This window comes from Semicossyphus pulcher, unplaced genomic scaffold, assembly GCF_022749685.1.
Source record: "Semicossyphus pulcher isolate SPU_LCO1_2020_fin unplaced genomic scaffold, fSemPul1.0.p SCAF_1, whole genome shotgun sequence".
Classification (NCBI taxonomy): domain Eukaryota; kingdom Metazoa; phylum Chordata; class Actinopteri; order Labriformes; family Labridae; genus Semicossyphus; species Semicossyphus pulcher.
This window is the reverse complement of record NW_027211603.1, coordinates 10,167,559-10,311,737: the sequence shown is the minus strand read 5'-3', so window position 1 is coordinate 10,311,737 and position 144,179 is coordinate 10,167,559. Positions and strand designations below refer to the sequence as shown.

Sequence of the window (144,179 nt, the reverse complement as noted above, 5' to 3'; positions counted from 1 at the left end):
GAGACGTTTAGAAATCATCATGTACACCGAGATTTGGGGTTGCCTTTGTGAAAGTTCACATTTTCTTGTGAAAAGGTGGTGAATTGTGTAGTTTTAAAATCAAAAAGGTGGTCTCATGGGGCGCTGGTGTAGCTCAGGTGGTAGAGCCGGCGCAGGGTGCAGGTTCGACTCCTGGTCTGCCGGTCATATTGGTGCGCGTCATCCCCCACTCCCTCCTCCCCACATTTCCTGTCTCTCTTCAGCCGTCCTTCCAAATAACCTAAAAAAAACAAAAGTGGTCTTATATCGTACCGTTAGACGTGTCAACCTTCGGCTAAATCAATGCTTTGTTGGCCGACTTGGGCAGTCAAAGAAACGCAGTCCAAAGTCTCTCAACACGCCAGCCAGCATGCAGCCTAAATAATTGAAGAGTACTCTGGAGAGCTAGCTTAACACTAATGCTAAAAAAAAAATAGCACAAACCCCCTTTAAAAATAGGAAGTCTATGTCCTTAATGCAACCGGCTTCATAATCTCCTCCTCTTTCCCTTTCGAGTTTTTTAAATGCATACAAGAGCCAGCGTGATACTGCAAAAGCTTAGCAAAGCAGATGGATAATGTAATGACATGTCTCTCTTGCATGTGTTTTTTTTCTATTTATATCGTAGCAGCACCATTTGACCAAAATCCATCAACCAGTCTGACATTTCTCAGAATGGATCATCTGACGCCGAATTTATGGAGACCCAACTCTCACGATAACCTAGGGAAGTCTACAGGCTCCTTTAGAGACATTCTACCAATCGTAGCAATCGTCAATGAAGATCTTCATTCATCCTTCTTCTCTGTTTTGGTCATTATGTGTTTCATTCAACACATTTTAGAGGGGAAAAACTGAGACTGAGAAAACTCTCTCTGGCTGTCTAGACTTTGACTTGGTTGCAGGGAGAGTTTGAGTCCTCTGTAGACCAACACTCATACTTGGATGCCCACCAAAGTTCTGCTATTTTTATTCCGCTTTCAAAAGGGCTATTATCTTCTGTCTGACTCAAATGGCAGCGATAACCCCGAGGAGCCGAATATCAGTGTGTGTACTCGCAGGCTGATACTGCACGTCAGTGACGACAGAGTTTCCTCACTTCATTGAGGAGTGTATCAGGATTCACGGCAGTCAATATGCAGCTAAAGCGGATTGATCCTGAGCGTGGCAGCAGGCCGCTCAGATGGTGCTGAGACAGTTTGAGTCTGTCGGGTTCACCGAGAAACAATGTGTTGTGTTTGAGTTATTAAAACTTTCATACAGTCTGTTTTAGGAGTCATCTGTTGGCAGCAGTTCTGTTAGCAGGAGTAAATATTCGTTGACACTTGGAGGTAACTGTTAAGAAATACTACAGTGCAACTATCAGCTTGTTTGATGATTTGTCCTTTTATCTGTTCGGCTCTCTTGAACTGTGAATATGCTGAAGTCCCAAACTTTCTTCCTCATACTTTTACTGTACGTTGGCCAATACAGAGTAACCCTCTAATACTACTGTGACAATATACCTAAAATTGGTTGTTTGTTATTGTCACACAATAATTTACCTGCTGACTTTCTGGGGGGTTAATAGGTAATGGTATTGAATCAGTGCATTGACCGGCATACTTGCTGATCCCTTATAGCACATTTTAGGAAGTATTTGGAGGCCGATACAGATACTGGTTTTGGTTTTGAATACAGGTATCGGAACATGTCGATTACAGCGGTGCAGAGAAATAGATCTAGTTCTTTCAATTTAAAGTTTTCTTTGATCATATGATACCTGACTTTGTTTGGTCTGGGCTCATACTTTGTAACCAAACTTGGGCTGTGATCCTTTATCACCAAACTAAATCAAATGTATCTCGATTGCCTTTTGACTGACTTACAAAGTTTGGTATTGTGTCCAGCAAGGAATGTTGATTGTAGCCCAGGCTGCCATCTTTTGGGCATCTAGCTAGCATTAATATTGGGGGGGCTGAAGGTAGCAAAGGTCTGGCATTTCTGCTTTGATGACAATGATGATACATTGCCCCAAAAAATAGCTGCAGAGGGGTTTGCTTCTGCCGACTATTTGTTTCAGCTCTTATGTTCTTACGGACTATGCACATCAAAGCTGTTAATGCTGGACCACCGTGCGACCATCACACCATGTCTTGGACTCCATCACCAGCATGAGGTGGACACTTCAACATTATCAAGATATTTTTGTAGCCATTCCTCGGATTGCTATGAAATTTGGTACAGCCATTTATCTCTTCACGAGAATAAAATGTGCAAACTATGATCTTCTGATCTTTCATTATTAGCGGCATCATTAATGGTAAATGGGCTGCTCTTACACTACATGTCACATTCACCCTTTCACACATACGTTCATACACTGATGGCAGAGGCTGCTACCTAAAGTGCCCAACTGTCAATCAGTCGTCACATTCACACACCGATGGCTGTGCCGCTGGGAGCAATCTGGGGTTCAGTGTCTTGCCAAAGGACACTTCGACATGTACTGACACGTACTTCCGATTGAAAGACGACCAACTCTACCTCTGAGCCACAGCCGCCCCAACAAGTGTGTTTGTCTCAGACTTCGGCTGAAGACCAATTATAATCTTCCCATTAACCTCAGCAGCATTTAAGCAGCAAGCTAACTAAGATGGCAAACTTCAATATCATACCTGCTTAAAGTCAGCCTGTTAGCATCCTTGTATTCTTGTTAGCATGCTGTTTTAGCATTTGGAGTTGCTAATTTTAAAGTAGATGTATATTGTATGAGGTTTCACTTATTAATGAAACTCTAAAAATATGTAACACGGTTAGAATATCAAAGTTAAGCTTGATTTGCTGCATATTTTGTGAGACTACAAGTCAAAGGCAAAGAGAGCAACAACTCGGAAATATGTCTGAATACTTTAAGTTCAGAATAACCGAAGGTGTACGTAACATCTGTAATATTTGAGCTTCACATCAGTATATGTTCAACACAAAACATGTAGGGAATTTTAAACGTGAAAATATTGGTCTGCAGCAAATATCTGGCACTGCTCTGGCAACACTGGTTCCTTCCTGGTTTGCCATTAAAGCAAATTTGACTTTGAATTTGAATTTGTGAGAGTATGGCCTGTGGCAGCGGGGGACGGCTCTATCTCACTAGTCTGCATAGTAACAAGAGAGAGAGAGAGAGAGGGAGATAGAGGGAGGCCTGCTTTAACCTTTCAGCTGAGTCAATCTCTTTCTCTCTCTGTCGCTCTCTCTCCCCGGTCATACATTTTTACTCACCGTTTTTGTAGTACAACTTGAATCATTTCTGCAGCACACGTCATATTGTTGAAACGGTTTGTCGTGGACAAAATGAGACGAGCGGAGGATGAGAGAGAGAGAGACTGAGTGCTAACATTACAGAGTGTGAGCCTCAGTGGGCTGGAAGTAAGTGTGATTCTCTGTCTCTCACTTGCAAACAAACGAAACCTTGTGCAGTCAAAGCAGAAAGAGAGGCATATTTACAAACTGAATATTGTACTGACCAAAAGGCGGAAGCTGTTTGTGGTTCAGGGATCTGATTTCAACCACATGAGGCAGGTTAGCATACACTGTCCAGCCACATCATGTCTGTCTCACACCTAACCACACACACACACGCACACACTTCACGCCAGGAGCATCAATTTTTCCGAGAATCTAATAAGTGTGATGAAGTCTGTCTCCCTCTTCAATGTCTTTGCCTCCATCTTTGCATTTCTGTGTCCATTCTCCTCCTCCTCCTCCTCCTCCTCCTCTCCATCCATACCTCTTCCCTCACTGCCCTACTTTCCCCATCATCATCAGCATGGAGAGACTTCTGCCTCTCGACAGCATATTTAATGTTTAATGCACTTTGATTTCCACCCAGACACTTACAAGCCTGAGAGGAGAGGAGAGGAGGAAGAAAGTTTTACAAGAGCGTGAAAGGGAGAGACGGAGGAGGATAAGGGGAGGTTATGGTATAGTGATTGTGATGTGAAAGGAGAGGAAACATGGAAAATATGACAATGGTAAAATAACATATAAGGAAGATTGTAGTAGAAAATACAGACATGGATATTAAAGAACACCCACTTTTAGTCTGAACATGCTCAGCATATATAATTGTGGTTATAGCTAAATGCTAATGTCAGCAAGCTAAAATTCAAAATATTCCCAATTGGTGCTTAAAGGACCGGTATGTCGGATTAAGAGGGAAGTAATGGAGTATTATAGTATTTTTCCATTAGTGCATGATTATCAGAATATAAGAATTGTTGTGTTTTTGTTACCTTGGAATGAGCCCTTTATATCTACACAGTCTTTTCCATGTAGTGCGCCATGTTGCTCCGCCATGTTTCACACCGGCTCTAGAGAGGGACTGAAGCATTTGTAATCAAATTTCATAGCTACTGTTGCTTCCTCTAAGCACTTTGAAGGGTAGTGTGCAAGCACTCTCGGAACCCACTGGCTATCTTCTCCTGACGATATGGCCTCTGGGAGTGACGGCAAACTTTCCGGGCATTCCAGTGTAGCCAGCGGCTTCCTGGAATTTTTTTCAGTCCAATTACTTGAGAAGCACCAGTGAGATCAGATCAAAAGAGAAGTGAAATTTGCCACCGTAGATTCGCTGCAAAATAAACACTGCCATTTTGTTTGTTCATTATATCCCCCTTAGTAGCGCCTGTTCATCTGTTACTGGTGAGTCGCGGTTTCACTGTAAATAGTAAGTTACACAGAGGCTGCACTTAAGTGGTATGAACCCAAGAAAGAAACAGATGTTCTGGTGAGTTACTTGCAACTAACGGGTCTTAAAGGAGCAATTCGTCCCCAAGAAAGCCGCTGTCAGTCAAAGCTGGTGTTCTCTGTAATCAATAGAAGCGATTATATTTGAAATTGACGCCATAGCTGTGGAGAAAGTTGTACAAACAGCTTGTGGTTTCGCCCATTCTATATTCCTGCAACACCCAGCATGCATTGGGCCCCTCCCTCTGAAAGGAACGGCCCAGCGAGAGATGCTGGAGTGAAATACTACAGTTTTTGCTGCAGGCGATGGCTCAGAGCGGTACAGAATCAGAAATACGACAATAATACCAGTGGATTGTCTGAAAAAACTTCAGGTCTGCAGTCTACATTTCAAACCTGACGATTTTGAACAAGACATGACATAGTAGGCGGGCGTCCTAGATTGAGGAAGTGTAGTTTACTAAGCTCCCTGGCCTCCACCAGATGACAAGTTTTATGTAGTCTTGCAGAGGTTTTCCAGGGCCCATTGGAGAAGCGGATAGCGTCCTCCAAAGGCACAGAGCCAAATTGCTTTTTTTCCCCTACCATAATGGCATCAGCTCCCCATAATAGCATGATAGGAACAAGGTTGAAAATCGGCAAACTGGCCCTTTAAGTTTGCAGAGAAACTACATTGCAAACTACAAATTAAAGGCTGTGGACAGCCAAAAAATTCTTTGCTGTGTCCCTGCTTAAGTCCTCTTTGTGCAGCCCACTGTACAGGTTGATTCATGTTTTTCTTCATAACCCCGCCCAGTTGGTAGCACCTGCTTGGAGCCATGCAAAAAAGTTTAAGACGTATTCATGAGGGGGGTTAAGGGATAATTATGTATGCGCTACAGGGGTTTTTTTTTGTTGTAATACTGAGAGTGGCCAATTGGAGTTGAGTTGCTCTTTTAACCATGCCATTGACACCCAACAGTCACCACAGGAGCCTTCGAGTCGCACCAATAGTGCGCCTTAAACATTAAGCTCAAAAAGGTCTATCCTCTTGAGAGCATGATTATTCCATACAACCATCAAGTCAATATGGTGATTAGATTTTCCATCTTAGGTTGTGGCCTAAGAAAATGTTTCTAGAGGATTTAACCCACACCCAATTGTGATGTAGTGGCCAACACCGAACTGCGAGATCATGTGATTAACACTTTCAAAATGACTCTTTCTGTTTTCGTAATTAGGACTGCTCGGCCAAAAATATAGTTAAAGAGACCATTGATTCACGCGGGCGGTCGGCCAATCAGTGCCGCAGAAAGACACTGATCTGTGTGTGCACTGGGTGAGCAGCTTCAAGTGAAATGAACAGGCCGCCTATTTTAATGTTTAATACATGCACGGAAGTATTTAAGCAGGAAAGGCTCATCCCTGGGTGAGGATGAATGTCCTGATTTAAAGATGAAGAGGGCGAGGGCAGTGGATTAAGTGTTTTTTTGTATGTTATTACAGCATGTTTAAGAAGTGTAGAGTTCATGTTCATGTTTGTGTGTGTGACGGAGGAAAGAAAGGAATAAAGAGAGAAAGAGATGAACGCATATGGTCCGCATATGTCCATTTATGTTACAGTGAAAACATGTGGGCATGACATGTGAGGAGGTCACGACAGGGATGTGATGACATTATGTGTGCGGTGATGTAAACTTACACTGTCACACACTTTGTTGTTCTTACGAGCACAAGACAACAAAGCACCCAGCTTGACATTCACACACATCATCACACACACACACACGCAGTATATTTTATTCAGCTCCTCAGAGTCTCTTATGTCATGGAGAGTAAAAATCATCATTGCACTTCTTCTCTACTCATGGCCCAATTACCTGCATGCTAATTTAGGCTAAAGTGATTCCTCTGCCTTGTATACAGTTGCACACACACACACAAAGTTGACAGACGTCAGCGCCTTCACACATCTGCAGGTAGACACAACTCACACAGACATCAACACATGCACACACACACACACACACACACACACACACACACACGCACTCGAGGGCATCTCATGCACACACAACCCGATGAACCCTGCAGAGCTTTCCTTTCTGTCTCTCATGTTTTGATTTGAAATTCTGCTTTAAGTGCTCCTGTCTCTGTTGCCGTTGCAGCGTGCAATAAAACATGCATGCAGAACTTCTTGGTGTGTACATCACAGCACTCGCCCCGGCTGGATGGATGGTGCGCTCGCCTCTGGCTCTTTAATGTTGTTGTAGTTCGGCTGGAGCCGAGCAATAACGCCAAAAAGAAACAAAAGTACTGAACTAAAGTTTGGCTCAGATCATCAAGGCTGTATAAAGCACAGACTAAAGCTAATCATTCTCACAGCTGCTGCTATAATACACTAATATGTCGATAGAGGAACAGGTTTTAACCACCTTATGCTAAGCTAAGCTAGCGTTAAACACTAAGATAGGCACCGAGAGCCTCGTAGCATTACTCTTCCATTCTTGGTAAAACTTGACACTTAAGCTCAGAGTGTTTCTCCTTTCAGTGTGTCCGTGTGTGTGTGTGTGTATCCAATATGTCTGTCCATGCATAAACGCCCCGTTGATGTGTGTGTGCACATTTGTGTGTCAGCCTCCTGTGACATGCTAAACTGAACTGTCCTGAACGGCTGTCATGTCTGTCTGGAGACCCCATCATCATCACCATTCCCCCAAAAACCTCTGACAGATGGCTGGGGACCAAAAAATGCTCATACTCAGCATCTCTCTGGGTCAGTGTGTGTGTGTGTGTGTGTGTGTGTGTGTGTGTGTGTGTGTGTGTGTGTGTGTCCGTCAGTGTCTGCAGACTGAGTGGACATCTCTGTAATCTAGTGACTCCAGGACATAGCACAGTGTTCAGTGCTGTATTTCCACAGGCATCAATGAGTAACTGTGTTCCTTGTGTAGTGTTACGTAACAATAGACTTCAATGGACTTTGAAGTCACTGCAGCCAGAAGACGCTGTAAGAAGGACACAGATGTCACTGCTTCTTTATGAAATCTCACATTAATAGAGTCACTAATTGTTTGCAACAAACACCACCAACAGTGTTTTGTGTAAACAGCGTGATGAGGTCATTTATTGGCTGCAAACTTTGCTCTACATTGACAGAGTGAAACTGCATGTTAGTATGACTACTTACGAGGATCATTTATTATAAATTGAGCTGAAGCAAACAGTCACAGGAAAGATATTTGAAACTATACAAACCTTTTTACATCATTGTAAACAGAATATGGTGTCTTACTACGGTGTCTTATATTTTATATATTTTAACTACGAATTAAAATGGCTGAAATTAGCTGTTTTAGACGGAGGAGGAAAAGAGGAACAGCTCCAGGGGGATGGGTGTGCCAGCAACTCCAATAAGGGGCGGGTTTAAGGATCCAGGGGGCGTGTTCAACCTATAGAAATGGTTTATCCTAAACTTAATAGACGAGACCTAAGGCCCTGATCTAAGATAGAACATATTGCAGGTTGCGCAAAGTTAGGTGCATCGGACTGTCTATTTTGGTGACACCTTTGATTTGAAAAAGGAGCAGCTTGCTGCTCTGATTTCCCTGTTGCCACCACAGAATCGCCTGCTCTTAAACACCTTGCCAAAATCTCAACTATGGGACAAATTTGCCTCCAGGCCGTCCCACATAATGTTAGCTAAGGTTGTTAAAATCATATAACTCCAGATATCCAGCAACAGCCAGCACTTGTTTGCCCTGCATGATTTCTGTTCCCAAGCTATTGTAAACCCTCACAGAACGCCCGCCTCTGATTTTATCTGCTTGGACAATGGGAAAATAACAATGATGATGTTTCGTATTTAAAGTTATTTTCAACCCCACGGGCGTTCAGAGCATTGGTGCAAAAATGCGACAGGCGTCTAAAATGCATGGAGCAAATAGACAGTATATACTGTATGTGTTGTACAACTGGAGGAGCTTTAAAACTATATCCAGCAGAGGCCATACTGTTGATCTGAATGCACGTTGGTGCAGTGGTTAGCGCTGTTGCCTCACAGCTAGAAGGTTCCTAGTTCGAACCCTGGTTTGGACGGAGCGGGCGTTTCTGTGTGGAGTTTGAATGTTCTCCGCCGGCTTCCTCCCACAGTCCAAACACATGCTCGCTAGGTTCATTGGTGACTCTAAATTGCCTGTAGGTGTGAGTGTGAGCGTGAAAGGTTGTCTGTCTCTAAGTGTCAGCCCTGTGATTGACTGGCGATCAGTCCAGAGTGTACCCCGCCTCTCGCCCAATGACAGCTGAACAGGATAAGTGGTTTAGATAATGGATGGATGGATATTTCTGCGCATTTATTTCAGTCATCTTTTAAACCTTTTTCTGTATAATAACGACACTATGGTTGAATTGAACTGTGATTCATAGAGTATTTTAAAGGGCCAAACTTTTACAGTAGCAACATAACGTAGACAGACAGTCTCTCTCATTCTCTCTCTCTCTCTCTCTCAGAGATTTCCTCTCAGCATCACAACAAAGTCCCACGCAGAGGCTCTCACAGACGGCCGTGTTTGTACTTCGCAGGGGTGCTGCTGGCAGAGAGCAGTCGTGTTAAAACAGACAGAGATAAAAAGAGAGACTGAAGAAAATATGAATATGTGGAAAAATGGAGTTCCTGATGAGCGAGCACAAAAGAAGGACCATTTTTTTTTGTTAATCTTAACATAAGTCGCACAGATTTCACAGAGATATTATAAGAATTCTTAAACCAAGTCATTTTTAAGCGCTCCTTGAACTTAAGCCTGATTATCTCTGTGTGCCACATTAGTTAAACTCACATCTACTGGAACTTGAACCCACAGGTTTTTGGAGACGTGATTATTTCTCCATTGGATCAGCCGGACTCTTAATACTACCCTATAGCTGGAGTGACCCGAGCTGTCAGTCTGGTATTAGCAGATGACAAAAATAGGATGGGAAGCCAATTATATCAATAATGTTGTGACCATGTGCTTGGGCAGGGTTCAGAATATGCACAGCAGAGATTATGAGTATCAAGTGGAGGATTTAGGAGCAAAGCATGAACAGTTGAGATGGTTTTCGAGAGAAGAGCTTCTGGATGGACTTAGTAAACTATCAGCATAAGATGGAAACAGATGGAGTCAGAAAAAAAAGCTTAGGAGAGGTTGTCTGCTGCTTGTTTTAAGGACTGAGCTGTTCTTAAGGAGTTCCTTCGTAACAGATTGTCTTTGTAAGAACCTTAGCACGCCGCAAAGAAGAGCCAGGCTAATTGGACTACAAGCAACCCCTGCCTGGAAGAAGCCAACATGCTCACGACGCTGCGCAGGCATGCTTGTGAGAAACAGAGCACACTGCATTACAGCTTTTAACAACATGAAAATACGAACATGCATTGTAGATTAATTTTAAGCATGTTTTTTACAAATTAGAAACAAATCTGTGCTCATTAAAGAAACTTGCGATTGGTTGAATTCCACGGCTGATACAGTATTAAGGCGAGGTAAATTAATCCAATTTCACAGCGGGCTGGTGAGAGGTGAGGACAGCCGAGCCAAGGCTGCACTAATTAGCCATATATCTGTCACTATCAATTGTATCAGTGGGCCAACCAAAGCCAACCACTTTCTTCTGCATCACATACAAACACATGCATATACTGTACACACAATTACTATTTTCCTTTACAGACAGGCACTCCCCTTTTTTTTTAGGATCCTCTGATATCATGAGTCAGACAAAGGCTGCAGTAGGAAGTGGCACTGTAAGCGTAAGAGTGTGAGCATGTCGTGTGTGCAGGCTATGCACGAGTGTTGTATGTACTAGCCTATGTCCTGCTTTGTGAGTGCACTAATGTACCTCTGGATGACAGGCCGGAGATGCGTTAGCTAAACGCTGCAGGCTAGCACAGCTGTTAGAGAGGAGAGAAGAGGAGGGGTGAGGAGAGGTGAGGTGAGGATTTAAGGGGGAAAATTACTGACTGAAAGACGTTGTTGAGCTGTACAGCAGCAAGACAGATATGCTAACACCTCTGTATGTTTTAATTTGGGCCAAGAGGTGAATTGAGCTAAATCCTAGAGCTAACATGCCTACTATATGACAAGGTTTACATGCTAATCTTTAGCTGGTTTCGTGTTCACAATCTTAGCACAGCATTAGCATGCTAACACTTGCTAATTAGCACTAAAATAGTAGTTGTTATTAAAATTAATCCTGAGCAGAACACGAATGCTTGAACCAAATTTAGCGGTGAATTATTGATTAGTTGAACTGCTGAGAAATTTAGCTTGAAATGCCAAAGCCATTAACCATTTTCACACAGCAGCCATTTTCCTCTGATGTCATGCTCGGGGTGAAGCTCAAACGCTGTTAAAATGTTGTACAGCTGTGTTCCAGGTTGCTGTTTTGAGTGTCTGACAAATCATTGAAATGTCTTTGCTGCTCAGAGGAACATAAGACCACATTAAAAGTCACAACAACTTATCTGATAACCGATTAGCTACAGTCACATAACAGCTAATGACAGCATTCAGCTACCTACTAGCTTATGTTTCCGTTAGCTAGGTAGAGGCTGAAAGCTTATACTACTATTTGGTAGTGTTACACAATGCAATGTGAAAAGCATTTTATGAGAAAATTCAGTAAGCTAGCACTTTACCTGCTAGCCAATTTAATGTTAGCTAGGTGTTGGTTAAGTGCTAACGTAATGTATTTGTAGTTTTACTTTGAAACATGGCTCCAAGTCCCTCCAGATTTTTCCGTTTTCTTTAATAAGAAGTTGGGAAAGGATAATGATTATCAGATACGCTACTTTTATACAATTTACAGCCTGAAACCTAGCAGTAAGACAAAGTACTGGAGCTTCCCACCCTGAGCCTGATGTCAGAGGAAAATGGACGCTGTGTGAATATGGTGAAATGGGCTTCATCATATGGGCACTGTTAATATCCATACCAACAGTTGTTGAAATACTTACGAAAGTTGCAGGTCAACCATCAGGCTGCACTGGCAACAAAATATAAGAGCTAACTGGCTCCAGCCCCCTGCAACCCGTTATGAATAAGTAGCTACAGGATGGACAGATAGATATATCGGAGGTAAGGATTGGAGCGGAAAGAGTTATTTATATAATATGATACAGCACTAATACTCCAGATTCAACTTGTAAAATAATTACAGTGTCCTGACAGAATCTGCTCCCATTCTACCATCTGGTAATTATCACCACACAGTCAAATAATTACAGTACCAAGAAATTACAATTAACCAATTGTGTGACTTACTGGGGACTCCCAGCACTCTAGTGTGTGTGTGTGTGCGTGTGTGTTAACCAGCAGATTACTCCACCGAGGCCAAGTCCCTACAGATGACATGTGATAGCAGATTAATAGTCTAACATATTAAAGTCACAATCCCTATTATTTCCCCCTGTATCAGTGCTTAATCAGTTAACATCTACCAGCTGAGGACTCGGGCTCCTCTGCGTCACCTTCAGCTGTAATCTAATATTAATCACAGCAAATCGGCATATGGTTCATTTTAATGTACAGTTGTTTTCCAGTTGAGGACATTATGTGACTTCATGTGCTGTAAAACTTTATGATTAAGGCAAAGCAAAGAGAGTTTATTTGTCGAGCACGTTTCATACTCAAAGGCCATTCAAAGTGTTGTACATTAAAAATTAATGTCTGTTCTCACATTTACAGCACAAACGTGTTAAGACAGGGCAACCAGTCAACATTAGGAGAGAAAATAAATTAAATCCCACTTTTTGAATTTCAAATGCAATATGTGCATGAAGTTGTTTTATATATAAATCAGTAAAAAACTTTAATGTAGACCATCTTTAAATGATGTCAGGGTGAGACTGTAACACAAAAAAGATACGTTTACACTCAAGTAAGTGAGAGTCGTGGACTTGTTAGAATAAAAACAATAATAAACTTTATTTCTAAAGCACAATACATGTATATACTTTATGTAAAAAATTGTTATATTTCCCATAGTACAATAAAACAAGTGTGAATACTCCAAAATATAATAAAGAAATAGTTTGACTTGACCTGGAAAATTGCTGTTTGCTTCCCTTTTCCTACTTACCCATAATGCTTCTTTAAATAGGACAATCTTAATTACGCTTCACTTTTACCACAGCAGCAACATATCAAACAACGTTTACATTTTTACGGTGTTTAATTTTTTACGCCATTGGGATGTGCCATTGTTTGTAGAGGTTTTTGTTCTGGAGGGCAGCGACAGACAGTGTAGACATATTTTCTACTTTTTATTGGACTGGGCTGGTTGTAAAACTTAGACCCTCCTTTTTGCTCGTCTACATCTAATATGTTACAGGCTATATTTCAGTAAGCTAACCCCTCCTCTGGATTGACAGGGCTGCTGTCTCTGTGTCCAGTCTGCCTCACATAGAGCTTGAACGCGTGACACACAATAACGGAGGACAGGTGACGCAGAAAACCACACTGAAGTTAATCACATTTAAAATAGGTTGAAAGTTTATTTATTAAATAATACACAGTGTCAAAATCATGTTTTTAATAAATCCATCTGCTCTAAGAATTTTACTGTTAAATGTAAAGCAAATATAAAGTTTGTATAAGTTTGCATTTTTCAAAATAGCCTGCGAATGAAACAGAAAACCTGAGCACTGTCTCTTCCTGCACTCACTGAACACAACAGGGTGGCTTTGAGGGGCCCGGCACCGCAGGACAAACTCAATAAAGCCTGTTATTAACGACAAAGTGTAAAGCTGCAACTCCTCTTTATCTCCATCTCACTTCAAAATATTTACATATATTTCATTTCTTGGATGAACGAAGCAAAGAAAAGATCTCCTCTTGGACTCTTTCGAGGCTCTGGTGAGGCTCAAATCTGGCAGCACAGACTGGATCTTTGCACATTAGAATTAAAAGCTTGTTTGCCGTATTAATAAAATATATAAAGAGTAGCACTTACAGTGATACTGACAGATTCAATCCAAGTGTCCATGGCTGGGCAAACCAGACCTCTAAGCCATGCGTGTTAAAGTGAAGCGGAGCCATATGGTTTGCAGTGGATCAGAAGCAGTGATCCTGAGGATGATACGGCCCCAGCTGAACCTTTGTGCGCCGCATTTACACCATCTGATGTTTATCGTGGTAGCGTGGTCACAGCCCTGATAGCACTGATCTCACACAATCACAGCGCTCATTATCACATATGGTAAACGGCTTATGCATGTTAATGTCGCTCTGGCATTTTGGTGCTTGTATCATGCACATTTCTGATGCTCTGAGAGGAATTTAAGGACATTTCAGACTCAGGAAAACAAAAACAATAAAGTCTAGATGAGCGACGTTCTGCGTGTTTATCAAACTTTCATAGGTTAGTCTCTTTGTCTTTGTGCTGCCTCTTGTTTCACAGTCTGAGCTCTCTTACAACAGGAGGCCAGAGGCTTCCTTCTCTGTACACAGATGTATAAAAGATAGCGCACAAACACAGTCAAACATCTACACGCATGCATGCACGCTCACACAAACCGACAATGACACACTCAGACAAACACACAGATGCACAAAACCGTGACCAACACTTGGATGTCCCACAGAAACTGGCCCTCCTCTCATCCCCGGGATAAAAGGGGAGATAATGCATTATACATTTTCTCCTCTCTTCAGCTGCTCATTATAGTACAGTCAGAGCCTCTGCCTGAAAACAGGTCGTTTCTAATGAGACGGAGCTCGCTTCATAACCCCGTCGCCTTCATTCAAGTGCAACTCTCAAATCTTTTTTGGGTGTATTTGGTACAGAGGCCACTGATGTTCAGTCACGATGATCAAATGTTAATTTCAGTTGTTTGGGTTCATTTTGCTTCGTAATTTCAGATTAATATTTGTAAACTGTGCTCATTATTTTTCACCACATTATAGTGGAGTCTACAGGCTGTCAGGATCTCTTCCTCACTGCATGAAACGCACTGATGATGAGGTGAATTCAGGTAAAGGCCATTAATCCTCACTGATATATTACAGTAAGTCTTCCCCCGTCAGCACAGATGCTGATAAAGAGAAGTTGATGGATAAGTGAGGGATTTTTAAACTTCAGGATTATTGAAATTAACTTTTGCAAAAGGACTGCGGCTCAGTATGAGAGATGTATCATTTAGATTAACCAGAAACCATCATGACTTTTAGAGTCTTTCACAGAACTCAAGAACACGTTTTTCATCGGTATGACTGAGTGCAGTTACTCTAAGTGTTGTACTCTACTCTTTCTTTTATGCAACTTTATTCTTCAGCTCCACCTTATCCTTCCTTACATTATCTATACCACTTACCTGGAGCCTATCCCAGCTGTCATTGGGCGAGAGGGAGAGGCGGGGTACTCCCTGGACTGATCGTCATCAATCACAGGGCTGACACACAGAGACAGACCGTGCAGGCAGCTCCACCTTATCTCAGGGGCAAATATTGTCCACTGCATTCGCCTGACATACTGTAGTTAGTAAATTTTCAGATAATAATTCTTCCTAAACTCTCCTTAATATCATACATATCTCCAAATAAACTGAGTAAGTAAACTATTTAATACACCAATTGGATTATCTGCAAAATGTCAAAAAGAACAAAGAAAAAAGGGCTGTTCTGTGAGCTCATGAAAACATTTTGTTTTTATTGAATGATCTTATAGAAACAGATGTATTGTGTAGGTTAAACTACTAACCAGTGTACAAAGTAGCAACAATCAGCATACATGTAAACAACTCGCCTGCAAAGTGTCTTTATCAACTAATTTAAGAGTTTTGATAAAGCTGAGAATTTCCTCTTCATCATGGGGGATGTCCCTACAAATGTTCACAGTAACAGGGACTTATTAGCTCCTGAGTTATACATCTGATTTCTATTGTCAACAGTGTTTGAAGAATCTTGATTTTACTTCGAGGTGTGAATGTGGGTTTAATGTTTTTGAAAAGTTAAATTTATAATCTTGAAGATCTCAGTTTTGTTCTCTTTGGTGGCACTTATGGTGTTAAATGGTAATTGCGGGAGCACACTTCCCAGATATCCAGACAGTGCTGCATGTGTGACGTTCACAGTTGGCTCCGGTTGTAACTCTTGATTTTCCTCACTGACGGTCGCTTTCCTTTTCAGACTGTTTGCTTCATCTTTTTTAATCCTTTATAGGCCTTCCTGTTTGCTGTTTACCAAGCCACAGTAAAAGAAGCATCTCAGCTGTTCATACTTTGCACATATATTCATGTTGATAAATGCTGAGACCAACCCACAGTTTCATGGCGAGCCTCCATGTGTTAGGAGTATAGTGAGGTTACATTCTTAAAGCGACGGTGATATTGAACCGGGGCCGCTGTTTCAAAGCCTTTGAACAGATTTAGACAGTAAATACCTTGCTTAGCTCCGCAGTAAACAGATAGATTGGATCGGCCTGACACTGATCTCGTTATGTTGTGTCCTTTCGTAGGAGAAGCGGGATTGAGAGCAGGATTGACTTTAGAGCTCGTTAATGTAGCTGCATGAAAGCTGCTGTGGGGAGATCTTTACTTTTGAGACATAACATTCAACATTTTATAGTTTTATGTTTACATTACAACTTGCAATTTACTGTTTAAGGTATGACAGGTCTTGAGGGTTGCAGAGGTGTCTGGGTTTAATTGCATGTTATAAGCTGTTGAGGCCTTCAATAGAGAGCAGTGCTAAATTTCTACAATAACACCCACTGCTATTAATAAAGAGCTACTAGCGAATATCATTCACAGTCTAACACCCCTGCCTATGATGAGTCTGTGAGTATTCAGGAATTATAAAGTAATGCAAAACCATTTTAACATCTTTGCTCAAAAGCTCAGTGAAAGAGGAGTCCAAGGAGCGTTCAAGACAAATTGAAATGTGATCCCGTCCCGGCCAGATGTTTTAGAGGTGTAATTGCATCTGTGTCTCCAAGACGCACGTCTCACCTGCGATGCTCTCATAGTGTAACTACATCAGTACTGGAAGTAGTCGGAGTAAAAAGCCACTCACTGTCTGATTTTCTTAACACATCCACTGTCTGTCTCCTTTTCGGCAGATTAAGTTACACTTTAATCATGTGGAAACGATCTCCAGGCAGATGAAGAGGGTTAGAATTCAGTTGTAGTGACGGTAGAAAAGGCCGTGCTGACCTCAGCAGCCTTTTGGAAGCTTAAAAGGGATAGTTTGTTTTTATTTAAATAGGGTTGTATGAGGTACTTCATAATAGTAAGTATACTACATACAGCAGCACGCATTTCATCGTTTCCATAATGTTGTATTTTCTTTTACTTATTGTCTCTTCTACAAACTGCTGACCCAAACAGCTGATCTGATACTGTAAGCTGCATGCGTAGGTAACAAGTGCTGTTGTGCAGAGTGAGACATAGTTCTGAGGTAAAGAGCTGTCGGACACCAGAGTGAAGTGGGGACAAAAAATACAAAATACACTTAAACTGAAATGTTTGTTTATATGCAGGACTCTTTTAAGCAGCTAAAGTACGTGGCACTCGTGGCCCCATCTGCAGCAAGCTTAGCTTAGCTTCCGTGTAGGAACTCCGGCCGGCTTCTCCTAACAGGGAACGTGCTGACTGTTATCTACTGTATGCGGTACACTTACTATTGATAAGCATTTTATACAGCCCCATTCCAAAGATCTGAACTATCCCTTAAAGGTCGATTCAGACTGAAGACTTGCAACAAGACAAGTTAAAACATGTAGCTACTTGCAACGCACTGGTCTGCAATGTTCAGAAACCTGCTAACCAATGTGACAAGGTGAAGGGGTGTATGCTTTCCTTCGGTGTCACAGATGTGCCTTCAGCAGAGAGCTGCAGGTCTGTGTGTCTGTTTTAGAAAGTTATCACTGTTACACAATTACAAAATAATGTTTAGTCCTCTTATTCACTGCTTTTTTCATTTGATCCCTGTCTTGCTTGGGTTGGAGGGAGCAGCTTTAAACGGGCCTCACTAAGCATGAAAAATGTGACAATCTGCTGTGTGCGATGCTAAATGATGCTCTGTGGCGTTAGCTAGTGCCGTAATTACAGAACTAGACTCCCTTCCTTGACGCTCGACATCCGCAACCAACAATAGATCATCAACAGCCCGCTCTTACCACCGCAGCAAAAAAATAGACAATCATTGTCAACACTCAACACCTGCGGCCGCTAATATCATGCGTGGACGACGCTCTTCCTCGGGGTTACTACCTTAATAGCTGCCAGGTGACTATTCGGTATAGCCACATCTAATTAGAAAAATGCGGTCGTTACAGAAACCAAAATCATCAATCTGAATATGGATGGAAACTAATTTCTAACACTCTTCAGATTCTCCTGTATTTGGGTTTCCAGCTGTTTTAATGCTTGTGTCACACAGACACGGTAGGTCCTTAAACAGATCCATGAGGTGGTCTGGCATTTTGATCAGCCGACAGTTTGTATCTGATCAAACCAGCTAACTTTGTTGTAAGAAACAACCTGGTTGTGAACACATCAGACATGCCGTACGTTCTAAAACCAGCCACAGCGACCATCTGAGTCAGGGACGCTACCTGCCGACTCACTGCGAATACTTAGTCTGCAGATGAAATGCAACATGGGAGCATTTACATAACTGTACTTTCAGATGATTAAAGAAGAATATATTTGATCAAAAGTTAGTTAATGACTGTGAAACCATGTAGTTAGTAACTGTTCTGGAGCTATCGAACAATGTTAGCAATGCACTCCCTTAGCATTGTCAGACTCACGATGGACGATTGGGATCAAGAGTGATGCAGCAGAATCAGAAAGATCATATTTTTAATTCCTTGAACTCTACTTCCTTACCTGCAGCCTCCATTACCCACAATGCAACTGGACAGCAAGCAGTGCAGGTGCAGATTTTGGTGTGTTATGCTAGTCCCAGCTAATGAAGCCTGAAGCTGTCAAACAGAGATGAGGAGGTGGTTTCACTGGTCTGGTTAGTAAGTCACACCTCAAGCTGTTTATCATATTCAGACTTGTAGTCTTCAAAGTAACAGCTCCCTCCAGACTCACAAAAGGCTTTATACAACTTTTACACACATGCAGTAGGACTCCTAAGACCTGTAAACAGTAAAATCGGTGGAGTTCCTTTTAAAGCAAAGATAATAAATTATCAGAAAAAGGGAATTCTAGGCAATTCTGCAAGAAACAGCAACTTGACGGACCGTGTAGCGCGATTGTTTGTCCAAAAATACTTAAAGACCTTGAAAGCCGTGTTATGACCCGTCGTAGCGGCCCGATTAATTCCTCAACATTATGAAAACTCTCACATGGACACACACATTTCATCCTCTGACTTCTACTTGAACTCTGAGGGGATTAAATGCAAGCGAAATCCCCTGGTGGGGTTTAAAATCTGTGTTTGTATCTCCAACTCCTCAAAGCTGTCAGAGTCGTTCAGTAGATTCAGGAGGTGATTATCCGAGCGGCCATCCGCTGCCATCTCTCCCCAAAATCAAACTGCTCACTTTGTTTTCATCTGGAGAGGACTTGTTGTCATTTCTATGAAACAACAAAACCTTTTATAACTTTAAAACAAAGCTTAGACATTAAAGCAAATATAAAACACAGTAAGATGTTAGGTTGGTTTGTTTTTCAGACATTATCCAAAGTGTTTCCTCATCCTCTTCTGTTTCTCTGGACCTCTAATAGTTTACTAACCAGCCAACCATCAAAATTTGATCAACAGCTAGTTAGCTCAAAAGCTAGTTAGCTCTGCAGCATGCAATAGTGTTGGAAAAGACATCTACTAATCCTATCACAGCGTCACTGTAACCCACTTAACTGGACCTTAATCTTGACTGACAGAGAAAACAAACATACATTGTATAATCGCACCTAGTTGTCAGGAGAACAGCAAAAGCTAGCCAGTGTATTTAAGGAAACAGTAAATATATTAAAGGGTTAGTTAGCCCTAAAAAAAATGTTCTGTCACAATAGTAAATTTTGTTGTGAGTTGTGTGGATCATGTAAGTAAAAAGGAAAGCTGTTTCTGGAGAGGATTGGTGCTGCTGAAATTTTAATACAATTTTCGGCAGCTGGGGTCAGCCCTACACATGGGTCTGTATGTGACTGAGTGACTGACTGAGTGACTGAGTCGGTGAGTGACTGATTGAGTGAGTGACGGTACTTTCAGAGCCGTAGAGAGAGAGAGCTGCGAAATCGCAATGGTGGATCATGGAGCATATTGGATCTCCACTGACGCGACTCTCTCTCTCTACATGGCTCTGAATACTTTGTTCTGGGAGTAGGCGGGGCTGCTACACCGCTGCTCCTCCACTGTCCTCACCTACGTCCGCAGCGTGCACCTGCTTTTACACCAATCAGCCATAACATTATGACCACCTGCCTAATATTGTGTACATCCCCCTTTTGTGCACACGCACCCGGCCATCCACATGCTGTAAAAGATAACGTGGTTCATCAGTCCACGCTGGACAGGGGTCAGCATGGACATTATGACTGGTCTGAGGCTACACAGCCCCATAAACAACAAACTGTGATGCTCTGTGTGTTCTGGCTCCTTTCTATCAGAACCTGCTTTAACTTTTACAGCAGTTTGAGCTACAGTAGCACCAATGAGCCTTGGCCGCCCATGACCCTGTTGCCAGCTCACTGGTTCTCCTTTATTGGACTGGTAGGTACTGAGCACTGCAGACCGGGACCACGCCACAAGAGCTGCAATTTTGGAGATGCTCTGACCTAATCGTCTAGCCGTCACAATTTGACCCTTGTCAAAGTCGCTCACATCCTTATGCTTGCCCGTTTTTTCCTGCTTCCAACACATCAACTTCGAGAACAAAATGTTGCCTAACATATCCCACCCACTGACAGGTCACCTGTATGTGGTCATAATGTTATGGCCAATCAGTGTATCGGGTTGGAAGGAGAAATCTCAGAGGAAAAGAAATCTTACATCAAAATCAGAGCATTGTGTGTAGCTAGATTATATCTATATGTACTGTATATTTTTGACCAAATTTTGTAATGCTGCTGCACGGCATTGCTGCCAAACAAAGTTTCATATTCTTTTATGTAATGACAATAGAGTGTCTATCCATTATAGCCAGAAAAGAAGATAAGGCAGAAAGAACGCGGTTTGTGGGCATCGGTTTTGGATAGTTGTTAAATCAGCGGCCCAAGTACAGAGTCCATTTTTGTTGTCTGTCCCAAATGTTTCTGAATTCTTAAGGCTGTCTCATGTATCTACGATCCTACAGAGAATTATCCTGCAAATCATTAGCTTTACCAAAACCTTTAGTTACTATCAAGTCATTATTTACTTAATGGTTTTGGTTTTTAAAAATTGGGAAAACAGCAGTGATAAAATAATAAAATGTTCTAAACTCAGGTTAACTTAGTAGCTTTTCTGGTTTTGTGACCATGATTCTTTTTGTAAAACGTTTTGTCCATAAATTGTCAAAAAAAAGTGAAAAATCTGTATTTTCTGAAGCTCAAACTGATGTCTTCATATTGCTTGTTTTGTCCGACCAATCGTCCAAAACGCAAAGATATTGAGTTTACTATCACTTTAGATGAACAAAGCAGCATACAGTTCTTTAAACATAGGAGCCTGAACTCTCAGGTTTTTGCTTGAAAAATTACTTGAAAAAGAAATACATGTTTTTGCAAGTCAAAATTGGTTAATCAATTACTTGGGTAACCATCTGATTATGTCAGCTAGTCTTTATGTCAATGGTACCTTTTTCAGTGAATACAACTTGTTCAGGCATCATCATGACAGCTAACAACGGAGCCAAAAAAAAAAATCCCCCCGTCCTTACCCAACCATCTGTTATCATAAAAGCAAAGAACTTCACCCGATGAAATCTTAGCTTCTAGCTTCTGCTGACAGCTGAAAGATGCAGAAAAGCTCAGAAGTGAACCTGAAGTTAAAATATCACATGATACGGACTGTCCAAAAGCCACTGGTATTTGGTCAGCAGCAGAGGTGCAGCAAAGACAATGCGATCGTCACAGTTGGTTGGTCTCCGGGATGCAGCTGTGGTTGAAGTGCAGAGAGAAGAAGAAGTGAAGGGAACAAGAGATAAAGGGATGAAGGGGGGAAGAAGATGACAGAAGGAGATGGAAGTGAAGGAAACTGTAACCGTTGTACAGTGTGTGTGTGTGTGTGTGTGTCTGTGACAGTGAGGGACAGAGTATGTTATGTGTGTGAGGGGGCACTGTGTAAGAGAAGAGCAATAAGGCCGGGCGTCTTCGAGGAGACTCACTCTCACTGTCACATTGATCAGACGACAGCATCGCACACACTCACACAGCCGACACCCCGACTCTCTCTGCGCTCTCATTAGAGACATTGTGAAAATATGCCGTGGAAGTGAAGCAGAGAGGACGTTTTAATTTAACATTCATTTGGCCCTGACTTTAAATTTGACATTTCAAAAATAAACTACGTAGCCTAGCTTAGCATAATGACTAGAAAAAGGGGAAACAGGTACCTCTGTTTGAGCACTTTAAAGCTAATCAGTTAGCTTGTTATATCTCTGTGTAATCTATATAAACCTGCAATTATCAATTTAATCTGTAATGCATAAATTAAAGAAACAACATCTAATGTGTGTTAATGTATGAGCTTACATGAAGTGCTGGAGGGTGGATTTTATGCCTTTAGCAAAGCCAGGCTAGCTGTTCCCTCTGTTTCCAGTCTTTCTGCTAAGCTAAGCTAACCAGCAGCTGACTTGGGCCTTATATAAAACAATAAGCAATGTTTGATTGTTGTGTGTCAAAAATCTTTCATCATGTAAATACAGTGTAATGGAAATGGTTAACAAACACGCTCAAAGACGGTTTGGGATTCAGCGTGTTAGCAAGCTAGGCTAACGTTACTGCCAAGCGTCGAGGCTGGAGAGTCTTTTGTTTTTTAACTAACCTGAGCAACAATTAGACTTTAAAGTCAGTGTCTGTGTTTTATAGCAGTTCAACAAGTTAGTGAGGTTTATGATGGTAATGCTTATGGGCTAAAGATTGTGTTTGATTTAGTCCAATAGGCAGTGAGATGACACCGTTTATCAAAAGCCCTTTTAAACAGAGATTCCGCCACAGCGCTGTAACGTAGCTAAGCTGTTACGCCACCTTTGTACTTTTACACTGAACCACACAACACAGCGTTACCGTGTTGCAAAAGCTGAAGAGGCACAACGGCGAAACAAACAGCAAAAGGTTCACATACAAACACCTCCGCCATTTACACAGTTTGTTTGGCCTCCGTGACTTTTTCGAGAGACAGAGAGGAAGAACAAAGGTGTAACAGTTCTGTCTTTAACCGGCTGTGTAAAAGGGGCTATAGACGTTAGCTAAGCAAAACGATCTGTCACTGTGTTCAACTGTATATCTTTCAATGTTAGTTACACCTAGAAGGACAACAGATGCAAACAAGTGAGCTGATTTCACATCAGAGTGTAATATCTGCCGGTTATCCCCTTGGAAGTAACTGTTAATGTTAGTGAACGGTCTCATCCAACTCTCAGCAAGCTGCTAAATTAAATTGTAACATTGTAGCAAATAAGCACATTTCCCAACATGTTGAACGATTCCTTCAAGACTAGATGCAGCTCCAACTCTTAAAAATAAACCAAGTAGGAAATTCAAAAATAACAGCGCCACATTCAAAGATTCACATAGGCACATGGACTTGTGCAAACACTGCAGAGGTGAACGTGTTATTTATAATGCAAAGACAATATGGGTGCAGAATATATTAAGGTTGTTGTCTTTGTTCTGCATCAGCTCCTGGGAGGAGAATTAAAAAAGGGGGCAGGATGGATGTAGAATAAAAAAGGCAGGAATTTTTAGTTGAAAGGAAAAATGGTCTCTTTCAAACATGTGCACAAAATATATAAAATTATAAAGGACTTGGCATACACATTCATTTTATAGACGCTGGCATTCACGCACACACACACACACTCACACACACAGGGCTGCAGGGTGTGCCCAGCATCAGCCAGAGTACTCTCTGTGCCTGCTCTCTTCCTCCTGGTGCCCTTATTGGTTCCCTGCCCAATCCGGCCGTCCAATCACATCAGGCAGAGCGAGTCTGTGCACAGACTTGCAAATAATCTGCGGTTTTACAATAACACCCAACAACCACCACCACCACCATTATCCCTGTTTCTTTCTACATACTCGATCTGTTGTCCTCCAAAAAGTGATGGATGTCATGTGGTGAATGTAAATGACCTGCAAACTTACACCTCAAACAGATACAATTCACTTATATCCTTAAAACCTTCCTTTGAGTACTATTTATATACAGTACATCCAGCCTCTCAGAGCATCATGTGTTATGTGCAGACAATATTCTATTTATGTGGCTTTGCAAAATGCATCTGTAAAAACTGTTGTTGTTTTCCTGAGCCCGTCATTTAGTAGAGTAGAGGCTTATAAAGCTGTAGTGAATTATTAAGCAGGGTGAATTATGGGGCTGGAGCGAGAGAGCGCGCGAGCGAGGGAGACAGAAAGAGAGAGGAGAGAGGGAGAGGTCTGGACAAAAATAGGTCAACCTAGCAGTGGCAACCCAGGGAAGTAGAAATGATTCTCTCTCTGAGGAGGAGCTTTGTGTGTGTGTGTGCCTGTGTGTGTATGTGTGTGTGTGTGTGTCAGGGGAGACTGCGTGTTTGTCAGCAGCTCATGGTGTAATGCTAATTCATATCCCAAAACAAAGCAATTTAAGAGGAAAGGTTCCCACCATAAAGCACTAAGGAGCGCTACATGTCAGGACACAGGTATATGATGTCAGAAAAATACATGTTTCAGAAATGAATAAATAATTTGAGGTCGGACACAATTACCATCAACACAATGATGATTTTTTTTTAGGATGTTTCAACAATTTATACCCCCAGTTGTGCAAAGTAACATTTATCATTTATTAAGTATTTTACATTAGTAGAGATTGAACTTACATAGAAGTCAGAGGGGTTTCTTGTACAAATTGAATGTACCGTAAAATTTGGTGTATAAGACGCACGTTTAATACTTTCTTTTTTTCATCCAAAACATGAGCTGTGTCCTATATAGCAGTGCGACCAATATACAAGTATAAAATGCAGAGAGAGGTGTGTCATTGTGGTACGGTATGTTACCCAGATGAAGGTGCTATAATCTAGCTAAAGTTTCGTCAGGTACAAGCGCCGTCATGATAGCCAGAGCAGCCGCCACCCTCACAACAATCAACGTTAACATAGGCTGAGCTCAACGGCCACACCGGTAGCTAGCAGGATTCCAAGCTCGACATGGTGAAAACAGATGGTAGACTGTAATTTGTGTGTGTTTTGAATGTGTTTCAAATAACAATAGTGTTGAAATAACTAGTATACACGTTTTTATTAATATATAGCTATACAAACCATTTTTCCCCTCTGAGATACCCCCCCAAAAAAACAGACTGCGTCTTATATTCTGGATTTTACGGTACTTGTATCTTAGGAGTTTTTCCATTTAATTCTACTCTATACTTTATCTCCCCTACATCAACACCAGAACTCTTGTTCTATTCAACCTTCTTCAATTATTCGATGACCTACAAAACAAAAGACGGGGATAAATAATTAACCAGCTGGTCCCAACCTTTTTGGCATGTTGACCCCTTGAAAACTGTGTCTGGTTTTTAGGAATTCCACTAGTTCCCCTCTGAAAGTTGTCAGATGGTTTCAAAGACTTTTTTAGGCCAAAAGAGGTCAAATTATCCAAAATTTACAAGCAAAGATTAGAGAAAGTGCAAACAATGAAGATAGATTAACGGTATGTCGCAAATATTGGATTTTTCTTCTTGCTAACACTCACAAGAAGTAAAAGAGAAGCAGTTATGTGAGGAAACCTGCACTGAACCACCCAAACGTATAAATGAAACTAGCTCCACCTCAACCAGCTTCAGCAGGAAATCACTACGTATTTCATTTTTAAACATATGTACATAATTAAAAGGAGCGTTCTGCTTTTCACAAAAATAAGTGAAATATTTTCAATGTAGTATTCAAAGCTGAGATGATGACGCTTCATCTAAGCACAACTAGGTTTTGATACGAGCCTTATGGTTTTGAAAATATATCCAGCTACACATAGTGGCTGTGCAAAACCACAGCAAGTCTTTCAACAAGAATTTATCTTCAATGATTTGCTCCCATTCAGGCACAAGTACATTTATAAGGTCTGCCACTCATATCGGGTAGCAAGGCCAAGGAAAGAATGATTTGTGCAAAGTCCATATGAGATTGGGCTTAATTTTGTATTTTTTAAAAATCATTGTATTCAGTAGCATTAAGAAGGAAAAAAGTCACCTGATTATCAGTGCTGCAGCTTCCAATGGGAACATGGAATTTAGTCATATTCATGAAAATCTGGATGGCTGAAAATTACATATCGAGGAGTTAAGATTCCAAATAAGTCGACTTATTCCAATATTTAGAAGAAACTTGCAGGAAGTTTACTGTATTATGGTTCTAACAAAATATCTTTGGGTGATGTTTCCTTTTATTGCAAACTGTTGAGACAGAAATGATTACTGATTTCATGAGATGAAATTATGATATAGATCCAATACTGTAACGGTGCTCTTGCGTTACATATTATGTTACGGTTACATTACGGTTTAGTCTTACTGTGTACATGGACTGCACTTATAGAGCGCTTTTCTAGTCTTGTGACCACTCAAAGCAGCTTTTACACTGACATGTCACATTCACCCATTCACACCTGATCAGTCATCACAGTCACATACCACAATTTGAGGTTCAGTTCACTTTGACATGTGACTGAGGGAGCTGGGGATCGAACCACCAACCTTCCGATTAAAAGATGACTACCTCTACCACTGAGCCACATCCACTCTGTGTGTTCCCTCTACCTATGCCCAACTAACTTCCTATTCACCTGTGACCTATAAACACCTGACCTCATCATGTGACCAATTATCCCAACGCTATACACACCCTAGTGGTCAAAGTGAATCAGTCCATCAATATTTCCACAAAGAACAATAACACACATGCTAAATTGGCTCCTACACTTACATAAAGTATATATATTGGTTGGTATAGTGAAGAATGTCTTCTGAGGGTGGGGTCGCAGAGGGGATGTTTGCACTTTTGACCTGTGTATGTCTAAAAATCCTCACTACCACCAGTGCTTAATTTAAATCTAACAACACACAAACATTCATTATTCTCTTAATCCAGTCGACTGCTCTGTTCAGGTCTCTCATTTACCGTCTCTATATAATCTGCGGCTCCTATAGCTGCTGTTCACATCAGAATCCTGCTCGTGCTATACTGCAGCAGAGACAGAAGCAGTTCAACAAGAGTTCAGGACAAAAAAGCAGGGGTAGTTTTTTTTTTTGTTTCATAGTTTGACTCCACTCTGTAATCAATTTTTTATCATCGCTGGAAATATTGGCTGCAGAGGACGAACCCTGACGTCTTAGGAGCGGTCCGTCCGGTGTGGAACAGATCCACCAGTTGTTACCAAACAGCTGAAAGCGTCACCACCGAGCTGTGCCACGGCCACCCCGCCCTGTGTGAGGCCGAGTGTGTGTGTGTGTGTGGAGGGATGAAATGTGTGTGTTTGCATGTGTGTTTATGTGAGGATACTTTTGTGTCTGCGGTGCATGTGTGTGTGTACCTGTGATGAAAATACACACACCCTTATCTGTTTTCTGTGTATGTGTGCGTCTGTGACAGGGTGAAGAGGTTTATGTCTGTGTGTGTGTGTGTGTGTGTGTGTGTGTGTGTGTGTGTGTGTGTGTGTGTGTGTGTAAAAGTGAGAGAGAGAGAGAGGAGAAGCATGACCTACATTTGGCAAAGCTCATCGTATGAGCATGAAACTGCCTAACATCACCCCAGAGCTCCTCAGCACGGAGCCACGCGATTGGCTGCTTTCAGCTCCAGCCTGACAACAGCACTGGCATCACCCAGGGGGAGGGGGAGGGGAGAGGGAAAGAGAGAGAGAGAGTGAGGGAGAGAGACAGAGAGAGAGAGAGAGAGAGAGAGAGAGGAGGACATGGGGAGGAGGCACATACATTAAATCCAAAAGAATAAAAGATGCAAATAGATGATTGGATGGAAGGAGAAAAGAGACGCAGAGTGTGAGAGTTAGGTAAAGGCTCCAATTAGAGACAGTGATGCTCATTAAGGTGTGTGTGTTTGTGTGTGTGTGCGCGCGTGTGTGTGTTTGCACTTGTATTATCCATATTTTGGGGACAGAAATTGTGTCTTACACAATCATGTGTGTGTAACCACCTGCTTTATGATAAAAAGCTGATCTCCACATGGTAAATGGTAAATGGACTGTACTTATATAGCGCTTTTCTAGTCTTTGCAACCACTCAAAGCTGCTTTTACACTACATATCACATTTACCCATTCACACACACATTCATACACTGATGGCTAAGTAAAGTGCCCAACTGTCAATCAGTTGTCACATTCATACCGTGGCTATGCCACCAGGAGCAATTTGTGGTTCAGTGTCTTGCCCAAGGACACTTTGACATGTAGACTGAGGGAGCTGGGGATCGAACCTGCGACCTTCCGATTGAAAGACGTATATATAGTTCTTTAACCATCCTACATATATAGTTTTAGAAATAGTTATGTTGATACGTCTTTAGTCCAAGACAGACATATCTCAACAACTATTTCATGGACTGCCATGAAATTTTTGTTGGTTCCCAGATATTGACTCTTTCTAGGCCCTTTTACACTGACAGTTCTTGGCAGGACTGTTACGCCTCTGTTATGTCTGGTCTTTAATGTAAAACGCAAACAAAGGCGGAATGGTGGGGCGAAGTTGTTCCACCTCTGAGCTGCCGTCAGAGGTAGTAACAAAGGTGAAATGGTGTGAGTGTAAACAGCCAAGCAAACAGCGTGTGTCGTAAATAAATATATATTCATATTATAAACCTTTGTGGGGATCAGCTTTTTATCCTAAAACAGGTGGTTACACATACATGACTGTGTAAAACATACAACAAGCTTTGTTACGACACCGTGGTGGAATCGCATTGTAAAAAAGGCTGATGACTTGGTGATCCACTGACTTTTCAGCTGGCGCAGTCATGAGGTTGACACGTGTTGTTATGAGTGTGATGTCTTTACATTTTCCCTACAGGAGGAGTTTTAGTCGACTTTGGTGAACCCTTCCTTTTTTTTCAAAGATTATTTTTTGGGCTTTTATTAGATAGGACGGCTGAAGAGAGACAGGAAATGTGGGGAGTAGAGAGTGGGGGATGACATGCATCAAATGACCAGCACTTTTTAAGTACCATCATTAGGTCATTTTTTTAAATTCTGACCAAAAGACTGAACAGAGGATAGTTGAATTGTTTCTCAGTTAAGATGTCCAACCTGCTTGGTGCGTTAGTGAACACTCGCCCGTGTTTTATTTCTGTGTTGCACACCTGCTCTTCATTTGCAGAGGAAGAAATTACAAGCGACACCAAAAAACAATCTCATCCCTCCTGCAGCTCTGCAGTATATCTGGACCGTTATTCACGCTTCATCTGCTATAGTTAGCTCGCTGACTGTATGTTAGGAAGACATGCAAGTCTTAGTGTGGTTAAGGTAAGGCTTTAGTTTTTGCCTAAGTTAGGCTATGGTCTTGTGGAAAGACGTGTAGTGTTGACGGTTAAGAGTAAGTTTCCAGGGAATGAATGTGAGTCAACGCAAATTTGTCCTTAGAGACAAAAAATTTGTGCACACATACTATGTTTGTTTGTAGATGCTGAGTTCGGAGTCTTTGGTCATGTGATCTGTCACAATAGAGCAGGGATTTGTAGCACGACACCTCTAGAGCTGACAAATACACACACACACACACACACACACACACACACACACACACTCTCTCTCTCTCTCTCTTCTGCCTCTGTGTCCCACTCTGTCTGTCTCCCTTTTTTCTCTCTCTCTTTCCCTGAGATCCCCAGGCACAAGGCATTATGGGAATCACTCTGGCATGGCTCTCGCTCTTCACAGCTTTAATCTTTAAGTTGTTTCCATAGAAACGACTACGTTCGCTCGGTTGATAACTGTTGGATGATTTCTGAAGCTATAGAAGAAATGTCCTCACCCAGCACAAGCCTCCCCCACAACCCAACGACTGAGGAACGTCTTAGTCACTGCGGGCTCATTGATCCATCAATTATAAATAATGAAGAGTCAGTATTGATGAGGCCTGACACGCAGGACCAAACTCGCTGCATACTATTTTTTATTGATATTATCTACCATTCACTAGAATTACATTATGACGTTTTAAAGCTATACATTCTTAAAGGTTGGTTTCTGTGTTATATTTTAAGGACAGTAGACGGAAGCAGATCAATAATTCACAGTAGAAAATGAATGCTAAGTCACCTGCACACACAGGACGAGTCGGGTGACATTTGGTAGGTAATGTGTTTAGTGAACCTGCAGCCCAGCTCGGGTTATTTCAGGTTGAGGCAGCAGCAGCAGACCCCTCCTGTCTTCAGGTACAGCATGTTGGTGTTTCCTCAGTTACCTCAGAATCCCTTTCCCCTCCCTCTACCTGTCTCTCTCTCTATATATATATTTTACAGTCTCTCTCTCTCTGATGTGACACGTCCCACGCACCCGCACACACACAAAAACATCAGAGACTGCGTCTTATTAATGTTGAAATGTATGCTTTTAATTTGAAAAGCTCTATTAACAAATAAGAAACAATTAATAGACTCAAGCACAGACAAAAACGTGCATGTATCTGCACACACACACACACACACACACACACACACACACACACACACACACACACACACACACACACACACACACACACACACCAGAAACTGTTACATACTATTGTGATATATATATATCTATGCTTTTAATTTGAAAAGCTCTATAAACAGACAAAATATCATTTATAGACTCAAGCGCGCACACACACACACACACACACACACACAAAGATCAGAGACGGCTTCTTATTAAAGTTAAAATTTATGCTTTTAATTTGAAAAGCTCCATTAACAAATAAGAAACAATTAATACACTCACACAAATGTGCATGTGTCTGTATAAACATAGACGCACAATCACACACACATTCACACAAACATCAGACACTGTTACATACTAATGTAAAAATATACATGCTTTTACTTTGAAAAGCTCTATTAACAAATAAGAAACTATTATTAGACTCAAGCACACACACAAACATGTGCATTTACGTGTATACACACAAACACACACACTCATTCACACAAGCATCGGAAACTGTTACATACTGATGTAAAAAACATCAGCTGCGGCTCCTAAACAACAGCTTTTAATTTGAAAGGCTGGATTAAATATGAAGCAATTAATAGACTCAAACAAACACACACAGATACCTGTGTACACACACACACACACTCATTCACACTATGACCAGCAGTAGGAGTCCTCCTCAACACACGCACAGCAGGAGATCCCCCCCTACCCCCCTCCCTGCATATGTGCCGGTTTCCATGGAGACACGCAGTTAAAAATAACATGGGCGATGGCTTGTCTCGTGCCACTCCACCAACATGGCTGAAGCATTCACACACACACACACGCACACACATAAACACTCACGGTGGCACAGAATAATGCTGGCTGAAGAGTGTTTGACGAGCACACGCAGAGAACAATATAACACACACACACACACACACACGCTGCCACCATCACTGTTGGCATGATAATGGCGTGTTTTCCCAGCCTCCTGCCGCTGCTCTACACAGAGAAGATATCAGATATTTTATAGGGAGATGAAAACAAGACGCTGACTGTAGTGCCGTCAACTAAACTGTTACAGACCCCTTTTTTAAATATTTTACATTCAGATAGTTTTGTGTAGTTTAAGAAAAATACTACTGTATTTCTGTATATTTTTATTGACTGATTCCATGAAAAGACAAACACCAGCAGTGCATTTTTGTCAATACTTAGGAACTTCCCCTCTCTCATCTGCGGCTCTCAGTCTCCAACTCAGTCATTCCCTTGTTCCATTAATTCCTAAAGATATACATCTTTTAAAATAACTTATAATTCCAATTTCCAAAAGAGCTCGTAGAGGAACTGGGAACTGTAGTTTAAAGTAAATCGTGCATTTATTTGGGACTATTTTCAGCTGTGGATTAATACAGCCTGAGAGTTCTGTTGTCAGGAGGGTGGTGTGTGTGTGGGATTGTCTAGTCAAGTTATGAAGGTGCAGTATCCCCACTTCAAAGGGATTGATAAATCAACCTGAAGGATTTTAACAGGACTCCACTCATTGAAAAAACTGCTTTTCCTTTTTTTCTCCTTTTAATTTGAAATTTCAATCCAATAGCTTCACATCTACTTTCATTAGGTGTCATTCAAAAGCAATTAGTCCATTAACTTTTAGTCTGAACGCAATTAATCCAAAAGCAGTTAGTCCAAAAGCAATAAGGTGGAAAAACCTTTGAAATAGGAAAAGAAAAACATATATACACCAAGCCCCAACCTCCTGAATGAAGCCAATGTGGAAGAGCAAAAAAAACTGCAGTTCCTCGAGTGGCCACTTGAGGCTGGCTCCAGAAAACATGAAAAATCATTACAGCAGATGGGAAAATGCCCATTTTTACAGCAGAAATAAACATGTTTACAGCCTGGTACAAAAAACTGTTTAGTTGTAATAGCTAATTTTGTTGTTCAAGATAACTGTAAGGGGGTGAATTTTTTTATAACACACCAGTTTAAATTAAATTAAGCCTTGAATCATAGGGGCCGGGTTACCTGAGTGACAGGTGATTGCTGGCTGTCTGCTAGACGTCAACACAGACACACAGTCACTGAACTTAAATTCACCTGTTTGTGTTGTTGGAGCCCTTTGGAGATTTTTTCATTCAAAGTTTAGACAAATAATCTGTCTCTTTGTGGGATTTATGGAACTATTCGGCCATGCATGAAGTACATGCTCCAGGTATAGTGTGCTCACTATAGCTGGCTTGTTATCCTGTTCAGTGTTTATCAAACAATAACTTAGTGGGCAAGTAAATAAGAGGGATTACGGCAGACCATAGTGATGAGAAGACCGGTTATTTTGCGTTTCCTGTTAGGTGTCATTCACCCGCCGCGAGCGAGCAGCGTGTCCGCTATGTCTTTAGTCTGATTAATCAACAACTGCAGTCAGTCACCATCACAAAAAGAATATTTTCTGTGGGAAACACGAAGTTAAACTAGCTCATTCACGAGTTAATGGATCAGCCACAAGCACAGACTGTTTACCTTTGATAACTTGCTGTTTGCCAACCCCTCGCTCCTCTGCAGCAGCAGCCTCTCATCCAAATTTGGCCCCTTCAGGCTCCAGTAAACCAACATGGCGGCAGCAGTCGAGAAACCTGTGGGTGGCGTGACGGTGGCAGCGTCCATTATTTATACAGTCTATGATATACATTATGCTTTTGTAAACAGGCAACAGAAACACACAGCTTGTAAAATTTGCAAATTAGATATACAGTATAACACTAAGCAACAGTGCCATATTCTACTTAATTTATTTCCCCCACATTAAATGCAAATAAAGTTCCTGCCAACTGCTGTTTTAAACTCAAAGCCTAAACATTGAATGTAAATATGTTTTATTGTGTGTTGTTGTGTATCGACAGGCCTGTGTCCATCAAAATAAAGGAACATGTCGGCTGTTTTTAACAGTGTTCGTTTAGACAGCAGTGGAGCTCTATGACAGAGGAGTACGATATCAGGCTTCAGCTACAGCTAATATTTGTTCGGTGTTTCATTGTTTTAGTGTTTTCATGGTATTCATCAACAAAAAAAGAATATCACCAGACTTATCCTTTAGCTGTAGTTTTGCTTGACAAAGTACTTTATCTATGCTCAGTAATATTCTACAGGCCAGGAGGCAGTGAGTGGGAAAACAAAGACATATTTTTATCATAAAAGTTACATCTAACCCGGTTTTTTTTTCTTTCCTTAAAATTATTACATAGTTTTCTGCTCCTTGCCCTAAAATACAAAAGGAAACAGTGTGTGTGCATGATGTATTCCTGAGTCAGCTTCATGGAGTTACAGCATGGAGGTATTGTCATGTTTTAATGTTAGAGGCTCTGATTCAGTGTATTGTCCCTTTATCAAACAAAAGGAAACAGCTGCAACACAGGATGTTGATTTGTAGAGTGTGAACCCCAGAGAGGACGACATTCATTAAACAAGCTACCTTAAAGCATCACAACGAATGTCACAGAGGAGTCAGAGGATGTCTTTGATCTGATTTGTGACCTGATTTATTATCTGGCAATTCACTAAAATCTGTGTTAAATTATTGATGCAAGCTGACAAATACAGTACAGTGTGTCCTTAAACAGCCATAACATTGAATCCAAACCCAGAGACCCCACGTGACTCCTCCCCATACCTCACACACTGTATGTGCTTGAAATGAGACGTGTGTATGTTTCTAAATTAATACACTATTCAGGTAATAGTTACGGGAATTTGTACTGACCAAACAGACAAGAATAGATTATCTTCCCTTAGTTTAAGCTGCTCCATTATTCCCTCCATATTTCCTTCCCTGATTACGGCCTCTTTAGGAACAATGCTGCAATATTGATGAGGTTTGGGGAAATACAGAAGCCTCAAAAAGTCTGAGCAAGGAGAAGAGGCCCTACAACAACATGAGACGATAAAACATTTATCTACTGCTGCTGCGTTTTCAGCAACCATGTGTCCTCGGACGGGAACATAGTCCTTTTGTTACTAGCCTAATACTGGTGTGCAAAATAAATCGGTTTTACACTTATTTCTAAAAAAATATTTGCTTGCAAAAATGAAGAACTCTTTTTCCTTTTTTTTTTTTGTTAGTGTTAATACTTTACCTACTTGTGCAGCTGAGCCAACACGCTAATAGTTTACCGAGGTTAGACAATCAATACTTTCACTCTTGCTACTCCTGTGTATCCTCGTCGCTTAGTGCGACTGTCCTAACAGAGGGACACCGCCTTCGTTATTCTTCCTCATTCTGACTGTTTGTTTGTTTGTTGATATTTCTGTAATTTTATTGCATCTGAAGTTAGGTTTTAAGGCTTAAGGGTTTCACGTGTTGTTCAAATTCCTACAACACAAATCTGTAAATCGAGGCTATAAGAGTAAAATCAACTTCACTTAGAAGCCGATTGAGTTGGATTTTTTCAGTCTTGGTTTGTAGACTCTCTTCCCTGGCTCATCAACACCAGCAAGTACCTGTATAAGACCTGGTACCTTGTAGCAACATTTTTGCAGTACCTTTTTTACTTTAACTGCACACTGTTATAAGCTCGGGTTTATGCATCCACTGTCCAAAAGTTGACACCCCGAAACGTCCCAAACAGAGTCTCTCTGCAGATACAGACACACAATCTTAGTCATAAATTTATTGACAGGGATTATTTTCATATTAGTGTATACATTGTTTTAAGAGAACTCTACGCATTCTGCCGCTGACATATTGGTTCTGGGGCGCAGGTTTAGCTCAGTTAGGTAGAGCAGGCGTCCCACGTACAGAAGCTACAGTCCTCATCGCACTGATTGCAGGTTCGACTCCTGGTCTGCCATGCCATCCCCCGCTCTCTCCTTCCCATATTTGCTAAAGACGGTTGTGGTTGTAACTATAGTAAGTATAGTATAGGTTGTAGCTGTAGTATTTAAAAACAATGCTAGTGAGGCTTAGTAATGGGGGAAATAAAACAATGATACCAGCCTCTCCAAGTACTGTGCCTTGGCCAGACACAGCACTTGTGCACGGAGCCAGGCTAGCTGTTTCCCTCTTTTTTCAGTCATTATGCTAAGCTAACCTGACCAGCTGCTAGTAGTATATTTACCAAACAGATACAGGCGTTGCATCGGCCTTCTCACCAAACTTTCAGCGTATTTCCCTAAATGAAGTATGAAGCTGAAACCAGGAGTCTATTAGCTTAGCTTACGGTAAAGACTGGAGGCAACTCCTACGTTGAGAAAAACGTACGTTAATCTATAGTTGAGAAGAGCGATACTGAAGAGATACTATTCCTTTAAGAGAAAAAAAAAATAACAGTGATTCTCCGTTATGATGATTGCTTCAGTTCGCAGACAGACAGGATCATCCCTCCTTTCAGTCTTAACCTATTGAAACTATGTGATAAACTTATGGCAGCACAAATCCATCCTGCACTTCAATGTTGTGACTCTCAGTCCACACATACATTCAGTATTGTCTCTGCTTTTGTGTAGTGTGTGCGTTGTGCCACTAAGGGGCAGCACAGGCGCACTTTCACTGGACTCTGTTATTATTGGGTAAACAGTGTGTGCAGAGCCAGGAAGTAATCCCTCCAACATTTAACCTGCTGTATTGTTGTTGATATTTTCTCTGGCCCGTCCGGCTCACTGTGACGTGGTGAGGGCTATAAATAAGACTTTTAGCTTTATTGTCAGACACAGGGAGTGGACTCTGCTAGCACTAACAGACAGACCTCAAACCTGCATAGAACTGTGAACAGACACTTATTGTAACATGAATGTTGTGCAGGTCAGGGGGGGGCAGAACAGAGGGGTTGAGGAGGAGACAATAGTGCAGGTGTGCAGCTGGAAAGAGGGATGGGGAAGCATGATTAATTCATTGTGTGAGGAAGGAGGGCAGAGATGAAAAATAGAGACAAATACAAAGAGAAACAAAGGGGAACTGAAAGAGAGGTATTTTATACACGCTTACTAACACCAAGGCTACTTCTGTTATGGCACCAGACAAAGTGAGATTACACTGAAACCTACAAAAAGAGTGTGTTTTAAGTGTCTTAAAAGATGAAACGGGAAGAGATTTAGCCTAAGCTCCTCAGGCAGGACAACCATTAGAGCTCTATCCAAGAAGCTCAGGTTATGAGGTTCATATGCGGTTGAAAGGTCTGGGATCCGCCTGTGATGTTTCATTTAACTCAGTACCACAACTGACAAACAACCCCAGAGACGATAAGCTATTAAAGGCCTCCCAGCGGTCCTGTTAAGAGAAACTGCTGTGAGTAACTGAGGCAAGCCAGGGGTCACATCCGTACATTTGATATTCACCAGTGTCGGCCCTGTTGGGGCCGATGTTGACCACTGAGATAAAGCGTGTTCAGACATGTGGTGGGTTCACATGTGTGTTCGGGAATATTTTCAGTGTGTCTGAGTCGTTCCCAGCAAAGGCGGGAGGCTGAAAGCTCCTCGAGCAGACTGCCAGCTCCGCCAGCTCGACTCCAAAGTCAGTGAACTGCCAGAGCTCCAGATTACAGCAGATTACCGGGCAGGGTGCTCGTACACTCTCTGTGTGGGTGTGTATGTGTGTGTGTGAGTCATGCTGTTTATTTTGCAACCGCATGGGGATGTTGTCTCCTTATAATCAGTGTAGACAAACAACAAGTTTCCTTGATGAGGACGCTGAATTATATTGAGAATAATTTGGTTTCCACTTTTCAAATTAAGGCGTAAAATGTCCAAAATCTGCCTCCATATTTCAACATTCATCAACTATTGGGCTGTAAACATAAAAGCTTTTACACCACAACAAAGTCAGGTGTTCTCCCTTTCACACACACCCTTAGATCATCACTCTTTGATGGACACAATTGAAGGATTGAACACGTGATACATATTCCCAGCATGTGGTGGATTAATACATTAATACTTTGTGGCTGAACCCCCTCCCTCCACATATTACTGCATCATAAAGAGATTACGGTCAGGGACAGGCCATGCCCAGGCAGGACTCTACCATCTGACAGTGGCAGACGGGGGTGACTCAGAGACAACAGAGACGGGACAGGGAAATGTTTGACTTTGTGATGAGGCGTAGGTGCATCAATCCACGTGTTCGCAATGTAGCTCTTATGAAACATCAGCAAATCATACGTACAAAAAATAACTATTTCTTTTGGTGACATGTTGGGTCCTCTAAGGGGAAGAGGGAGAAGGGACAGCAGGTGGGTGGGTGACGAGGTAGAGGGGGAGGGTCTGTGTCTGCAGATGTTGCTAGTCTGAATGCTGGACTTGCACAGGAATGTTTCAGGAAGGTCTGCAGGAGTAAGTCGGGGTTATCGAGGGACAGATGACGAGGAGTCTGCAGGAGGAAGGGAGGAGTGACACAGAAAGACACAAAAGAGGATAAGAAGAAGAGAGAGTGGACGGCTGCTGATCATGGCTTTGGCTTGTCTTGGTCTAGGCTGCGCCCCCGTGCAAACCAAAGGTACAGTCTGTTACATCAGCGTGTTCCTGTTAGCACATACTGTTTCTAAGTCAGACAGGAATGGGACTGTCGTGTGTCACTGTGGTGATGGTACACTGTACAATGTTACGATATCAGCTGACTCTCATCTACCATTGAGGCAGTTAATATTCGTACAGTACTGCTGTGCTGCTAATGTAGTTATGTTATTTAAGTTTACTGTATGTGCATACTAGTGTTTAGGGCTTGAGGTTGTTAAATTATGATTTTAATTACGTGCAAAGAGAAGTGTCCAATGTACTTTATGTAAAATAATGCACACGTTGTTGAGACAGAATATTTCACTTACAAAAAAATGATAAGTTGCAAAATTGGTAGTAACAATTTTGTCAGTTTTAAGCAAAAAAAATTGCTGGCTACACCCACTCATGAGATTATTTTCTGTTTGTTTAAGTCTTCTAACACTAAACTGAATACATCTGGGTTTAAGGCCAAAGAAAGACGTCTGAAGACGTTGTGTTGTTGGAACTTTTGATGTTTTTTTTCTATTTTGCGCCATTTTATTGATCAGTACTTTAGCATCTATGCAGGTAAATGATCAGTAGATTAATCCATCGTGAAAATGATTGTTGGAAATCAGACCTATAGCCATAATAAAGACTCAGTGAAGAAACCACGTGGAATAAGATCAAGTCAACAACCTTAAAGCTCATCAATGGAGGAATATAAAACAGTAACTGTAAATAAAACAGCTGAAGTGCAAGTGGTAATAAAGCATTCATTATGTATTTTGTCAACAGATGTTTGTATGAATATAAAAAATGCATACTACTACAGTTGATGAAATGAGGTGGTGCGTGATGTGATTAGGCCGCTGTAGACCCACAAACAGCGCACAGCTTTTCCTCTGCAGAACTGGCCAGCCAGTGTGTCTTATATAACAGCTGTCTACTACGACAAGATTCTGCAGCTACCGCCATAGGGAGTGTACTGCCTGACCCAGATACACCCTAATACATTTTCTACTAATGACTTACATTCACTCACATCTGGACCAGAGAGAGAGAGATAGAGACAGAGAGGGATGCAAAATGATATAGCTGTACCAGAAAGAGCAATATTAAAACAGTGACATGTGGAGCGTCAGTGTTCTCATTGGAAAGCTAAATGTCACAGACGATTGTGCATAGTTGTGATTTTTTTTGGGCACAGCTATTTTTATGACACTGTAGTGAAATCTGTGCATGAACAAAGATCAGGGCTGTTAAATGGTTTGATGTGCTCATGTCCTGACCCCTATTCCATTATTGTACTGTACACTATTATCGTTATTGTTGGTATTTCTTTCTTTTTTATAAAGGTTTTTTTTCTCCTTCCTGATTTTATTCTTCTTCCGTAACAAGTTTGTGGATATCAGATACCATGAACCATGTCAGCAGCGCCTTTAAGATATGTTAAAATACCTCATAAACGACTGAGGTAATGACAATTTGACGCATAATCTGAATGAGGCTCACATGGCACCATAAAGACAACTGGTGCATTACTCATTTAAAGCCTTTGCATCTACAATTGTTAGTTTAACGGCCCTTTTGACACCACACTACACTAAATTTCGGAACATCAGGCTTCATGATTTTGCATTGTGATGTGTACAATAAATCTTGAAACTCTTTGCCAACACTTCTGTTTACTCCTGAAGACTTGAACTGATCAGCTTCCATTAACACCTTTTGGGACAGTTGGGGGTTCCCTGGCATGCTTTGATACTCTTTTGTCTCGTCTTTTTCTCAGGACTCTTGCAAAAGCTTTCTTAACAGGCTGACTAGGTTGATTCCATAACAGTTTTAGCGCACCTCCCTGCTTATACTTGAGGTATGCTGGAAAAGAACTAATTTATACCACATGAATTCTGATAATGTTGGATGCCGAAAGTTTTGTAATTTGTTCCCAATGTCCAAACTCAAAGGCAAAGTGAAATCGGGGCGTAATCGAGAGGAATTAGATGTTAAAATAGTTTTAATATGGGGAAAAAAATGTACGACAGTCTTTCCTTGAAGACACTCTGCGATGCACTGGGTTGGTCACCCTTGATATTGTTATGAAAAAGTTTGAACACATTCACACATCGGACTGATCATGCCATGAAGTGAGCATTAATGTGAGATTGTCTCGCTTTGAAAGTTACAGAAATTGTTACAAGCAGCTCCTCCTGCTTGTCCTACCACATGGAGTTTACTGGCGCCTTTAGACACCTCACCACAGGTATCTGCCTTAAAACTTGGATGATGAATACCCAGTGGTCAAAATGATGGATTATAGCTTGTTGCGGTGATGAGATGGTCGAATTTCCTCAATTCATTCAACCATTTTTGTGTTTCAAACTCGCCTCATGAATATTCATGAAAAGTATTTATCACAAAATATAGTTGGACCTTCTCACACAACTCTTTGTTTTAAAGAAGATGGAGCATAAGTTCATCATTCCTAGTTTAGCAATCTACTGTTAATGCAAATCTAAAAACTGCAGTACATTAGTGCCTCTCTTATTCTAAGCAGCCCATTATAGAACATGTTTAGTGCAAAACTCCAAATAGCACTTTTAACACCTTCTCATTACCTCTGTGTAATGTCTGAACAGGTTATTACAGCACTTGGACCCTTTGAACTGCTGCATTACTTACTTCACTGCATTTCTTTATTATACAGTGTCTTCTACCTTATTTTTTACCGTACCTCCTCTCTTCTCTTGGTGCTGTTGGCATGCAAGTCCTGATGATGACAGTGCAAGTTGCTGACACTGCACCTACAGATTTCAGGAGGAGGGGAAACAGAGATGCAGGAATACAGTAAGAAAAAGAGGGATGATGGGTAAAACACAGAAAGAGAGCAGGCGGGACAGAATGTGCAATAGATGAACGTGTATGTTCGCTCAGCCAGGTTTTAGATGGTCCTTGATGATAGCGATGGGCAATACCCAGCCTAAGATTCATTACAATAGATTGCAGATGAGAAAGAAGAGGTGCAGGACAGGAAGAAAGAGGAAGGAGCGAGATGATGCAGGTAAGGAAGAGGTAAAACTAAAGATGCTGATTACAAGATCAAGACTTTGTTACTTACTGCTGAATTTTTATTTAGGGAAATGATATGTCTTCCTGGTGGACTCTCTGAGATGACATTATTAACTTTGATTCCAGCACTGCATTATGCATGTTAATGAGTCGTTTTTTGAGGCCATGTGAGTGTCTGCCAGAGGAAAGGTTTGCGTGGTGCTGAGCAGTGGTCAACACTGACAGACCCTGTGTAGACCTGGCTATTGTTAAGTACTATATCTTTAGATGTTTGTTTCATGAAGAGGAGGAACTTTGCTCATTTGTTAGAAATGCCAGTAGCCTATCCTGCAATACAGTATATCTAGACTTTATAGCTAAAAAATGTAGCTTTGCTAATGGTGCTTTAGTAAGATGGTTGTGCTTTTAGGTGCAGAAGGATTTATGTGCAGAGGTTGAAACCAGAAAGCTGTTTTAATATTCATCTGGCCAATCCAAGTGTGTTAGGAAACATGAAACCTTCCGCACATATTGACTGAGAATCGACTTCAAGTATCTCGGGGTTTTAGATGGATGGATCGTGAGATTGACAGACGCCCTGGTACAGCGTCAGCAGTGTTGCAGGCATTGTACCGGACAGTCGTGCTAACCCGTAAGTTGAAGCTCTCAATTTACCAGTTGATCTACGTTCCAACCCTCTCCTATGTTTATGAGCTTTGGGTAGTGACCAATAGAATGAGATCGCGGATACAAGCAGCCAGAATGAGTTTCCTCCGCAGGGTGGCTGGGCTCAGTTGTAGAGATGGGGTTAGGAGCAGCTACTCCTTTGCATCAAAAGGAGTTGAGGTGGTTCGGGCATTTGATTAGGATGCCTCCTAGGCGCCTCCCTGTGGAGGTTGTCCAGGCAGTCCCAACTGGGAGCAGAGCCTAGAGCAGACCCAGGACTTGGTGGAGGGATTATATATCCCAACTGACCTGGGAACAGCTCAGGATCCCCTATGAGGATCTGGAAAATGTTGCTAGGGAGAGGGATGTCTCGGCTCAGTTGCTTAGCCTGCTAATACCACAACCTGACTTCGGATAAGCGGAAGAAAATGAATCGATATATGGATGGATGGATGGAGGGATGGAGGGATGAATGGTTTACAGCATGCATACCGAAAGAGCCTTTGTTTAAATCTTACCCACCAAAGTTTCACATAAAGTTGTACGTTACGCACGCATGTACAGGACCTGATCAGCAACGAGACAAGTCATACCACTTTGTCCACTGGAGCAGTTTCTCATAGCTGCTTTAAGTTATGAATTTTCTTTGTGTGAGCCTTTTTGATGACATACAGGATGAAGCAGCAGGGAATATTTAGCTTAGTAATGCGGTCTCAGCACTACAAACCCATGATAATGATGAGAGGAGAGTTTTATAGGTAGCAGCAAGTGCACAAGAAAAAAGTATCAAAGAAGAAGAGACACTCAGGAGAAAGATCAGGGGAACAAATGGGCTCGTAGGCAGGAAAGCCATAGTTACAAATCCACTAATTTAACTGTGTCATAACAACTAGGTCAGCACATTCTAGGGACTGTTTTCAAAGAAACACCTTTGTTCCAGCCTGGTTTCAATAATCGTTCTGTGTCGCCACGTTTTCACTCTTACAGTGGTAATTACTACTCACAGTCAGGAATAACTTTCAAGGATTCAAGGAAGGGTTTTTGCAGATTTCGCAGATCTGTCAGTGTAATGAGAAGACTAGCTCTTTATAGCTAACACAAGGATGTGTCAGAATTTCCTTACACATCCAATCACTTTAGGTTTTAGAGAAAGCAAAAGTAATGCCCAAAATGATGCAAGATATTATGTTGCTGTTTTAAAAACATACAATATTTTATGAACATTATTTGATAAATGTTAAAGACATTGTTAGAGTTACATAGAAAGCAAGGAAATAACTAAGTACATGAAAGGAACTATGGCAGAAGTCTGTTTTTCTAGTTTTAAATAAGATGGACAACTGCGCTTCCAGGTTCAATTGGCAGAATGCTGCTGATGTGAGCTCGCTGATTTAATTACAGGCAAATACGAGTCTTGATAAGTGATGAAAGGTTGCCTGGATACTGATGTACAGTGTTGCTTTCAAGGACACATTTGCAATTTGAATTCTGAGTTAAAAGAGGAGAAACAGGAAGCTCTGAGAGCAGATAAGAGAGATAGATAATCAAAGTCCTTCTTTCTCTCACCTGTTAATTTTGCAGCATTCATGAAGATAGATTTGTTGTGTTTTCTGCTAATAATATATTAAGTGTCAATAAACATGGAGGACTGTGAGAATTGGATAATGGTCCTCTGGTGTATGCAAAGCTGCAGGGGTGAGGTGTGTTTAGCTGCCACCTGCTGGCCTGTCTCATGTATTAATGTACAACATAAAAAGATTGTGATATTCCTAACTTTAGTTTTTTTGTGTATAAATGTATATCATTTTCATCATTTTCGTTTGTTTTGTTTATTTTCATGTGTTGACTGGCTTTAGTGTGAGACTTGTGTCTGGTTGAGGTAAGTTGTAAAGCCTGGCCTGGATCTCAGTTTGTTGCACTGTCTCTAATAGCTGTTTTTACTCTGTTGCTGGTGAAACAGGCAGTGAGGGCTGAGCCACTGTTGTTGGCTTACAAATGTTCCATTTCAAGAACTACAAAAACATCTATGGTATTCTATTTTCAACACTCCTTAAGTAATTTTTTAAAATTACAAATATATTTTAAGAGGTGTAAACAAGGCTGGATTATCAACTGGGCAATGCAGGCTTCATAGAAACTGCAGACACCCAGGAGCAAAGAAAAGTTGTCCGATGGTTTGCAAAGCTTTCATTTGATTAATTGCTTTGTTGGCTGCTACTAAAACTCAACGACAACTAAGGGCCTCTAATTTGCATCATTGCCTAAACATGTTCTTTGTTTCTCCTCTCTCCCCTTAGCTGTGTCAAACCTGGATATAGAGAGCAAGCTATCGGTTCACTATCAGGCGCCATGGCACCAGCAACACAACGTGTTTCATCCTTGTACCCGGCCACCATGTCTAGAGGAGCTGCACAGAAGCGCTCAGCTCAGTCTCAGAGCCCTGCACCGAGGTGAGAGAGGAAGATCCATTCAGCACAGGTGCATTATTTTGTCTACAAATGACATGGGTTTAACTTTTTGTATGTGTGTACGTGTTTCTAAGATGAACAACAGCACCACCGCTCCACGAGTCGGGAGAGAAACAGGGTGACCATCTCTATCTCTGTGGCACCCCCTATGCCCACGTTCCCCTCACCACACTCCATCCGCCGGCAACAGAGGAGTCGTCTGGCACGAGCGGTAGGGACAACTCACTGAGCATAAGTGAAAATATACTTTATCTTACAAGCATCCAATCAGGCAACAGTTATCCAGAAATTATGTTCTTTAAACAGCAAGAAGTAAGACTACTTAAGTGGTCAGAGTTGCCTTGTGTGACTGATACATGAATATATTGTGACTTGTCAGTAAAACATAATAGCCAAGTATTAGAACTTAGTCATATTTTGTGTTTTTGTGCTAAAACATTTGATTCTAACCGAATAAAAACTGACATAATTTCTCATTCTGATGTTTCCATGCAGCAAGAGAGAGCAGAGAGGGAGCGAGAGTTAGAATATCAACCCAGGAAGGTAAACAGAAATTTGTCTGTGTTTATGTCCAACATGTACTGTTGTAGGACTTGTGTTTATCCACCTCTTTGTAGTTTCCAGTAAAATCTTTTCCATTTAATTATGTGGTTGTATTGTCATCAGTTTACCACTAATCAGTATACATAATAGGTATGCTCTGTTTAGAACTCTTTTCTAATTAATCCTTTTTCTTTGGGTTTTTTTTTCTGTATCTCTTGAAGGAGAGGACCGTGAGAGAAACGGAGATCCAGACCATACCGAGAAAAGTAAGCAAACGCCTTGAATCATAGTCCAGAAAAAAATCGCTGCGAATGTCAGTGTTAAAATAATTTCAACCTGTGTTTGCACACTCAGCAATGGTTGTTTGTGTCTGTGTTTTTCCTGCTGCAATAGGAGAGGCATGGGAGAGATGCAGATAATCAGACGATCCAAAGAAAGGTAAAGAAAGATAACTACAATTGCCATGAAATTAATCAAGGCTTTTCTTACTGTAGTTTTTGAAAGACAGGGGAAATAAGAGCAACATTTTATTGGTATCAATGGGAGTTTACCATAGTGGAAATTTATTAAGACCGGAAAAGGAAAAATTAAACAATTCTTCTTTCATTTCTTTCATCCTTTGACTTTCCTTTAATCTTTTTATTTAAAATTATTTAATCTATTCGATTGTCATGTCATCTGTTCTTTTGTTTTTTTCATATTTTGTGTTCTTAGTTTGAGTGCTTTTACTCACTTCACCCTATTGAAGGTTGCATCTTCATTCCATGGAATAGAAAGGTATCAAGAATTTCTTTAAAATGTATTATCCTCATATCACATTGCTTGTTCAATTTATTTTACATTTACTCCTTGATATCTTCACTATGCATTACCTCAAGTATTGTTTTGCCATACTAGACAAGTAAAAATACAGGTTGTAGTGGTTATGCTACACAATGCCACTGTAAATAATTCATTTTAGTCTTTCCAAAATATTTTATTAACACTGTAGGACTGTACAAGCATCTAATATGTAATGGTGCTGCTTTCATGTCTGTTTGTTCCAGGCTACCTCGACAGAGGAAGGTGAAGATGGTGAGGTTCTGGGAAGTCACAGAGCCAAGGCCTCAGCCCAAAATGCCCCCTCAACCCAGGATAAACAGACAAACTGGTCCAAGGAAAACCACTCACCATCAGATCAGAATACGTCTACTGATTCTCATGCCATCTCCTCCTGCATTATCCCCATTAATGTTACAGGTGAGAGCAAGAAAAACATAAGGAATATTAAGAAAGAGCAAGGTCGACCCTTGTGAGGTAAAACCAGGAATCCTCTTATTGTCAGGCAACACTGATAACAAGTAACCCAACAGCAACTGTTCCCAAATCATGATCAAAACCAGATTGCCTTCATATCTACATAGCCTATTAAACTTCAGCTTTTTTATGGCTTATGGCTTTTGTGTTGTTATTGCAGGAGTTGGGTTTGACAGGGAAGCAAGTGCTCGTTGCTCTCTAGTCCATTCCCAGTCAGTTCTTCAGAGAAGAAGGAAGCTGAGGAGGAGGAAGACTATCACAGGAATACCCAAAAGAGTACAACAGGACATGGGTATGTTGTAGAGCACACCTGGTCATTGGTGGACAATTTGTGGGTTATTATTAAGTGTGGGTTTTAATTTTGTAGGTAGGACAATTTGCTATTGGTTTCATCGATATTTTACCCATTCAATTACTGAGCTCTGGGGATGAGGTGATCTTGCAAATACAGCCATGAATCCATGAGCAAGCTCAATGAGCAGCAACAATCACATGCAAACAAAATACTAGTCAATTAAAACCTTTCCCAACTTATACAAGCTACTGTGAGCTAATACCTGGTTCAACTTTGATCTATTTATCTGGTGTGCATGCAGATTTTTTATGCAATAGACAAATTTCATGTACATTTCAGATGCATTCACCTTTGTTTTTGCATCCAATTGATATGGTTATGGTAAAATGGCTTAACTGTGGGTTTGTTAACAATATAACCATCAAACAAGGAGGGCCTGATTCTCAGCAGTACAACTAGTTTAGGACTAATGGCCGAACTACAAAATGAGCCTTGTTGTTTTGTGGATCACCTTCCAATGTAGAGGCCGTGTTTGGTTATCTTTTCCTTATATCCTCTGAAGAAAAGGTTTGTCCTTGATATTTTGGACACTCAACATGCTTTGTCTCTTCGCATTCAGACTCAGATGAATCACCCGTAGCAAGGGAGCGCACAGTGATCGTCCATGCCAACCCGCACCAACTCTCTCTCTGTCAGGAAGACCTCTCTATCAGTGGTCGCCTCCATCACACTCGTGACTCTGGCTGCCAGACAGATGATTTCCTTATAGCATGTACGTTTCTGAGAATGCACAAGTATATATTGTTCTTTATTGCAGTTCCTTTTAGTCTATCAGGCTCACACATCTGTGCTACTGACTAGGACGAGGAGTTCTCTTAAGTCAGTCCTGATATAAATTAAATTACAAAATGTTTTACTTTGCAGTTATTACTGTGACTATTTCAAGGTTAATGTCTAGATCTGTTCCTCCTCAGATAGCTGCCATTGCTAAGTTTGAAGAGGAGAAGGGACTCCCTAAAAACACGGTATATCACCAAGGGGCAGTGCCTTACATCCTGTGTCACACAGAGTGCTGTGTGCCTGATGTGTTCTGTCAGCTTGACCTGGGTGGTCGCATCGCTTTTTGGATAAGCTACATTAACCTTAAAAGTTGTTCCCTTCCCTGCAATATTTTAAATTACTTATACCTTTCAAATGATAAATAGTTAAATTGATCTTCATAACATGCCTAAACTGGTCACAGTTTTTTGTGAAATTGTGAGCAAAGTTAACTTTTGGTGTACTGCAACATCCTTCAAAACCATGCCCATTCAGGTGAAAAACCGTGTTTTTAGGGACTCTCAACAGGACAACCATCTGAAGGCAGCCATTAAATTATCAAACCAGTATGCTTTCATCAGCAAACTAGATCCATCAAACTTGAATTTTAAATTATTATTTACGGTAACTTGCTATAGTCCATATAGTCGACTTTCATATGAATTAAGAAATATGTCCCTCTGTTCCCTTCCCTCTCCTTTTTTCCTCTTCAGGTACAGCTGCTCCCTCAAGAAGGCGCATCAGAGCTCAGCGTGGCCATCAGGGAATCCCTGCCTCACTGTCCCATTCAACAGGGAACATTTCTTCACTGGGTGACCAGTCCGACTCCACATATACCAGTGCTGCAGCTCATGGAGTACGATTGCGCTCTCGTAGTCTACCACGAGAGGGTGGACGTCTGATGGACAGTGACGATGATGACGATGACAATTATGATGATGATGACGAAGATGAGGAGCTTTCACCATATGAAGCAGAGGACTTTATTCCACCTGGCCCAAGTCCAAGAATGAAGATGATGATGATGAAGGATGAAGAGGAGAGCACAGATGACCAGGCAGCTCCTGAGCCACTGCAACTTGGAAGCCTAAAAAGGTTGCAGCGATCTGGGGAAAGAGACAGAGGTGGTGGAGGAGGTGGGAGTCCAGAGCATAGCTGGATGGAGAGAGGCCGTTCACGCTTACCCCGCAAGGCTGACATGGGTAGCTGTGAGATTTCATCTAGTTCAGATACTTTCAGCAGTCCTATTCACTCTGTGTCTACAACAGGGGTCCTAGGCAGCCATGTGGATCACAAGGAGGACCACCAGTCATCAAGCGGGAACTGGAGCGGTTCCAGCTCTACCTGCCCTTCTCAGACATCTGAAACCATTCCCCCACCCTCTTCTCCACCTCTGACAGGCTCATCCCACTGCGACTCCGAGCTGTCACTAAACACTGTGCCCAATGCCATTGATGAAGGATTCTCCCTGGATCCCTCATACCATTCTGACCTCAGACCCCAGGGCCAGGGCCACAGATCAAGCTCGTTCACATCCTCAGCCACAGACCAGCTGGATGATGCAGGGGTCAGTACTGCCAGTGAGGGGGAGTGGACATACCCTCAAGACCAAGACCATACTGATCCCGATCATGATCTTGACCAGACCCAAAACCTTAGCCAGAGCCATGGGTTAGCCCAGGATTATAGCTCCAAACAAGGTCTCGAAGACCACATCTGTTACAGTAACAACAAGACAGGCCACAATGAAAAAGAGTCTGGCTCTCATTACCAATCTGATACAGAGGGTTTCTATTCCTCCTCTGTGCATTTTGGGGAGTATAATCAGAGTTACAGAGGATACATGTATAACTATGCAGACCAAGGGACTGACTGTGGCCAATCCAACACTGTGGCAGCACCACTATCCCATGGAGTTTACCCCACACCCTCAGCTGACTTCAGAGCAGGCACTATGACCCTGGGAAGGACATGCCGTCCACTAAGGAAACCAAAAGTAAAACCCCCACCACCCAAACGGACCACCTCGCTTAAGGAGACCAGTTGTAGTGTTGATGTTGGAACAGACACACAGACAGATCAGGATCAACCAAAGACAGTTAGTGAACAAGAACTTGCATTGTCTTCCACAGATATGAAGCTGGAACTGGAGCTAGAGCTTGGAGGTGCTCCAGAACCATTACAGACATCTTGTCTAGTTGCAGAGCCTTTGGGAACCTGGGGGATGGGACTCAGTGGAGCCGTTGACATAGTAGAGCCCATGTCCTTCAGCTCTGCAGATACACACTCATTTAAAGATGAAGGTGCTGTGCAATCTGACTATGCAGACCTGTGGCTTCACAACACTGAACTGAAGTCCAACAATGGTGAGTACACGTCAATGTCCAACTCAAGCACAGCCACAGGCACTACTGTCATGGAGTGTATAAAGTCACCAGACAGCTCTTCCTCCTCCACAGAAACCCAAACCCAGGCCCTTGCCCAGGCAGAAACCAGGGCCACTAGTCCACCCCTCCCACCAGGAGACTTCAAACTTGGGTCACCTGAGAAGCTGGCTGGCCTGGCCTCACCATCAAGTGGCTATTCCAGCCAATCAGAGACTCCAACATCAACCTTGCCCTCATCTTCAGCAGCATTCTTCCCAGGACCTCTGTCTCCCTCAACTGGCAAGAGAAAGCCCAAAGTGCCCGAGAGGAAGTCTTCTCTCTCTTCCCTGCAGCACTTCCCCAGAGATGGAGCTTCCATTTCCTCTGCATATAAGAGAGACCCAGACTTCCCACCACCACCATCTCAACTTGATCTCAATGTTCTTCATGGTGGTTATGTCAGACACACGCTTTCCCACCGGACACACCACATGCATACGCTCCACCACAGCAAACACAGAGTTGCAAATGTTTTAGCCACTGGAACAAAGTTATTGGCCCCAGAGGCATCAAATACAAACCCATTGCTAAGTTCAAACTCTGCGCTAACAATTCCCAGTTCTAATCTTTTGGCTATAACTCCATCTGCTCTTCGTTCAGTGCAGCTCCATCCTGTTAGCCAATCAACAGATAGTGCTACCACTAGAGACCAAGACACAGCAAGTGGAGCAGAGACTGTTACAAGACCCAAATGTCCTCCCAGTGGTTCTACTCTCGCTCCACCACCTATTAACACAAGGCCTCTCCCTCCTCGTAGACCACCTCCCAGACCCCCAGTTCATGACCACACCTCTCCTGAACACTTGCTACCACCTCCCCCTGGCCGCCACCCTGATGGGCCTCCATCCTATGAAAGCCTGCTACTTAGACAGGACCGCTATGGACCAGGGACCTTCTGGGCTATGACAGCCTTCAGAACCCGAATGGACCCAGCATCAGATCTCTCCGAGGACAGCTCACCCTTGCATCGGCCAGTGCCACGTGCTCCCCACCCTTCACCTGTGGATCTACACACGCATATTCATTCACACACAGAGTTTAGAGGGCTCACTCACTCAGCTCATGCACACTCTGAGTTTAGGGTTTTGGGGGAGCGCTCATTCTCCCAGGATGATGATGATGATGAAGATGACGAAGAAGAAGAGGAAGAGCAGGTGAAAGAGGCACCAAGGCCTGTATGTGCCAGAGGAGGCATGCGTTCTGACCACCATCCACCCCCAGCGTATGAGTTTTCTGGGGGATCCCACTTAGACTCAGGGCCCTGGGCTAGTCCTGTCAAAGTGCCTGGTACCACAATGGAGACATCGCATCCTTACCTAATCAGCGATGCAAGGAGAGGAGGACAAGAAGAGCAGGAAGAAGAGGAGGAAGTGACATCAGGTGCTACCAGAAGTGCCCATCAGCAGCAGCCACAGGAGGGCAAAGATGACTCCACCACTCCTGACACTGAGGATTACTTCAGTAAAGGTAAGCTTTTAAACCACATGTAATAGGCGGAAGTTGTAAAGTACCCTTTGTAAAGATCACAGAAAACTATACAGTAACTTGTGGCTATTTTCAATATACGAAAAATAAACACCATTTAACAAAAAAGCAACCTTTAATCAAAAATAATAAACAGTTTAAAGAATGGTTATTTCAACAATTGTACACTCAGTGATCAGACAACCAGATGACATGTGATAGGGATGTTGTATGCTGCAGATTCCACTCCCAGTGATAATTCCCTCTCCCCTCTGACGGATGACACCAAAGTGGATGATGACATTATTATCACATCACCCAACAAAACCCGTACAACTGAGGATCTTTTTGCCATGATACACAGGTACTATAAATGTTTCATTTTTTAATCTTTTTGAACCTTTGTTTACATTGTATGTACTGCATGCACTTTATATCTTTTTGTAAGAGTTTAATTGTGATCCAGCTAATTTAAAGTCAATTTTTACTTATCCTGTCAATCTCTGAATGGATATTCATCCACTGTCTAAATCATTATTAATGTTCCATATTCAGATCCAAAAGGAAGGTCCTGGGCCGTAAAGATTCAGGGGACTTAAACGCAAAGTCTCGTCTCTGCCCTACAGCACCAGTGCCGCCTGTTGCCACAGTCATTATCCCGCCAGCCCCTCCTCTAAACATCCCAGCCACCTTAGCCACTGCAGCTGGGTCACAACGAGCGCCTGTGCCAATCTACCGCAGCGCCAAGAAATCAAGCACGTCCAATGAGGAGTTTAAACTCCTGTTGCTGAAGAAAGGTAGCAGGTCTGATTCCAGTTACCGCATGTCAGCAACAGAAATTCTTAAGAGCCCCATCACCCCTAAAATCCCAGGGGAGTCTGTTCAAGAAGGGTCCTTTAGACAGGCCGAGGAGCCACCCTCTACTCTACAAGAGCCCCCCATTCCTGGCCTGGATCAAATCCAGATCCCAGGCCTTTTTCCCAGGGCAAACTCTGAGAGTTTCAGCCCCAAAACCCTACCCATGTCAGCTGCATCAAGACAGGGACGTTCTCGGATCCCCCCTGTAGCCAACAGCAGTCGCTACAGTACACGCAGCCGCCTCTACACAGCCCCCATGCAAGCCATTTCCGAAGGGGAGACAGAGAACTCAGATGGGAGCCCCCATGATGACAGATCATCTTAAAACCACCTGAAGAGAGATGTTCTCTTTTCTTAGCTGTGTCCTACATTTGAAATGGTCCCTTCTACTTTTTTAATCTTGGATAGGTGTCATCAAGGCAAATACTAATTTTTCAGACACACAAATTCTTACTGTTGCTAAAACACCACCCAGTCTTGGATCAACTATTCTATTTAAGGGTGTCAGAAAGTAATAAGATGCTGAACAATAAAGGGATTATCATGAAAACTTTGAGGATATATCTAAATACTGTCTCATCAAAAAAGCTCCCTCATAGTAAAAAGAGAAATACTTAAGACCTATTTTGATTAAACTGTCTTTTCTAAAAAAAAAAATAACATCATAAAAAACAGTCTCAAATGTTTGGTAAATTATGATAAGAAATTTTGTGGAGTATGGACAACGTGCTTGTGCATGAACGAGCACATGCAACGTCCACTGATATTTCTACTTCTTGTGTTTTGAATGGTGTGGGTGTGTCCCTGAGGAACTGCTTTCTTATTAAAATAGAAAAAAAAATCCAATAAAATGTAATATTCTTTCAACTTTTGGTGCCCAAAGCATTGGCCATACTTCCCAGAGTCCATACTCAATATTTCTGCCAACAAGCAAGGGATTTTTCATTGTGGAAGTTACTAACAACCAAGCACCAACTTATATATTCTATTTCCATCTAAAGAGCTGGCATAGAAAAGTATGACACACAGAGCCAATCATATATTTCTTCACATTAAATATATCCAAAAAGATAACATGATGCATGTATTTTTGTAAAACTGCGCCTCAGAACATGATGATAATGTTTCACCATGTTGCATGACCCTATATGGAAACATCCCCTGGATCCTGGTTTCTGTCGACATTTTTGTGGTTCTTTTGTATTATAAGAATAATTAATCTTTCACTGTGAAAGGTTTAGTGACATTTGTACCACATTGCCAGTGATCTAAATTGATTTGTCTTAGATTTGAGTGTCTAACAAGAAGGAGCAAGGGCTTGCGCCTGGATGGGGCCCATTTGTCAAAGATACAGGCTAATTTTGGACAATCGCACAGTGGCCTTTCTCTACTAGAGGTGGTTGTTAGCAGGGCATTTATAAGTCCCTGCACACATGGACCTGTGCCATGTTTCATCAGATTTCAATCACATACTAATTTAAACTCAACCTTGTAATCTAGTATGTTGAGACTGATTCAAGCTTTTCCAGCTGCTGGCCAGTCTTGCTGTGCTGACTTGAAGTGAAAAAAGTGCATTTCAAAGCAGTTTTTAAGATACCATTGAGTGCAGACGGTGATAATGCTTTAGAGGGTCCTCAATCGGTTTGACTAGAGGTTAATTTGGAAAGATTTCCGAGAACCAACCTCGTTTTTGCACTTGATGATGATTTTTCAAGAATTTTTCTTGAAACAAAAATATATCTTATAATGAAATTGCATATGTATATTTGTACTGAATATAAAAAGTCTTATCTATATAAAACAACAAGCAGAAATTTTATAGGGAATAAACCTGAGTGTAGCAAAGAAGAACAGGTCTCACTGGCAACATTACACATGAATCTTAACCATGTACACTGTTCTCCTCTCCTTGTTGCCTCTCCTTCATTTGCACTGACCCAGTAGCATTAGACAGGTGAAAGCTCAACCCAGTGGCTGGTGTATGCCATTTTGTCTTACCCTCCAAACTTCATAATGCAAAGAGAGGAGACAAAGGGAGGAAAGGACTACATACCACCAATATTAAAACGTCAGCCCTGCATCTAATGCATTGCTGCAGCCTTTTTCATCCATCATCTGCATTTAACTATGGCGTTAGGTCTTTCTCATCCTTCCAAAAATGTTACTCATGGAGTATCCAGTGTGTTACAGAAGCGTATCATCAGACAGTTTGAACTCTCACCTGCCTACCACAGCAAACACAACACATATACTTCTTGCATACAGAGACCGTACTTCAGTAGAAACCATTCACTGTATTCTGTGAATACCTCAGCAAGCATATTACTGTTTTATTGTAAATGCTATAGATAGATAGATAGTAAGATAGATTAAATAGATAGACAGATAGACAGATAGATAGATAGATAGATAGATAGATAGAAAACACAACTGTTTAATACTCAGCGAATCCGAATTGCAGAACTGACACTGTGTAAGATGGGGAGAGTAAAAAGCTGTGAAATGATTATCAGAATTTAACATCGTCATACCCATATTGCTGAAGCGCACTTGTTCCTGTTCATTGTTTTATTTGTTGTGTTTTTTATCGCATGCAATAAGTAAAGAAAAAAAGAAGAAAAGAAAAAGGACACCACCATATCATTATTTTTATCTGAGGGATGTCTCCATACCATGAGAAAAGATTTTGTATTTTCCGTTCCAATGTCAAGTTCAATAGTGTGTTCTATAGATGTACAAACTGTCTGGCTAATTCTGTTCTGTATAGTCGTGATCACAAACAGGGGTTTATCTTGTACTGTATATCTACTCACTGGACAATCATAAGTATAAAGACTGTATAGAAAATGATAAAGAATCTGTTGGGATGGAGAATCTGAACACTCTTGGTGCTGGGTCCTAGTCTTGCTGGAGCAATGGAAGTGAGAGAAATATTTTCCAGGAGAAACTGCTGATTCAGTTTAAAGTGCATATCTGGACAAGCCGTTTTGGATCAAATGTACAAGTTAAGAAACACAAATGATTAAATATTCATTCATAGACCCTAAAAACTACTTTGATCTGATCAGGAAGTCACTGTCTTTACTTTTGACTCATTGCAGATTTTTTGGATTCCCACAAAACATTGTTGCTGAATTATAAAAATAAACAAAACTGCTACAGTATTACATAAAAAATGCAATGAAACTTTGTGACATACCATTTAATTGTTTAACCAACAAAAAGTATTTGAGAAAATTTGTTTACTGTGATTTTTCCGTACTGTACCCGGCATTAATGCTATACAGCTACTTTAAGACTGTTTCCTTTATTTGTAAAAGCAGTGGGTAGATTCATTGACTGTCACCATTTGATGAGGGAGACAAACAGGGAGGTTACCATGCAGACTCTAGTTTAGCACTCATTTAGCCGTCTCAAACCTCAGTCCTCAATAGCTTGGGAGTTAAACAAAACAAGAACCTATAACTTTTATAGATTCTTTGTCCCAACCTGTCTGACTGCAATTTTGCCCCAAAGGGAAGTGTGACAACAACCACTGGATCATTTTTCTTAAAGGTGTACAGTATGGAAGAACACAAAATACACTTTAAAATTGTGACAGAGAACTGAAAAAATACAAATGTTGAAGACACAGTGTAATTACCTATTTAAAAGAGGCTCCATGTTTAAAACTAGCTAAGACTTAACAGATTTGAATCACTTTTGTATTTTTGTATAAACCTGTAAATACGTTTTTAAAGAAAAAATGTTTCAAATTCTTTCTTTTGTAAAATAATCCAATAAAATCATAAAAAAAACAAAAAACTTTTTTTTTGAAAGTTTACATGATTATTTCCAAGCCTTTGTATATTTTGGAGCTGTGCAACACCTTCAGTCTTGTATTTATTTTTGGGGGGGATTACAACATTGTGAAAAATCCATTATTCTATATCCAATTCATTTGAACAGCTCATCAGGCTGCTTAGTAACTGTGCATAGAAAAAAAGCCAATAAATGTGATTGCGTTCAAACGGAAGGCCTTTTGTGTGACACTTCATTTCTTCCCCATCAGAGCCAAGTGCACTGACAGGATCTCTCCACAAGATGGCAGTGGATTTATTTTGTCTAGCTTCAGTCTCAACTACAGTAGGTCTCATTGAACTCAATCTACTAATCAGATTATTTCTCCAAATGATAATGCATTAAACAAAATATATTCAAACAAAAAACAATGCATTCAGTAAAAAAAATTGGGGTATTTCTCACAGTAATGACTTCTAAACAAAGCAATAGGTTTGAGTAAAGACAGACTAAATAAGAGGCTGGATTCTCTCTAAGTTTTGACCTGTTTAAATCTTTAAATAGCAGCGTTTGATATCTGGTTTGGTATTGCAAAAACACATATCTTGAATAATAAATTACTATGGCGATGCATTAAATTGACTTGGTCTTGGCTTAAAGTTAGCAAAAACTTTATTAGCACAGCTTTGAAGGTAAAAACGTAAATGGCTAAATAATTATATGCTAATCAGAACATACAAGAGTTGCATTTTGCTTTGACATGTGACTTACCAAGTAAGTACGAAAGCCCTTGGCCGACATGCATACAATATATTTACTCTGTTTTCCCTTGATGACGACTTATTTCAGGTCGTTTTCTCAAAATCTCGACTTGTATATCACGTTATCACGAGATAACGACGCAGCACCGCCCTAACGTCAGATGATCATGGCTTGTATCCTGAAGCTGTAAAAGCACAAAACAAACATAGAAACAGGCTCAACTTAACTCATTAGCGTGTGCAATGGCAGCATGGTATGTCCTGAGGGGTATACTAGAAATCAGGATTTGCGATTATTGAGGTAACTTCAGGGTTAACTCAGAGTTTTCAGTACCTTCAATTTTCAGTTACTATTTGTCCTTTCTGCATTCAGCAGCTGCAGCTGAGTGATTTTAGTCTGGATTTTGTTTAATTTCTTATATTTGTAAAATATGCTGATCAGCTGACGGCACACTTGCCCGTGTTTAGATTGGTCATTTGCTCCCAACAACGCCCCTTTTATGTGAACGCGCTCATAGAAACCCTGGGTTGACTCACTGAGTTGATAACCAGCGTCGCTCAGCGTGATCTCCTTTGTTAGGTTAAGTGAAGCTAGATCAGGAAAAGAGACCCTGGGTATGTCGAACTCGCTTGGTAGTATAGGCCCCTGGTCTGTAATATCACAGTGACCAGCCTGTTGTTTGGTTTTCTAATCTAGATCACCAGAAAATTATGCCGTTATCACAAGAAAAAATAACTTTATTATCTCGAGATAAAGGACAATTGATCAGTTATAATGGAAAATCAGCTTTGTTATCCTGAGATCTCGAGAAAACGACCAGAAATAACTTCTCACGGAAAACGTAAAGAGTTAATAAAATGCATGGATGCATGTCTGCTAAGGGAGTCCGTACTTTGGGATCCGATAGGAGATTTGACTTGTCGAATAAGACTTGCAAACTGAACTCAACATAAGTTTGTTTGAGGCACTCTTTGGATGGGGATACATGTATCGAAAAAAAACACAATATCAACAATAAAATCGTGTTAAAGGGTCTTATCAGGAATAGGATTATATTTGGATAATCTGAAAGACTTGGAGTTTTCTGGAGATTTAATGACTTGCTGTCACTTTGGCTGAAAACTCTACAAACAGCTAGTAAGTGGACCTTGAGTTAAGATAATTAGTTTAATTTGTCACATTGCGGTTTCAAGGATCAATAATGAACTTAAAACATCTCTACTTGCTTCTTAATACCCAGTCGGTATTTTCCAGTGCCAACAACTAGCTACATGAACCTAGCAATCAAGAGTACACTAGTTAACGATTATCTAACAATGTTAACACGTGTCATGTTTATGTGGTTGTTTTTGGTTTTACTTACTTTGGTAGGATACTAAACTTTGTGAATGATGACTGAAGTCCTTGCACTTGCTCAGCGCTCTCCGTTTGTTTGTGTCTTTTGCTTCAACACACCAACGTTTGCCGCTGGCACCTCAGGTTAGCTAAAATTCCAGGTGCTACGTCCTAATTAGCTCGACTGTTACGTCAACTAATGAGAGACGTTCCGATGACAACCGAAGCGGATTGTACTAACGTTCCGTATGTCGTAAATATACTAGCATTTCTGAAGGACTTGTGCTTTAGTAACGTGAGTATTTTCAGTTTTTACTTATACTGACACTGTACAACACATCTTGTTAATATTACCAAGCTTTATTTAGCCTATTGATGATTTGAGTGACTAGTTACTTTGCAGATTTAGATTAAAAATACAAAGTAAAGTCAATTAATAAAATATGATGCCTTAGTATAGACTAAGTTAAAACTACTGAGAAATGCACAGCTACCGTGTAATCTATAAATTTATTTAAACTTAGATTAAGTTTTTAGTAAACATAATCCATGTTACACTTAGCATAAAGCTCTTACAGGAAGGTTGTTTTATTTTAGGTTGTTGGCCTACTGTTGAACCATTGCCCCAATGCCACATGGCCCTTATTTCCATAAAGCTGTTTAACATTGTATATCACATGAAAAAATATAAGCCTGTGTTGGGGTGATAAACCTTTTAACATGGAGCATTATTCTGTGTTTGTAGCGCCTGCTTCATAACCATAAAGCATCATATATAATTCCTAAAGAATCTGCAGGATGAGTCATAATTAGCCTGTTCATACTGAGTGCTGCTGGAGAGCTATTTGAACTGGCTGATCTTTTGAACAATGATTCCTTTGAGACTGTCACTTTCCTTAAATAGGACATCCATTGATCCTTTGACCCCTGTCCCCCCATTCCCTCCGGACAGAAACACACACACACAGCCCACAAAACTAAATTGAGTTAACCTCGAAAAGTGATCGTGAGTTTTGCATTTATATCGTTCACCCCTTACACTTCATTGTCTTTAGTTTTTCACTTAAAAATTACAATTTCATTCTATCTTTTGACTGACTGGGCTCGGTGTTCACAAACTAGGGGTCGAAATCCCCACTCAGGTCACAAGAACAAAATAAGGGGTTGCAAGATAATTAACAGGAAAGAAGAGGGGGAAAAAAATTCCACAAAAAGTTCTACGATTTCTTTCAGACGTTCTTCTCAACTCTGCTTCCCTCTCATGAATTAGTGGGTTATTTTCCTTTTCCGGACTCTTTAGATTTAACAGGAAATTACAAACTCTCAACACATGCAACTGATGATGATGAAGTCAAAAAGAATGGATCCACCATAGAGGCTTTGTGTCGGAGCCTAAGTCATTAAAATGATGTACAGAAATGTTTAATAGTGTGAATACATATCAAACATATTTAACAAACATCTTTTGTTGAACTTACAGTAAAAAATCGTATATACACACACGTAATGCTGCAGATCACAAGGCATTAAAAAATATACATAGTTGGTTATTGTGCAGTCCCTCTATGTCGCTGTAATGAACACACAATGCTAATGATGTAAAACATCCTCTAAGAAACAACCCCTACTAAAACCTGAGTTTCACATTAAAGCAAGACGGCTTCAAGTATCAACTTGTCACCACTACAGGAGAGCAACAGAGTGAAATGCAGCTACATCACACATGATTTGGTTTGAAAATGGTTCTGAAATGTTCAGAAAAATTTGTACTTCTGCCACTGAAAACAGATAAATACTTTTTAGACATGTGAATAATTACTCAGACACAATATCTTCCTGTAGGTAGTTATATGATGGTGCACGCAAAAACTATTTCAGGCAGAAAAAACTTTGATTACATTTACGCTTCATACAAGCTGATACACTTTGTTACAGTACAAAATGATATTAAAAAACAAACTTTTGGCAGGACTTTTTACAAAACAGCTTCTCCATCATGTCGCTCTCAGGAGCTCCTCAATGTTCTGTACAGGATTCAAACTAGACAGCTGATGGCCTCGTCTTAACTTTAATGTCAACACTTACAGTATTCCAGTCATTGTGTGTGTGTATCTTATGTGTGTGTTTGATTTTGTGTCTATCAAAGCATATTACAACCATGCAGCCATGTCAGGACTCGAGCTTATAACGCTCAGCTTGAGTCTCCTCCAGCACTCGAAAGAAACACATATAAGAGTAAGTAACTTTTTTCCAACATGTACAGCCTGCCCTGCAGAAACTGATGAAGAGATTTCTTCCAAAATAAAATATCCACCATTTAAATAATACTGGTGCTTCTTCTACCTAACTTCATTTATGATTTTGTTTAAAAAATTCCTAAGTGTTTTGAGGACAGGAGTCATTCCAACCCTTCAAGACTTCATATTCACAAAACTGGGGCGCTCCTGTTGTTAAGTACCTGTGTGTAACATAATGCTCATGACTTCATGTATGAACTGTCTTGCATGACCTTAACCTTCTGTAACAAACACAGTCATTCAGAAACCTTATTGCATTGTTAATAATAATGATGCAGTGACACGTTCACTGACGGAACCTGAATTAACTTTCCCAATCATGAGTGCAGAGAATCCCTCTTGAAATCCTAAACCGGAAAAAAGTACTTAAATAGCCGGAAATCTAAAGAGATAAAGCTGCAAAAGCTGCAGCTTATGTCAGTGTGTGAAAGTGGAAATGTAAAGGTTAACAACTAAAGTTTGATAAATTATGTCCTCCACAATTAGGCCAAAAAACGAACATGATCAGAAAGGATGCTCAGATATCTGATAATAATAACCCTTTATGCTAAGATAAATCCATCTGTTTTGTGTCAAAGTAAACTGTCATCTGCAAATCATAGATTCCTTTTTCCATTCCCTATGTTATTTAGTCATATGTGTGTTTATTTTCCAGCTTAATGGTCTAAATGCAGTTTGTAACCTTTCCGTACTGATTTATTATAGCCGCTATTTCACACAGCATGGTATGGGCCTCTACTCGCCTCTACTTCTGTGGAACTGGTACAAGCACTTTCTCCACTTGGTTTTTGACTGTCACATTGAAAACATGTACAGACAGGGTAATACACTCTATTAACTTTTGCTATGCAAGTTGAGTTAAGTATTAAGGGCCTGTGTCCACCAATGCAGTTCAGCATTTTCAACGCTCAGCGTCCTCAATGCAAAAACGCCCTCTGCGTCTGCTGTTTTTTGTCGCTGCACTCACAGCACTCTCAGTTGCAGTAGTTCAACTTTTGGAACACCGGCGCACTCATCAATATCACTTCTCACTCACCGACCAATCAAAATCAAAAAGAGGCAGGACCTCTGATATCAACTTAGTCAACAACAATGGCGGAGGAGACTTAATTCTTTCAGGTTTTTTTAAGATACAATTTCCAGGAGTAGAGCTGCTGCTAACACCAGGACAGGATTCCTTTCCATTGTTTTTATGTTTTCTTTGTAAAATTTCCTGAATAAAAGCAAATATTAAGCACAGAGCAATTTAAAAGAGACTTAACAGTCACTAACAAGGGAAGCGGATGTGCCGTGAGGAATCTTTTGTAACCTAGCAACAGTAAGTGCCGTTGAGAAGCGCTCTGAAATTGAGGTCGTGGGCGCTGCTAGCGCTAAAAATGCCGTTAGCGGACACAGGCACTAAGAAGTGTGTGTTGCCGCTCCTTCGTAACCCAGTAGTTAAAGCGCATACTGCATAGTTGAAACGTTGCCCGCTTTGGATCGACTTGGGACCTGTGTTTGATGTGAAACCCCCTTCTCTTTCCGACTGACTGTCACTTCACTGCCTGTCCAGTGTCCAGTCCAAAATGTGTTTCCTGTGAATGTTTTCTTTCTTTCTTTTATATTGGCTCAGGTAGCTTTAAACCTCGGCCAAAAAAGTCCAAAGGTACAGCGTGCTATCAACACCATTTGCTGATTTAAAACCAAAAAAGGACAATTCAAAGCATGTCGAATGTAGTAGAGCTGTACCATGCAGTGGAAATAAGGCATACGATATTTAGTGGCCAAAAAGTTGTCAAATTTAATCAGCTTGATTCTATAAATACAAGAATGAGTTTATAAAAACCCCGTCATGGGTAGATCTGTTTGTAAACTCTTTGCTGGTTGCTAAAACTCCCAAATTCACAGAAAAAGGAAGACTGGACCTCAGCGTCCTCAAGGGTAGCTACAACATTGTTAAGGAGGATTTGCTCTGCACTTCATCCCTGTAGAATTAAACATGTTTGTGTGTGTGTTGTTTGCCAGTGAGAAAAAAGAGCCTTCGTCCTCTATTGTTTGGTCTGTTTCAGCCTCTCGATGTGATGACAGAGTTTGAGAGCTGGGCCCAGCTTCAGTCCCATGTACTTCATGATGACATCACTGCGCAGCAGCATCAGAGCTTTGCCATCGATCTCCTGTAGAGAGAGGAGCACGCTGTCAGCAACATTTTACACTATTCCTATCAGGACATTTCAAACAAAATGATGACTTGATGAAGGAGTTGCATGATGGAAATTTCACTCTGTTTTGCTTTGAGCATGTACACCTAAAGCTCTGGGAGTTTATTTAAGCAGATGACAGAATGATACAGCTCAGTTAGCAAAAATCTGTGTAGTCCTGTAGTTTGCTGACCTCTGAACAGGACATAGAAGACAGTAAATATAAATTAAGTACTCACGTGTCTCCTGAACAGGTCGACGTGCGGGCCGAGAGTGTGGGGATCAGCCTCCTGGACGAACCGTATGACATCATCGACTGACCAGGAAGAAGCATCGTTCCCTGATCCGTCCTTGTCCTGTTTCACATGGTCTGGGCCTGTTGTTGAGCTAGCTGTGGGGGGGGGGGGGGGGCAAAAAAAGGAAAACCAGGTGATCTTTATTAAATATTAAATATTTACTATCAGCTTTATTTATTAGTGTTATGGTCTCAACCTCATTTTAAAGGAACTGTCCCTGATGATCATTTTGCCCATGTGACTGTATGTGTGTAGTTGACCTCACCCTCCACTCGTCTGTGTGCACACAGTGGCCCAAGTTCACTCGGGTTGGAGCTGACACGTCTCAGGGGTGGCGGTGTGTGTGTCTGTCCGGGGTAAAATGGCCGCTCTTTCTTTGTCGCTCTGTAGTCTGATGGAGTGTGGAGAGAGCGGCTGCTGGGAGCCGCGTCCTTTGTGGAGTCGTCTTTGGACAGGCCGTTCTCAGGGTGGGACAGCGGTTCTGTTTCAAGAGAGAATAAGAAACGTGCTGTTTTGTTTAATGATGTTATTGCTCACGGTAAGTGCACCCACTGCTTAATTGTCTTGCATTCTATCTGATAATATCTTGGTCTTCACTTTCTCCTGTTACAGTTACTCCATTCTTTAATATGCCCACCTGACTTGGTCCTGTTGTAGAAGCGCGTGTTGTTGGCGAAGGGGCTGAACGGCTGCGAGCTGAACAGACTGTCGCTCTCCAGATGTTGGCACATGTTCTCCAGGAACCGCAGCACAGAGGACGTACTGGAGGCCGAGGGCAGCTTCACATAACGGATACCGTGCTCGGACCGCACTGGAAAGGGGAGGGAGGGGGCACAAACAGATTTTAGTCTGTGTGCTGTGCGTACACACACACACACACACACACGAGGGTGCATTGTGCAATATTGTTTTTATTTTTTTAAATTTATCTCTGCATCAGTAAGGACAACCATCCAATTTCGTTGTACTGTACTCGTGCACTACAATGACAATAAAGGTCTATCTATCTATCTATAAATACACAGGCTGTGTACATTCACAGCTAAAGAAAAGCGGCAGATGGTTTAGGGTTAGCACCCTCCCTTTATAAGCACAAACCCGCATTTTTCACCACACTGCACTACACCCTCCCACCCAAGCCAAGCCTGCACAAATCCACAAATTAACCCCCCCCCCCTCCACTTTACCCAACCTCACCCATAGCCTTCCCAATCCGGCCCCCCAAGGGAGACCCAATCCCAGCATCCCAAACCAGGTTAGACGCACATGTCATTTCTGATTACAGACGCAGTGTTCACATCAGCTGCTGCCACAGGCTCTGTCTTTTATTCCTCTTCTTTTTCTCCTCACACACACACAAAACCATGACCCATGAGTGTGTGCTTAAACCAGTTTCACCCGACTGATTGCTTTTACAGGCTTCATGGCATTTAGAAATACATTAGAATTTATCGTGCACTGCTTTTAAAGGGCGACTTTTGTTAAACGTTTGGTAAATAGCTCATTCAATTGCTTGCCAAGAGTAAGACAAGAAGATTGATTCTCATTTCTTTACAGTAAATATAAAGCTACTGCAGACAGTCGTTAGCTTAGCATAGAGATTTGAAACCACAGGGGAAGCCGCAAGCTTGGCTCTGTCTAAAGGAAATAAAATTCCCACAGCAGGATCACTTAGAATGTGCGAATTTTATTCATTATATTAGGGACATATGGGTTTTGCACTGTAAGTCGGGCAAAGCAAGCATTTTGAAGACATCACCTTCAAAGGGAATATCCTTTTTACCTCTGATGACTTCTCCTCCTGTGTGTGACTGACTCTGTAGGAAGGACAGCAGCACAGACGGCTGGTACGTACAGTCCACGCAGGCCTGAACAGCCTGCTGAAGCACTGCGTTGACCGGCGCTGGACCGAAGTGGTCGGGGAGCTGCTGCACTAGTTTTCTGTCGAGATGCGGGCCATAGTCACCGTGTTTGTTCACATAGACGCACACTGGAACGACACAAAGACAGAGCATGACATTGTTTCTGTTGACCGTTGAATCAAGCTAGGAAAGAAGAAGTGAACATAAATACAGTTCTACACATTCAGGTGTCAGACTCAGTGTACCTGTGCAAACCACGCTCGAGCTGTTGCTGTGGTTGTGGTCTGCTGAGACGTGGCTGGAGCTCAGTCTGGTCTCGGGAGGCGGAGCTGTTACTGACGGTGCCCCCAGGGATTGCCCCACCCGAGGCTTCTTCTGGAGCAAAAAGACAAACAACCCCTCCCTCATTAACTCTCTGTAATCTACAAAGGCTGTTAGTTAATGATTTATTAAAGCTGGATTTTAACTCTTTCACTGCTACACAAGAACTGCACTGCTGCAAACACAGCTTTAAATCAAAGCTGCTCTTTTTTTTTATCGTGAATAAACATCCACAAAAACTTCCTGCCTCCCATAAACGGTCCACCTCTGACCTGCTCTCCTCTTTATCCAAATAATTTCTGCAAAGATACATACAAAAGAAAACGGCAGGGTCAGTGGACCGCAGCGTAATAGATTACAGCTCCTGTGACATCTCACCTTGCTCCTGGGCTTGGGCCCTCTCTTCTTGTGTGGTCGGGGGGCCAGTTGAGCCTCAGAGCCGGTCCTGGCGGGGCTCTGTGATGCTCCATTAACTGCTGCCGCCGCCGCAGCTTCAGCCGCTGCCTTCAACAAAGCAATAGTCTGGGATTTGGGACGACGACCTCGGACACCCTTGCGCACAGGGAGGGGTGGCAAGGGGTTGGGCAGGCGATATGAGGTCTGCATGGAGGAGGAAGAGTTGGAAGAGGAGCGACGTGTAGTGAGGGAGGAGGAGGCGGAGGAAACGGGAGCGAGGAGCGCACCAGGGAGGGTAACTGGAAAGAAAGGGATATGGGGGAGAAAGAAAGGGAAGGAAAGAAAATATACGGTTATTCTTCTTATAATACACTTACGAATTTAAGAGAGGGAGATAATTTAACTTTAAACTGGACATAAATGGGATTCATATTTTAAAGTAAATGAATTCATAATCAGGAGCACTAAATGTCATCTTGCAAGCAAACACACAATGTGAAGATTTTCCATTGTGCAGAGAATCAATGCTGCCATTCAACACACCCTAAAGACAATACTTATAGTGTTCGTTCAATTTAAAGAGGAAAGACAAAAGACAAAGGCGTTTAAAGGAATAACTGAGTTGTCCTGCGGATTTGTTTTGATTTTTCAGAGTCCTCTGAGATTGACAGGTCCTTTGTATTTAGCCCCTCCCCACGCTGAAATCAGAGGCAAAAGTCACGAGTCCCCAGAGAGCTGACTGCTTCCTTCCAGCAACACAAAAATAGTGATTATGGTGATTGGATTTAAACTCTTTTCCCTAAACAGCAGCAGATATTGGACTCTAAGAGCTGATGTCAAGTCAGAGCTTAAAAAATCTAATGATAATAAAACCTAATATTCATTTTAACACTATAATATAATATATATTTTTATTAGCGTTGTGACCAAGATGTGTACTGACTACAGAGAAAAAATAGCATGGTACATTTTAATTAAGTAAAATTTACTAGAAAGTAATTTGTTAAAGTTCAATAAAATAAAGAGCAGGACCCACCACCACCTCCTTAATGAAAAATCTGATTTTTTTCCAACCAGTCAAAATGTATTTAATGAAAAATGGTGCCATTTGGACCTAAAACCGAACAAAATGTCACAGTACGTCAACATCACAAAAGACAACAGTATAACAGTCAACCAAAGTGGTGTCACTGCATAAGGGGAAAATATTCTCTACAGAAATATGTTAAAATCTGCAACATAAATGCAACTACTGTCGGGCTCATCAAGTTTCAAGTACGTAACTGTAGCTGTGATTACCCAATCAGTGAATACATGGAGTGTGACTAAACCACACTACTACTGCACGTCATAGGAAACCCATGTCCTTCAAAATAAAAGCGCAGCATCGACTTTTTGCCCCAATTTTCTTTTCAAGCACACATCCGCGACGCACTGAAAACAGCTATAGAGTATACATAAGACTACAGCATATATGATTTCAAACTTATGATAAAATATACTCAGCCAACCACTTATTTTAGGTCTAATTTTACATTATTAGCTGAGTCCTATGGAGGTTTTAAGGATGAAAACTTTTTCAGGCATAGTCTCTGTGATGAGCTACAATCAGCAGATATTATCAGCCTGGCTGGTACAACAGTCAGAATCTAGAAAGTGTTCAAGTCAATCAATCCATCCATCTATCCATTATCTATACCGCTTATCCTGCTCAGGTCGCGGGGGCTGGAGCCGATCCCAGCTGCCATTGGACAAGAGGCGAGTACACCCGGTACAAATACAACACCTGCATCACCGTGCCGCCCACCCTGCTTTAGTCAACAACCCAAATTAGAGAAAAATAAGCGAAGGCTACTGAAAAAGAAGAACACCTGCTTGAATGGACTCGTTTTTCAGACACCTTGTAACTGAAGTCTTTAAATCAGGAAAGTACAATTATCGCAAAATGCCGATCAGCTTAGGTGTAAAAATAGAAAGTGACAAAGGAAGGGGGAAAAGGAAATAACTATTTCTAGAAAAAGAAACACACAAAGCAGCGACACCTCCGCCCCCTTCAGTCTTCGTTAGCCGCGAGCTTGACTGAGCGTGACTCTGTGATATGATCACATAATCACCACAGTGGGAGTGTGAAAGAAAGAGCAGAAATGAGTTAGACGGAAACAAAGAAAGAGAAGATAACCATCTCCGGTTTCAGTACCAACGACTGTGCGATGAGAGCGGGGGTCTGAGAGTGCATGTGGAGCCTCTCAGGGGGCCAGGGGCTTTCATTAGAGCTTCCTTGACTGAGGCGATATGGAGACACTATGGAAGGTTTACAATATCCTCTGGGGGTCAGCCGGGGCACCCTGAAAGCTGTTAATTGGGAAATGAGTGAGAGTGGGCGTCGGACAGAGCGGTGTTTTGTTTCAGAGGGCGAGCAGTCACACAAAGCGTGCGTACAGAGGAACAGTAATACCAACCTGCACACACAGCGGCACGCTCATTCACACCGAGCGAGGGGCCTTAAGCCCTACAAAGGCACATCATCTTCAGTTTGCAGGGTACCAATCAGTATCAGCAGGTTTTAATTCACCATAGGAAAGCAGAGTTGGGGGCCTTCTCTGATCTCTGCCTGTTGTACAGAATAAAGTCTAATCCATTCATTTCCTGTGACAGCCACGGCGGCTACATGTAGGCTACCGTTTCAAAACTGGTGATTAATGTCACCTATTAGCGTACATTAGCTTATCCTCGTATTTATGTAAAAAATCACCTCCTTTTTAACAACTTTTAAAGAAAATCTGCTTACGTACGCATTTTATTCCAAACTGTCTGACAGCATCGTCTGTATCCTGTCGCCGCTTGCTCGAGCTCTTCACAGAGAGAAGCATAATGTTTACACTGAGTGAAATATTCAAACCCAAGACTCTGGATGTGTTCGACAATTTCTTGTGCATCATTTTATACAGAATTTCCCCAAAATACAGTCTGACACATTTGGAATAAGTGGAAACTTTCTTTCCCTGAATGTAAATAAAAACCTCTCAGTGCAAACACTGAAACTTAATGACTGACAAACACTTGTCAGGCTACTAATAAAAGGATTTACTGCAATTTTATCTCCTTATCTACTTTGTACATGCACCCATTTTCGCGGACCATTTTTAACGCATATTATTTGTGCTGCAACTAAACTTAAATCCTCATTCTCGATTAAGGCTGGCACGATATATATCACGATATAGGATTTTTCATATCTCATTCACAATATATATATCACAATATTGCCATACGTTTTCTGGTAATTTAACAAATAATTAGTCCATATGAAATAACCACATGGTAAAGCTGGATCCTGTGTGAATTAAATACTTGACAAATAAAAAGTACTGAGTTTCCGTCTTCCCTTGGGCTGAGCCTGAGTCCTTTTCTGCACGTTAATGTCCGTGTTAACCATGTTAACCTAGTTCGCTCCAGGTTCACTCCCACGTGCAAGGCTTAGAACGTTAAGCGTTGTCAAAATTACGTAAAAATAGCCGTTAAGCAGTTCGGCTGCTGGTTTTGTGACATGATAGAGACGATAAACGAAAAACACATTCACACATTGGGACAGCTGTGGCTCAGTGGTAGAGTCGGCCGTCTTTCAATCAGAAGGTCGGAGGTTCGATCCCCAGCTCAGTCTACATGTCGAAGTGTCCTTGGGCAAGACACTGAACCCCAAATTGCTCCCCAGGCATAGCCAACGGGTGTGAATGATTGACAGTTGGGCAGCCTCTGCCATCAGTGTATAAATGTGGTTGAATGGGTGAATGTGATATGTAGTTTAAAAGCAGCTTTGAGTGGTCGCAAAGACGAGAAAAGCTCTATATAAGTACACTCCATTTACCATTTACATACGAATTTAAACCAATTTGTAACTCATCATATTGCCCAGCCCTACCTTCGATTAATCTGCCTATTACGTTAACAACTAGTTGTTGAACCAATAAAATGCACATCATGCAGACCGCAAAGTAACATTTTCAAAATGCTTGTTATTTCCAACCAACAGTTTAAAAAGCTAAATTATTCCATTCAAAAATATGTATATAAAAAGATATAACATAGGAAAGTATTTTTTTTTTAATTTAAGAAGGTGACTTAAACTTAGAAAAATGATACGTCCTCAAAAGAGTAATTTGATGTGATACATTTAAAGAACCAAATCTGTATTTTTGCCTAAAACCAAAAAATTAAAGCTCCATAAATTCTGCAGGATTTTTCCATTTACCAACCTAATAAACAATATGTACTGCCAGCTCTATATGCTCTACAGTTTGGATGTTTTGTTTCTGTTGGTGGCAGCAGTTGGTTTCCATTCATTATTTCACTGTATGCAAATCAACAGTAACCATTCATAGCAAGGACATGTAGAAAGGGAGGCGTTCAAAAGTCTAAAAGACGTTATCACGGTTTGCAAAGTGTTAAGAAGTGATGTTAAATGTGTTAAATCATTAGAGTACAAAAGTGTTTACAATAACCTGAAAAAAATCACATGTGAGCAAAGCGTCCCTGAATGCAAACGCAGCAACCAAACAGAGACATATGGTTCTGATCATGACTGTATAATTCAAGTCGACCCGCTGACCTGTGAGAGCCGCAGCCCGGGGAAATGTGTGCGCGTGCAGGCGTACGAGAGTGTGTGGGTGTACGTGCACGCATGAGAACGGGGTCGCTGAGAAGTGTGTCTGCTGTCTGGGGGGTGGGGGGAGGGGCTGCATAGAGTTGCCTCTCATCTAATTACAACCCCCCCCTTCCCACTATTCGGCTACACACACATACGCTCACACACACACACATAGGCTGCTCTGTTGAGTGAGTCGAAGGAGTTTGAGACTTAGAAACTGCAGATTCAGGTGTGTGTGTGTGTGTGTGTGTGTGTGTGTGTGTGTGTGTGTGTGTGTGCGTGTGTGCAGCCAGCAGAAAGGGGAAGTAACTCAAACAGCCTCGAGGCAAAAAGCATAAACACAACAATGTGTCCCTGCACAAGCCGACAGCATGGCAGACCAGCTTTTTCAAGCCAATGGAAGTCTTTAAACTAGCTGCAAAGTTAAGGTACTACAAAAAAAGTCTTGTGCGTAAATTAAGTGAAGTAAAAATCTTTGATTCAGACTAATCCATGCCCGAGCCTCTTGCAAACCGACTCCTGATGCTTTACACACAAAAAAAAACCCACACATGATCAAAAACACATGTAGCTCCAAATGTAATTACAGCCAACGATGCTGTTAACTCTGCAGGCTTTAAGGTTGTCTGACTCGCAATGGCCTATAGTCTGTTGCAGTGAATTTTAGTGTTTCAAAAAGTCTGTGTGCTGAACAAAGAAACTGTGAAACAAGAGTGTTTAATCATTTACACCATAGGAGGCTGCACTTGTGAGTGGACATGCAACTTTCAACAGAACAGCGGATTGAGCTTTCACTTCCTTTTTTTTTATATTCTACCAAGAAAAAACATGAAGTAAATGTGAGTTGTTAAGCAAAAAATCACAGCTTTTTAGGGACATGATTATGAAGTCCAAACAAGCAATAAGAATCTACTGCTTCCTGTCATGAGTGGAGGGAGTTTGCAGCACTCATTCATGTTGATTCTTTACATTTTCAGGAAGTTTCCCTTTTAATAAATCTGTTGTTTCATGAAGTGAACATAGATACTTCAACAGGAATTAAAAGTGTTAAAGAGCCACTTCTAGACTCTAACTGGTTGTCCTTGTAAAATAAACCCCTTGAAATACGCTCCTATAACAAAGTAAAACTATGAAAACATACTTTGACTCCTACAAGAAGTTTTTTCTTTCATTTATGGAAAAAAGCAAAATGAATCCGCTTGGTAAATATATCAAACTCACCAGTAAATCCTGACCAAAAAAGGAGAACTTCCCTGCTGCAGTTTCCTTTGAAGGAGCACAAGTAGTAGTAGTAGCAGAGGCAGCAGTTGCAGCAGGAGTAGTAGTAGTGATGTCCTTAACAATACAAGTCACTCAGTACAGTTGCTTCCTGGTTCCCTCTTTGAACTCTATTTGAGCCGGTGTTCATTGGTTTCCGCTCTCTATCGAGGTTTTTCTTCTTACCAACTTTGTCTAAAACACTCTCCTCATGCGCACGTCATCGTTTATTTTCTGTTTCGCTATCAGCTGTTGTCTCCGTGCGTGTCTCCCCTCTCTTTTCTCCCGGCAGTAGTCCACAACAAAGCCCACGCTGCTGCTGATTCTGCTGCTGGTTGAAGCCTCTGCGAAGCTTCCCTCCCAATGAATGAGCAGGAGGAGGAGGTGGGTGGGTTGGGGGGTTAGATTTGCATAGGGGCTCGGGAGGGGTAGAGCGAAGGGAAGGAAGAGTGGGTGGGTGTGGTGGGTGGTGGCGAGGGAAGGAGGGAGGGAGGGGGTAGAGTTAAGTCCTTTATTCATGTTATCTGTAGGCCATATCGACAGTCTACATCAGTCACCTGCTTCTCAGCGAGCCTCTGGGGGGAGGGGGAGGTGGCAGGGGTTCACCGAGGGGCTGGTGGGGGATGGGGAGAACGGTGTTTGGGAGAGTAAAAGGTTAAAGTGGATCAGAAGAGTCCTGATTTAAAAAAGGGGCAAACTCCTGGAGTTGGTGCACACATAAGAAAGCTTTCCCTCAACACAAACGCTCTCACGGTGCAGAAGGAGGTGCTGCCCCCTCAGTGTAACCCAAACCCACTGAGACATTACACTGATGAGAGACGGAGAGGTCCTGCAGGCCAGGAAACAGTCACACAGTCGGATATCACTGCGGGTGCAGAACAATGTGGAGCAGAGAAGTCAGCCTGCATGGGAAAAGTCCCTTCGGTCAAAGACATCTTAATCTTTTTCTGAGTGGACAATCAGGAGCGCTAACGTTGCAGATTCAAGAGAGGAAAAAACTGTAACACGTGTGCAGCAAAGTGTTTCATAATGAGACATAATGTGTGTCGATTTATAATTATTTGCCAGTATTTTGCTATAATAATATATTTTTAAGTCCTTTGTTGACAGAAGATTCACAAAGACTTTGATTCCTCTTTAGGGACAAACCCAGCTGATGGCTGATTTCAAAATAAAAGAAGAGCACAAAAGTTACAACAAAGGAGTGCAACACATTTATGCAGTTTTATACTTTTTTAGTATAAAGTAGTTTTACTACTAATATCTTTGTATCAAAATGCTTAACATATCTACAAGGTAATACATTCCTAAATATAGAATACAAAGTTGCAAAAAGCAACAACATTTTACCTTAAATAGACAAAAACAATTGGCATGTGTCTGTATCTGCTAAAATATAGACGTGCTTTACTTCATGCATTATTCAGAAAGCCTATTCGGCATTCTGACCCAATTTAATACCAACGAGGAAAGACAAAGAGAATCACACCAAACGAAAAAAGAAACGCTCACTGTTCAAAAAGAAAAACAATTACACTCCAATTTGGCATCTCTTGTATTTTATCACAAAGTGTAGCAGCGTCACAACAGAACCATGTTGATGAAACCAATTAGAAATTGTAAACGTAGAAGTAATTACAGACTCTCTTCCTCCTACTCTCACATGGACAGCTAATTATCAGCTCATTAACACCTAAACCGAGTCCATTCTTATTCACTTAGTCACATACAAACATCGCCGTCTGCTGATTTACATGATCCCGTCTTCCTGTTTTTTCATCTCAAAACTGCACTCATAAACAAGCATAATGTGGAACACTGACTGTTGCTTTGTCAGAGTGATGTTGATGTATAGATTCTTGAAACCTTACACTTTTTACAAACTATACCACATTGCTGACTGAGTAACTGTATCAAACTGCAAAGCTGTGACGGTAGAAAAAGTGGCCGTCACAACAGTAAAATCATCTTTTAACGAAACAACAGACAAGAGAATGACAACAGCAAAACCTATAGTAGCATAAAATCTCATCGTAGTGAAGCTCCAGCACTCCTTCTTCTTCTTAATCTTGTACCTTCCTTGTCGCTCCCACACAACTTGGCTCTACCACAACTTCAGAAACATTGCTCCGACTCTGGGAGCTTTGGCTAACTTTTAGGCTACAAATAAGTCAGTCTTTATTCATTCATTAGCTCAAGCAGCAACCTCTGGGCTGAAAAATTAAGCCATCAAGTATGGGTTGGAAAAACTGCAGCTCCTCTAATGGCCACTTGAGGCTGGCTCCAACAGAGAGTCAATCCCCAGAGACTCAAATGCTCAACTTTACAGCAGAAAGAAACTAGCTTACAGCCTGGTAAAAAAACAAAACGTTTCGATTGTTGTTTAAAGTAATAATCTCAAAGCTCTTCATTTAAATAAATGTCTGTAAGTCACTGTCTATTGCCGAATGAGGTAACACAATGGTGATTGAGCCTATGGCCCACTGATGAAAGCCTTTGCATTTGCAGTATTACAGACTGGGTGTCTGTGGCGGTGTTCGCGGAAAAAATCAAATGCAGCACCCAGTTATTGACAGTTAGCAGCAGTTGGTGTGTCAGAGAGGGTAGGCGGAGCTAAGCAGCTGCTTTTCCGGTCTCTGCAAGTGTTGCGAGTAAACAGTAATCTACTATGGCTGAACAAACAAAGAAAAGATGGATGACTACAGATACAACTTCAAAAATAAGTGAAAATCCAAAGAAAAAGAAACAAATTCGACGCTCAGATGAAGCAAACAGTCTAAAAAGGAAAGCGACAGTCAGCGAGGAAAATCAAGAGTTACAACCGGAGCCAACCGTGGACGTCACACATGCAACACTGTCTGGATATCTGTGCTCCTGCAATTACCGTTTATCACCATAGATGCTGCCAAAGAGAACGAAACTGAGATCTTCGAGATTACAACTATTTCAACTACTCAACTATTTAAGAGAAACTAAAGCCCACCTCCACCAGTTCCGACAGCCATTACAGCCACGACGCCCACCCCCTCCTGTTCCTCCACGCTGGCATCATGCTCTGTCTGCCCAGCCTGATAAGTTGATGTGGTTGCTTGTGTTCAAAATGTACTAAGCTCAAACTGATATGTGGCGGGTCCAGGCTGTAAGGATAATGGCAGTCATACCTCTTTCCAGGCCCTGTGTGCCAATACTTATATACAGTTCTTATATACAGTCTATAAAGTACCTCTTTATGAAACAGGCTGGTGGGAGTTCAGAAGCAGAAATTGGGATGTAAACTTGAAACTATGAAACTACATCTGAATCAGACATTAAGATCTTTCTGGTGTATGGACACATAAACACAGGATGGAGGCCGTAAACTTGACGGCCTCGCTGCCCCAGGACAGAGAACATGCTCCGACATGTAACTGCTGTCATCCATCAACAGAGTGAAGGGAAACCCAAACAAACACACACACACACACACACACACACACACACACACACACACACACACGCACATTAATCAAGAAGGTTGTAGGTCTGGGTTATTCTAAGCCACATGTTTCCTCACTGGGCACCGACCACAGGCCAAAGGGGAGAAAACTGCTGGATTGGAGCCAGTGTAAAGTCACAGCAAACATGATGATTTATATTTAAACAGCAGAGAAAAGTCCAAATTCAGCATCAACAGCCTCGCTCCAGAGCCATCGGTCAAAGCGATGGTGATTGATGACAAACGTCTGAATATCTGCCAAAGAAACTAAACAGTAAACGTTGAACATTAACGTACAGCATGAGAGCAGATCACATGTAAGCGCTGGGTGTAATTACCACATAATTACATCCTGATTGGTAATTAATAGTTCTGCACTGGCTTCACTCTTTAATAATATCAAGCAAAGCTCTAATCTGTGCAGACACAGAGAGGGAATGTTTGGTCTCAGGGAGGTTCAGAGGTCCTGCATGTATACACTAGCAGTCAAAGGTTTGGACACATTTTCCAAGTGAATTGGAAAGTGTGTCCAAACCTTTGACTGGTAGTGTATGTTATTTTTAATTATAATTAAAGTGCAACTAAAAATACATTTAAAATTTACCTGAACCATTTTTCTTCTGTAAAACATCAAACATATCTGACATAATTGATGAATTACAATGCTTTGAACATTTTTCATTGTTTTTTTCACTGATTTATTTTCTTGTATCACTAATAAGCTCCCTGCTCTGCACAAAATACTCCTGTTGTCGGCCTTAATTAGGTCTTTTCAATGTTTGGCAGACACACCAACTACACAGAGTCATGTTTTTTAGGCTGCTCTGCCAACTCCATTCTCACACCTTTCAAAACATTTTTTTTTTTTACTATTTCCCAACATCTTAAAGATTTAAAAATGTATCTGCAAATTCATCTTTATTCATCAATGGTAAAAAGTAGCAACATGTTAGTTTTAGCCCTTGATCCAATCAGCTTAATTAACATACATGAACAGCTGAAATAACATAGTGCAGCTTTGTTTCATTAAATGTAAGAGAGGACACATCCAGCTGTCAAAATCCATCTAACCCAAGACATTATATAAAAAATAAAATAATTGATGCATCATTAGTGTAAGTGGCCACCGACATTTGGTCGGTGTATTCAGGTTCCGGGGTTTGAGTGGCTCGCCCCGGAACTTGTATAAAAGGTTGGGTGTGTCGTCACACGCCAACTTTTGTCAATTGAACCCAGGAGTTCGTGTGTGTGTGCAGGAAGATCAGAAGGTGTGTGGCGTTAAATAATTTTGTTATGATTTAACTCTGTTTGTGCTTTGCTGATTTGTGTTTTGTGTATTTGGTCGCGAGCAGTGAGTGAATGGAGGCATACCTGTCGCCAGCTCAAAATTTGCACCCTTGGCAGGCGAAGCGAGGTAATTGTTTTTAACATTGTAATTTACTGACGCTGTTCGTTTGATCAATTTTAACTGAAACTGTATGTAAGTATGTATTGACAATGTTTTGTATGTTTTAGTTTCACGGTGTGAGAAGTAAAGACGAAATTGAGCACCAGTCGAACTCTACCGCAGTGTCATTGATGCCGAGGGCAGCTACACTTAGTGAATTGAAAATTATAACCCAACACTATCATTACTCTGACATGGACCATGCTGCATTAAGAGTATTTTTACTCTTGCTTCTTTGAGTGTATTTAGATGATAATACTTGTGTTTACATGTGTTTTACATCAGGTAAATATTGAATGTTTTTGTTAATTTCACGTAATTAAAGTAAAGTAACTGAAGAGATCTGAGTAGTTCTCCCACCACTGATTAAGCTGGATGTTGGAGAGGAAACCAGCTCTGAAGAACAGTCTGGGACACATTGTGATGTAAAGTACAAACTGTAACCCATCTCAGCAGGACCTGAATGGACTCAAAAGCCTCTTAACAAGGCCGCTCTGTGTCCATAATGGTTTGGGTCTGCGGCTGAGAGAAACATGACACCCAGTATCTGGGAGGATTAAGCACAGAAGCTTCCTATACACTGATTCAGCTCTACAACAATGCAGAGATGAGTTCACAGCTGAAATAAGGAAGCAGAAACAGTTTGTGATCTGCTGCCCTCTAGTGGTGAATAATGGATGCTGCATTTTTTTGTTCCTGAGACACGAGTTGCTCCAAACATCTGGAATTCGCCCAATGCAGTAAATATAGAAATAATCAAAGCAGCACTTACAGAAGTTTCCGGGCGGCTGTAAGCTGTGTTTGGTCAGAGCACACCAGCCGACGGGGAAGATGTCTCTGGAGTCGAAGGGGCACCAGTAGTCGAAGGCGCCTCGCCAACCGTCAAACATGACGAAGATCTCCTGACCTCTGACCTCTCCCACTGTGGCAGGACAAATCAGGTAGGGGTTCTTCCTGTCCACCGCCTCCAGCTTCATACCAGGCTGGAAGTAATTTTTAGCAGGGCTGGATGGTTCCTTAACACACAGACACACACACACACACGCACACGGAGACATTGGCTCAACTATCCATACGTTTTATTTAAAGTTTGCTTATTTTAGACTGTGACGATATTAGGACACCACCTTTAACGGGTTTTCCTGGAAAGTTCGTCCGTGTTTATTTCATGTTATTTCACTCCTTTTTGTTGAACTGACAACAAACTTTCTTCCATTTGTCAATACCTTTTTAAAAGCAGAGGCAGGGGCCATCTCTGCTCCACTCAGCGTCCGCAGCAGGAACATGGGCCATGAGGAGGCGTTCATCCTGAAACCTAAACACAACACAAGGTGATATTAAATAAAATGGAGACAGGGGTGGGCGATATGAGGATGTATACTTTATGATGGCATCAATTTGTTCACTGAGATTTTGCGATACTGTGTACACATACAGAGGTATCTGTCAGTGTTGTTCTTACAAAGCTAAATCAACTGTTTCCAAAACGGAGTGCAATTGATGACAGGATTCAAAAGTGTCTCTAACCGTTCTGATGTAAGGTTGAAGGCAGTGGTGGACAAAGTACACAACTTCAATACTTGAGTCAAAGTATAGATACTCCTGATGAAATATTACTCCAATACAAGTGAAGGTTGCTCAGTCAAATTCTTACTTGAGTTAAAGTACTCGAGTACTTGCTTTTAAAAATATTTAAGTATTCAAACTACTTATTTTCACAATGCATGAGTGCAGTCAAGAATATGTGGGTGTACATTCTGCTACGTTACGTTTATTTAGAAAACATTATTTACATTTTTAAAACCCACATGCTGCAGATTTGCAGCTCAAAAATAGCGAACATTTAAAATAATACGAATCATTCTTCATTTTAAAAACGTCAAACATGAGCTCATGATATGGCCATGGGTGCTCAGGTGGAGAATCGTCATCGTTCTCTGCCGTAGCATCATTACCACCACTAAAATGAACGGCCTGGTCTGAGTGACGTTTGCTCTGCGTTCAACCATGGAGACGCGCGAGGTACAGGTACGGCAACACCACTCAGACAAACCACACGCAGAACTACACAAACACAGTTTGTTGTCTTTCAGATTGTAGAAAAGAAAAGAAAATGTATCCGCTGACTTCAGAGCAAAAGTAGTGAGTGACGGGAACATTCATTGAAATGAAGTGGAGTCAAAAGTACCATATTGGTCTTTCAAATGTGGTGAAGTAAAAGTAAGTTTCCACCCCTGGTCCAAGGTGGTCCACAGGAAAGGGCGGGTGCTCGGCCTTTGTAGCTCATCGGTTAAATTGGCAGCACAGACGCTAGTCCTCTACACGGCGGCCCCGGGCTCGACTCCCACCCTCGACCCCTGGCATATACCATCCCCACTCTCTCCTCCCCTGTTTCCAACACTATCCACTGTCCTCTCTATAAATAAAGGCATAAAAATGCCCCAAAAGTAATCTTTTTAAAAAAGGCACGTATTCCATTTTTTAGTGTTATAATTTCTGTTTTTCATAGTTTCTCTAAAGTGTTTTATGAGAGTCAAAAGGTTTCAGTGTACAGTTTGTGCACTTTTCTACAAGAGGGGAGTGTTACTGTCTTTCTTTGTACTGGATATCTCACTTGTAGGCACAGTGAGTGAAACAAAATGCTTTGTTTCTCGACAGTTGCAGGGATGTTTAGCTGTTATCGAGCCTGATGCCGGGTGACAAAACACTGAATGACAGAGTGTTAGTGTGGTGGTTCTCCTCCCACTCACCCAGCGGCGGCTGCAGCATGTCTCCAGTCCTCTCGCAGGTTCCTATTGGTTGGATTTCAGACGAGTCGATCAGCCTCCAGAAGTCGTTGGTGTTGTCGCTGCCGTCCAGACGTAGGCGTAGGCGAGTACCCATCATGCCCATCACCGTTGCGATGCACACAGAGTTAGAGTTTCGAGGGTCCCGAGCCTCAAGTTTCATGCCTGCTTTGAAGTCATTGGAGGGCGGGACTCTGGACTGCAGAGGAGCACAGGGACTCAAGTTATGATTGCATGAGTCATACAATTCTACATGACTTGCATCCTGATATGAACAAAAACTGTTGTCATTTCTTCTATATTTATGGCAAGACAGTGAAAACAAAACATTTGACTTGTCAGATCAGTTAACTTTTTTATCTAAATGGGCTGACGTAATCTGACGGGTTACAGCACTGTGCACACTGGGATTTCATATTCATTTACAGTCAATAAAAGATAAAGCTGGCAACGCCATATTTGTTGTTATTCAAACAAATTCCATAACATGATGATAACTGACTATGTATTAGAGCTTCCCTCAGCCAGTTCAGACTTTCCCAGGCTGTCTGTGGCACATTTGTTCCCAGGGAAGATGTAAGACTATAATTAGTCACACATTCAAACTTTTAATGAAAAATAGACTTATAAATATATATAAAGAGAGCATTTGTTTGGGACTATTTTCAGGAAAAGATTTAAAGCACAAATTCATAAAAATAAACTTCAATGCCCACAGCCATCCCAGTGAAGAAACATGTCGTCCAGCACGACCATGAGGCTCATTGATGTGTTTAAATAGCTTTTGGACAATGTTGCTCTCTGGCACAAAGGAATAAAGCTATATCAGGCTGCGGCTCTACGTACAACACTTCTTGTTCTCAGCCTTTTATCAGTAGTTTGACACTAAACTAAATTAGATGTACATTAGAAATATAAGATTTATACTTTAAAAAACAGCTGAGCAACAGTTTTTACAACACTTCAGAAAGATCATGTTTGTTCTGAGCCATGACAGCATTCACTGTTCCCTTGCATTTTAATGATTAAATGCAAGGAAACATCTAATGAGATAATAGGTAGAGGAAAAACATATGACATTAAAAATGTATTTTGATAATAAGCTACCTGTCTGAAGCAAGTGGGTGACGCTGCAATGGAGGACGTTTCTCTCAGGTAGTCTTCCCAGCTGAACGGTTCTACGAGCAAAAACAACAGAAACAGTGAAAACGTATCATTCAAAGCAGGCTATTATGCTATTTCAAGCTTCATTTTTCACTCTGATACCTGTGGAGTATCTTAGCATAATTTACAGTAAAAAAAACAACTCATTTTTCTCACACTGCTGCTCTGAGCAGGCCCTCATACAGCCTCCCCCTGAAACGACTCAGTCAGCTCTGTCCCTTTAAGAAACCCCGCCCCTTAAAGCACACTTTCTTCTGATTGGCCAGCTCTCCAAAGCCTGCTAAGGCTGCACTTTGTGACGTCATGTAGAAAAATCTGTGTGAAACCTGGCGTTCACAGCAGCCTGCAGACTGAGCTGAGAAGCCTGGGGATTACTCCAACATACTTTTACCTACAGATCTGAAACTTCACCCACGCTTAGTCTGGACATCCAACATTGTAACATTATATATATATGTCTTAAAATGTGAAACAGCATTATACCCCCTCTTTAAATATTGTTACGGGAAAATGTGAGAGAAACACAGTAAAGTGACAATTATAAACATAAACTAAAATTTACCACAATAAATGGACCCAAACAAACGAGGGATAAATTCACAGATCATTTTTAAGGAGGAATAAAATGTCTGAGGTTCAAATTTTTGTTGTCTCGTCGAGAGTGGACACAAATGAAGACAACATCAACATACCATTAGCTTCTACTTTGTTATTGCACACATCAGGTAGTTTTGAAGCAACGTTAGCTTCAATTTTGAGACTTTATTTGCCTACCACTTCAATATTCATTCTCTTTTAGCTCTGTTTTTGGTCTCTACCAACTCGTAAGGGAAATGTCTGGCTCTTAGTGTGTCCAATGCGCTGCGGTATCTGCACCAGCTTGTCGCTAACTGACCCTGAGATTCAGTGGATAAGTCGCTAAAGGTTCATCGCTACAAGCACATTTTATGCTTGTTTATGATCCTGATAATTAAGGAAGTTTAGCAGAAACTTGCTACATTAAATGTTTGTATCAGACAAGGTTAAAATTTGGAGAAAGTTCTGAAGACACAACACAACATGTAACTTGTGATTGGTTTTGTTATTGCAAGGATTAACACTAAAGTTGCTGAATCAAAAAAGCTGCTTTGAAGATCCATCCAATAATAAAAGGATCAACAATGAAGAGGAAGAAGAAGCCAGAGATCAGAGTTGCCAACCGTTCGACTTGTCGAGGGCAGAGCCTGCTGTGATGCTGCTCCGTCTCTCCTTCTCCTCTTTTTGATCTGAAATCAAAAGATGATTGAGCGGCTCATCAGGATCTGGGAGCTTCTGGTACACACACTGTAATTACTGTGAGAATGGAGGCATTAAATGTGTGATTGCAACAGAGCTGAGGTAGCTTAGAAATAGATATCAAACAGACCCAATACTGAAAATTCAAATTACGTGGTAGGAGATGTCAGTTAGCATTTTGATCTTTCTGTAAGTTTTGTTTGTCATGATTAAACTGAGACTTTTGGGAATCCTTCTAAGCAGAGCAGCGACAGTATGAGCAGAAAAACAGCGTTGTGAAGGCGTACCTCTGTGTGGTGTTCGGCCCATGATTACCAAAGTTACACGTGCCGCTGCAGAGGAGGTGAAGTCAGGAAGCCTTGTACCTGCACAAACACTGAGGAGACACAAACAGTACAAAACCTTTATCCAAAACATTCAAAACATACTACAATGCACAAACTACATGTTGGGAATATGTTCAAATCACTGTTAAAGAAACAACCTCATTAAAATTCAGAGATTACAAACTTCTATGCAAAATTCATTAGATTTTTTTCCCCCCACCAAGAATAAGAAGTGTATAACATCACTCCCTATCCATCCATCCATCCATTATCTCTACTGCTTATCCAGTTCAGGGTCGCAGGGGGGCTGGAGCCGATCCCAACTGTCATTGGCTGAGAGGCCGGGTACACCCTGGACTGATCACCAGTCAATCACAGGGCTGACACAGACAGACAACCTTTCACACATTCACACCTACGATTTAAGAGTCACAATCATTAACCTGATGAGCATGTCTTTGGACTATGGGAGGAAGCCGGAGCACCCAGATGGATCCACGCATGCACAGGGAGGACATGCAAGCTCCAAACAGAAAGGCCCACTTCATCCGAACCGGGGTTCACACCAGGAACGTTCTAGCTGTGAGGCAACAGCGCTAACCGCTGCCTCACTCCCTGTCTCAGATCTTTAAACCAGCTTCCTTTTTTTGTCATTTGAATTGATTTAAAAACCCTTCAGTTGATAAAGTGCTGATAGTTTAGGGTCACCATGAATCATCCAGACCTCTCAGACTTTCCCAGAGCAGGTCCTGAATTTTCCCAAAGTCAAAACTAAACACAGAGATTCAGTTTTTGGACTCCAAGAAAACTTGAGGTCGGCTCCAACTATCTCCTCTTTTAAAAGAAGGCTTAACACAGTTATTTTTAAAGCTGCATCTTATTAAAGTAATTGTGGGACTATCAATTATTGTTATACAACACTATAAATGCTCAATAACATTATTTTTTACTCCTTTATATAATGTCTTTTTATGTTAGCATGTGTCTCTTTTATATCCTTTGTAAAGCACTCTGGGTTGCCTTGAATAGAAAGCTGCCATACAAAAAAAACACTCACAATTCAGGCCAATCATTTATCTGGAAACTCTCCATTTTGCTCCAATTTGTTTGCTTCAGTTTTTAACCTGTAAAATGTTTAACATAATGAAAAGTAATCTCCTTTTCGCTTTACCATAATCCTCTGATAAGAGATCAGTACTCAAATCCTGGATATAAACACATAATGTTATATAATTTACTCAAGCACATTAAAAATACAACATAGGTCCTGAAGGCTGCATTGAGCCGCAATAAATATCCCATAAATTGTGCAAAAATAACTTTCATACAGAATAAGCATTGCACGCCTGCTGAAGTCCAATAATGTAGCCAACAAAATTTTCTGTTACTTCATAATTCAGTTTGGACTCAGGCACAGGGTTTAAGTGAGCAGCTTTGCTACACGATGCACATTTACTCCTGAAACACTCAAGTATTATTAAATTGTTACCGCAGTGTTTATGCTGAAAGTCTGGCCCAACATCCAGGGTTAAAAATACTCTGAGCGTAGTCCCACTCCCTGCAAAATCTGTACATAGTGACAGCTAAAAACAACTCGTAAAAACAATCCAAGAGCCTCAAAAAAGTGAAATTTAATCCACAAATTGAAAGGTTAAAATCTTTCCAGGAGCCACACAAAGTCTCCTTTCCTTGTCTTTAAAGATTTTAGCATCTGCACTGTATTGAGTCCGTCCCCCCTCTGAAGACCCCTCTGTCTCTGCAGCGAATCCCATTGAGTCACAAGGAGCCATAAAGATTCCAAGCCGCCATAAAAAGCCATTAAGACGTGTGGATGTGGGACGTCTGCTGGCCGACATGAAAGGATTCCTGCCCTGCTCCTCGCACCGCCTCAGACTGCTTCAGTGTTTGCTCTGCTGTGTCTGCCTCTCTCACCAGGGTCAGACAAAAACCCGCCCGTCAGACCAGGAAGCACTTACTTTTTACAGCCTCCATTTGCACTGAGGCCGCCACTTATGTGGGATTAGAGTAACGTTCACAAACCTGAGCAGAGAGGGGGTCTGAAAAATGACCTGAGACCTGCTGTCAGGAGGTGGTGTAACTTTTAGCTTGACAGGAGGAGCTGTTAAAGGCTTCATGGATGGATGTGGAATAAAATTATATTGTACTTAAAGATGTTTGCTTGTTATGATGCAAATGTTTAGAAACCATAAAGCATGTATATAGACTGCATTATGAGGCATGTTTCTTGTTCCAATATAAATATTTCTTATTAATAACATTTCTTTAAAAAAGTGTAATTATACATTTAATCTAAAGTTACATTAAATATGAAATAAAACATTGAATCATTATTATAATGTATTTTAAATTAATACTACAGCTATAACAAATACATTTTTATTATTATTGTTGATAAACAAATCATTAATAAATCATTAACTTTACAATTTATATCGTCTTGTTTTTTTGTTTATTCATCTATTTTCATGAGCAAAACTCATTTCATGATGACTCACTCACAAGATTCATTTAAATCCCTTGAGCTGCATTTCTTGTAGTAAAGGTGCAATGCACACAAAAATTGATGCTCCCAGAGCCAGAGGACGTTAAAAGGATTGTTGATCTACAAACAATATTTTCATATGAAATAAAAACAGAAAAGCAGAAAAAGACTTTTGTAAAGCTGGAACAAGCACATTTTTACTTACTTTAATTATTTTATTGATAACTGATTATCAAATTGCTATTGATTGATCTGCTGTCTATCAGTAACCAATAACTGATAACTTTTTATAAGTTTATTTCAGAAATGTCTTCTTTTCTCCTCAAAATGAAGATGTTTTTCATTTTCATAAAACAGAATAATCCAAAGGAGAATATGCTTAAACATCTCAGTGGATAGTTTTGAACATCTAAAGTTATAAAAACAAACAAACATGGAAAAGGTCTTTAATTTCAGAGAGGTCATAGGATTTGTTTGAATGACGCAACATTTATCGTAAGGATTCATAAAAATTACTAAAATATCAACCTTAAATAAACCTTAAATTAGTCCAAATTGCTTATTCTGTGCAACCTGTAAGTTCAAAACCCAAAGATGTTCAGTTTAATATCTGCTTAGATAAAGGAAAGCAGAAACACATGGGCTGGAACCCTTTTTTTTCAACAAACAGAAAATTACAAATATTTGGATTGATTAATCATTAATCACCAGAATGCCACATGTCATATCTTCTGCTTGTACCCTTTTCTAAAGTTATGATTAACTCTTTAACTTGCTCTGTATGACTGTAAACTGAAAATCTTCAAATGTGTCACTTTTGGCTCTTGAAAACTGTACAGACGTTTTATGGACAAAAATATGAATCCATTAATTGAGAAAATAATTCATATTGTATTCAATCAATAAAGAAAATATTGATTAGTTGCAGCAATAAGAAACTTCAGACTACTAAGGACTTGGATCTAGCTAATGTTTCACATTCATGCTTGAAAAATAAGACTCACTGATGACCAAATTCATAATAATATAAAGGGAAAACCGAAAATTGTCGTATTTAAAAAGCTGGAAGCATTTGGCATTTTTCCTGACACTGAATCAATAGATAAATGAACCAGTCGTCTAAATTGATTTGTATGTCACTTAAACTTTCAGCCCATTTGATAGGCTACATTTGCAGTGAGTTTATGGATTTGCCCTTCAGCACATTTCTGTGAGACTAGAAGTTAAATAACTCTTTTTTTGATATGTGACAATTATGAGATCAACCTCCTAATCCACACTAAGAGCCCTCCTCACAGCCTCCTCAGTGTTTTCTCAGTCTGGACTGGGGACAGTAAAAGGATCACATTACTGCTGGAGGCTGCAGGGTGTGCGCCGCTGCAGGGCGTCACCTCAGGGACGACAACTTAGGTTTGCTTTCATATCCACACACAACTTTCATTACAGAACATTTTGTCGTATTAAGTTTTCTTGATATAAACATGAGGCTGAAGTTGCACCACGATGCCTCTATTACATTATGTTGCATGTATGGTTTGTAAGTAATAAGATTTATTTGCTTTGCAGACTCGGGTTCAGAGGTTGAAACATTGAATGAGCAAAAGATACAATTTAATTTGCAGAAAAGTCTGTGACGCATTTTCATTTGCTTTATGGTCACATTTAGTGGGCGGGACAGTGATCAATATTCAGGCTAAACACTGCTAACGTTACGTTTTATCAAACGGATGTGATAGTACAAGGGTGCAGGATCAAACCAGACGTGTTCTTAGTTGCAGTGTTTTCCTCTGCAGGAAGCCAGTAAACAGAAAGCAGAGGGAAATCTGCAGAGTTCAATGTCGCTACACTGCACGCACCGAGCTGTGCACAGCCTAACACAGTATAAACACACTGCTGTCTGTCACTGCGGGGACAGACAGCAGAGAAAACTGACCGCTTTTCAACCCAGCCCGGAGCACAAACAGAGAGAGAAACCTTTCATGAGAGAAATACTGAGACATGAGCCGTACCCACCGTCTGAACAGCGTATTTTGATGGGAGATTCCTCACTTTCTATCAGATGCAAGCCGCCATGTTCGCTGCAGCTCCGCGCATGTCCACCACGCAGTGCTGTAAGTCATATTTTTCCACTGGAGGTTAGAAAAAAAAGAAACCGAGACAGAGGAGGGAAATAATTAATAAAACGTTTCATTAAGACGGATATTGTGTCATGTTGGGTTTGGATAATAAACTACGTGTCACGTGGAAACGAAATTTGAAAGAGTTGTAGTTTCCGGTTTTCCTGCAGCAGAAGGTGAAGAGAAAGACAGAGATGAGGTTTATCTGCAGGTACTGGAAGGTCACAAAATGTGAGTGGCTGGAAATAAAGAACCAATAAAAACCAGACTATTTCCAAAACCTATTTGTGGATTAAAACGTTAATATAATAATACAAAGAAGATGCCAAATTAGATAAAAACGTAGGTAATTGGATTCATAATGGATATTGGAGGAAGTACCCAAAATCTTTTTTTTCCCTTTTTAAAAGTAAAAATACCACAGTGTAAATATATTCTGTTACAAATGTCCTGCACTTAAACTTTTACCTAAGTAAACAACTATTATTAGAAAATTGTACAGATGTATAAAAAGTACAGGTTTATTATATCATTTATACTGATATATTTACAGTGAGCTACATGGAGTTCATTTCAACTACTTAACAAGTTTCCAAGTATTATAACAATGTGTCAAATATCTTAAACATTTAGTCGCTAACTTTCTATGTGTCATACTTTTTATGGATTATTATTTGTGGATGATTTATATCGACATCTTTTAAAATTTGACTTATTTAACGTTTTATATTAATTCATCCTTATTTTACTCAAGGAAAATATTATAAAATGCAGTATTTGAGTAAATGTACTTAGATAACATAAATCTTGATTACCTAAAAGATAACCGTGGAACTGATCGATAATCATACCTATGCTCAAAAACTCTGTATATGTGGCTTAAAATGAAGAACCTCTTACAGACAGTGTTGAATCTGTTACTGAAAAAGTTTTCTTTCAATCCTCAATCTATTAATATTCAAAAACTTTTCTCTCAAATAAAAAAAGTGGCATCAAATGTAGGTGAGAAAGCTTTTCTTTGGCGACAAAGCTGACCAAATGTTCCACATTGTATGAGTCTCTGCAAGGACTGCAGAGTTAAAGAAAGAAAATCCACTCCATATCTGACATTAACACCCCACATGAGTGATGAGTCAGGCTACACTGTGCCATCATATAGGCCACCTGTCAAACAGGGTAGATTGATATAAGTACTGCATTTAATTACAGATGTGTAGCCTACTTGTACCTGATCTTGAACATTTCATGCTACTACATACTTATTCTCTCAAGTTTTTACTGCTTTCCAGACAAAGCTTCTACATTTATCTGACAGCTAACTATTTAAGCCTGAAAGATTTTAAAAACACAATAATTCATTTTTGATTAAAGCTCAATATATTCAATAAAATGCTTTAAATAGCTTTATCTTTTTGCACTACAGCATTACAAAACTGCTGATGTTAGTGAATAAGTAATACAATCCAGATAATAAGAGTCATTCCGCATAATCTTCCCCTCCCAAGCCCTCCATCCCAACAGTAATTTTGTGATGAAAATATTTTTAAAATACAAACTGTACTCTTTATATTTAGACACCTGGCTTATATTCATACAAACATATAAAAATGGTAATTATTAATGTAATTATATATTTATATTTCTAATTTATGTAATGAAGTTTCAGTGATGCCAGTCATGATAACCTTTGACCTTTGCTGCTTGTGTCATTTGGGGGCCTTTATATTGTTGTAAGTCTGATTGAATGCGTGGGACGACACTGTACAACCTAACAGTCTATCTTAATGAAAGAAGTAATGAATTTAACTCAATCCTCAAAGACATTTGACGTAACTTATCCCAGTGAATTAGCAGTAACTCAAAAATGATAATTGTGGTACTTACTCATTTTGAGTGATGCTAATTTTTTGAGTTGTAGTAATTGATTACCGTTAGTTATATTAACTTATTTAGTCTAAGAACTGTGGCAGCTAGCTGTAGCTGGCAGCCTACGGTAACATTGATTGTTGTAAGGGTGGCGGCTGCAATGACGATCATGACGTGCATGTCTGTTGAAATTTTTTTTTAAAACCCATACAATTTTACATAAAAATATTAATTAAAAATATTAGCAGCAATTAAATCCAATGTAATGAGGTGTATCTTATTTGTCCAAGCAAGTATTAACATCCGACATTGATTTGAGGACACTGGGTCACATGACATTGAAGCTCTTGAAAAAAACATGATTTTTTTATCTACCAATATGAATCTAAAATATTAACAGCAATAAAATCCAATGTAATGATGTGAGTATTGCCATGGCATTCAATTGAGGACACTGGGCCATATGACATGGAAGCTAATGAAAAAAAAAGTGCGTCTTATGTACCGAATTGTACAGTATTTGTTTTCTAAGTTGAGATACAAAACAAGTTGAGACCATTAGATTTCAGGTGCATCCTCTTTGGAGGCGCCTTTGGTGAAAAACAGTAATAACAAGAGTACACTTCCCAATTTAACCAGACATCTACGGTTGGCTCCCTTTGTTGCAGTTTTAACTCTTGATTTTCCTCGTTGACGGTCACTTTCCTTTTTAGACTGTTTGCCTTCATCTGAGCGTCGAATTTGTTTCTTTTTCTTTGGATTTTCACTTATTTTTGAAGTAGTATCTGTATCGATCTTTTCTTTGTTTGTTCAGCCATTGTAGATTACCGTTTACTTGCAACACTTGCAGCCACGTAGCTCCACCTACCCTCTCTGGTAGACCAACCACTGCTGGGTGATGGAAAACGCATCACTTGTGATTTTTTTCCCGAATGTCACCACAGACACCCAGTCCATAATAATATGTTATTCTGCAAATGCAAATGCAAAAGCTTTCATCAGTGGGCCATAGGCTCAATCACCGTTACCTCATTCGGTGATAGATAGTTACTTAACAGACATTTATTTACAAGAAAATCTAAGTTCATCTTACTTAATTGATTAGTTCAAAATACTCATTTTAAGTTCAATACAGTGAATGGAATGGGTATTGTTTACTTAATTTATTTAAGTTAACAACAAATTAAATAGTTAGGTTCCCTCAAATGGTTTGAGTTGAACTAACTTATCAGGTTTTACAGTGTATTTGGATACGTGCTCACATCTATAAAAAAGTACAGCTTACTCAAATAACACGTTCATTCTAAACACATAATCATTTCACATGACTTGACACAGTTAGGTTGTATTACTTACTTTCCCCAAGGAAATCGCTTTACTAATTTTTTAAAGGAAACTTAACTTCTTAGATTTTACAGTGTATGTTGCGCCACCAGTTTCTAGGTCAGGGTACTGCTGGTCTACGAGTTGTTACAAATGTTGAATGGTTTGGTGAAGTGGCCTACTATAGGTTCGTGCTTATCAGCTGATCATGGACTGCATTGCTTTTGGTATTGATTAGAAAAAATGGCAGAGCGTATGATGCCTGTGGCAATGACTGCTAATTCATCCACGAGGATGCTAATTGCTAACTCTGTGGAGACATTGCGTTACCACAGACAGTTTGGACGATTGGGGAGGATGAAGAAGAGGACTGTCTGAACGAGCCACATTGACACTGTAAGTCTGCCTTGTTAGCTAAATGAAAGCTACTTTTGTCATGTGCTGTGTGCTTCGGGTTAACGTTCGGTACAGCTAGCAGGCGGCTGCTAGCTAGCTGGAAGTGTGCAATGCTGTTTCCATAGCAGCAGAGTACGATGCATATCAACCCAGCCAACCAGCGTGTTTGCTCAATACAGGGCCTTACGTCTACTTGTAATGGAGCATTGATTTAGGAATAGTGTTGGAAATCACCTTCCACCACTAGCTGGTATCAGGCAAAACTAAAAACGCAAAGTATGTATCTTCTCAATACATACTTGTAAGAAAATAAATCTGCTCTTAATCTGCTCTTTACTATAATGGCAGTCAGGTCAAACACAGAACACATGGCCTTTGGTAGTATCTGGTATTGCAACAGCATGTAGCTGCAGCCTTTAATGTACAAAATATTTGATAACACCTGTTCATTTAGAAACAGACCCAGTGTCTGTGATTTCACACTGATTTCGCCAATTAGTGCAGTCATGAAGGGGAGGTGTAGGTGGATGAGAGAGGAGACGAGCTGCAGGAAGGTTTTTAATCAGTGACACAACATGGACCGACCAAAGGGGGGAAGCAGCAGCACTAACAGGACCTGTCACCTGACAGTGTGATATCTGACTATTACTGGATGGTGGTTAATTTCAAGCATATTTCAAAAATAATTAGCTGGATTTCATTTCAGTCACAAAGTTTTATCCATCACAGCACATACTGGATGTAAAAGCACTGCTGGAACGCGCAGAGACGTCCGTGTTCCTATTGGCTGTGCGCAGCGTCGCTCACAGGGATGACGATTTTGCTGCTATAACCAGCTGATGCTGAGGCTATGAACACGGAGCCTCTGAAGAACTGTTGACGGTACATGGATACCCCGTCATCGGCGTTATGTCTGCGGATTCGGTCTCCTCTCCATCCACAGACTGAGTAAGGAGGACATTTGATCGAGTCACGACGCACAGGCCCCCTCGTCCTGCCGCTCCACATGATGTTTCTTCGTCTTCCCACATCATCATCTTCACGGGCATGATGCTCTGCGCTTCACAGATTGAGCTTGAGGCGACACATCACATCTGCAGGTAAAAAGGGCTTCATTTGTTAAATGATGGACTCACTGACATTAATTATTCTCTTATCTTTTACGTGTTTTAGCTGCGTAAAATTACGCCTAATTATGATGTTATGGGTAAACGCTATTTGTGGATCTTGTTGTGCAACACTGTCGTGAACATGGTCCGTGAACTACGCTTATAATGTATGCACTGGTTGTTGTGTAGGCTGAGAAACGCGTGGACAGCGGTGGAATGGTGTTGCGCTCCGCGACGCAGCGATGAGAGAGACGCAGTTTCGATGCAGAGAGAGCAGCATTACTATCCCCCCTCTCTCTCCTCTCTGTCTGCTTCTCTCTCACCTCATAAACACACGCACACACATATAGTCTTGTGCACGCGGACTCACGCACCTGCCCATTAAATTCACACTCCCAAACTCACTCATCACGGTGGTTTTCTTTTTTTTTGTTGCATGCAGACACCAACAGGCGTTTGTTGCAGGATTAATGCTTCAGTCCGCTCTGTCAATATTTTCAGCACTTCTCGCTGATGTGTCCACCTTGTTTCCATTCACCAGCTGTCTGCCTGATGGCTGCAAGGAGAAGCAGCAGCTTATCAATTAACCCACCCTGTTCTGTACCCATTTTTTAGGAACATTTTTCCTAGAGTACAGGAAATAATGCACCCTAGGCTGCTCCAGTAGCAGGCTTTAAGGTCTCTATACAGAAAAGATACGGTACAGATGTTATCACTCCCCGGAGCAGCACCATATTCTTAAATGACTAGCCATGGATGGCCTCAACATCCACCTTATCACTTCCCCTGGAAAGACTAAGCTGTGTGGAGTGCACACTGCATAGGAAAACGCCCACACAGGCACATGAGCCAAATCAACATTAAAGTGTTTTTGCACTGCTGAATAAATCAAGTGTTATACAAATGAAGTTGGACTGATACTGTGAGAAGCTTTGATGGTTTCAGTCCAACTGCATTCGCATTACGAAAGAGGCTTTTAATAATGATGGTCAGATTTTGGACGTGTGACAGGAGGAGATCTGAACCTCTGGGTATAATTGTTCTTAGCCTTTTTTGTTTGTTTTCTAAAACAAAAATACTTCATTATTTAGTCTGTATAAACGTAGAATATGCTTACTGAGATTGAGGGGAAAGCAAGGTAAGAGTTGATATCAATGTGGTAGAAATAGAGAGCTTTAGGTAATTATAAAATTAGTGAAGCACAGTGTAGATGAGTATGATGTCTCTACTCTTAAAGGTATTTGGTCAAAACCCCTTAATTGTTACCTGATAATGGTCCTGGATTAAAAGTCAGGTTCACCAAAGTCATTGCAATCCATCCTGAGGTAGACATAAATTTACGTAGCAAATTTCATGGCAACAGATCCAACAGTTGTTGCTATGCTAGCAGCTGTAAAAGGCCATCAATGCTACAAGTTGTGCTCTGAGCTACATAGATGCTAATGTCAGAGGGTTAATATGATGATGCTAAGCGAGTGTCTTGTATATAATGTTTGCCATCTTAGTTTAGTATGTTAACAGCTTACATTCGCCAATTAGCTTAAATGAATGTACATCAAAAGCTGATAGTGATGCCAATCATTTTGCAGGTATTTGGTAACAATCTGAAGTGATAAATTATCTTAGTTATGGAAATGCATTGTGTGTGGAATAATAAAGGTCTGTATGTTTATGTCATGTCAATCCATTTAACAGTTAGTGAGACAGTCCCCTAAAAAACACGAATGAAATCTGCGCTGTAGGACAGGTGGAAGCAGAAGATTACATCATCTAAGCACCATAAATGTTTGTACCAAGAATTGTGCCAACCCATCATGTAGCTATTTCAATATTTAACTAGATTTGACCAAGAAAAGTCAAAGCCTTCATGTATCCAGGAAGGGGATCACAGAAGTCCTTAGGAGTTATCGTGTTGGCACCATCTTTGCCAAATGTTGTGTCAAATCTATCCAAGTTTTTGACACATTTCACTGAAACAAAAATGACAATCTCATTGTGTTGCAACATGAATAGTCAGAGGGTCACAATCAACTGCTTAAAAAATGTTCTGACAATACGTCCAATTTTTGTCGAGATCTTTCCGTCTAAGCCAAAGTGGTGGTCCAATTACTTAGTTCTACCAGTCATTATAAATCCACTCTGGACTGTCACCCTTGCAGCTTCCTCCAGGTCGAGTGTGTGGCTGACAGGAATAGATGGGATAGGATGAGAGTGTGGAAGTCATGCTTAAGCCATCCATAATTTAAATGTATCCTCAAGGAAGTGCTGCCTTTTCTGTACATCTACATGTCCTAGTTAGCCCCAATCTGTGTGAGAAGCCTGTGCAAGGTATGATGGGAAATTGGACCTTGTAGTGACCCTTCCTGTGCACATATTAACTCCTTGCTTCTCTTTTTTGTCTCTGTCACTGCAGGTACGACCGTGTGGAGCTTTGGATATAACTACGAGTCCGGCCGCCTCAAGACATGGAATAAAGACAGTTTGGAGACGACAAAAAAGCTAGAGTCAGATCCACACATAAAAGACTCTGACATTAAAAGAGATCTGCAGATTGAGGAAGTGAGAGGCTAAGGTAGAACAGGAGTGAACATGGGGTGTGGTCACATGCTTGCCACATTTCTCCTGGACGCTACAGTTCACTCCGTCAGCCGCTGGTCAAAGCAGGAGTCTCCTCGCTAAAACCGGAGCAGCTCATTTCACCTGCAGGAGGAGCCCTCGCCCTCGGTGATGTGATGAATAAGTTTGAAGTCCTTGGCATTGTGGGAGAAGGTGGGTGGCTTTATTCCATGTTTGTAGAACGATAGGATTGTGTGGACTGTTCACCTTCAACTCTGATAATTGTGATCACGAGTTTATGTCCACTGTGTTTTCTATGGGGTTTTGAGTGTTTTAAGCATTGATAGGTGCAGTTCACATTGTACAGCTGAAATCCAAACATTTTTGACCAAATGCAAAACGACTTTAAAGAGGTTTGTGCGCCTGAGAGGTTGGAGATTTTTCTCCTGGAGTACTATGTAATCTTCCCAGACTGTCGAGCAGAAAAACTCCAGCATTAGTCATTTGTTTACCATACAAATCTCAAGTAGTGACCATGTCCTTTATTTACCTCAACTGCATAGAGCATCTGGCTTATTGCTGAAACAGGGTTGTTACTATCTGACGAGTCTGAGTCCTGTTTTATAAGTATAACATATCAGATTTTTAGTAAGAAGCTGTCGTACTTTTTGATGTTATCCCGTTTCAATTCGCTGTTGGTGCAAATTCAAACATCCTCCTGTTTTCTTGATGCTCTACGTTTGCGCACAACACTAATTTTAACTATCAGTCATGTCATACTTACCACTGTGCTGCTTTGAGTTTAATTCTGTAAGAGAAATACTGATTTTATTCTGTATTTATTTTGTACACTTGCCTCTTTTAGGCCACTTATTTTTTATTTTTGTAAAAATGTAAAACTTCCTCCTTCCAGCAGCTCAAAGAGCATGATCCACCCCCTTACTGCTAGACTTTGATTCTTAAGTGTTGAGTTTCACAGACTGCAGCTACAGTACACTTGGAAAGACTAACAGTAAGCAACTGGAATAAATACGTGAATTAAAAATGTATAAATGTCTTAAAAAGGAGAAACTAAGAGCAGCAGAGTGGTGGGTTTAAAATGAAGGCATTTACAATACGGTTTACATTTACAATTTTCACTAACATCCAAATACTTTGCCTAAAGCTAACCAACATGCAGCCATTGCAGTGGCAGTTTAGAAAACGCACTGGTCTCAGAAGTAGAGGTGAGAAGCGCAAAGTCACTCAGCTGCAGAATGCAGGACACAGAAGTCATATGCCTCGGCTGTAATCAGCTGTCAGCCTGCTGTTTCTAATCAGTAACACACCAATCACAGCAGCTTCTTACAACAAGGCGGCCCCTTTCAATGCAACTTCCTTACTCATCCCTGCTACAACAATGCTGCACACACACCGCTGCTGCTGCTGGCAATGCTTTGGACAAAAGTGTCTGCTACATGAAATTGTAACATTGTAGCATTGTAAGCCTTTTGCCCACTCACCCAGGGGGTTTTGCATTGCGCTCCCTGGAAAGCCGTAGCATGCTGATTGGCTAACCCAGGGAGCAACATATTAGCGGAGCCATTAGCACCAAACATAACTGTATTTCCATTTTGCAATAAATGCTGAAGTCTGTGATTCGAATGTTCCAAACTGACTTGATATATTGCAAGACAATCATATAATTATACATCACAATATCTGATTAACCTCCTCGGCCAATTAATTTATGTTCACGTTGCCCTCATTCATGTCATGAGCGCCACCGCGAGGAGTCACAAAGTAGTGACACAATGAGTCGAAATCACAGTGCAATCTCTCTAAAGCGTCATATATTTGTAAATTAAAATATCTATTGGTACCAGCCTATCCAACATCGTATTGACGACGATATGTTGCCATATTGATATTTTGTCCTACTATGACTCAGAGGTCTTGTTTAGAGGTTTTGGAAGGTTTGATCAGATCAGATCAGCACTCATGTGGGTTGTTTTGACGGGCAGGGACAAATTCTATAAATGATACCTCAGTTTGGACTTGTTGAATCAGTCAGCATCACACAAAATATGTCAATAATCATCCTAATAATAACCTTTTTTAATATTTTAGGGTTTATTCAGACTTCTTGTGTATATTTAGAATATTTAAAGCCAAATGAAAGTTTGAAATTTAAAAGGCCAGAATCTATTCCTTTAAAATATCCATGTGTGTGTTTCACTAAACAGTACTACGCTGGTCTTGCTTCAGTGACAGTGATGGCCGGCCAGAAAATTCAATAAATGAGGATCAGATTTGAAGCTCCGAATGATCCTCATCAAACCATGCAAGGTTTCTTTCTTTCAGTCGGCTGCATCATTTGTAGCTGATGTCTGTGTGTTGGACTGACATGCATCCTTGGCTTTACTCTAATGTGAGAAGACAGAGTTTCTTCTTCTGTTGATAACTCTCACTAACTGTGATCTACGTCAGCGGTCATCAGCTCTGAAAGTCAGAGTTCAATACAAAAAGAACTGCAGATAAATGATGGATGATTCAAAGCCAAAGCAGCAACGTGTTTTTACTCGTCTTAGCTTTTGTTTGTCCCTATAGGATCGTTTAGTTAGGTCTGATGGATTTGAACTCTTAACCATTAATATTCCTCAATATAGAAAAATGCAATATCTTGACTTTAATGTAAGTTTTAAATTTTTCAAGTCTGACATATCAGCCAACAAACAGATTCACAGCCAGAGACATGACTTCTGAAATATAAATAAACCAAGAACAAGACGTGCTCAGCCAAGACAGAGAGTGTGTTTGTGTGTTTGTGTGTTATTAGTTGTCAAAGGTTTAGGCATACGTGTGTGTTGAGTGTAAGTACGTATTCCTCTGCCTCACCTATTAACTGTTCCTCTGCTTGTTCTCACCTACTGCACTTGTTTTCTATGAGCATGTTTGTTCGAGGTTTCGGAGGTCAAAACATAATTAAGATGTCGAAACTTAACACACGTCTCAGCCTCTCTATTTATTGATCTTTTGTGTCTTTCTCTCTGCGTCTCTGTGCAGGAGCATATGGAGTGGTGCTTAAGTGCAGGCATAAGGTAAGACGGCGTTTCTCATTTCTGCAGGTCTAACTGGCATTTGTATGAGAGTACTGGTTACGCATGATAGGAAGTTTCTGCCTGGTCTTAACAAATGGCAAATGAGTAAGCACTGTAAGTTATTTTGAGAGCTGTCACAACACATTTGTAAAGGAGATTTGTCTGAAATGCCTTGTACTGTGCAGAAAAAGCACGTCATTTTACACACAAATGTACTAGAGTAAAATATGGCTGGTGATTTAGTTGAAAGATTGATATTGTCCACACATCCAGGAGGTTTGGAAGGAAGGATCAAACAAATGAATGACCTAATGAACGAGACTGCGTTGGTGTTGTATGCGAAAGCAAAAGTCAACATGGCCTTATATAATTTAACCTACATATGTAAACTTACCTTATTTAACTTACCTCACTCCCACAATGTAATGTAACTTAACTATTGTAACTCATGCATTTATTCTAACCCAACCATGATCATTTCCCCAACCATTTCACAACATTAACCAGGTGCTTTCCTGACTATGACGACCGATTTCAGTATTGTTTCCATGGCCACAAAGGTCACCTGACAAAGGTCATCTGTCCTTTCCTGCACATCTGAAACTCATTAAATGCAATTTGGTTTAATGACACATGAAATGCTCAAAATGAAATGTTTTTAAAGTGGCGTGCTATTTATACACCATTACAAAGAAAAATAGAGCTGCAACGATTAGTTGATTAATTGATTCGTCATAATTGACTTATCTCTTAACTATTGTTTTTAGCCAAAATACCTAATATTTGCCAGTTATAACTTTTTATATGTAAGGATTTGTTGCTTGTTTTTTGCTTTTGTTTTTAGTTTGGGATTGTTGGAAGCATATAATTAGAAATTTAAAGGCTTTACTTTGTGCTTTAGGAAGTTGTCACAATTTTGTCCACTAATTTATGCTTAATATACTAAACCATTTCTAGTTAAAGTAATAACCTTCGATTTTCATTTAAATAAATGTCTGTTAAGTCACCATCTATCGCCGAATTAGGTAACACAATGGTGATTGAGCCTATGGCCCACTGATGAAAGCCTTTGCATTTGCAGTATATAGTACTGAGTAGTATCAGACAGTATTGAGTACTGTCCTACCCTCACACATGCTTTATTTATGTCCCATTGTATGCATTAATCACAATGTTTTCTGAGAAAGACTGCCCTATAACATGGGTTCCAACGGTGGCTCTTGGAAAAAGTATTTAGATTTATGCCAGTAATGTGCTTGGTATGCATGAGACAGGGCCTGCTGGTGTGACTCATCCAGCAGTGCCTATCATACGTGACTGCATGGTTCCAAGCTCATGTATGGCTGATGGATCTTCCTCTACTTGCTGTTTCTCTGCAGCGTTTTCATCAAGTAAGAGTGATGTTTTCAACCTGTGGAGTCGCTAAGTGATTGACTGAAAAAAACAAACGCTTATAAAAAAGCTCTTCTGTATTATTTCGTGTGTTAACTTTAAGGCTAGACTGTGTAACTACGTATGCTAATCAGATACCACTGTGACAAGAAGTGACACAGCTGGATAATTACTAATGCTGAAAAGTTATGTAACAGAAGCACAGAGCAGAGACAATGTCAAACAAAGACATATCTGTTTAAGTTTGCTAACTGTGGCTAACGTAAGCTAACGTTAGCCACAGTTACATATACTGGTCATATCAAACTAGAGCTGTTACTTTTCCATATATGGTGTTGAATCTAAAAGTTTCCACACAATTGTTCTTAGATGGTTTGTTCAGATATTTGTTAGAAGATGTCTTACTAGTTTCCTCAGTTTTCCGTTAGCAAAAGGGAACGGTAGCCAAGTTTACTGATAACACAGCAAGGTATGTAGGTCAGAGTGAAATGTTTTTTATGTGCTCAAGACATATGAGGGACAACACAAGCAGTCATCTGTCTGCTTTTAAACTGCAGTGTACCAAGGACAGGCTGAACAACACGTTTTCAGATTGGCAGGTTTGAGACGTCACAAACCTAAGGAGCCAATCCCGTTAACGGACGGGGTGACGCTATGCATATCATTTTGTGCAACCTATGACAACCACTTCAGCGATGCACGAGCCAGCTGTAACCGTCATCCTCATTTTTGCAAACTCACAACTGACTAATGTTAACTTTACTTCGACTGATTACTACATTTCAAGCTAGCTAAGCTTGAACAAGTTGCCACTTAACGATGGCAGAGACGTGTTTGGTTTCAGCTGTAATTTTATGAAAGGAGAAATGTAGTACATAGTGGGCGGGGATTCTGCAGATTCAGGAATTTTTAATGAGGGATAAGGAGTAAATGCCTTGGGAGGAAGGTAATTAAACGTATTTTGCAGACAAAACGCAACAAACACCATTTATTATTTCAAGCAGAGCATTTTTTGTCTCGTGTATTATTTGTCGCTATCTACTTAAAAATACTTATACTACCTACATGCACCTTTCCAAGTTATTCAAAAACACAGCATATTCTAGATAATAATTAACATACTGTAACTTAGAAACAGCTTGTCAGTACAGATTGGTTTATGTTTGGCAAATATGACACTGAGAAGCATTTAAAGTAACTTTAATTACTCTTTATTAATCCTTTTAAGTGCTCCTTTCTTTTATTGGCAGCAGCTGACTGAACATCTTCTTCGGGTAGAGTAACCACTGAGCAGAGATCTGGAAGTGGAAGAATAAATATAGACCGTTTCCTTGTTTCATTCAGATTTTTGCAAACCCTAAATTGGCTCCTGAAGGCGTTTTTTTTCCTTTCAGTCTTTGGCATGTTGTCTATCTTGTGTCGATCTTGTGTGGAGTTGGGGTGTTGTTTTAGAGACATATCTGCATAAATGAGTGAATATCAACACAGTTATGAATGAAACACCAAACCGATCAGACAGGAACGGGGTTAATGGCAGATTAATGCAGCTATTATTAGCAGCTGCATTAAAGGCCTCATTAGTTAAGTGGGGAAGTTTAATCTGAATGAATGAAGCAGTTTCTGTTAAGGTGACCCATCAACAATAACACTTCCTTATTAATTTATTTCAGGATTAGGTATGACACAGTTTATATATGAAATTAATTGATACGCAGTGTTCTTCAAATAGTACAACTAATAGATTATAAAAACAGAGAGGTGAAAGTAATCAGTTTGAGGCCTTTCTGTACTTCAATTATTAGGATTTTTAATTAAACGAAAGGATAATAAACCAGGCTTTTATTTGTCTAAATGGACGCAGATAAGTCCAATACTTGCCGCACCACTTACTGCTACAGGTTTAGTTTTTAATTATAATTTTGACATGCAGCAAAGAGCCTGGGTTGGAATGGAACTTTGATGCTTGATTCTGATTGGTCAAAACGGCATTCCATAGTCTGTTATTTCTGAATAGCTGACCTCTGCTACAGAAGAAGTTCTGATTTAACGTTTATTTCTGCATGGCCTGCTTCTTGTAAAATATCCCTAACATTGAACTAACCATTTACATTTAAATGCAATATCAAACTTTATTTAACTCGTGCATATGTACTTTTACTCCACTAAAAAGAATCAACCACATTGTAGTAAAGATATAGTCGTCTGGATGGAACAACGTGCACTGCTTTGACTGTGTGTGTATATATCTAGTCAAGATTTCCATCAATCCTTCTGTCAGCACATTTATCAACACAAGATATTTGTGGAAAACTCCACATGAGAGTGAGAGAGAGGACCACTGTGGAGGAGTGACAGTCACAGCAGAGTCATCCAGAGGAGGAGAGCGTAAGAGAGATTATTTTAATGTTTAATGCGGCTGCCATCCCAATGTTGTTTCTCAGAGAGGATTTACATAAAGAAAGAGACAATCTTTTCACTTTTGGTCAGCAGTTTTTATTCCTGCAAGTTTTTTTTGGGTGAAAATGTAGTATGTGTTTTAAAAATCTTGTGCTTCATAGCAAACAAATCAAGGCCTTTACCGCCTATATCATAAGAGAGATGAAGGGGAATTTAAACAAAACTTTGGTGAAACTACTTGAACCAGTTGTGTCAGTTTGTGTTTCTGAAGTTAAACGTGCAGATTCATTATGGATTACTGCTTGCTGTTGCTGATGTGCTCCTCTCTTCCTATACATGTAATTTATGCATGTTTTCTATATTTTTAGTCCCACATTTGTCCCTTGACCAGCGTCCTGTCAGTGCTATGCTTCATGAAGAATTTAAACGAGCCATGAATTATATACATCGAGTGCAATTTCGAAAAACGCAAACACGCATTATGTAGTCATGAGCAAAATGACGTTAGAGGGAACATGAAGGTTAGAGAGAAAGTTGCCAGCAAACAGCTTTAAAAGCTAAACTGAGGGACATTCTGCAACATCGGAAGTGTAAAAATGAAGAATGCATCTGACTGTGAATAAGGAAATTTGTTCTCTCATTTCCCTTGTCAGCTCTTCTAAAGATGTCCCTCTGCTGTGCTTCAGTGTTTGTTCTCCAAAAATGATTTCTGACAGTTAAAGTTTAATGTGACATTTGTGCGACAAATGCTTTTTATGCTAACACAAGTTTAGAAAGGAACAAATAGAATTTATTTTTTGTACCCAATACTCATTCTTATACCTGGAGCTGAGTATTGACTTATCCAGAGGACCCCTCCGATACCTCGCCTCTAGCATTGCACTTTTATTGCAAGTAGTTGCCATTATATGACAACCGTAACATATATATATTATTGCTGTGCAGTTTTGGAGCAGAAGAAACAAGTTAATTCTTTGGCGTGGCTAATAAATTATGGTATCGGATCAGTGTACAACTAGGCGGTATCTGAGGCATTTCAAATACTGTGCCAGAACAACTCTAGTTTAAGTAAGGGATTATGTATATACATTAAACTGCTTATTACATGGCTATTTATGTAATTTGACACAAAATATTGATTTAAAAATGATTACATTTCTGTTTAGAAAGAGTCCATTACACACAGTTAGAGCTGCGTTCATAGCAACGGTTAACTCTGTAGCCTTCCTTCTGTTATTATTCACATTAAAATGAGCTAACCTAGCTAATGTTACTCACATTAAAATGAGCTAACCTCACTAATATTACTCACATTAAAATGAGCTAACCTCTAATATTATTCACATTAAAATGACCTAACCTAGCTAATGTTACTCACATTAAAATGAGCTAAACTCTAATATTATTCACATTAAAATGAGCTAACCTAGCTAATATTACTCACATTAAAATGAGCTAACAACGACAAATTAACCAGACTTCTTTCTGCGGATTGAAATGATTACAGTTAGTCCCCCAGATTCTGTGATTAGAGCCGCATCCCTAGCAACGGTCTGTTCTTCATAGCAACAGTCTGCTATCGAGAAATAACAGACCTCAAAATACCTTAATTAACCAATCAGAATCAAGTATTTTCACAGCTGTGTAATAAATGTATATTACTTAACCTGCTGATTGTTATTTGTATGCACTAGCTAACATAGGGTATTAAGCTAAGCGAGAGCGACAGCTGAACGCCTGAGATGTAGACACAAAAGCCTCTGAATATTGATCATGACTTCTTTGTTAGTGTAACAATTCACATTCTGTGAATGATGAAAGCAAAGAACCTGGGCTGCTACAACACAAAACAATTATTTTTTATCTTTGCGTTTATACTACACAAATTGCACGATAATGTAGCACAAGTGAAACTAAGCCGTTAACATTTTAGTCTGAATCTCCTCATGATTTTATTGGATCTCAGCCAATCTCCATTTCATACTGATTTAGATACCACCTATAGAAGTGTGGTTACGTGTCCTTTCAGTTGCACTAAGTTACTAAGAAGTGAGATGTGACATGTTTCCAAGTGCAGAGGAGTCATGTTTGCATGTAGAGCCAGAGACTCAGACCATGGCAATAAAAGCTTTTTAGCTTTGCTGCAAGAGAGCAGTTATTTTTACTTTTCTCAGCTGGAAGCAGGGCAGAAGAGAACAGGGTGGCAGAGACAGAGAGAGAGAAAGAAGCATGTGCGAGTGTGTGTGTGCTGGAGAGGAGGAGATGCAGAGGGAGGTATTCAGTATGGAGATGCCATGCTAACGGTAAATGGGTCACCCTGTTAAGAGTCTACAGCAGACATGTGTACGGTGGAGGAATCACAGAGACTCTGAGCACCGGGCTGAAACACAACCAGGTGACCCAGAAGAGACTGACTGTACTACCAAGAAATAAAGTGCATTTTAAATGTGTTCCTGTTTAAATTATGTATTCTTTACAGTACAGTACGCATTTGATGGAAAATTTAATTAGCCAAGCGACTGTGTGCTTGGGTTTGTGCAATGTTCTGCCACTTTATGGAAGTGTTGTATTAGCGTATGTGGGTGTGTGTACGGAGGCTTATGTGTTATCTTGAATTTGTGTTATTGGAGAGACAATAGCTCAACCTACATGCAGGCCAGTGTTTCCTGGTCCCTATACAGCATATTTATGTCGTATTATAATGCTGAAGTGACGTGTTAATTAAAAACCAGTCCACAGAAAATTAATCAGTGACTCTTTGGTTAATTGTTTAAGCAGAAATACAGTCACGTATTTTTCTGGATTTAAATTGTTAGTGGAAAACTTTTGTGGTTTTGGCGACAAGTGAAACACTACAAGCGGTTTACAGGCATTGCCTTTGTTTGTAGTTGCTTTTTATTGCCATGTTCACTTTTTAAAATTTAGTGGACCGTAAGTTAAATTTAGTTTTTGCCAAATTTAAAAAGTGTAAATGGAAAAATAACCAGATGCAAATGTCCTTTTGTCTAGTCCGCACAAATAAACCAGACATACCAAAAAAAGAATCATCACATTAATGCAAAAATCTAATTCTAATCTAACTCTAATTAAATTCTGCTTAATGTTTTTCTTCTTTCTGTTTATATTGTTACTTCCAAATAAGTTGGTGATTCCAATATTGTGATTTTATTGTATTGACTTGAACAAAACTTCATTTTTTGTAGGTTGGTGTCTTAACTTGATAGCTGCAGAGGTATTTTACTGGTAACTGAAGGGAACAAATTATTATGTACATGTGTTTTCACAAGAAAATGCAAAAGTCATTCATGGTGGCGTGTTAGTTGAATCACTTTGTTGTTACTGAAAGCACCACTGACATGTAGTCACTTGTAGAGTTTATATTTTTATACATACATACACTCAAAAACGCACTCACAAAAAGTAAAAAAAAAAAGACTTACACAAGATGTAAAAATACAAAGCAAGTAAATACATTTAAAAAAATGCCCCCAAAACTATAAGCAGTTAAATCGTTAGCCTACTTTAAGATAGATTGGAATAAAAAAGGGAGAAACAAGACTAGGTCAAAACCTAGTATGTAGCTGACCGCATCAGGTCAGTGTGTGCTTTTTTGGGCAATGTGTTACAAGGACTGTCCTCATGAGGCCGATGACAACGTGTTTGAAAGCAGGTGCGCACTGCATGCGTAGGTGAGGACAGTGGACGAGCAGCGGAGGAGCAGCCCCGCCTACTCCCCGAACAAAGTACCCAGAGCAGTATAGACAGAGAGTCGCGTCGGTGGAGGTCCAATATGCTCCATGATCCGCCATTGCGATTTCGCAACTCTCTCTCTCTACGGCTCTGAAAGTACCGTCACTCAGTCAGTCAGTCACATACAGACCCGTGTGTAGGGCTAAAAAGGGAGGTCATGTAGGGAAAAGGGATTTTAGGCCTGTTGGCTTCTGTTAATGACAAATTCCCATGTATCATTTAACATAATGATTTTAACCTTTCAACAAACACATGTGTTTATGTTAAAAGATAAGTGCGAGACAGCAGCATCAACACTGCTGTAGCACATATGGTGGCCTGTTCTTTGCATTTATTATGCCGTGGTATGCTGAAACATTCATGACTAATGTTCTTGTAGAAAAAGTGGCACAGTCAAGCTTCACTTCTCAGTGTAATGTGACTATCAGGACCTGCTTGTGTCTTCAGCAGATAATTTGCACACTACAGGCTATTTTCAGGCGTGCTGACTTAACAGTGGCACAAAAGGTAAATCAGTGGAGGTCAGAGACACCACACATGAGCACGCGCATCATCAGCATATTGCAGGATGCTGCCAAAGAGCTGGAAATGTCGCGTGTGCTGTATGGGTGTTGGTATGTGTGTCTTTTATCTTGCCTGGTAAACACAGTTAATCTCCCAGTTAGCTATTCGGATAGACTTCCCCTCACTGGAAATGTAACTTTACTCTCAGGATTAAGGGTTGTGAGAGCTGCAAATCCCTGTTGTTTGATTTCATTTGTCTTCCAAGTGAAAGTCTCTAAACAGGCAGCTTTGTATTAAAAAAGCAGTCGAACAATTGTCTTCTGTGAGAAGGAGCAGTGCCAGTCCTCACTGCATGGCTCTTCTCGACACTGAAGCTGACTCTGTTGTCTGACCCTGCGTAAACAAAAGGACCTTCAGAGGAACATGAGGGCTGCAGAGGAAAGAGGGGGACTGGCCTGTATGTTGTTATTCCCTCTGAACCTCTGTCTTCACCGAGACAGCCTCGGGGTCCAACATTCAGACAATGAAAATACAGGTTTCCATTCAGTTAAGCATGTGGGGACACAATGTCCTGACAGCAGATATAATATATTAGCATCTTCAGATTTGATATTAAAGGGGGGACACGCTTCTCCAATATATCCATTTTATATACCCCATGTTATATAAGCTATAGATATAAAGAATTTGGTGTGGCAAACAAGATCATCTGCCATTGTCAAGTTTTAGGAGGTTTTATGAAGTCCAGCACTTGATATCAGAAAGGCAGGCGATAAACTGCTATGATTGATAGATTGCAAAGGGACATAGTAGTACTAACTGTAGTGTAGTCAGCACAACAGTGTTACTGTTTATTATGTTTACTGATGACTTTATCCAGGGAAAACATATGAAAGGACAAAAATAATGGTCCTAAAATTGAGCCTTGAGGAACACCTTGGATGATGTTGGAATACAACATTAAACAATAGAAAAGGTTGTATTTGACTTATAGGAGCGTAAACCAGGAGTATTAAATCCGCAGAGAATCACTGAAGAGTGGTCACTCAACATGATAACACACTGTATGTTGACAGGCTTATTGACAGCGTAGCAATTAGAACTGTGTCTACTTGTAATGGCGAACTTACACTTAGGCAGCAGACACTGCAGATTTTGGCATATTGCTGGTTATAAATTGCATGTAAAGTTATTTACCGAGCAATGCGCGCCTATTATTTGGGGGGCGGAGCTGCAGAAGGAGCTCTGAAGGGAAGGGTCTGCTTCTTTAGCTGCTGAGGTAAATTATCAACAAGCTTTCTCCAGAATTTCATACCCGACCTTAATGGGAAAACATCAGCAACAATTACAACAGCTGCATTTACCACTGCACAGTAACAAGGTGGAGAGAGTCAACAGCTTCAGGTTTCTCGGCACTCACATAACCGAAGACTTCACATGGGCCACCAACACCTCCGCTCTCGTAAAGAAAGCGCAACAACAACTGATCTTCCTGAGGACGCTAAAATAGGCTGGCATGCCCCAACACCTGCTGGTGACCTTGTACCAACATTTTTGTTATTGCACATTTGCACATGTTGGACCTTATTACCTCGTTGCTGTTCCTTTGTTTTTAATGTGTCTTACTGCTGCTTATTACTTATTTTATTTTATTGTTGCATTGATGGTTAGTTGCTCAGTTTTGTCATACCTGGTGCAATGACAATAAAGATATTCTATTTTATTTTATTGTCCACTGAGTGTCAGACTTTCGATGTATTGTTTAAAAGCTCATGATTTCACAGGCTTGTAATGTAGCACCATTATAAAAGACTGTGTGCACACACTGCTTACGTTGTGTCAACATGGTGAATGAACTGCACTTATATGGCGCTTTTCTAGTCTTCAGACGAGTCAAAGTGCCTTTACACTACATGTCATATTTAACCTTTTCACACACCCATTCACACACTGATGGCATACTGTGCATGTGGTTTTATTTTTCTCAGAGAAATCATACCCGCATGATGAATTTTCCATCAGCCTCCCTCTATATTTGTAAAAGAACTATATTTAGCCTGACAAACTTCTGCACTGATCATTAATCATAACTTGAACCAAATATTTCAACATCAACAGTTTCTTGGCAAAAAACATCCTCTGTATTTTCAACACAGTCCAGTGACGTAAAGAATTAAGCCCCTGTATCCCGACTTGTGTTAAGGCAAACTCAAACTCACTATACAATCAGAAATACAACCAAATTAGTCTCTTTTACATAGTTAAATGTTCTATGCCTAAACAGTAGCTTTCAGCTGAAGCACAACCTTTGAAGCTACCATAAATCTCAAAATTGGCAACCAACACCAGCTTGTAAAACCCAGGAAGATCAATTGAGCAACCTTCAAGAAGCTGAAGGGGATGCATATTAGCTATGCAGAGGATGTGCTGGTTTTTGGTGCATAAGTGCCCTGTTTCAAAATTATTTCGATGAGAGCACCAGCCTGGCTCTTGCGTTGGCACTGGCGGCAACTTGGGCGCAATTTTTTAAGTTAAGAGTGGGCAGGAAATGAATTTTAATATGCACAACTATTCTTTCTTTTCTCCTTTTTGACCCTTTTCTGTTTTGCTTCTGATCTGATTTCATAGCTGTATTTATTTTAGTATCTATTAATCTATTTTCGAAAGGCCTTTGTTTGACTCATTAACATGTTTTCTTTAATCTTGACACACCTCGCGTCCTCGTGTCTTCACAGGAAACCAACGAGCTGGTGGCCATTAAAAAATTCAAAGACAGCGAAGGTGAGTTGGAAGCTGTGATGGAGGGAGAAAAGGATGGAGATGGAGCGAGCGAGAAAGAGCCAAACAGCTGTATCATTCTGTCTCTTCTAATTCCCGCACAGAAAATGAGGAGGTCAAGGAGACGACGCTTCGGGAGCTGAAGATGCTCCGGACGCTGAAGCAGGACAACATCGTGGAGCTGAAAGAGGCTTTCCGCAGGAGGGGGAAACTCTACCTGGTCTTTGAATATGTCGAGAGGGTCAGTTTAATAATGCTAACACTGTTATTTCTCTGTTTCTGGACACATTCATTCTAACATTACATCTCCAGTCTGCCGTATGTAGACTCTAAGTTTCAGGATGCTGAGCCTGCTCAGTTAAGCATAAAAAAGCATCACCATGGCAACATATGAACTATGCTGCTGGTGAATAATGGTATTCCCCACTGTGTTGCCAGGGTTTCCAGCCAAGTGTTTATTTCATTACAGATTTTCATACTGTACTCGAGTCATTAGAGCACGGCGTCCCCTCCTGCTCCCCGGTCAGGGATTAAAAAAGAAAAAGACCAGGGAGAGGAATCCCCACTGTAAGAATTAACAAGGAAATGACTGAAAAAACGGAAGGAACATTATGTTTTATAGTTTGTCTTATTGTTTCTGTGCTTTGCAGAACATGCTGGAGCTCTTAGAGGAACTGCCAAACGGAGCGCCGCCTGATAAAGTCCGCAGCTACATCTACCAGCTCATCAAAGCCATTAACTGGTGTCACAAGAATGAGATCGTACACAGAGGTGAGGATCTTTCTTTCTTCATCACATCTCTACTACATGTCAGTTACACTAAGACGAGTGTTAAGTCACACAATCACGAGGTATATCTGCCAATTATTTCAAACCTTTGATGCTCGTAGGGATCCTTTTCATGGCAGATTATGCAACATGATAATGAGAAATTCTTTTCAAATTACATTGTAATTATCATAAATGCAAGTATATGACTGCCAGAGAGCCATATGCTTCATGTCCTTACTATTGTTTCATGCATTTCAGGGTTTTTGTGATCTGATTACGCATGTAGGTCAATAGGTTCATTTGCATACACTATTATACACACACACACACACACACACACACACACACACACACACACACACACACACACACAAAGACACACACAAACACTCCACTAATGGCTTTGCCAGCAGTGTGAGGTAAAATAAAGTGCGCTAAACGAAGCTGTGTCGGAACATTTCCTCCAGGAAGGCAACAAAGTCAAACTTGCAGTTGGTAATTGCGGGAGCACACTTCCCAGATATCCAGACAGTGTTGCATGTGTGACGTCCACAGTTGGCTCCGGTTGTAACTCTTGATTTCCCTCGCTGACGGTCGATTTCCTTTTTAGACTGTTTGCCTTCATCTGAGCGTACAATTTGTTTCTTTTTCTTTGGATTTTCACTTATTGTTGAAGTTGTATCTGTAGTCATCCATCTTTTCTTTGTTTGTTCAGCCATAGTAGATTACTATTTACTCGCAACACTTGCAGAGACCGGAAAAGCAGCCGCTTAGCTCCGTGAAAATCGTATTATTATTTTAAACCATGCTTCATTATGTGTATATGATCTTTCACTACTTTAATAAGGTAAACACATCTTGGAGCCTTTCACAGGATAATTTTCATTTTCAATAACAACTTAAGAGATGTTGAGGGACATGAGAAATGCAGCTCAGACCGAATCTTAAGACACAATGCTCTCTTACAACATTCATACTGCATACCTGACTGTTGGTCAAGATGCAGCTGGAGGTCGTGTTGTCATGTTCCGCTGTGTTTCATTACAGTGACTTTACTTTGCCTCTCTCCTTCAGACATCAAGCCGGAGAACCTGCTCATCAGCTCGGAGGATGTCCTCAAACTCTGTGACTTTGGTGAGTCTTTGCTCTTCTCCCGTCTCACGAGAGATTTACATGTGCGATACAATAAAACCTTCCCGTCTCTACACATTTGCCTTGTCAAATAAAGACCACTGCTTGTAAAATCAGTGTGTTAAACAGGCTGCATCAGGACTCTGTAATTTATTAGACACTCTGACCTGTGATGTCTAAAGTTTGTATTTGTAATTCCATTACTAGTTTGGTTTCTTGGGCTCAGTTACCCATTAATTTATCACCGTGTAAGTCATGTATCAGGAGGATCCGTTCTGACACTGGGAAGCAGCCAACAGCCCTATAAAATGTCCTCTGCTGGTAGTTATCACAATGAATCCGCCAAAGGTATATTTCAAGAGAGCCAGGTTAGAGCTTTAGAGTCTCCCAGGTGCGTTTTCTACATTTCGAATGATTCTTTGCAAAATCACACGGTCAATTAGCTTTGCATAATTGGCTAATGCAAGCCTACTGAGTCAGCTGGGGTGAGATTTGTTTGTTATTCGCTGTTGGAGCCGGCGTTCTGTTTATTGTGATTTTTCATGCTTAAAATTGACTCTCTGTTCACCAGTTATCTGAAGCACGCTCTCATCCCGCCTGCAGTGACATAACTAATTAGAGCCTGGTCACATGAGACGGTGACATGTTGTCACTGTAGCTGTCCAAACGATTTGAGTGCTGATGGTTCTTTATTCTGACTTGTTGGGTATTTATATCTCCAAGTGAAAGACTCTAAATCGTCTGCATATTATGACACACTCCTGGATGTTTAAAACACAGTATCAGGTCTGAGTGATTTATTTATACTCGTTCTGCTCTGGCTCAGGTTTTGCTCGTAACCTGTCTGAAGGAACAGATGCCAACTACACTGAGTATGTGGCTACACGGTGGTACCGCTCGCCGGAGCTGCTGCTGGGGTGAGTCTGTGTTTGTTTGGTGTGTGTGTGTGTGAGTGTGTTTGTGTGTGTAGGAGACTATGTGAGAAACAAGAAGAGAGAGAAACAGACCTCGTCCTGTTGGTTGTTCAAATTGTTCTCAGCATTTCTTATTTTTTTATCTTCTCACAGCAGCAGAAGGATGGAGATTTTCTCTAAAATAGAATCAGATAGGCACCAATGACTGAATATAAAGATAGATGACGCGTCTCCATCTGCTCTCATTGTACGGAATTGATGCCAAAATAGCCCCCGAGATGGGCGCGAGTTGCGCAGTAGAGATCGGCGGGTGGAGCCGCCGTAGCCACTTCTGCTAACCAAAAAACACACCGAAAAAAACAGCAAGGATCCAGCATGTCGGCGTGTTTAACAGCAGAACAGCTTCTTGTGTTGGTCTGAGATGTAAACTTCAATGACTGTAGTGATTGTTTTAGTTACGTCTCCTCTCGCCGTTCCTCCTCCACTCTGCTAATCTGGAACAGATCGGCTACAGGAGCCGTATTTGTCAACAGAGCTGTAAATCATCCTTTTTACAGCATCAAATAACTCATTAACCCTCCTGTTATGTTAACATGGACAGCAATAATGTTCTTGGGTCAGTGTGACCGGTGCATGTTTTATGATCTAAGAGTTGTCATATTTTGTACCACATTACTAACATCATTACTAACAATTCAATGAATATTTATTGCATTAGCGTTATTCACCTTTCATATATCATGGTTATATTAGGATAATACACCTGTTCAAACTATTTCTTATGTACATTGGAAAAACTTTGATATAAAATACATTAATTTTACAGACCGTAATGTATTTTAAAAAAACATGTGAAAAGTCTCCACAGAGATGGTGGCTCAAAACATGGGCCTGCTTGTTTCTGCATCCCACAGGCCGGCTGTTGATTCATTGTTTGATTTATAGACCCCAGCCAGGATGTGGAGCCCCAAATACGGATGTAAATGCATTCCATCCAGCTCCTTCCACTACTCCCCGAAACCACATCTCCCTTCTAGAGTAGTAATTTCCAGAAGGATTTTCTGTATTGAATTAGGAATGACGAGCTCAAAAGCTGACTTGATGTCTGTGACACGAGTCACTGCGATTCTGGTGGGCCCTGGCACTGTGTTTTTTGGAGACAGTGTTGCCTGACGTATTTTGGGGCACTTTAAGGGAGCTGTCATGTTGCCCATCTTTTTATACAGCCTATGATAGGGACACAGATTTATTGTTTCTCCCCCAATACAGTTTCTAGTACATCAGTTCAGGATATCAGCCGATATAAAGCACCAATCCAGTCATTTTCCCAGTTTTGACAACCTCACTAGAATATTTTTTTATTAAGGTAACATGAGGCCAAGGGCTGCTCTGGCACTCAAAGCTTCAGTCAGCAGCCTGCCATGACTGAAGGAAACTAAGTGATAGCATAAACGCATCACAGTTTAATAATTACACCAAAGAAAAAGAGCCCACTGGTGTCCCAGTTATTACAAATGGATGCCAAAGTTTCTGAAGATCACAAATTCTGCAAAATGTGCCTGAAATAATTGAGCAGACAGGTAGAATAAAATCATCTGATTGAACAGTGGAGGTGTGTGTATGCGTGTGTGTGTGTGAAGGAGAAAGATCAAGAGTCTAGGTGCTTCAAGTTTCCTCCCACAGTCCAGCGACATGCAGGTTAGGTTAATTGGTGACTCTGAATAGCTCATATTAGTGTGAATGTGAGCATACATGGTTGTCTGTCTCTGTGTATGAGCCCTGTCATTGACCCGCCTCTCGCCCACTGTCAGCTGGGATTGGCTCCATCTTCCCCCCATGAAAAAGATAATCTGGTATGGCTAAAGGATAGCAGCTATAAAAACATGGAGTCTTGGCTGATACCCCGATCCATTACATAAGCTGCTAATAAGCCACTGGCGCTAAAACTGACCTTGCATGGGAGATTAGTTCATCCCTAGCATGAGATAGTGTACATTTTCTGACACTAAAAAAGATACATATACAAGACATGTTGGAGTAATATTAGGATTTGAGGTTTGTGGTTTCCTAAACCTCCAGGGATCCACAAGGAAAAGACAGGACGTCCCCAGAGAGACGAGCAAGAACATGCAAAGAATCGCTTCTCTGCAGTTCTTCATTTCTAAAGGATATCCTGACCTTCAACACAGCTTAACAGCCTCATGTCCAGTCCTGTTTTTTAATTCTTTATTTAGTTACAGAACTTTTAATCCTCCCGTTTATCTGAAAAAAATAACAGTCATCAACACAGGGTTTAAATGGTAAATGAACTGCACTTTCGATGGCAGACAATTCAAGCCCTTTACACTACATGTCCCATGAACCTTTCACACACACATACCTACATTCATACAGCTGCTTTGCATGGTGCCCACCAGGATCTAACTAACTACATTCACACACATTCACACACCACCACCAATGTATATGTAGACCACAGCAGCCAGGCATTGAACCACCAACCTTCCAATTTAGAGACAACCCACTCTACCACTGAGCCACAGCCAACACATAGAATGCAGGGTTCCAACCAATGACTGTATATAAAGATGGACGACGCATCTTCGTCTGCTCTCATTGTACAAAATTGAAGCCAAAATACCCCAGAGGCGGGCGCTGCCATCTTACGATGTATCGTCATTTGGAAGCGTAGTAGAGATCGGCAGGTGGAGCCGCCATAGCGACTTACGAAAAAAACAACACTTACGGAAACAAACGTCAAGGATCCCGCACATCGGCGTATTTAACAGCAGAACAGCTTCTTGTGTTGGTCTGAATATGATATGGGAACTTCAATGACTGTAGTGATTGTTTTAGTTGAGAACAGATCGGCTGCAGGAGCCGTATTTGTCAAGAGAGCTGTCAATCATCTTTTTTACAGCATCAAATAACTACTAACTGACCTGGTCAAAAAAATGAACACTTGGACATAAATCAGCATGATAAGAACTAACTATAATAACAGAAAACAAAAATGTATTTGACGTGTATTTTGATTTTATAGTTTGACTCATGTCCCATCTGTTAACATGGAGGAGGTAGGCTTTATGACCTATACTGCAGCCAGTCAGCAGTATAGTATTTCTATAGCCTCAAATCATAACAAAAGTTATACACCGATCAGCCATAACATTATGACCACTGACAGGGGAAGTGAATAACAGTTGGTAGGACAAATTGGAAGCAGGAAAAATCGTCAAGTGTAAGGATGTGAGCCATTTTGACAAAGACCAAATTGTGATGGCTAGACGACTGGGTCAGAGCATCTCCAAAACTGCAGCTCTTGTGGCGTGGTCCCAGTCTGCAGTGCTCAGTACCTACCAGAAGTGGTCCAATAAAGGAGCACCAGTGAACCAGAGACAGGGTCATTGGCAGCCAAGGCTCATTGATTTGCGTGGTGAGCGAAAGCTGGCCTGTGTGGTCAGATCCAACAGAAGAGCTACTGTAGCTCAAACTGCTGAAAAAGTTAAAGCTGGTTCTGGTAGAAAGGTGGCAGAACACACAGAGCATCACAGTTTGTTGTGTATGGGGCTGCGTAGCCGCAGACTTGTCAGGGTGCACATGCTGACCCCTGTCCAGTGCTTAAAGCACCTACAATGGGCACATGAGCGTCACAACTGGCTTCAAATCCAATCGAGCGTCTGTGGGATGTGCTGGACAAGCAAGTCCGATCCATTGAGGCCCCATCTCGCAGCTTACAGGACTTAAAGGATCTGCTGCTAACGTCTTGGTACCTCAGCACACCTTCAGAGGTCTGTTGGAGTCCATGTCTCGACGGGTCAGGGCGGCAAGAGGGGGACCTTCACAATATTAGGCAGGTGGTCATAATGTTGGGCTGATAGGTGTATATTTCATAGTCTGTCGATGATTTTTTGGCAAAGACAATTGATTCATATTAGTTTACAAAAAACCCACATCACACAGGAGTTATTTTCTTATTTTGCTTAGTGTTGGTTCTTATGGTAATTTCCTTGTTTTGTCACCGTCATCAAATGTGCGAGCTCAGTTAGTGACACAGGGGACCCTGCTGGAATTTATTGTTCTAAGAACGTTCTGAGAATGTTACGTGCATTGTTCTGCTAATATTTTGAGTGGGAAGTTTTTATTTGGTTCCCAGAATGTTCCTTTTAATAGTAGGAGAACGTTCTCTGAAAACATTTTCAGAAAGTATTCACATTTCAGAAACATTTTATTAATCACGTTCTGATAGTTCAGGCCTCAATAACATCCTGAAAATATCTTCAGAATGTTGCAGTTAAAACCTATTGTCTTTGTTTTGTGAAGTTTTAATGTTACAAGAACTTTATTTTTAAATGACATCCTTAAAACCATCCTTCTTGGAATATTACATTTAAACGTTTTCTTTCAAACGTAACTTGAACGTGTAGGTAATGTTAGCCAATGTTATGGGAACGTTCGCTGCTAGCTGGGAAAGCGTTTATAAGGTTTGAAAAGAGAAAAAGAAAATATTTGAAATGGTTTGTTTTGCTGTTAATTATTTTTATCCACTTGGAAAGCTTCATATTAATACTTTTTTAATTGTATTATTAGATTTTTCTAGGGTTATATAATTTTGAGGTTTATTCCCATAAACCATTAAGTGTTATTTCAGTGATCATCGGGCTTTAATCTCTTATCCTCAAAGAGGTGATGACTCACCTTCTTCAACATTATGACACTCGTATCCTGAGATCAGATTTCTGCTTCTCGGTTGTTTTTAAGCTTCTGTTGTTTTTGAAGCTCTCGCTGCATTCGGTGTCCATTCTACCTCGGAGACAGCAGAACGTCATCTAGCTTCTCTGCTGTAGCCTGATTTAGTAAATGCCCTGGAACATTTATTGAGACAGCGTTTGAATGCCGCCCACTCAAATACTCTCTCCCTCCAACACCACCGCTCCTCTGCTTCTCTGCTGCCAGATCTCTCGCCATTTCTCACCAGACTCCTCAGCACCCATAGAAAATACCGTCGTCTTTATGAAAGTCTCGATCAGAAACACAGATTCCGTGATCATATTCATTGATAACCTCACCCATATTACCCTTATTACCATTATTCTCATAATCATTTCCTCTTTATTTTTGTGTTTTAATCCTGTATTTCTCATTATCATACTCTCAACATCACCATCATCCCCCCTGCTGTATATCGCACAGGGTGGTCAAAAGCTTTTACTGACAGTCTTAACATGTATAATATTTACATCTTTCCCTTTCTGTCCATCTCAGGGCTCCGTATGGAAAAGCTGTGGACATGTGGTCGGTGGGGTGTATCCTCGGGGAGCTGAGTGACGGACAGCCTTTGTTTCCAGGAGAAAGTGAGATAGACCAGGTTGGTGAGCCGATAGTATTGATGAAACAACAAACAATGAACTATCAGTTTTAGTTAGCGATTAATTATCAAAAGCAGGTTGATCTGTAGATATTTGAATTTGCAGCTTGTAAGTGTCTCTTCATTTGCGTTTTTTAAAAGAAAAAATAAATGGTGTCTCTGTACCTGATAAAGAACAAAATGAACTTGAAATGCTTTTTACCAAAAAGAAAAAAAATGAAATTTCTAATGTAGTATTGTGAAAACTTGAGATAAAAATCAGTTACAGTTCTTTGGACTCAACATCAGAACAAAACAGATGTGTGTCATTTGCATGCTGATCAAATCAACAAACAAGACCAGGAAATATTAATCTATAAAAATTACAAAATCTAAAGAAAACCCTTAAACAAATAATTGACTAACTTGGAAGTTAGCGTAGGCACACATCAATAAATAAATATCTTTAGTTTCAGCCAAACCACCATAAGATTAATTTACTGTGTGTGTCTCATCTTTCATCCCAGCGATGGAATAATATGTTGAATGTATGGCAACAATATGGAAAAGTTCAGTGAATGCATTAGGACACATATGCTCTCCTGATTTTTATCATAATCACATCTTTCCCTAAAAAAATGTGTCTCCACATGTGAAGAAAAATAATAGCCTGAAAAAGATAGTTTTTAGGGAAAACACAAAATAATTTACATCCATATGATGTAAATGTGTCAGACTTTGCCAGAAGGCTTTTCACTTTCATCTGCAATCATCAGATGACCACAAACCACTTAACGAGCAAGGACCACACCATCAATAAGATACATTTAAACATTTTATTATTACGATGAAATGTGAAACGATTTGTATATGAGGATTGTGACGATGAATAAAGGCTGTGGTGTGGGGAAGGCTTCATTGAGGATCAGCAGCAGCTCCCGGGCTGGCGGACCCCTAAGGAAAGAGAAAAAAGATACAACAGAAGGGAAGGGGGGTCAGGGCACGAGAAACGAGAACAGACAGGTGAGAAGGGCTGTGCAACTTATATAGGCACGTGACAGGAAATGAGTGATTGAGGTGTGGTCCTGCTCCTGAACCTCAGCTAAACTTTATCTCCAAAAATGAGACGAATTCACTTAGGACAGAAAGCTATATAAAAAAAAATATTTTAAGAAGTAGCCGAAGTCAAAACACCTTTTACTGCTGGCTGAAAAAAACATTATATCCAACATGTTAATGAGCAGCAGGGCTTGTGTCCACTAACAGCATTCTTTGCGCTGGCAGCGCCTATTTTCTACACATAACCAATGCAGTTCAGTGCTTGGCGTCTTCAGCACAAAAACGCCCTCTGCTTCTGCTGTTCACTTACAGCGCTCTCAGTTGAAAATTGTTCAACTTTTAGAACACCATGGCGCTCGTCAATGTCACTTCTCCCTCACCGACCAATCAAAATCAAGAAGGGGCGGGACTTCAGATATCAACTTTGTCAACAACAATGGCGGAGGAGAAGCTAATCCTTTCATTTTTTTTCAACGGGACAATTTCCAGGTGTAGAGCTGCTGCTAACACCAGGACACCATTCCTTTGTTTTTATGTTTTTCAATGTCCTTGAATTAAAGCAAATATTAAGCATACAGAGCGATTTAAAACACACTTACCAAGGGAAGTGGAAGTGCCAACTTTCATAACCTAGCAACAGTAAACGCCGGTGAGAAGCGCTCTTTAAATGAGGTCTTGGGCGCTGCCAGCACAAAAGAACGCCGTAAGTGGACACAGGCCCTAACATCATTATATCATCTATCACAGCAGCTTCAACAAGCTGTTTTAGGGTCTTCCAGCTTCAACTTCACTATTTGGTTCTCTCTCACCTGCAGCTGTTTTCAGCAAAGAGGCTGTACACTAGCAGACAGCAGACAAGCAAAGTGAGGGAATATTTAGTGAAGCATTTAGCAGCTAAAGGAGCAGTTATACTTCCTTAATGTGTTGGTGGAGAGGAATATAACTCATACACACAAAATACATGCCTATGTTGTTCTGTAACTGATTTGTTAACATGTTTGACCTTTAACAGCGTATAAATTCATTCAAATTGTTTATCCATGTTTGGGTAATAATCTCAAAGATTTTTATTTAAATAAATGTATGCTGAGCATCCTTGTAGCGGAGTGGTTACAGTCCATGCACGATATGTGCAACAAGGGCAGTTTGGTTCCAAGCTGCAGACTTTCTTGCATATCAAAGCTCTCTTTCATCCCACTTCTTGTCTACCTCTTCATTTTGATTTCACTTCTTTCTGGCCTTGTACGTAAATAGCTTGTGTAGCCAAACAAAGAAAAATTCAACGACTTCAGACAATGAAACTTGATGCAGTTAACTAGAAGGAACCGGGAGTTGTCCAAACAGTCCCACCTCTAACTCTTTGCACTGAAGGCACCTTGAGATTGAGACTTCTGCTTTCAAGGTCAAGACTGAACTTTGACGCTCCATTTTCATTCATAATTTTTTACAACCGTTAAGAAAATGCTCACAAAGAACGTTAAAGGAGAGTTTTACCCATGGTGCTCATACAGCCTGAATAGTGATTAAAGTCAACTGTCGCACTGTTAAATATGATGCTGCTTCCTTACATCTCCAGCTCTTCACCATTCAGAAGGTTTTGGGGTCACTTCCTGCAGAACAGATGAAACTCTTCTACAACAACCCTCGCTTTCATGGAATCAGGGTAGGAAACATTCATCTTTGATTCTATCTTTAGACACTATTGTTCTTTTCTTTTTCTACTTCTCCTTCAACTCCCTCCTCATCCTCTCTGCTTTCACCTCCTTTCCTTCTCTCTCTCTCTCTCTCTCTCTCTCTCTCTCTCTCTCTCTCTCTCTCTCTCTCTCTCTCTGTCTCTCTCTCTCGCTCTCTCTCGTGGCACTGTTCCCAGCACCATGACTGAGTGGATTGCTATGACTCATGAGATAGGTGGTTGGTGTTCAGTTTAGCAGCTAGAGAAAATGTCCCAGAAGGCCGAGCAAGACTTTGTGTTTGTGTGAGTGTGTGTTTTCATATGTGTGTGTTTGGTAGTTTAGCTTGATCCAATGATTGATTTCTGTGTGATTTTAATGGAGAGTTTTGTTTTTTTTTACTGGCAGGAACATCTATTGTAGGTTAGAAAGCCTGATAGTAATTTTAAATACACAAGTTCAGCGTGAATTCAAATTTGATCGTGTGTGTGTGTGTGTGTGTGTGTGTGTGTGTGTGTGTGTGTGTGTGTGTGTGTGCCAGTTTCCCTCTGTTACTCATCCTCAGACTTTGGAGCGAAGGTACCAAGGCATCTTGAGTGGTTTGATGTTGGATCTGATGAAGGTAAAATACCAGGAAATACTCAAAGTACTCAACACTCTTTGTTAATATTTTAGTATTTTTATACATCTGTAATCCATCCACTTATATTCAGCCTTTGGCAGCTTTGTCAGGTTTGAGCCATTAAAATATGTCCCCTCGCTTCTTCTTCCAGAACCTGTTGCTGCTGAACCCCACTGAGCGTTATCTGACCGAGCAGAGTCTGAACCATCCGGCCTTCCAGCCTCTGAGGCAGGCAGAGAGAGAGCGACCTCCTCCTGCATCTCCCAACCCGCCGCGCTCCTCCAAGAGGAAAACGCACCATCACGGAGAGAACACCGTCCCTACAAGGTCAGACTCTGCAGCTTCTACCTTAACTTACAATGACCATTTGGAATCTGTTAAAAACTTATATTGTTAATACCTGGATGGACATCTTGGTATAAACAGGATTGGACACTCTTTATAGACTCTCTGTCTAATCAAAGTAACCTTCATCAGATCTCCCACCTGAAGAGAGCAGGCTGTGGCTCTGAAAGGAAAAATGTGTAAAGTTAGAGCAACTGAAAAATATTTCTTTTTCTGTTTTGTTTTTTCATATATGACTTTATACACCATCAGTGCTATGGACAACAATGGGGGGAAATCACATTGCAAATCTGAAAGACAAAATCGTAAAAAATTCCAAAAAATGTGTCTGTACTTTATTTGGAGAGAGTTATATTTCAACCTGAATTTGGCCCTTCATCGGGTATGGGGCGGCTGTGGCTCAGTGGTCAGTCGTCTCTCAAGCGAAAGGTTGATGGTTCGATCCCTGACTACCACAGTCACATGTCGAAGTGTCCTTGGGCAAGACGCTGAACCCTGAATTGCTCCAGAATGCACAGCCAGTGTATGAATGTGACATGTAGTGTAAAAGCAGCTTTGAGTGGTCGCAAGACTAGAAAAGAGCTATATAAGTACAGTCCATTTACCGTTTACAATATGAGGCGTCATGGACGTCAAACTTAATTCCTTCCTTGTTAACCTTCCCCACTTATAAGAGAGGACAAACTTGAGACATTTATACAGATCTCAGCAGTTGCTGATATAAGAGCTGCGCGAGTTTAATTTGAGTAGAAATAATTTTATATGAAGGTTTGAGAGTTTCTATCCAAAAACATTCTGATTGTAGGATGAAAGTATAATGCCTGTGTATTGACCTATCTGCCCCTACAGGAGTCACACTAAGAGCACCAGTCGTCGCTCCAACAGCAAAGAATGTTCCAGCCTCCCTCGCCATGGCGACCTCCATCATCTCAGCAACAAGAGTTTCCTCAACGGTAACAAGCAGCCTCCCCCCAGCTTAAGTCCTCAGCTGCACCCAAAGGGCCAGTACATGTCCCAGACCCTGAATCGTTCTGCCTCATCTAGCAAAGACCTGGCTAACAACAACCTGCCGCACCTCCTCAGCCCCAAAGAGGTCAAAGGGAAGACAGAGTTTGATTTCAGCCTGGGACCCTCCCCGAAGCTGTCCGACCAGGGGCACGGGGCGAAATACGGCCACAGCAAATCCAGCTCCTCTCGCTCTCAGCAGCAGCAGCAGCAGCAGCAGCAGCAGCAGCAGCAGGCTGGCCGCCACACCTTCCTGGAGGGCAAAAATAACACACTGCAGTCCGGAGGAGAGAAACAACATGGCCGACACTCCCACAGTATGGCCGACTCTGCCCACGGCTCCATGTCTTCGTCCTCTAAGAGTTCAGCCTCTTATCTCAGCCTGTCCAAAAGCCACAGCGCGCTGAGCGATTCTAAATCTGTAGGGAACCTCAGCGACGGTCGGCTGCACCCAGATGACCCAAACGCCAACACGACGGTGGGGATGCAGCCCAGCGCCCGCTTCTTCCCCGCCAGCTGTTTGGACCTTAACGCTCCTTCAGGTCCTCCGGGTCCGCCCGGCAGCCCCTCTGCCCGACACAGTGATCGATCCGGCCACAGCCCCGCCTCTCGTAGCAGCGGCAACGTCCGCATGGAGAGCAGCACACTGGACTCGTCATCCAGACACAAGTCCAGACATAAACCTTTAACACCAGGTAGGTTTAAGAGTCAACTTTATTGTCCACTGAATAATGAGTGCAAAATTGACTACATTAGTATTAACAAGGGCAGACACTAGTAACACCTGACATTAACACAGCTTTTTAACCTGCTCCATTTTACCTGTTTAATAGCTACAGTAAATACAGGGCCTGGACACAGTGCTGAAATCATTAGCAGTTAATCAGTGAGTCAGCACAAATAATCCCTCATCAGTCATGTAAATTATGAGACAAAATGATGATGTTCAAGCTTTTCAGGTATGAGGATTTTCAGTTTCAGTTTCACTTTATTAGAATTTGGTGGTCAAAGGTCAAAGTTCTGTTACCTTAAATGTTTTTTAGCCGTTACCCCAGGATCCATGCACTAATTATGACAACATTTCACACAAATGTCTAATGCTATAATATGATGAAGTGATGATATTAGAAGTTCAAAGGTCGACTTCACGGTGACATTTCGTTGTGCTGTTTGTCAATGCAATATCTCAGGACAGCCTGAAGGGAACATTTTCATCCACCCTGTTTTTATAAGTTGATCTCTTAGCAATACGTGGAAGGACTTTTATTACATCTGGTTGCTTTTATTGTTTTATCCGTCTGAGAGAACAACACTTTCCACCGCTGACTAGTGGACATGCAGGCATACAACCCAGGCAGTTAATAAAGTGTTATCTCTTTGAATGCTTTTCATTTCCATCTTTGTGCTCAACAAAAGAATGAATCTCATTCTGGTCTTTTCACACTGGTCTAAGGCATTTTCACACAGTTAATCAAGCAAAACACTTGATTAATAATAAGAATAATCATCACTCAAAGCTCTAAAGACTTTGATCTTATCTTTCTTCTCCCGTCTTCTTCCCCAGAGGAGGCCGGAGCTCCGGAGCTCTTAGACCCGGGAGGAGCTGGGATGCCCTCCACTCACACTCTGCCTTCTCCACATGAGTCTTATCACTACGGCCTGGGCTACACCTCCCCCTTCTCCTCTCAACAACGGCCTCAACGCCACTCCATGTACGTGAGGAGGGAGCGCCACCGACCGCACGGGGTCGAGAGTGGGATGGCGGGCCTGCCTGCGCCGGGGCAGGCGATACCGACACGTGCCAGTAGCCTGCAGCTCCTCTCCCCTCAGCTGCAGCACCGGACCACCCTGGCCGGACACTCAGTGAGCTCTTCGAGAGAGAGCTGCAATGATGACATGACCAGGGTTAGTGGAAGACTCAGTGTTACCACCACACTCACAGAACTGACTTTCACACTGTAAAAGGGTCCATTTGGGGTTATCATATCATATTCCCAGGGGTAAAACACTAAGGGCATAATTCACTAATGCAACTTTTGCGTCGGCTAAACCTGTGCAAAAGGCTCCCCCTAATTCTCAAAGCACACGCAAAGAGTTGAATGCACCCCAAAGTGCGCTGCAGAGAAAACAGCGTCTCTGTGCTCTGTGCTCCAGTGCAAATTTGGCCCCTTTCTATGCAAATGAGCCTCGTGGCAAAAAGCACCTAATTCACTTACACCAGTGCTAACAGCACCGCACAGTTAGAGTGAAAATATTACCGTCTGCGGAGAGCTGGTCGTAACTGTTGCATAGTGTTATAAGTGTTATAAGGTCTGTCACGCTAAGAGTTTCCAGTGATCATGACGACAATTACACCTTTTGTGTAATCAAAAATGTAGGCCTATTTGTCTGTAAATACAGTTTGTCTGTTTTATAATAATATTAGCAATTATCCCGGGGCTGTCCGAGGCTTTTCCACATGTGGAGACTGCCTGGAGCCGTTACACATGACAGGGATTATTATCTGGATGAGCTGCTGTTCCGCGATCGTTTAAAAACTGAAGCTGCGTTACACAGAGTGAAACTAGTTAACACCTGTCGAGTCTGGACTTTAGAATAAACTGTTAAAAGAGATGCCCCCGTCTCTCCCTGCTCATCATCGATCTGTGCATTGAGTTGAGCTTCATTAGTGTGGAGCTCAGTTAATGCGCAGCACCGGGCAGCAGAGAGTGGAGGTGCAGACAGCTCCTCCTCACAATCAGACAAAAAACAAGAGCAAACTGCACAGATCTCCAAAACGTTATGAGTATGTTTGTGCTTGAATATCATCAGTGCAATTTGCTTTGTGAATCAGACATTGATACGGAGCAGACAGCGGGTGCAAATGATGCGCAATTTATGGAGCTATCAGCTGCCGCAATCCATTCTTAGTGAATTCCCCCCGAAATGTAGACATTTTCACTGCAGAGTGCACAGTGTTGTTTTTAATGAACCAGCAGCATAACACAGCAGGTGGTCAGGATACATGTATAATGTAGGATTTTTTCTGCCTTTGTTTTTTGAGAAATTAATGAGTGAAATCGCTCATTAAAATGCAAAGCAACTGGTCCTTAACGCTGAAAACTCTAAGGACATGTCATCAGTAATTAAATTACGACTTTAATTGAAGTGTTTTTGAGACTGAATATGATAATAAGAGTTAATAACTGTAGGCTAAATAAGCCAAAGTGAGTCATCTCCTTTGGAATATCATATCTGTCATTCAAGAGAGGATTTTAAACACCATGCAGACTTAAAAGTATAGGAGTTAAAATACAGTGGCTATGGCTCAGTTGGTAAACAGCGTCTGAAAAAAAAGCTCGTTATCCAGCCAGATTTTTATGGAAAAAAACAAACAAACATGGATGTGAGAAACACAAGAGGCAATAGATATACAGACAAACAGTGCGGCCAGCAGGAAGCCAGTGCCAGCATTTTGACTTTCCTCCGCCAACAGTACAGTAAGCTCAAGAGACCACAGAGCGATGCAGCCATAAGATGTTGAGTGGTTTGTTTTTTTGAAAGAATTAGAAAACCTATTTTTGCTCCTTCACAAATATCGCTGAAGCTCTTTACCTGCAATTAAAAGACACAACTGAATGCTACAAATCAGTGCAACACCAACCCCAACACATTCAAGACATGAAACATGTATGTAACAGTGTCTAAAGGTGAATCTTTTCTTCTGTGCTGTATGTGTGTGTGTTTCGTGAGTTGATGCGTGTGTGCAGGGACCGTCACTGTCTCACATTATCACTGCCTCTGCTTCATGCTGCTTCTTCAGTCTGCTTTGACCTGCGCCTGTCCGTCTTTTCAACAGAGTGAGCAGTCCCCTAAAGACATGAGCCACCCCTGTGCCCCCATCAAAGACTCTACGAGGGACAACACTGCTGCTTTTCATACGCAGCGCTCTAAAAACGAGGTCCGACCCCCTGACTCGTCCCCACCTCACTGAACACAGACAGTAGCTCTTCCGAACGCTGGTTTCCATAGCTTTCTCTGTTTCTACTCAGGCACACAGCTTCACTGCACGTTGTCGCTGGTATAAATGTAACCTCACTGAAAAGCTCTAAGATTGTCCTGAATGTCTTGTGACGTGAGCCAGCGAAGACTGTGATAGCTAATGATAAGCAATGAAGTGACGTTTATCGAGATCACAAAGCTAAAGATACTAAAGGACTCTGTGTGGTCCTGTGTCCCATGTTTGTATCTGTGTGTCTGGTGTCTGCATGTGTGTGTTTCTCAGGTCGGCATGTACCACGACCCTCATGTTGAGGACGGAGGTTCCTCCAAGGAGAACCGGATGATCTTCACTGAGTCCATGCCTCGGAGAGTCGGCAGCTTCTACCGAGGTAGGGAACAGGAAACGACGATACTGTGTGGCATCACATATATCAGAAAGGTGGAATATTCTAGTTTACTCGTGTAGCACTTTTCAGAAACAAGGCAAGTCAAATTACTTTACATATCATAGAATGAGGGAATTAGAAAACAAGGCTAGGTGAAAACCTAGTATGTGGCTGGCTGCATCAGGTCAGTGTGTGCTTTTGTGGGCAATGTGTTACAAGGACTGTCCTCATGAGGCCGATGACAACGTGTTTGAAAGCAGGTGCGCGCTGAGGACGTAGGTGAGGACAGCAGATGAGCAGTGGAGGAGCAGCCCCGCCTACTCCCAGAACAAAGAATCCACAGCCGTATAGACAGAGAGTCGCGTCAGCGGAGGTCCAATATGCTCCATGATCCGCCATTGCGATGTCGCAACTCTCTCTCTCTGCAGATCTGAAAGTACTCATTCAGTCAGTCAGTCACTCGCTCAGTCAGTCACATACAGACCTGTGTGTAGGGCTAATATAAAAGAAATACATACAACATAAAAAGCACATACATCAAAAGGCTTTATTAAACAATAAAATGAAATAGGAGATCAAAATGATCAATTACACAGAATAAGATATTAAACAATCAGGAACCGCCTCTGAATTACAGCTCTCTGTGGCTATACTTCAAAGCTAGTGTGTACTAACATGCTCATAATGGCAGTGCTAGCATGCGGATGTTTAGCAAGTAAACACTCAATCAAAATGAGATCTGATAATGTTTGTAAACTATATCATGAGCAAAAGTATGAGCAAAAATAAGCTAATTAGCGCTAAACACAAAGTACAGCTGGAACTAATGAGAATGTCATCAGGCTAGCAGGTGATTTATCATAAACCAAGATATTGGACGAAATACAATTTAATCATGTTGGCACAAGAGTGGGCTGCACGGTGGTGCAGTGGATAGCACTGTCACCTCCCGGTTCGGATGAAGTGGGGAGTTTGCATGTTCTCTCCGTGCATGCGTGGGTTCTCTCCAGGCATGAGCATGTCTTTGGACTGTGGGAGGAAGCCGGAGTGGCAAAGACATGCTCGTTAGGTTCATCTGTGACTTTAAATTGCTCGTAGGTGTGAATGTGAGTGTGAAAGGTTGTCTGTCTCTATGTCTCAGACATGGTGTACCCCGCCTCTCACCCAATGACCGCTAGGATTGAACAGGATAAGCGGTAGAGATAACGGATGGATGGATGGCACTAGAGGAAAAGCCTGAATTGTTAACCTAATGTAATTAATTATGCCTTTCCCATTTTCTTTGTCTCAATTTAAAAGAACTGAGATTCTGAGCTGACATCGTGGCTTCTTGTAGATCTGAAATGGTGCATAGAAACATTTTCAACATGTTTATTCTTTACCCTAAGAACAAGAAGCAGACACCTGTAAAAAGCCTTACTGCTTTATAAACCAATGGGGGAAAAGATTAGGGGAAAGGTTTGAAGGAAAAAAGACTTAACACTATTTTTTTTTAGCTTGTTGTGTCATTTAGAGGTCTGTTTTTAGATATCAATAGCCCTTTTTACAATGCCAGTTCAAGGCGGGATTATTACACCTCTGTTTCGTTCCGTCTTCTATGTAGAACGCATGGAAGTGAAATGTTGGGGCGAAGTTGTTCCACCTCTGAGCCGGCATCGGAGGTAGTAACAGAGGCGTAAAAGAGATGAAACGTCTGCATAAACAGCAGAGCCGGCTGGGCAAAAGAAAAGAGGCCCAGATATCAGCACTGAGTTATACAGACAAGGCAGACACAGTGGATTTTCGGAAATATGAGTGCAGTAAAAAAAAAATAGGAGAATAGAAAACATTCAACATCACAGAATAATAATAACAAATAAAGATTGTCCTTTTAAGACTTGTCCTCAGGGAAATCTCTATGATGTTATACACTTTTAATCTTTTTCTGTCCTCATTGTTTCTCTTCAGTTCCTTCCCCCAGACCGGATAACTCCTCCTCTTTCCACGACGGCGTTGGGCAGGGTCGAGGGCCGGTCGTACCTGTTGTACCCGGAGACCCTGTCGTCATGACCAACCACTCCAAACGCCAGACAGCTTTTGACTGGTGAGGATTTTTTCTCTCAAACGTAGTTGGCCAATAAAGCTGATTCTAAAAAAGTCAAAACACTAATTAAGATCAATCAGACTTCATGAGATAGCATGTGGTGCCGCTGTAGATGTATCACAGTCTCTAAATGACTGAATGAAAACACGTTAAGAACGATGAATTCTGCACATTTGCCTCGTAGGACTGCAGCAGAAGCAATGGTGATGAATCCTCCAGAGCCCGCCAAAGAGAAGGAAAAACAAGGCTTCTTCAGAGCCATTAAAAAGAAGAAGAAGAAGACACAAATAGTAAGATCATTTAAGTTGCTTTGTTTTTACCCTTGATTTCAGTTTTAGAAAATACTGATCAGACCAGTGCACCAGTTTTAATTTTTATCAGAATGTGCTTAACATTGTGAAAACACTGATATTATCGAGCTAGTGTTGAAGTGGTGTATGGTAATTTGAATATATAACAATTAGGTTCTTACTTTCAGCGTTTCTGCCATCATTCCTGTTGATAATTAAACATTTGGCTTTGCCTAAAATCTGGCAACACGGCCACTTTGCTTCAATGAGGTGCAATAGCTCATGAAGCATGAGAAGGCAGACAAAGAGAGAGAGTGTGAAACAAGTTCCAAGGTTAGTCAGAATCTGGTGGAGACAATGAAGGCAGAAATTCAAATTCTAACTCAAACTTTGCTTTATAAAAAAATGATCCCAGTTTACAAACCAGCCCCAAACTATACTCAGCGAAGTTGCTGATGTACCAGAGTCAAGTTGTTATTAAAATGTTGAGCAAACCTAAATAAAAATGTCTCTAAATATGCAAAAGAATTCACATTTATTACAATACTGTAAATACTGGATTGGTAGGAGTTGAGGCAAACAGTCGTTGGTACTAATTATACAACAGTTAGTTCTGACCAAGTAATCTGATTGGACAAGAGGCATTCCATGAGTGCTGATATAGAGTATAACATCACTAGGACTTTTCACTCTGTGTATCACTCCGCCTCAGCCAGGTGTTCTGAATTCTGTTAATTAACATTGATCTACAGTGATCAAGCTGGTGCCTCTGAATCACACAGCAGACTCTTATTTCACTGGTTGATGATGAATTCAAACAAACAGATAAATGTACATGATAGAAAACAGCTGATCTGTGGTAACCTCACAGTGCAGGAGAATGTTTGGGTTGCTTGGCAACAAAAGTTCAGTTTCAGTTAAGGTGTGGAACTAGTTGAGTTGGTGGAGCAAAAAACAATCTGTTGATACTTTATAGTACATTTTGCTGCTTGTATAACTGTTGTATAAAAGCAATATCACACTCGGGTCGTGATGTTGTACTGAATATCAATGCGGCTGTGGTACGATTGTAGGCAGGACGCCGCAGGCCGAGTGCTGCAGATAATCAGTGATGACCGTGATGGTATTCAGAAGGCTACAACATCACTTCCTCTCATGTGATATTGCTTGATTAGAAGGTTTTTGTTATCTCTGCTAAAATGTTGATGTGTTAACGGCCTGTCTGATCACCTTACCACTTATTTCAAATGACTGTGGAGAGTGAAACATTATTATGATAGGTGTAATGATGGCAAGGATTATGAAAAGTTGTGATGAAACCTAATTTTCCTTTTTCATGTTGGTCTGAATTTCCTCCCTCTGTGTTTTCTTCCAGTGTTAACTTAACAATGTAATCCTCGTGCTATTATTAAGCATATTCTCTGCATCTCTTGTTGAGGAATGTTTTGATTAAGATGGATCTGGCACTGTGGATGGATCTTTGTGTTGAGAGTTGTGGCTGTGCGTCTTGTGCTCCACAGACGGACATGGAGGACGGGAGGAACCCCAGCATCAAGAAAAGCCTTTTCCCCCTCTTTAGCTCTAAGAATAGCTTAAAGCACAACTCAGCTGTCAAAGTCCTACCTGTAGTGGCCTCGCCTATGGTACAACACCAGCCTCCCGCGCCCTACCCTGCCTCACCAGTAATCTAACCTCGACACTACGGCTGCATGTTAACTCACACTCACACATGACCTACTTTTTGAAATCCTCTCAAACCCTCGATGACTGATCGACTGTGAAATATTCCAAATTGAAAGGATTTCAAATACCTTTTGAGGCTAATGCTGCACGCTGTTTGTGCATCCATTTTGTCTCGCTGTAATGTATGTCAGACGCAGTCCCCTTGCATTCACATTGCATTGTAAGACATTGATTTCATGCTGCAGTGTGCTGTTTGTGAGGCCCACACGTCGAGACTCATCCTCTTCAAATGAACCATCACTGTATCATCAGAGAGCCATGAACATATTCCACACATTTCTGAGCACATGAACACACATGTGTATCCATACTGAAGACATCTGTGGACTCTGTACTGTGTCGTATAATCATCCTGAAATAAGAGTTGATTAAAGCTTCTTTTCTTTTTGGCTGAAAGTTAGAGGAGGAGGTTGATACGTAAGGGACGATGTATCTCTCCTGCTGGGGTTCAATAACAACCTGCTCACATTATCCCACTTATTATACAGCTTTTTACTTACAAAGTCAATTATTTAAAACAATTTATTGATTTGGAAATTTTTTTTTTAATTAAAAAATGATTAATTGTCTGTTTTGCGTTTAAAAATAGTCTGTTACACTCACAGTGAGAGCTGCGTCCATAGCGACGCTTAACTCTGTAGCTTTCTGTATATAATATTACTCAAATTAAAATGAGCTAAGCTAGCTGTTTTTACTGACATTTAATGGAAACATTTTCACTGATGGTCAAGGTTTTCTGATCTAGGTTTTCGGGACTGCCTTCGGCGGATTGATATAAGTACAGTTAGTCCTAGAGCCGCATCCCTAGCAACGGTCTGTTCTTCATAGCAACGTTCTGTTATCGAGAAATAACAGACCTTCGAATGGCGTAATTAAGTAATCAGAATCAAGTATTTAACACAGCTGTGTAATAAGTGTTTTATATCTTTTTAAAAATGAAGCTAAAGACAGCAGCCGGTTAGCTTTGCATAGCATAAAGACTGGAAATGAATGGAAAAGGCTAGCATGGCTCTGTTTAAAGGTAACAAAATCTACCAAAGTCAGTTATCAAGCAAAAATGGCCAGTTTTACCATCTCAAGATTTTTTATATTTGATAAATTACCCATTAATAAAAACGATAATCAGCAGAGGGATTAATAATGGAAATAACCATTAGTAGCAGCCCTGAAGTGAAAATATACTCATTTCAAAATGTGTGTATTTTTTTCATATGATGTCATCACCAGTCACCATCGCTACCTTCTTGTGACATTTCCATGTTACCAGAGGGATGCATGAATAACCTCACAGAGACCTGCGATGTGAATTGAGTGACACGTGATGAAAGTGTGTGTGGTATCTAATAATAGTGTCCCTGTATTTTGTTTCTCAATCGTTAGGTTCCTGGTAACGGACAAGAGCACATGTCTCTGCAGAGGAGCTCAAAGTCATCCTCCCACCACGGCAGCAGACGGAAAAACCGCGAGAGATCCCGAGACCGAGAGCGGGAACAAAGCCGAGACAGAGACCGTGACAGAGAGAGAGAGAGGGAACGGGAGAGAGAAAGAGAGAGAGAAAGGGAGCGAGAGAGGGAAAGAGGGAGGGAGAGAGAGAGAATCAATGATTGGCCACAAGACAAGCCCGTGGACTCACACTCTCAGGTACGAACAGAGACTTTAATTAGTGTTTGTTTGAAGATCACAGCAGTTGGTAAGAAACTGTCTTCACAAAGAAGAAGCTTGTAGTTGTTGGTGATTTGGAACTAGATAGACAGAGGGATGGATAGATAGATGTAGTTAGTATTTGTAGACAATCAGCAACATGGAGAAGCATTATCCTTTATGATAATTTATTAACTGTATCTCTTTCTCTCCTAACAGAGTCAACCCCTCAAGTCGCTCCGCAGACTCCTTCACCTCTCCCCTTCGTCCTCAAATCAAGGACAGCCTCCTCCTCCTCCCCCTGACCTGCGCTTCCAAGCTCCCCTCCCCAACCCCCCTCAGCCCTCATCCAAAGCGGGCTACCCCGAGGGTCGAGGGCACGCCGAGAGCAGGGGGCACTCCGGGGTGAGCAGCACCGCCCAGGCCAAGAGCCGCAAGACCAGCTACCCCTTACCTGGACAGATTGAGTCCAGCTGGCACGTGTCTGCTCTGCAGCGGGCGGAGGGCGCTCAGTTCACCCCCGAGCAGCTGGGCATCAAACCGGGGCAGAACGGACCCACCTTTACCCGAGCGTCCCGCTCCAGGATGCCAAACCTCAACGACCTGAAGGAGACCGCGCTGTAAACCCCCTCTGAACCACACCCACCTCCAATGTGTCTCCACCCTGAGAGCATCTGCCAGACGCAGACGTCATGGTACTGTAGTGAAAGTTTACATGAGAGCCTGTTTCACTGGATCGAGTCCTCGTTTAGAAACGTAGTTCTTTTGTTGATGCTCATGTCTACAAATCTACAAAGACTAGACGCTGACAGGTCGAACACAACGCAGCAGTAACAGTGCCAGTACTTTTTCAGATGTGTGTTATTCTGATCTTTCCTGTCAAGGAGACACTGCCCATGTGGCCTCTCTGCTGCCACCTGCTGCTCACAGGACGCTACAGCAACAAACATCAGACAGCCGCTGTCTCACTGGTGGCCAATAAACTCCAACGTTTTTTCAAGCTCCGATATTTGATAAGAACAACGACAAACAAAAAAAGATTTATATCAACATTATTTATTAAATATTTATTTGTTTTAAATTCAAGGATATAAGCTATAAATGACACAGTATGTAGGTTATATGGGAATATTATAAGGTAATATAGAGATAAATGTGTATTTGCAAGAGCTTTAGTTTCGACACAGAGAAATGCATAGATATTTATGTGTTGATAATACAATATGTCACGAGGAATATTTAATAATGGTGAATGTCCTTTTCTGTTCAATTTGATATGTTACTAACAGGTTTTTCACTTTTATCATCTTATTTTAACCCTATTTTACGTTTGTTTCATCAAAGTGTAAAGAAATATTGATATATAGAGTACTTGTTGCCCAAAGTAGAAAAAAAATCTCAGACCTGACATCTCAAACAAATCTGCCCTCCACCCTCATGACATCAGTTTTGAAGTTCAGTGACGAGTCGGGCTGTTCGTCAGCAGGGTTCGGTTGCAGAACAGCCAGAGAGACTGTTAGGCTCCGTGTTTGTCAACCCGCTTTACGTCCCACTCATGGTGTCCCCATTTTAAAACGAGCCCCATGTTCAGTCTCTAAGTTCACTTATCAGCGACAACGGCTTTCCAGCTCCATGCTGCCATGTTAGTTTTGTCTACAGCCTTAACAGCAGGAAATGAGCATCAATACTTTGGTGCCCATCTGTGGTAAAAAAAAAAAGCACGCCTCTTTTAATGAGGTGTGAAACATTTAAGTGTTGAAGATAGTAGGGGAGCACTCTGCAAAAAGGCATACCTCACCTACAACCTTTAAGATCGAAAAGGTTAAGTCTGGTGGCATCTTTTATTTCTTCATGTCAACAAATCCAATGAAAAGACCAAAACCAACAATGGCTGAACCTAATAAGTGCTGTCTGTGTATCCAAAACCTGATGTAGCTTACTGCAATAGATAGATTAAAAACACAATAGTGAGCAACACGGTTGCATTTACTAACATGTTCCTTCATTATCATGGCCACTGTAGTTAATCATTTGCACAAACATCCTGATACTTGAAATATACAGTAAAGAGCCAAGTGTGTATTAATCCGCAACTGAAAATAGTCCCTATTTAATGCTTATTTAATCTTGTATAATAATGTTTCCTTGAAACTGTTGCTGTTTACAAAAAAAAGACATAAATGAAACTTTATATTTGTGGCTTCTTTAGTAGGAACGAACTGTTGGATTCCCACTGAGGAGCATGGGAAGTCCAGCAGTGAGAGAAGAACTGAGGCTGCATTCAGACTGATGGTAGTCCTCCTATGAAAAAATGCAGCCCTCTCTTACATTAGAAACAGGCGAGCTAGGTGACGTAACAGAGGGCGCAAAGGCAGGAACTCATGATAGTCCTGCAAAAAAACCTAACTTGGCTCAGCTTTTGCGACGTTATTCAGATATATATTAGCGCACATTAGTGGTAGATTACTTAAAGCCTGTGATGTGAACACTAGTTATTCTGTGTATCTCTAAAATAGATAGAAGAAATAGATTAAATTAATGCTGCTGTGATAACTTCCCAGTGTTGTGTTATAAGCCACTGTGCATCATTTGTAACACATTATTCTCTTACACGAACAGGACAACATGCTAATGCAGGCCCGTGCATTGTTGTTATTTCTTTGGATTTGTCGACGATAAGAAAGAAAAGGAAACGCCAGACTTCTCCTTTCATGTGTGTTTACATTTTTCAGTGAGCATTTTAAAGCTTATGTTATCAGTTTTTGTAAATGCCTTTTGTAAATGCGAATTTGGTTTTCCTACTGTTTACGCTTTACTTTTTATTTGTAATATCTCTAGCCATGATCAGGGATGATTTAACTGAACTAGTTCATTCATAAAAGCATTTACCGACTGTACTGACACGTGGATGATACAAAACAACACAATTTGTGGCCTAGGCAAACACACAGCAGAGTTTTCCTTCCTGTCGTGCATTTATCCTCCGTCCCTGACTCTTCTTCTGTGGTTTTAAAGCTTAAGAACAGCTTTCATGCCACAGAAGGAGGTAACAGAGGAAAGAAGGATGGATGCATTTGTTCAAAACCCGAGGCATCTGTGGACTAAAAAGAGGATTTCATGTTTTGTTTCACGTCTGTTGAATGAATGAAAAAACACAAACAAGAGGGGAAAACAACAAATGAACCAATTGACTACTGGCTGATTGAAAGCAATAACATGCAGAAAGAGACCCATACTAATGCCGATTGCCATGTCAAATCAGTGGCTGCTTAAACTGGAGCCAAATATAGCAGAAGGAGACTGTGATTAAGTGTCCACGTATAATATCAAGACATCGCTCTGCAATACATTTTTATTTTCAGATTGTCCTTGAACACGACCCCGGAAAGGTCAAACTGCCCCCTGTTGTGTATTCTGAAAAATCCTGATTGCTAATGATTGTAAACGACTGCTGATGTGGGTTCTTCTCGATCATTAAAGGGACAGAGTGATGACAAAGCTTGCCTTGCTAGCGACCCGAAGCCTTACATTAGCTCACTGTCTAAACACTTCAGATGGAAATGGAGGCTTCAACCCCGCAGTAAGTCACATCTACTCAGAACTGAGAGGAGTTTTTCTTTCACAGATACGAATGTGTTTCCTAAAACATCAGTTCTTTTTTCATTCAACCGTTTCCCACTTCTTACAGGGTGTAAATAGAAATAATAGAGTGTATCTATACTGACCATTCTACTTTAAAATGATAGGGTCTCATAATAAAAGCAAACTGTACATTTTTGAACGGCTCATTTGTTTGTTTTGTAGCACAGACACGCACACACAACAGCTTGATGACAGAAGTGTTGATTTAATCAAGGATATTATTTGATGATACAATAAAGAAAGCAGGGTGAATACAACTCTGCATTGTTTCCTAAAGCACCATGGGACATTTGACAGAAAAAGTCAGGAGTTAACCACAGTTCAAAACCACATTTGGATATGAGTGAGCTGTCAATCCCTCAATCTTTGTACAGCACTGAAGAGTGATAAGTTTTCAAAAAAGTGCAAAAACAGGAAGTGAAAGAACACGCAGAATTTACATCAACACGCCCGGTATTTATCTACTTTTTCTTCTTATCAGCAAATCTCATGAAAAGACCAAATCAACAAAGTGTTAGCCATTTTCTCAAAACATTCTGGTCTCACACTTCTGTCTGATCATTTGTTCAAACTGAAGATAAAAAATTATTCTCTTTAAATGGGTCATAATTATATAATTTTATACAACAGTTAGACCAAGTCATCTGATTGGACAAGAGGCATTCTATAATGGTGATGTAGAAAACATGACAGGGATTTGTCATTGTGTATCACTCAGCCAGGTGTTCTGAACACTGTTAATTAACATTACAGCAGACTCTGTACCCTCTCTACATTAATCAGGCTGGTGCCTCTGAATCACACAGCAGACTCGTATTTCACTGGTTGATGATGAATTAAAACAAACAGATAAATGTACATGATAAAAAACAGCTGATCTGTTGTAACATGTAGACACAGTGCAGGAGAATGTTTGGGTTGCTTGGCAACAAAAGTCCAGTTTCAGTTAAGTTGTGGAACTAGTTGAGTTGGTGGAGCAAAAAATAATCTGTTGTTACTTTATTCTACTACTTGCTGCTTGTATAACTGTTGTATAAAAGCAATATCACTAATTGTGTAAAAGTTGATTTGTTGCTGGACAGGGTCGTTTTCAGCTAACTTTACTCAAACAGTATTAAAGTGTACATCTGTTGGGGACTATTTCCAGCAGCGGATTAATACACATTTGATCCACATTGGAGAGTTAAGTATTTAGAGCAGCAGGACAGCGTATATGGTATTGATTTGAAATAAACTGCAGTCCCCAGGTGATGAAGTATCATGTCCACCAGACTGCCAACAGTGCGCCCCACTGATGTGTTTTTAGAACAATACAAATAAATGCATTAAGAGTAAAGAAGTGACAATACTGGCTGATAGGATCAATTGTTGTTTTTGTCTTTTCATGGGCTTTTTGGCAGTTTGAAAAATGTAGAGTAGCTTTATCCTTCAAGCAAATCAGGAGCAGAGGCGGCCTGAGCGATGCAGAACTGCAAATTCCCTGTTCACCATTAAATATCAGGTTAAGCAGACAGACCACTGACCTGTCACATGAGGACAGACATGTTTTTAAAGAGCTCGTCTCTGACCGGTGTATCAAACCTCCATAGCAACACTGCCTCTCCCTCTCCACACCTAATTATTGCTTTGAATTTATGCCATTTCATTTGAAATGGACCAATCTATTGAGAACTGAGCAAATTAAAGCCTCCAGTGTGAGCCTGGTTCAACACAGACAAAGGAGAGAGGAGTGAATGGAGGCTCATTGAGCATATCAAACAAATATTTATAGTCAAACTGTTAAAAAAAGGTTTTAACCAAATGTTTTTGTGGTTTTCTGCATGTAGTTAAAGGGGCGAAATCTGTGGGTAAAATAACAGACCACACATTCAGACGATGGAGCTTTAGGGACAGATGAAGTGTTGGGAAAAGGCCTTGGGGACGGTGCGAGGAGAGGTTCACATGCACTTGTTCATGCAGAGCAGCAGCTCCAGGCGCAGAGCGATGCGTGTGTGCCAGCCGAGCGGGAGGATGCGGATGTAACGAGCCACGATGGGCGGTCGCAGGAGGTTCTGCACAGACGAGGAGCGGTCAGAGTTTCCATAAAACACCTGAGGAGAGAGGGGTCAAAGGTCAGGTTGGAGTAGCTTATTAGACTGGAAAAGTAATTGACAGAAACTGATAAAATATAATAAAGAATACATTTGATTTACAGGGATTTCAAGGGAAGAAAAGCAGGAAAGCTGGAATCAGTTCATGTCTGACTTTTTTGTATCAACATTTTTGGCGATTAGTATTTATTCAAACTACAAATGATCATTAACAAGATGATAACAACAACAGCCTCCAAGTTTATATTTTTTCTGACATTGCTATCAGTCCAACCAGTGTAGTGTTTTTTAATGGCCGACATCAAGCCTCACTCTTTGTATCACATAAACTCTGTGGAGTCACTTCAGATTTTCAGTGCTTTAACTCACCCTGTTGTTTCCGGTCTGGTCTTTGTAATAGATCCAGTTGAGTTTCTCGTCTGAGCGGAATTGAACGCTGTACTTGGTGACCCACTCGTCGGCGTCACAGCGGCCCTGGGTGAGGATCCCAGACACCACCATCACATCCAGCAGGTCGATCTGTAGCCACTGACTGCTGTCCTGAAACTTAGACAGCCAGGCACACCTGCAGGAGAAACACGAGCATTCAGTATAATCGAGCTTGTTGTTTTCTGCAGGACTTTTATTTTAATTTACAAAATCAATCTCTTCCTTTTGTTCCAGTTTTTAGAGATATTAATGGTTTACATTTTTACCTATACCAGGCTTAAAGTGTGTATTCGCTTTACTCTGGTTGAAACTCTAAGGCCTGTTTCCCTCTGATCACTCCACATTGGTCTTGTTGTATGTTGTCTGTGTGTTTCTTTGTACCTGTAACCACACCCTTCAATGATGTCAAGGGGTCTTACAGCACACAAATACATCACCGCAGGCAGGTGAGAGCTTGAACCACCTTAGGTCAGGAAACAGATGATCTTTCGGTGGTGTGAAGCTATTCTTTTTATAGTGATTAAAGATATAATCTTGAAGTTCTCAGTTTCATTCTATGGGGCGGCACCTTATGGCGATAAAAGGTAATTGCGGGCGCACATGTTTCTGACAGGTCAAACGTCTACGGTTGGCTCCCTTTGTTACGGTTGTAACTCTTGATTTTCCTCGCTGACGGTCGCTTTCCTTTTTAGACTGTTTGCCTTCATCTGAGCGTCAAGTTTGTTTCTTTTTCTTTGGATTTTCACTTATTTTTGAAGTTGTATCTGTAGTCATCCATCTTTTCTTTGTTTGTTCAGCCATAGTAGATTACTGTTTACTCGCAACACTTGCAGAGACCGGAAAAGCAGCCGCTTAGCTCCGCCTACCCTCTCTGGCAGACCAACCCCTTCTGGCTGATGGAAAATGCGTCACTAACTGGGCTCAGCTTGTGATTTTATCCACCAATGTCGCCACAGACACCCAGTCTGTGATACTGCAAATGCAAAGGCTTTCATCAGTGGGCCATAGACTCAATCACCAGTGTGTTACATTATTCGGCGATAGATAGAGACTTAATAGACATTTATTTAAATGAAAATCTTTAAGATTATATCTTTAACTAAGAATTGGTATGTCAACCTCAGCAAATGCACCTTACATAATAAGGAATGGTCGCATTTGGTCTGAGTTGATCTTTGTTAATATTGCCTGCCCTCACAGGCGAGCGCCTGGACGTTATGAGGGTCTCTCCCCTGAGACAAAACAGGCAACCGTCTCTGGCAGAAGCAACATTTTTATGAGTTAAATTAAAACAAACCCGAGCATTCGTTGCCAGAAACTAAAAATACAAGCAGTTACATAATTCTGCAAAAGGTTCTGTTTGCTATCTTGACATAGTACGTCAAACATGTTGGCCTTTACTTACCCGAAGCCCTGAGTGTTGAGGCGGGCCCTGCTGGGCAGCCACGAGGAGAACCAGCCGGTGTACTGGTCCTGGTTGGAGCAGGTGATCTGGTCCGGATTCACTGATCCGGCCTCGAAGCCCAGAGGCCTGTGGTACGGACACTCTGCAGGAGAGACAAGTCTAATTTAAATCTCTGGTGTAATCGTTTGGACATAAAGACCTCCGTGCTATGAGGCTTTCAAGGTCACCGCCCTGATAGAGGAGAAAACACAAACATGTCAGCTAAGCAGTAAAACACTGAAATGATCATCGCTAAGCCTTTTAATTCTCCATCTTTCATCCTTTCTCCTCTCTCTATCCTCGCCCCTGCTGACTTACAATCCTCACACTCTCCCGCTCCCAAAAGCCCCCTCCTGTTAGCCGTCCCGGTGTGACCCATATCCCCTCCTAAAAGCCTGCAGTTTAAATCTCCACAGTGAGAGATCAGTGATGTCCATTAGGGCGGCAGGCGGACAGATGGCCATGTCCTCCTCTCCGCAGCTTTAGCTCCGTGTTGCTCGCGTGTTTTCATCCATCAATCTGCCCTTTCACTTCCACTAAAATCCCACAAGAGGAAGTCTTCAGCTGACTCTGTAAAAGCATGTTATAAATATATGCATAGGCGAGTTAATAGAGCTGCACACGAGTGAGTTTTTTCTCCCTAAAGTTCCTAAAACATCAGCTGTGGATGAGTGGAGCTGAAACCTGATGCGCTTTTGTTTACTACTGGATTAAGCCTATCCGGTGCAGGGTCACATCCTGCCTAATCCCTGAATTACAATGTGTACAGCAGCAGCAGAGTGTGTGAGTCAGGAGATAAGTGTTTACATAACAGCGATGCGAGCGACACTGTCGTCCTCTCTAATGTATTTCAGCGCTAAAATAAAACACATTCAGATGGCTGGGTTAGAGGAAAAGCAGAAAGGTGAGACAGCAGGAAGAAAGTCTGAGGCTGTCTGTCATCTTTGATCATCACTGGGTCCATGTTGTGGTGATTACTGGTTTGTGTGATTGTGCCATCAGCACGGCCCATAAGGAGCCCTGTAATCTGAGCAAAACGCTCTGAGATAATGATCATCTGCTGAACTTATTGTTCTGTCAATCAAGCGGAGCCACGTGATTTATGGCTCAGTCAGCACACATCGATTCACTGAGGGAAGCCCTTTCAATGTACATCAACTCCGCCTTCTTCCTCTCTTGCTAAAGGCAACACATGTCGGATCTTTATGTGAGGCTACCATCAGTCCCTTCTTTGTTTTATTGTGTTTGTTATGTCGAGAAAGATGTTTTATTTCAACCAAATCTGCTGTTTTTGGTTCATATCTGCATCCCTGTGCAGGTTCTGGGGTAACTTTGTGAGCATTTATCATTTTTTAACATGACCTCTACTGAAAGGAAGACTATTCTTCTTTTTGTCTGCATCTGTTTGTAGATTAAGATCAAGATTCACAGGACATTTTTTGTCTGAATTCTCCTGATACTGAAACACTGAATCAAGAGGATTGTGCAGCCTCAGTGAGAGTGTTTGTGTTTCTTATCACGGCTCCATCTGCATCATCTTCTCTGACGATGTCCACTGGAGCATGTCCGCCCTGTGGCGTCAAATCTGGAGTCTAATGCACTCATGCATGTGCATATAGAGATCCCCCTTCTATCTGTGTCATCAGCAATGCGGAGCTTAAAGGATTTGTTGATTAAACAATGGACAAGATTTTAATAGCCAACTATTTTGGTTTTCAATTTTTCAATCAATTTTCAAGCCCAAAATTCAGCGGTTTCATCCTCATGAATGTGAAGATTTAGATTTTAATTTGTCTTAAAGTAAATTTGCTGGACTTGAAAAGCAAAATGATTAATCTATTAAATGAGAACATACTCATCAGATTAATTTATATTAAAAAACATCATAAGTAACAGACCTACAGACAGAATTCTGTCTTTGTTTTTGTGGTGAGTAAACCAAGCACCCATTACGAGTCGATAACACCTCACTTTGATATCTCTAAATGAAGGCCATTCATGTTTCATTAATGGTTGGCTAAATTTGTTGGGAAGTTTACTGACACAAATAACAGTTGTTCTGACCTGGCATGCAGTCGACTCCTCGCACCATGGAGCCCGTCCCAATGGAGGTGTACTCAGTCGGGGTTTCTACTCCTTCACAGTCACATTTGCAGGACTTGCTGGTCCACGCCTCGGAAACTCCCACCTCAGGGAAACACACAAACAACATGCAATGAATGCAATTCAAAAAAAGCATCAACACAGATACCCAGCACATAAATACTTTCATTTTAAAATACAGCGGGTGTGCACTGAAAGGATAGTGATCCAGCTATGTAACAGCAGATTTCATTCATTCAAAGAGAGATTGTTAATCTCAAAGCTGAGGTGTTTGTTGTTGATCTAAAGCGCTCTGAGCTTTATTTAATGTAAATCCTGTTGGTTCTAACAGTTAAAACATCTTCGATAGCTGCTGAGTTTCCTTCATACCTCTTGAGCATTGATGCTGATGAGCACTGTTCAGGCAGATGGACAGAAGGACAAAGCACAGGGAGGCATCCGAGGAAGCGCAGAGGAGGAAAGAGACTGTTAGGACACAGTAGTCACCCACTGTAGCAAACAAAATCTGTGCATCAATCTGTCTCCATTTAACCAGATTAGGGAAACGCAAATAAACACAACACAGAGAAAAAGAATCATATATGATGTCAACAAAGGAAACCTGGATCTTAATCCCCGAGCTGACTGGAAAAATCTGCTGTATTTGTCAAAATCTGAGAGAGGAATCAGTTTGAGTTTAGAGTTTTAAAGTTCTAAAGCTCACAGATTACGTGTTCACAGAGACTGAAGTCGTACCGTTAGCTCCCAGAAGAAGCAGGACCAGCAGGGAACGCTGCACGATGAGAGCCATCTTCCAACCTCCAAACAGACGGGAACAAACTGTAGAATGAGCAACCAAGCCAGCAGTGATAGAGAGGCTGGATTACAATAATCCACGGGACACTAATGGCCTTACCTAATGCCGTCCTTATCTGACAAAGCCCCTCCTACAGCTGTTCACCCACCACCATCATCAGCGACCACCAGCAACGCCACGCATCCTCATAATCACAGCACGGTCACAGGGGTCACCTTAAAAGATCCTGCAGGAGGAACAAAAATCAGTGTGACAGATTTGTGTGTGTGTGTGTGTGTGTGTGTGTGTGTGTGTGTGTAGGAGAGATGCTGCTGGAGGGTGGTGATGGCTTCTGCTGGGCCTTGTGATCCATATGATCCACCAGAAGGTCTTTGTTTGGTTTGAAAATATGGAAGAGAGAAAGGAAGAGCTGCACATTAGAGAAATACTTCACCTATACCACGTATTTAAATCAGTTTTACACTAAAAAATCAGGATGTTTTGATACTTTCTTGGGTCTGTAACAAAGAAACATGTTTTCACACTTCTGGAGAACAAGTATTGTGGACCATTGGACCGCAGCATCCCGACAGTGCTTCTTCATAACACTATTTTGTCTCACATTTAACCATTATTAAAACATTGCTGCTTTTGCCATTTGGATTCTGCACTTGCCCACATTGTGATTTGGATGATAAGGCAATCAATTGTGCAGCTCAGGAGAGAAGAAAGACTTAATATAAAAACAAGTCTCTGAGGATTGAGATATAAACATATTCGGGGCTACATGGTGCGGTCCATGTACAGAGGATACAGCCCCGGCTTCAACCCCCAACCCTGGCCCCTTGCCCCATTCTCTCTTCCCCTGTTTCCAACACCATCCACTGTCATATCTCTTTTATTGAAAGGAATAAAAGGCCAATCTGACTCTCATGATGCTCCTGTTATCATTCATAATGAAAAAATCAGGCAGGTTTCTTCTCATAAATACTTGAGTGTAATGCTAGATCGTCTTTTATCCTGGAAAGACCACACTGAATTTGTCTGCAAAAAGACAAAACAAAGAACTTATTTTCTTCACCAACTTAGATCTTTCGGGGTGAGTAAACAGTCTTCTTTTGTTCTGTGTGTCCTACAGTACTTTAACACCACGTGGTACAAGTGTCTGTCCACTGTGTTGAAGTCTAAACGGCTCCACCAGTTGAAAATCTGCTCAAAGGTTGTCGGACAGTCACATGGGAAAGTTTATGAATCAGCCTACAACAGGAACATGTTTAGACTGGGGAACAACAATGTGTCTGACCCAGACCACGCTCTGCAGAGGCAGTATGAACTATTACCATTAAACCGGAGATACGGGGTCCCAGGTTTTAATAAGGTTAGACTGAAGCACTCGTTTGTTCATCAATCTATCCTGAAATTAAATATCAAACTAAATCCCTGATCAAAGGTACGTTACAGCGCCCTGAACTCTGTCTTCTATGTTTGAACTGTTTTGTCAAATGTATGTTTTTTGTGTCCCGTCTATCTATCTGAAAATATAATAATCTTAAAAAAAGAAAAATCAACATATTCAAAATATTCATTTCCAAAAGGATCCTCAGTAGTTCAGCTACAACGCTCAGATAATGATGCAAAGAACGAGAAAACAAATGTTCAAAGCAGAGCCGACTGAAAAGCTGCCAAAACACAGCTTCACTGCATTGACGTTCCCTCCTGACTCTCACATCGAGCAATTAGGGAATAAACTCTTGCTGCCTTTGGATTAGATGCTAAGATTTACAAGAGATAATACAACAACTTAATATGAGTAAAGATAACAACATGAGTGTATTTCTTTCTTTTAAATCGCAGCCGATTTCCAGGCATGTAGATCAATTCTCATATGAAACATTCTGTTCTTTAATCCTATTAATGATTAAAGAGGCTAAAGTGGGATTTTAATGAAAAAAAATTATGTTTCTGAAAATGTTTCAAGCATTTTTACTGTTGAAGCTTATTGAAAATGTGTCTTAAAAAAGGTTGGGTGCCATCACTCCTGATGTTTAACACAAACATGTCGCGTTCCTGCTTCTATTTGACGTTTCTCTCAGCAGCAGAAACTCTGCAGGCCGAAGACGTCTGAAGTCACACTGAGGGCTTCAAAGCCTGCTGACAGGTGAACGTTATTAAGCCTAATTAAGCAAGGCTGTTTTAATGTGCGCTCATTAAAACATCAAATTCAGTCCTCACACACACACACGTCTCTGTCGTGCTCTCGTTTCTGGTGACCTCTGAAGGAACTGCTGTAAATTTAATTTCCTGATTTCTGTTCAAGAAGGTGTTTGTGACAAAAGCTGAGCAGAAGTCAGAATGAAGGCTCCTGTCCGAGCAGCACGCAGGATTCCTTCACAGACAGAAGGACTAAAGAAGAGGACTAAAGCTCACTCCACCCTCATCTACAGAGCTCGTAAAGAGGTGAGAATAAAACGTGTCTCTTGTTTAAATGGGATTCTTTTACAGTAGGTCAAAGGTCAAAATTTCCCAGTGGACTTTGCTGGTGAAAATGCTTTAGAGTCCTTTGATCTGAAGGGATACTTAAAACCTCCTGTAACTCTTCATCTCTCCTGCAGGTCAGTCCGGCTTCGATGAGGAGTCCAGACTTCCTGGTCAGCCGGCTCAGATTTCCCAAACCCGTCCTGCTCAGGCTGGTGAGCTCGGAGGCGTCCCGGCTGTCGAAAGCAAACCGAGTGAAAGTCATCACCGTGCAGGAGATCAACGCTGCTGTCACTAATGTACGACAGAAGATTCATACAAGAGCTGCTGCATGAAGAGCAGGACAAGCATTTTATTATTTTATTAACTATGATATTAAAGAGTCTTTAAATGTTTAATCTGGTTCCCTTAATCAATCACTGAGTAAGAAAACATTCACTCTTTTGCAATACACAACGAGTTATTTATGGAAGCTTAATCTCAATTTAAAGATCTCATCTTGATGATTTTTTTCATCCTCTTTGGCAGCATCTTTAGTGAATAATTTTTATTAAGGGAGGACACTCCCCAATTTAATCAGACATCCACAGTTGGCTCCCTTTGTCACGGTTGTAGCTCTTGATATTCCTCGCTGACGGTCTCTTTCCTTATTAGACTGTTTGCCTTCATCTGAGCGTCAAATTTGTTTCTTTTTCTTTGGATTTTCACTTATTTTTGAAGTGGTCTGTAGTCATCGATCTTTCCTTTATTGATTCAGCCATAGTAGTTTACTCATAACACTTGCAGAGACCAGAAAAGCAGCCGCATGGCTCCGCCTACCCTCTCAGTGATAGTGACTTAACAGACATTTATATAAATGAAAATCTTTGAGATCATACCTTTTTTAAAGAACATGTTGTAGAAGTTAAATGAAGAGATTTAAGAGGCTGTAGATACAGGTCATAGTAAAGGTTATGGTGATGGGTCCATTGACCAATTATTGGCTAACAATG

General features: G+C 41.1%; 4 protein-coding genes across 4 annotated transcripts in view; 2 read left to right on the top strand and 2 right to left on the bottom strand.

Moving 5' to 3' along the window:
- nhsb (Nance-Horan syndrome b (congenital cataracts and dental anomalies)) overlaps positions 1-52,433 on the top strand; it is a 54,492-nt gene extending 2,059 nt beyond the window's left edge. The window contains exons 2-13 of the mRNA XM_069660661.1: positions 43,998-44,150; positions 44,243-44,379; positions 44,664-44,711; positions 44,933-44,977; positions 45,105-45,149; positions 45,426-45,488; positions 45,758-45,950; positions 46,168-46,299; positions 46,922-47,074; positions 47,835-51,014; positions 51,252-51,375; positions 51,567-52,433. Of these exons, the coding sequence (XP_069516762.1) occupies positions 43,998-44,150; positions 44,243-44,379; positions 44,664-44,711; positions 44,933-44,977; positions 45,105-45,149; positions 45,426-45,488; positions 45,758-45,950; positions 46,168-46,299; positions 46,922-47,074; positions 47,835-51,014; positions 51,252-51,375; positions 51,567-52,194 (4,901 nt within the window). The 3' untranslated portion in view covers positions 52,195-52,433. The remainder of the gene's footprint in view (positions 1-43,997; positions 44,151-44,242; positions 44,380-44,663; positions 44,712-44,932; positions 44,978-45,104; positions 45,150-45,425; positions 45,489-45,757; positions 45,951-46,167; positions 46,300-46,921; positions 47,075-47,834; positions 51,015-51,251; positions 51,376-51,566) is intronic.
- Positions 52,434-60,867: 8,434 nt separating this feature from the next.
- Positions 60,868-81,453, bottom strand: scml2 (Scm polycomb group protein like 2). Its single transcript, XM_069657309.1, has 13 exons — positions 81,432-81,453; positions 81,069-81,134; positions 79,813-79,883; positions 78,670-78,904; positions 77,146-77,234; positions 76,692-76,935; positions 65,078-65,394; positions 64,624-64,753; positions 64,300-64,506; positions 63,154-63,327; positions 62,782-62,997; positions 62,460-62,611; positions 60,868-62,196 (listed from the first exon to the last, which is right to left on the bottom strand). Exons 1-13 carry the CDS (start codon positions 81,451-81,453, stop codon positions 62,071-62,073), a joined length of 2,049 nt encoding a protein of 682 aa, XP_069513410.1. The 3' UTR covers positions 60,868-62,070.
- Positions 81,454-93,267: 11,814 nt separating this feature from the next.
- Positions 93,268-134,010, top strand: cdkl5 (cyclin dependent kinase like 5). Its single transcript, XM_069661636.1, has 20 exons — positions 93,268-93,553; positions 96,386-96,420; positions 107,199-107,244; positions 107,346-107,482; positions 107,892-108,012; positions 109,087-109,146; positions 109,970-110,060; positions 115,323-115,425; positions 118,040-118,126; positions 118,675-118,755; positions 118,907-119,082; positions 119,950-120,800; positions 121,670-122,010; positions 123,944-124,045; positions 124,370-124,475; positions 126,420-126,555; positions 126,740-126,845; positions 128,366-128,527; positions 129,969-130,229; positions 130,449-134,010. The coding sequence occupies exons 1-20, from the start codon at positions 93,517-93,519 to the stop codon at positions 130,851-130,853; spliced, it is 3,444 nt and encodes a 1,147-aa protein (XP_069517737.1). The 5' UTR covers positions 93,268-93,516; the 3' UTR covers positions 130,854-134,010.
- A 1,798-nt stretch (positions 134,011-135,808) lies between these two features.
- On the bottom strand, positions 135,809-140,727 carry rs1a (retinoschisin 1a). Its single transcript, XM_069664061.1, has 6 exons — positions 140,673-140,727; positions 140,307-140,332; positions 139,899-140,022; positions 137,796-137,937; positions 136,331-136,526; positions 135,809-135,961 (listed from the first exon to the last, which is right to left on the bottom strand). Exons 1-6 carry the CDS (start codon positions 140,725-140,727, stop codon positions 135,809-135,811), a joined length of 696 nt encoding a protein of 231 aa, XP_069520162.1.
- Positions 140,728-144,179: the final 3,452 nt, after the last annotated feature.

Coding starts and splice junctions, on each gene's coding strand:
- scml2 (XM_069657309.1), bottom strand. CDS start 81,453: ATGGGCCGAACACCACACAGAG. Junction 76,936..77,145: donor CTGCCTCTGCTTTTAAAAAG/GTATTGACAAAT, acceptor CTGTGTGTTAAG/GAACCATCCAGCCCTGCTAA. Junction 63,328..64,299: donor AGGAGGAGAAGTCATCAGAG/GTAAAAAGGATA, acceptor TCCCCTTTCCAG/TGCGGTCCGAGCACGGTATC.
- cdkl5 (XM_069661636.1), top strand. CDS start 93,517: ATGAATAAGTTTGAAGTCCTTGGCATTGTGGGAGAAG. Junction 119,083..119,949: donor GAGAACACCGTCCCTACAAG/GTCAGACTCTGC, acceptor CTGCCCCTACAG/GAGTCACACTAAGAGCACCA. Junction 126,556..126,739: donor CGCCAGACAGCTTTTGACTG/GTGAGGATTTTT, acceptor TTTGCCTCGTAG/GACTGCAGCAGAAGCAATGG.
- rs1a (XM_069664061.1), bottom strand. CDS start 140,727: ATGGCTCTCATCGTGCAGCGTTCCCTGCTGGTCCTGCTTCTTCTGGGA. Junction 140,023..140,306: donor TCAGCATCAATGCTCAAGAG/GTATGAAGGAAA, acceptor TGTTTCCCTGAG/GTGGGAGTTTCCGAGGCGTG. Junction 135,962..136,330: donor ACCAGACCGGAAACAACAGG/GTGAGTTAAAGC, acceptor CTCTCTCCTCAG/GTGTTTTATGGAAACTCTGA.